General features: G+C 36.7%; 5 protein-coding genes and 1 long non-coding RNA gene across 6 annotated transcripts; 5 read left to right on the forward strand and 1 right to left on the reverse strand.

Annotated features, from left to right (window-relative positions):
- Positions 1-489: 489 nt before the first annotated feature.
- LOC126827534 (uncharacterized) lies at positions 490-35,374 on the forward strand. The gene is made up of 20 exons (XM_050556988.2): positions 490-665; positions 3,307-3,430; positions 4,092-4,158; positions 5,382-5,457; positions 6,855-6,950; positions 13,107-13,185; positions 13,705-13,888; positions 14,976-15,042; positions 15,593-15,659; positions 16,105-16,185; positions 17,766-17,864; positions 18,452-18,554; positions 19,663-19,716; positions 20,451-20,518; positions 21,410-21,594; positions 22,206-22,323; positions 22,708-22,836; positions 24,359-24,457; positions 25,081-25,158; positions 26,345-35,374. The coding sequence occupies exons 1-20, from the start codon at positions 606-608 to the stop codon at positions 26,431-26,433; spliced, it is 1,923 nt and encodes a 640-aa protein (XP_050412945.2). The 5' UTR covers positions 490-605; the 3' UTR covers positions 26,434-35,374.
- Positions 35,375-37,019: 1,645 nt separating this feature from the next.
- Positions 37,020-48,552, forward strand: LOC126827513 (uncharacterized). Its single transcript, XM_050556936.2, has 6 exons — positions 37,020-37,155; positions 39,239-39,365; positions 40,690-40,931; positions 41,589-41,721; positions 42,925-44,895; positions 45,562-48,552. The coding sequence occupies exons 2-6, from the start codon at positions 39,266-39,268 to the stop codon at positions 45,771-45,773; spliced, it is 2,658 nt and encodes an 885-aa protein (XP_050412893.2). The 5' UTR covers positions 37,020-37,155; positions 39,239-39,265; the 3' UTR covers positions 45,774-48,552.
- A 1,461-nt stretch (positions 48,553-50,013) lies between these two features.
- On the forward strand, positions 50,014-74,241 carry LOC126827510 (protein CIP2A homolog). Its single transcript, XM_056102562.1, has 23 exons — positions 50,014-50,135; positions 51,852-51,960; positions 52,451-52,610; positions 53,169-53,281; positions 54,584-54,678; positions 55,621-55,717; positions 56,329-56,448; positions 56,938-57,083; positions 57,591-57,666; positions 59,340-59,582; positions 60,502-60,664; positions 61,541-61,682; positions 62,999-63,098; positions 64,438-64,556; positions 65,288-65,498; positions 66,431-66,493; positions 67,046-67,156; positions 67,727-67,860; positions 69,050-69,112; positions 69,892-70,005; positions 71,032-71,114; positions 71,649-71,809; positions 72,636-74,241. Exons 2-23 carry the CDS (start codon positions 51,865-51,867, stop codon positions 72,792-72,794), a joined length of 2,769 nt encoding a protein of 922 aa, XP_055958537.1. The 5' UTR covers positions 50,014-50,135; positions 51,852-51,864; the 3' UTR covers positions 72,795-74,241.
- Positions 74,242-75,195: 954 nt separating this feature from the next.
- Positions 75,196-85,181, forward strand: LOC126827537 (uncharacterized). Its single transcript, XM_050556994.2, has 6 exons — positions 75,196-75,271; positions 76,409-76,526; positions 77,442-77,683; positions 78,502-78,643; positions 80,315-80,674; positions 82,199-85,181. The coding sequence occupies exons 2-6, from the start codon at positions 76,439-76,441 to the stop codon at positions 83,065-83,067; spliced, it is 1,701 nt and encodes a 566-aa protein (XP_050412951.2). The 5' UTR covers positions 75,196-75,271; positions 76,409-76,438; the 3' UTR covers positions 83,068-85,181.
- Positions 85,182-92,122: 6,941 nt separating this feature from the next.
- Positions 92,123-103,138, reverse strand: LOC126827614 (uncharacterized). Its single transcript, XR_007682782.2, has 4 exons — positions 103,013-103,138; positions 96,433-96,565; positions 94,490-94,716; positions 92,123-93,368 (listed from the first exon to the last, which is right to left on the reverse strand). It is a non-coding gene; the product is annotated as an uncharacterized LOC126827614 (long non-coding RNA).
- A 28,037-nt stretch (positions 103,139-131,175) lies between these two features.
- On the forward strand, positions 131,176-133,615 carry LOC126827899 (uncharacterized). Its single transcript, XM_056102324.1, has 3 exons — positions 131,176-131,214; positions 132,607-132,987; positions 133,112-133,615. The coding sequence occupies exons 1-3, from the start codon at positions 131,176-131,178 to the stop codon at positions 133,325-133,327; spliced, it is 636 nt and encodes a 211-aa protein (XP_055958299.1). The 3' UTR covers positions 133,328-133,615.
- The last annotated feature ends 10,564 nt before the right edge of the window (positions 133,616-144,179 follow it).

Genomic DNA, 144,179 nt, shown 5'->3' on the forward strand with positions numbered 1-144,179 from the left:
GGTTATTTTTGACGTTGCCCGAAGAAATTAAAGCAGGCCCTAATTTGACTGAGGTATTTTACACTGGTCACTGCTGTAGCCGAGATACAGAGAAAGGTGTGTCGCCTATTCATTCGGATAGGACAGAAAAAACGAGGTCCTCTGTACAGATTGAAAGGGCACGAAAAAAATTCGCTTGGTATTAGAAGTTGGAATTCGTAGGACTGGCGAAATTTAAACGCCGCTGGGTCCGCTACCCGGGCAAACTTTTCGTCTTCGCATAATTGCGCACGCGACCATATGCGAATTACCATTTTAGTCTGAAAATGACCCAGATAAAGCGTAGACGCGGCATAAGGCCACTTTGTATTAATTGATACTAAAAAAATGTATCCGCCCTCAGGGCTGCACGCAAAATAATCCCTTTGATCTTCGTCGATAAGACTGGCTATTCGAGTCTTTCTTCCTTGTTTAATCACGTGACCAGACTAGTGTTGATTTCCTGTACGCGTGTGAGGATGTGAAAAGTGAAGTGTATTGGCATTCTCTAAAGTTTAGTGCGGAATTAATTGCTTAATTGATTAAAACAATTAACGATTATGAACGTCGATTAACTACCAAACGCTATGGGAAAAGAATCGGAATTATTTAAAGCCGTGAAGGAGGGTGACATTGTCAAATTACAAGTGAGTGGTTGCTCGGTCTCATTTTCATTTTGCAGATTGTGTATTTGTAAATAAACTTTTTTTTTTAAAGGATAATAATAAAACCGTCTGTTCTTGATAAATTCTGAATTACCGTTACTCTCAGCAGAAATGAAACAATCCATAGCCATAGGCCACAATGTGAAATGGAAATACGGCGAATAACAGGAGCAAGTTGTACCATTTATGTGGAGACGTAAACAAACTTCAACGAATCAGCCAGACTTTCAGCACGAACCTGCTGTCGCCTGATAATGTTAGTCCCAAAATGACCTGTTTTGAGTGGACGTAAAACCCAATCTGTGTCTTGCTCATGTGTTTGGGTTGTGCTCTAAGAAAACAAACCAGACCATTTTTTATTTTATTTATCTATTTACATAAATTAGCCCGGGCTACTGGAGTAAATCATCACCAAGTATATACTGTTGACTGTAGCTCAACATCATTGTACTGTAGCTCAAGCAATTAGGCCTACTCTTCTCTCCTTTCACAGTATGTTAGGAAGTTTCCTCCTTGCTTTTAATATTGCTTGAGCAATCGAATAATCGTGATTCACTCATGCACAAATTGAAAGAAGACTATACTGACTCTTACTTTCTAAAAAATATTTATGTTCCTTAATAAGATATTTCCGACACACTGATGTAAAAATATATTATGGTGTTAATTTAAATTTCAAGCACAATCTTTTTCGATTGACGATTTGCCTCAAATTGAAGTTTTGATTGGTTGCAATTGAATTCGACAAACTTCGTCAATTTAAGTAATAAATTTGCATGGAAAAACAAATCAAAGTGAATTGTAGCTAAAGCCCATCAATATACGTTTTTGTATCCGACCCCATCTGTGTATCAAATTATTAGCCTATTTCTCTCCCAGTGGTGGGTTGGATGTCCGAATGGTTAGCATGTGCGCGCTGTATCATATAAAGGTCTGTCATTGAGTCAACTGGCGTGGTTTCGATTCCCCAGTTGTATGTGACATGGGTTTTGTCCAGGTCCTTCGGTTTCCTCCCACTGCTAAAGACCCCTACTCGCAAACGAATTATCAAAATAAAATTTAACCATGTGTTAGTCCCGAAATGACCTAGTTTGTGTCGAGTGGACGTTAAACCCCATTTCTCCCTCTCTAGCACTCCCAGCCCTATTTCACTCCCTGTGTTCACCAGCCCTATTTCACTCCCTGTGTTCACCAGACCTATTTCACTCCCTGTGTTCACCAGACCTATTTCCTGTACACTTACAATATCCAACATTAAATACGTGTAAATACAAGATTTGAAAGAACCATGTTTTATAAACCAGCCAAGTGAAACATATCAGTTGATTGGCCAAACTAGCCATTTTTATATCCATGGTTGAACCAAACAGGTCTGACAGGACTGATATCTTCAGGTGTCACCATGTAACGAAATAAACTCAACAAGTAAAAAACCTTGGTGATCGACGAGGGCCGTGGTAGGACATCACTTTGGTCGAATCCTAGTGTGGACTGAGATTAACCTTCAGGATTTACCAAGTTCAGTTCTATCTTGTTAGGTATGACATCTGCTGGACTGACATGGAAAGTGGGCCTAGTCATTTTGATGGTATGTTGTTATGAAAAACTGAAGTTCACCATATACAATGTGCCTGTACAACCTTGTGAGTTTTCTCTGGGTCCTCCGATTTCCTCCCACTGCTATAGACCCCTACGTGCAAGCCAGTTATTGAAATAAAATTTGACCTAGTCCCGAAATGACCTAGTTTGTGTTGAGTGGATGTTAAACCCCATTTCTCTCTCTTATATACAGTGTTGAAGCGCATTTGTATGTGTATGGTATGACATCTTCTGAGCTGATAAGGAAAGTGGGGCGGGGCCTACATTGTAGTCATTTGGATAGTTTGATAAACCCTCTCTCCACTCATACATGTATACAGTATCCGAGGAAGAGTAGTCAGAAACATCAACAATCGCCCCATGGCATATAAAATAAAAATACCATTTTGTTAGTCTAAAAAGACTAAAGTACTATGTAGATGAGATTTTAAACATCATTCCATTGGTTCAGAACCAAGTTTTTTCTTTAAATAAAAATTTCTAGGATAAAAATTGGTGTGATATAATTTCCTGATAATTTTTGATAAATATTTGATTAGTTACCACATCACAAACTGTCTTTCCTGTCATTAACAAAAATTATATTAAGTTTAATCATTTTATATTTGACGTTGTATCACATCTGACAGGTACTATCTCAACAAGCCTTCCGGTGTAGTTTCCCCTTGTCACTGGTGCAAGACGGAGGGCCTGACATGGACAGCTGTCTAGTAGTTTGGATGAGAAAAAAAAATCTCTTGGCAGTTGGAATTTGATATAAGAGTAGGCCATAGTGCTATGGCCTGCGCAAAATCTCCCTCATAGCACACTACATGTATATGGTGTATGCCAGTCTTCATTAGGCAGTCAGAGCAGAACAGTAGGAAGTTAAACCCCATTTCATTTAATTTAATTTCTTGGGTGTCTTGTCGAGTGGATATTAAACCCCATTTCTCTCTCTCTGTCTCTCTCTCTCTCTCTCTCTCTGTGGTGTCTGAGATTAAGTTGGTGTCATATTTATTAGTTTTTGACTTGTTATTTTCAGAAACTGATTCAAAGTGACAGAAGAACTTCATTAAAGAAAGGTGGTGATGGGGGTAAAGGACTGGATGTTAATTCTATTGATAAAGAAACCGGTTATACACCCCTCATTACGGCAACTCTAGCTGGTATGTAACATAGTTTTCTACCACAAATAACCAGACAAAAGTGGTTGCTGTCTGACAAGGGTCTTTTGATACAGCACCTAATGTAAATTAATCGACTTGCCCCAATTGATCTGTTCTTTCCCTCATTCTCGTGCTCAAGCGGGGTTGGGTGGCCAAATGGTTAGCATGAGCATGTTGTCATTGAGTCAGCTGGCGTTTTCCCCTCACACATCATAAAAGTTTTAAAAGCAATGTTCCTCAGTGAGTAAAACATTGGCTGGCTAACCTGGAGGTCCCGTGTTCGATCCCTGCGTTGGCCGAGAAAGTTCAGCAGGATTTTCCTGGGTGGTTCCCCCAGTCATCGGTGTAGCACAGAGGGCCTGGCAAGGGACAATTTATAGTCGTTTGATGGGACGAAAAACCAAGGTGCTGTGTATACATTGGTGTGCACGTAAAACATACCTTGGCAGTTGGAATTCGATATACATGTAGCATACTTCCCTTAAGCACACTGTATGGCACATGTCCATCTTCATTAGCCCAGTTAGAGCAGAACAGTAGGACATTAAACCCCATTTCATTTCATTTAAAAGGAATAGTAATAGGCTACATGTAAGTGTTTTGATGATTCATCCATTAGATATCAGTCATTCATTGTGATGTGTTTATTTTGTTATGATAGGAAACAGGAAGTTAGTAGAGTATTTGATCGTGAGTGGAGCCAATGTAAATATACCTGATATTAAAGGGTAAGCTATATCATTTTTTTTGTTAAATCTGTTTCCATAGTAATATATGATAGAGAGTAGTGTGGTATGGATAGTACCATGTTTATTTTGTTAAATCTGTTTCCATAGTAATATACGATAGGAGTTATGTGGTATTGACAGTACCATGATTTATTTTGTTACATTAGTTTCAATAGTAATATATGATTTCACGGAATAACACTGCACACGAGTTGTGTGGTATTGACAGTGTGGTATTTTGTTACATTAGTTTCCATAGTAATATATGATCTCATGAATAACAATGTGCTTGGGTCGTGTGATATCTACAGTAAATAAAAGTTTCCCTTATATAAAAAAAACGCTGCGAGCTCAAAATGGTACATGGACACTTGAGACAGAAAGTAAAACATGTCGAGAAACTTTATTTGAACCCATCGTTTATCCTGGTTTCGTTCTTGTATTCAGGGCTAGATTTTTCTCTGTATTATAGAAATAAGGACATGATTTAAACTGGAGGGGGGTTGGATGGCCGAATGGTTAGGCTAGCACGTTGTTTCATAAAGTCTGTCATTGAGTCAACTGGCATGGTTTTGATTCTCCAGTTGTACGTGACAAGGAGTAGGGTCGCCTGTCCAACCTCGTGGGATCTTTCCAGGTCCCCTGGTTCCCTCCCTCCCACTGCTAAAGACCCCTTCGCGCTAGCGAATTATTGAAATAAAATTGAACCATATGTTAGTCCCGAAATGACCTAGTTTGTGTCGAGTGAACGTTTAACCCCATTTCTCTCTCTCTCTCTCTCTCTCTCTCTCTTTCTCTCTTGATTTAAACTATATTTTATTGAGGGACTTATGACCTAACATGTATTATGGTATATTAGTAGAAATAAAATGCAGTAATAATAAAAATACTGAAAACGTAGAAATAAAGCTTATATTAATCTTTAAAATAAATAAGAGATTCAATAGATCTACATATTATGTATAGTTCAATGAGAAGAGAATTAATATCTCAGTAAATATATCTGGACAGATTCCAGACAGAGATTTATACCATTATATTATTGTATTGAATGTTGAACAGGGAAAGCCCCTTCATTGTACATTTTGTATGGTACATGTATATTCCTTTATAATAAAATACTGGTAATAGGTAAGCTAATGAAAAATATGATTCGAGGCTTCCTTTTTGCATTTTCCCATTCAACAATATGCTAAAAAAAAAATTTGTTTTTAAATTTCTAGAAATACACCGTTACATTTAGCTGTATTTGCTGGTAGAGTGGAATTGATTGATATTTTCTTACAAAGATCAAATAAAGTAAGTTATGATTTTTACTGACATGAAATGGTGTTTAACTTTCTACTAATCTAGTTCGAAGTATCCAGTGGATTAAGAAAGGGGGTTTAATGTCCTACTGTTCTGTATCGAAGACGGGCATATGCCATACATTGTGCTATAAGGGAAATTTAGCCCAGGCAGCGGCGGTACTGCCTACTGTTATTTTTTTAATTCAAACTGTCATGGATTCTCTTACGTGCATGACAATGTGTATAGGGTACTGTACCTTGGTTTTTTCGTCCCATCTGAACGACTAGGCCCTCTTCATCTTGCACCACTGACAAGGGGAAACCTGGCTGAGTAACTTTCTCGCCCAACACCTGGAGGGAACCTGGCTACCTGAGATGTCCTGGTTAGTGAGTCATCCTTTTACTCACTGAGCCACAAAGGCTCCCATTTTCCATTAGGCCAAAGCAATTTAATTCTTCCAGGTCTTGTTTTTAAAAACAGATTGCCACTGGAGTCTTGTTTACAATGTTATTTTTTAATATTTCAAAACTTAAAATTTGGTTCCAGCTGGATGCTTATGACAAGGGGAAGGGGGTGCCTGTCTAACTTTGTTGGATTTCTCCAGGTACCATATGTTAGTACCATAATTATCTAGTTCTTTGTGGTTTTGATTCCCCGGTTGTACGTGACAAGGAGTTGGGTCGCCTATCCAACCTCGTAGGTTTTCTCCGGGTCCTCCGGTTTCCTCCCACTGCTAAAGTCCCCTACGTGTAAGCAAATTATTGAAATAAAATTGAACTATATGTTAGTCCCAAAATGACCTAGTTTGTGTGGAGTGGAGTTAAACCCCATTTCTCTCCCACTCTCTCTCTCTTTTCATGTTGGAATCATAATGAGAGCATCTCCTTAGAATATTTTACGACAACAAGCTTTATCAGCTTAATGTCTTCATTAGCCCAGTCAGAGCAGAAAAGTAGGACGTTAAACCCCATTTTATTTCATTTTATCAGCTTATATAAAACCAGGGGATCACGTGACTAAGTGGGTAAGACGCAGGCTCGCTAGCCTGGAGGTCGGGTGTTCGATCCCTGCATTCGCCGAGAAAGTTCATCCAGATTTTCCGGCGTGGTTTCCCCCTTGTCAGTGATGCAGGACGAAGGGCCTGACAAGGACAGCTGTCTAGTTGTTCGAATGGGACAAAAAAACGAGGTCCTGTGTACATATTGGCGTGCACCTAAAAGATCTCTTGGCAGTTGGAATTCGATATAAGAGTAAGCCGTAGCGCCGCTGCCCGGGCAAAATTTCCCTCATAGCACACTGTATGGCATATGCCCGTCTTCATTAGCCCAGTTTAGGAGCTGAACAGTAGGACATTAAACCCCATTTCATTTCATTTTATATAAAACCAAGCCCTGTTTGTTTTTCAGAAGATCACCCAGAATAAAGATGGTAATACACCGTTGCACATCGCCTGTCAATCCGATCTAGAGAATAAATTATTTGTTATAAACAGACTTCTGCATGTAAGTAAACTTGTTTTTACACGTCCAATTTATTGTTGACATTTTAATAATAATAATCATAATCATAATTGATTTATATAGCGCCAACAATACAACTCAGCGAGCTGCTCTCGGGCGCTTTACATAAGTACAACTAATATAAAATTACAACAATCACAACACATTAATCAATTAAACAAAAAACAGAGAACATTATTTAGTACACATGGTAAATGTCTGACACAAACACAGCTGGAACCGTATTCAATCAGTTCTATATTATGCATTATTTAAGAGTTTAATAAAGAGTTTGTCGATCCTGCTATAATAATTCAAAAATAAATGATAAAAAAAGAAAATACTGTATTGAAAATTTCATTCAAATTACTTTATTCTGAGCCACGTTATCACTGTTTTTATACGTCCACATTTTCATGTGGACGTATATTGTCATACACCCTGTATGTCAGTCGCCCCTGTTCGTCCGTCCGTCCACAATTTGTTTGTGGACACTTTACAAGTCACAATTTTTATCCGATTTCAACGATACTTGAAATATAGGTCTATCTCCCTAAGATCTCGGTTCCTTTCGATATTGGCTTGTATCGGACCATAACTTGTGGGAACTCAAGAGGTCACAATTTTGATCTGATTTTGATGAAACTTGAAATGCATGTTTATAACCCAAAGATCTTGGTTATTATCGATATTTGCGCATATCGGATCGTAACTTCCTGAAATATGGCCCCAGATTGTACGAAAATCGCGTTTTTGGCTTGTGGTCTCTCCAGAGGTCACAATTTTTATCCGATTTAAAAAAACCCGTTTGATTATATCACTGTTACTCCGTAATGAAGGTTGAGTTCGAATTTCGTGAAAATTGGACCAAAATTGCCAGACAAAATGGCCACCGCTTGTACGCGAATAGTGTAAAAATATTGTATATCAAGGTTTTGGATCCTGTAGAGGTCACAATTTTAATTCGATTTTGATGAAACTTGAAATGCATGCTTATAACCTAAAGATCTTGGTTCCTTTCGATATTTGCGCATATCGAATTGTAACTTCATGAATTATGGCCCTTGGTTGTAGGAAAAATCACTTTCTTTTTAGCTTGTTCTCTATCCATCTCTCGAAAATGTGGGCGTATCCTGCCTGGCAGCCGCTGGTTAGTTTTGGCAATATGTGTGCATTGTGGTAACCAGAGCACTGGTATATTTAAGATTTACCCTTGCTTTCCCATTTTTGAAATAAATTTTTAAATGGCAAACCGTTCTAATCTAGGTAAAATCTTGAGTACCCGATGCCACCGAGAGTTGATTATGGTTTGGATAAGTTAATAAATGTCTGATTAATAATTTATATAACATTTCAGGCCTAAAGAAAGACCTACAATAGGCAGATTTACCTCTTGCATAATGTATGTTTAATGTAGACTGTAGAGTATAAACTAGTTGACTGTATGAAATAACTTTCTATGGAATACGTTTGTTAGGACACACCTATATGATTTTAGTTCCTCGGCTACACCTATTCAATTTTGCTTCCTTCTTCGTTGTTTTCAAGTAAAAATACAATGTTGCCTTTCCTAAAAGGTCTTTACATGTATATAATTAGCTCTCACCAGCATTAGGCCATACAAAAAAAATACAATGTTGCCTTTCCTAAATGGTCTTTATATAGTTAGCTCTCACCAATGTTAGGCCATACAAAAAAAAATACAATGTTGCCTTTCCTAAAAGGTCTTTATATAGTTAGCTCTCCCCAATGTTAGGCCATACAAAAAAAAAATACAATGTTGCCTTTCCTAAAAGGTCTTTATATAGTTAGCCCTCACCAACGTTAGGCCATACAATAAAATACAATGTTGCCTTTCCTAAAAGTTAGCTCTCTCCAGCATTAGGCCATACCAAAAAAATACAATGTTGCCTTTCCTAAATGGTCTTTATATAATTAGAAAAAAATATACAATGTTGCCTTTCCTAAATGGTCTTTATATAATTAGCTTTCACCAACAATAGGCCATACAAAAAAGATATTCTGGTTCTCAGACATCCTTTCAAAAAATGTGATGCGGGAGGCAGGTTTTTATTTTTGTGTTTTAATATTGTCATTACTGGGCTAAATGAATTCTCACAACACATTTCAAGGCAATACATTTATCTCATTATGTTGTTTATAGGGTGGCTAAGTGGGTAAGACGCTGGCTCGTTAGCCTGGAGGTCAGGTGTTCAATCCCTGCATTGGCCGAAAAAGTTCATCCAGATTTTCCGACATGGTTTCTCCTTGTCAGTGGTGCAGAATGGAGGGCCTGACAAGGACAGCTGTCTAGTACTTCGGATGAAACGAAAATCTGAGGTCCCGTGTATATATTGGAATGCACGTAAAAGATCCCTTGGCAGTTGGAATTAGATATAAGAGTAGGCGATAATGCCGCTGCCCGGGCAAGATTTCCCTCATTGCACACTGTATGGTGTATGCCCGTCTTCATTAGCCCAGTATAGGAGCAGAACAGTAGGACGTTAAACACCATTTCATTTCATTTGTTTATAGGAATGTATGATTATCCAGTATCATTCTTGATTGTCAGTCACATATACCGGGGTTGTGTACACTTTAACTTTTGCCTTCCTGTAACTGAGGGAAAATATTTACATGAGGCAATTAATGAGATTGTTTGTAGTTTGTATTAGCCTGGAGGTCGCGGGTTCACTCCTGTTGTTAACCCAGAAAGTTCATCAAGATTTTTAACGTGGTTTCAGCTGTCTAGTCGTTTGTATGGGACCAAAAATCGAGGTCCCCTTTTACACATTGGCATGTACCTAAAAATCCCCTGACAGTTGGAATTCGAGATAAGAGTAGGCCGTAGCGCCACTGTCCAGGCAAAATTTCCTTCATAGCACACTGTATGGCGTATGCCCATCTTCATTAGCCCAGTCGTCTTCATTAGCCCAGTTGGAGCAGAACTGTAGGATCTTAAACCCTATTTCATTTTTATTATTTATCTTAAGTAACACAACAGAATCAGGGAACCAAAATTTCTTTTTTGTATTGCCTTATAAATATTTCCCCCAGTGAGGCTGTTTGTAAGCAATACACAGACCTATAAATGTGTTTGGCCTTGGCTATTTCTCTTTGAGAGAGAGAGAGAGAAATGGGGTTTAACGTCCACTCGACACAAACTAGGTCATTTCGGGACTAACATATGGTTTAATTTTATTTACATAATTCGCTTGCGCGTAGGGGTCTTTAGCAGTGGGAGGAAACTGGATATTTCTCTTTGACCTTTATTAAATAAACACTATAATTACATTATAAATATTATAATTTATCAACTAATTTCTTTTCCTTGGGTCTATACTGTATGAAGGGATTAATCTAATTACCATATTTATATAAATAAAATTGTGAAGGTCAGGATGCCATTAAGTTGAGTTAAACTAGAAAGGAAGTTTATAATTTTTATAAATGAACACACATGTCTATTTATAGACTGATAGAATTTTATGAATGGTAGAAATGAAATGAAATGGAATTTAACGTCCTACTGTTCTGCTCCGAACTCGGTTAATGAAGACGGGCATACGCTATACAGTGTGCTATGAGGGGAATTTTGCCCGGACAGTGGAACTACAGCTTTCTCTTATATTGAATTCCAACTGTGTCAAAGGATATTTTACGTGCACGCCAATGTGTACACAGGACTTCAGTTTTTCGTCCCATCCGTATGACTAGGGTTTTTTTACGCGTCCTCCGGTTTCCTCCCACTGCTAAAGACTCCTATGCGCAAGCAAATTATTGAAATAAAATTAAACCATATGTTAGTCCCGAAATGACCTAGTCTGTGTTGAGTGGACGTTAAACCCCATTTCTCTCTCTGTCGTTGTCAGGCCCTCCGTCCTGCATCACTGACAAGGGGAAAGATGTATATTAAATGTGTGGGTGTATTAAATACTTTAAACCACTCACAATCATTGTCATTTTCTCTTCGTGGTTTCCCCTTGTCAGTGGTGTAGGAAGGAGGGCTTGACAAGAACAGCTGTCTAGTCCTTCAGATGGGTTAAAAAATCAAAGTCCCATAAAAGATTCCTTGGCAGTTGGAATTCAATATAAGTGTAGGCTGTTGTGCCACTGTCCGGGCAAAGTTTCCCCTCATAGCACACTGTATGGCGTATACCTGTCTTCATTAGCCCAGTTCGGAGCAAAACTGTAGGACATTAAACCCCATTTCATTTCATTTCATTTCTTATGGTAGCTACATGTATTGTTTCAAGGGTAAATCCACACTGAAATGTACTCTGATTGATTATTTATAATTTGATTAAACATACATTATGCAAGATCTAAATATGTCTATTGCAGGTCTTTCTTTATGTCTGAAATGTTATCTAAATTATTAATTAGACATTAATTAGATTATCCAGACAATAATCAACTCTCGATGCCATTGCTAGCCTGCGATTGGAATACATGTTTTGTAAAATAATCAAGACTTTCTTTTTTTATCGTACTGACTTTAGTAATTAGATGATCAAGGCTAGTCGAAAATTGAAAAGCTCTTGGTTCAGAGTGGAGCAATTTCAGCATATTCTATTTACGTTATCTATTTTCTAAATATTATAGCGAGATCTGTTAGCTCTTTATGTAATCCGTGGGGTTGGATGGCCGAATGGTTAGCACGCGCTCGCTGTATCATACGGTCTGTCATTGAGTCAACTGGCAGGGTTTCAATTCCCCGGTTGTACGTGACAAGGAGTAGGGTCGCCTGTCCAACCTCATGGGTTTTCTCCGGGTCCTCCGGTTTCCTCCCACTGCTAAAGACCCCTACGCGCAAGCGAATTATTGAAATAAAATTAAACCATATGTTAGTCCCGAAATGACCTAGTTTGTGTCGAATGGACGTTAAATCCCATTTCTCTCTCTCTCTTTATCTAATCTCCCATAATACACCTTGAACCGTCAGATGTTCTATATGGAACATTAATCAGGAGGCCATTTTGCAGGTCATGACCTATAAGTAAAAATGACAGAAATATTAAATATTTTATGCCACTGAATAGAGGAATTCAATATCTTTTCAAAAATATATACATTTGTATGATTTATTCTTAAATTTAAAGAATTACAGGATATATTCTTAACAATATGGGGGGTTGAATGGCTGAATGGTTAGCACGTGCGCGCTGTACCATAAAGTCTGTCATTGAGACAACTGGTGTGGTTTCGAATCCCCCGTTGTACGTGGCAAGGAGTAGGGTCGCCTGTCCAACCTCATGGGTTTTCTCCGGGTCCTCCGGTTTCCTCCCACTGCTAAAGACCCGTAAAATTAAACCATATGTTAGTCCCGAAATGACCTAGTTTGTGTCGAGTGGAAGTTAAACCCCATTTCTCTTAACAATATGATTTTCCTAGTCGAAATCCGAAAGCAATCCACACGGAGTAGGGTCTTCTGTCCAACCTCGTGGGTTTTCTCTGGGTCCTCCGGTTTACTCCCACTGCTAAAGACCCCCTACACGCAAGCAAACTATTGAAATAAAATTGAACCATGTGTTAGTCCCGAAATGACCTAGTTTGTGTCGAGTGGACGTTAAACCCCATTTCTCTCTCTCTGCCCCCAAAACAATCCGACGGTTAAAGGGTTAAGAGAGCAAAATCAAAATATCAGCGGTAGATTGTCTCTGTCCCACCAAAATATTTTCCCCGACATTTGTAAGTGGCACTGGCATGTTTATAAATCATCAACAGAGGATGACAAACGTTCTCAAAATTCACTTCAGGATATTACAATAAAAACTGAACAGATTTTAACCTTTTTTTGCGTTAGATTATAAATTTTAGAATAACCCACCTAACTATGCTTTTTTACAGCTGATATTTCCCCTCCAACTATAGGTTATAAAGTTGATATATGCCCTTTAATCATGAGTTATAAAGCTGATATTTTCCCTCTTACCATGGGTTATAAAGCAAATATTTCCCCTCTAACCATGGGTTATAAAGTTGATATTTCACCTTTAAACATGGGTTATGAAGCTGATATTTCCCCTCTAATCATGCTTTAGACCACGCTCTGTGAATTGCAGAATAGAATAACCTATTTATAAGTTTGTTGCATATATAGAACTGACTTTGATCAAAGGAAGTTGATAATAAGTTTATATTGTACTATTATTTCAGGCTGATGCAAGACAGTTAAATATTCGTAATAAAGATGAACTAACACCTTTAGATGTAGCTGCCATGTTTAATAAAAAAGGTAAAATTACCTGTATAACCTGTTTTCAATGGCACATACCAGTAAACATTAAAGAATCTCAAACTTTCACATTCTTAAAGTCACATCTAAAAACTCATTTGTTTAAAGTCTATTATCCAGATTAGAAACAGATTGTTTATGTGTGTTTTATTGACGAGAAACTCCTTTAATGTTGCGCTTTTGAGCATGTGTATATGGATGCTTTATTAAGCGCATTACAAATATACATTATTATTAGGGAGGTTGGATGGCTGAATGGTTATCACGTGCGCGTTGTATCATAAAGTCTGTCATTGAGTCAACTGGCACGGTTTCGATTCCCCGGTTGTACGCGACTTATAAAAGACCCCTACGCCCAAGCGAATTATGGAAATAAACTTGAACCATATGTTAGTCCCGAAATAAACCTAATTTGTGTCAAGTGGATGTTAAACCCTCTCTCTCTCTCTCTCTCTCTCTCTCTCTCTCTCTCTCATTATTATTAATTGATTCACCATCTGATTTATCGTTGTGTTCCAGACGCTGTTTCAATTCTCTTGGATTTCGATGAAAAGAGAACGAATAATACTCATGCGATAGTTGCTGCAGCGATAAGGGGTAATAATAATGTCGTAGAACTACTGTTGAATTATGGCATATCACCGAATTCTATAAGTGAAATATCTGGTTCGGGTCCAATGCACGAAGCGGTTAGATTTTACAGGTATGCAACTAGAGACATGTTTCTATATATATAGTAATTGCTCATGTGGGAAAGGGAACCACGTTGGTTCTGGGCCATGGGTTCCTTGTCGGCCATATATTCCGGTTGAGACTGAGGGCTATGGAAAATGACCGAAACTAGATCTGACCCATTAGTCATTTTGCACGCCAGAAAAATAGTGCATTTTTTAAAAAGCCAATTTTCAAACATGACTATGATCAACCTCCGCTATGTAACTAAGAAATTCTAAAGCCTGTACAGAATAATGCACACGTATTGAATCCACGTATTGAAGTCACATAATCTCATGATTGGTGTTATAGAGTTGTCAATAGATTATACTGAGTGTATAATCTGGGAACAAAGTTCGTTGAACAGACAGTCCTGGGTTCGGTTCCAGTGTTGACCGAAGAATGTTCCTTAGGATTATCCAGACTATTGTCATTACCACACGCAATCTGTACATTTGTTACCATTCTTCAGACCAGAGCCTTTTAACAATTCAACTTTTTCATTGGCTGAGGGAGCCATAGTGGCTAAGTGAGTAAGACGCTGGCTGGCATGTCCGCTCCCGGTGTTGGCCAAGAAAGTTCATCGAGGACAGCTGTCGAGATGGTCAGGTGGCCGAAAAACTGAGGTCCCGTGTACACATTGGCATGCACGTAAAAGATCCCTTGGCAGTTGGAATTTGATTTAAGAGTAGGCCTTAGCGCCACTGTCCGGGCAAAATTTCTCTCACAACACACTGTATGGCGAATGTCCGTCTTTGTTAGCCCAATCAGCGCAAAACAGTAGAACGTTAAACACCATTTCATTGGCTGAGAGTTAAAATGAGTGCTATGATTGTAGTCCTTATAGCCAATGAACAGGCTGTATTCAGATTTGTCATCGACTGTAGCTACGGTTGTAGTGCTCAGCCAATGAATAGGCTGTATTCTTAAGATATTTGAGTTTTCATGAATATAGGCCTCAGAGTTATTTTTTTATATCAAGTTTACTATTTGGGGTATGTTACATTGTCTGGTGGCAATATCTTAAAAATATAATACAGATACAATATATTATACTATTTCCCTTTATATTTTAGAATCAACGTGTTTGAAGTTTTATTAAAGTTTGGTGGATCTCCAAATTTAAAAAATTCCCTGGGAGAGGTAAACAATAGTCTATATTTTAACAATGCTACAATCAGGCCTTAGAGAGGTGAAAAAAATTATCTATATTTTAACAATGCCACAATTTGGCCTTAAAGAGGTGAAAAAATAGTCTATATTTAGTCTATATTTTAACAATGCTACACTCAGGCCTTACAGGTAAAAAATAGTCTATATTTTAACAATGTTACACTCAGGCCTTACAGGTAAAAAATAGTCTATATTTAGTCTATATTTTAACAATGTTTGAATAATTACTTGTGTCAAGGGTGTTTGGCTTTGTTTTTAGAATTCAGTAAGGTTCAAGGATGTTTGTATAACTGTGACCCACTTGATGTAATATTTTAGTTCATGTGGGCCCTGAATCGAAATAAGTTTAGACACCCCTGCTTTAGAAACATCTAGTAACTGGACAGAGCAATAAACTATAACACATAATTATGGAAGAACAATTACTGATTTAATTCAGCGACGTTTCAAAGAGTATTCTCTCAACGTAAGACGTAATACAGGAAAGGAAATATTTTTAAAACCATGTTGTTTTTTTTAGGTACCAGAGAATATGATCAAAGATTTACCTTTACCTACCGCTAGAAAATTTGCTCAACTAATCAAAGGTAAAACAACATTAATATTAAACATGCATTATGCAAGAGCTAAATCTGCCTATTGTAGATCTAGTTTGTGTCAGTTTATTTTAAACCCTATCTCTCTCTCTCTGGGGGGTTGGATGGCTGAATGGTTAGCGTGCGCGCGCTGTATCATAAAGTCTGTCATTGAGTCGACTGGCGTGGTTTCGAATCCCCGGTTGTACGTGACAAGGAGTAGGGTCGCCTGTCCAACCTCGTGGGTTTTCTCCGGGTCCTCCGGTTTCCTCCCACTGCTAAAGACCCCTACGCGCAAGGAAATTATTGAAATAAAATTAAACCATATGTTAGTCCCGAAATGACCTAGTTTGTGTCGAGTGGACGTTAAATCTCTCTCTCTCTCTCTCTCTCTCTCTCTCTCTCTCTCTCTATATCCAATAACATTTATTATCATTCATTAATTTATCTTTTCTAGATTTATCTTCTGCTCCACCACAAATACCCAAATTTACCAACCTTAGTCAGATGCAGAATATATCTAAAGATATCAGCATTAGTAAGTACTGTTTTTATCTCTTTCTTTGTTATCCTATTAGGGGCTTTAACGATAAGGTCTGTCATTGAGTCAACTGGTGTGGTTTCGATTCCGGCTTGTATGTGACAAGGAGTAGGGTCGCCTGTCCAACCTAGTGGGTTTTCCCATGGGTCCTTCAGTTTCCTCCCACTGGTAAAGACCCCTACGTGCAAGCGAATTATTAAAATAAAATTGAACCATATGTTAGTCAAGAAATGACCTAGTTTGTGTCGAGTGGATGTTAAACTCCATTTCTCGCTTTCTCTTTTTATTCTATGGATTGAAGATAGGAAGGGATATTGAAATCAGCTCCGTCTTTCCTCCCTTTCATTCTTCCATTCTTCATGTTTGTGAAGCATAACTCAGAAACCGTTCAAGATCTCAATTTGAAACTTTGTACACACACCAACCTGTTATGGTAGCTATGCCTTTTGCTGCTTACAAATATAATAATTTTAGGGTAGAAACAAACTTGACTTAGTTTTTGATGTACAATTTTTATTCTGAAGGATATCTCATATACCATTGTCAAGCTAGGGTTCTTCTACATACACAACAATGTGTACGATTACATGTCATTTCGGTCCCGCATCATTGCGGACTTACAACATTTCGGACTAAAAAAAATATGGACTCGGGTAGGTGACGTTTCGGACTCGGGAATAAGTTGAAAGGAAAGGTTGAACACAATTGTCAAATCAATCTATAATAAACCAAAAGCGATTTTATAAAAAATAAAATGCCGGTAAAATTTACCGCTCGCAATCAAGTACAGCACGTGGAATTGTGGATCATGCACCGTATAAATCTTTCAAGGAATTGCAAAATTTTCAATGTTGAATGTTTATGAAAAGAATGTTTCATTTCTTTATATCTGTAATATGTATATAAAAAGTAGCTGATGAATTTATTAGAAATAGGCCAATTAACAACAGAAAATATTAACATGAAAGATGAGGTTATTAAAAGACTACCAAACGATAAAGCATAGTCGCACTTACGGTTCTTTATCATCGTTTCCTGTAAAAGTAATTTATTTTTTTTAAAAAAGAATAATATGCTGTAGAATTTATTTCAAAATGACTTACACAAAAAAAAAATAAACAAAAGTAAATATTTACTTGACATGGACTGTTTTTACAAGCCTCTAGAATTATTTAACGATAATCCGTAAACTTCATGTTGACATGCATTCAAGACAAGCTTGCCATAGATAGCAGTACCAATCGATAAATTAGTGCGTACAAAGAAAACTCTTTTTGGAAAATATTAGAAATGGCAACGATCAAAGTGGAATAATTAAAGCTGATTAACCGATAATCCCTATGTTATTGTAGTTTGCTCAAAGAAACCTTACAGTTCTTTAGTTGGTTAGGAAAAACGTGTTGATTCGATTATTCCGACTCGCGTAAAAGACATTTAGGCTTTCACAATTTTAGCAGTATTACTAAATATACACAAATTTTCAACAATATTTTATTGTCAAGTTCAATACTCACCGATGAAAGACTTTCTTGGCTGGCCAAGACTGGGATTGAACCTTTGTATTTGTTTATTTATAGATTACCCTGTGTTGCCATGTAATAAACTATGGACAGATAACTCTGAGGTGTATTGTAGCAGTTGTACAGAGAAAAACCCAAATACACATGCAATAGATGGTAAATATATTGTACTAGTTGTCTTAAACATACATTATGCAAGATCTAAATCTGCCTATTGCAGGTCTTTCTTAAGGCCTGAAATGTTATATAAATTATCAATTAGACATTAAATAACTTATCCAGACTATAATCAACTCTTGATGTCATCGGTAGCCTACGATATTTACTGAATTAGAATCCAATCTGCTGCTCAGCGTTCATTCGTGATTAAATCAATAAATGAATAATCAGGACTATGTTTTTCATCGTACAGACTTTAGTAATGATGATCGAGGCTAGGCCTAAAATTCAATCGCTAAATTTTTGGTTCAAGGTTTATCAATTGGACGGAAATTTTCAGCAAATTCCCTTTACATTATCTTGTTTTTAACTATTTTAATCTTTCTTGACCACCTGATTTAAAAGTTATTGAATTTATTACTATGCAATGAAGATACAATTGTCTTTATCAATTAAATTTATCATTTGCTTAATAAGGACAAGAGTATCTTTGTCGAAACGTTGCACAGTAATGAATAAATTGTTACTGATTTTGTTGATGTACCTGATTCAGTAATTACAAATAATTCTTCCTTTTTCTTTAGATAATCATCAAACGTTTTGGGTAATACCAGAAGTTCACCACGCATGGACTGTTCTTGATTTACAGTATGACCACATGATAACCGGCATTACCATATATGGCTGGTAGGTTTATCTCTAATGGTTTTAATGTCATCTATACCTTGACGTGTAGATGGAAAAGCAGCTGTTGAGACAAAAGGCTCCTCCCTAACATTGCACATGTGACTTCAGTAATTATTATTGATACTTGTTTAGCGAGGTTTTGAAATGAAATAAAATGGAATGGGGTTTTACATCCTACTGTTCTGCTGCTATGCTAGGCTAATAAAGACGGGCATTTGCCATACAGTGTGCTATGAGGGAAATTTTGCCCGGGCAGCGGCATTATCGCCTACTTTTATATCGACTTCCAACTGCCAAGGGATCTTTTACGTGCATTCCAATGTATACACGGGACCTCAGTTTTTCGTCTCATATGAAGGACTAGACAGCTGGACCATAGTAATTATTATTGATACTTGTATATCAGTCTTGCAAGGTTTTGGCATGCTAACCTGGGGCCTGTTTCACGAAATTTTAACTAAGATAATATCCAAATTTTAGTAATTTGATTGGATAATATTAGGTTGATTTTAGTGCTTAGCCAATCAAAACTGAAGTATCTACTAAAATTTGGATTTTATCTTTTGTTAAGATTTCGAGAAACAGAGCCCTGATTAGTAGTATTATTATTATTAAATACATTTATATGTCGTGTCTTTCAATGTATTATTACTACTTGTATACCAATCTGTAGGCCTTGCTACTCTGTCTTTCAACAAAGTGTTCATATACGCTAAACAATATCTAAGTAAAAAGACAAAAGACTGTAAAATTAGCTAAGCTGGCAGTGTCTGGCTAACCAGGAGGTCTACTACGCAAAAAAGATACTAGAATTAATGGAGCCGGCTGTGTCTCAGTAAGTAAAACACTGGGGTGGAGACAATTTTCGATTCCCGGTTTTAAGTGACAAGGAGTAGGGTCGATTATCCAACCTCGTGGGTTTTCTCCGGGTCCTCAAGTTTCCTCCCAATGCTAAACACCCCTACGCGCAAGCAAATTATTGAAATAAAATTGAACCATATGTTGGTCCCAAAATGACCTAGTTTGTGTGGAGTGGATGTTAAACCCCATCTCTCTCTCTCTCTCCCTTTCCCCATGACTCTACTTTATTTGATGTGTTTGTTTACAGGAATAGTCCACAGATGGTGAAAACATTTCAGTTACAGACATCAGACAATATACAGTAAGTGGCTCAGTGAATAACGTCATAGTCCACTAACCAGAATATCCAAGGTTTGATCCTGGTGTGTGTCAAGAAAGATACTCTGTTTTTCATTGTGGTTCCCCTCCCCCTTGTCATTGGTGTAGGGCCTGGCAAGGAACAGCATCTGTTTGTTCAGATGGTACAAGAAGACATGATTCAGTATAAATGTTGGCGTGCATGTACAAGAACGCTTGATAGTTGGAATTCGATAAAGAGTAGGTGGATATGCCGCTGTCTGCCCTCATAGCACACTACATGATGTATGTACATTTTCATTAGCCCAGTCGGTGCAGAAAAGGAGGATTTAGCCCAGTCGGTGCAGAGAGGGAGGATTTATCCCAGTCGGTGCAGAGAGGGAGGATTTAGCCCAGTCGATGCAGAAAAGGAGGATGTTCAATCCCATTTCATTTCATTTCTGAAACATCTAATCTAAGTTTTGTTCTCACCTACTGTAGGCTGATAATGAAAGTTTCTCTTCATTAGCCCAGTTGGTGCAGAAAAGTAGGATGTTAAACCTCATTTCATTTCTCTTGTTGTTTTGACGGGACAAGACATATCAAAGTGAAGTATGCATTAAAGATCCCTTAGTTGTTGAAATTTACAATTAGTCGTTGAAAGATAGAATCTGTTGATCTGAAAAGGATCTGAAATACAAAAACGTTTTTACATCATCCAGTTGGGCAGCATTTAATATATTTTAATTTGTCTTTCAGGGGCCCGTGGATGACGTTCTTCAGTGGTCAGTGTGTTCAATCGGGGAGCGAAGATCCCAAAGTAGACGGTAACAAATTTTATAATCTCATCCAACATCTGTCACCTCTTTATATACATTCATTTACACAAACATTATGCAAGAGCTAAATCTACCTATTTCTTTGGGGATCACGTGGCTAAGTGGGTAAGACGCTGCCTCGCTAGCCTGGAGGTCGTGTGTTCGATCCCTGCATTGGCCGAGAAAGTTTATCCAGATTTTCCAGCGTGGTTTCCCCTTGTCAGTGATACAGGATGGAGGGCCTGACAAGGACAGCTCTAGTCGTTTGTAGGGACGGAAAACTGAGGCCCCATGTACAAATTGGCGTGCACGTAAATGATCCTTGGCAGTTGGAATTCGATATAAGAGTAGGCCGTAGCGCCGCTGCCCGGGCAAAATTTCCCTCATTGCACACTGTATGGCGTATGCTTGTCTTCATTAGCCCAGTTTAGGAGCAAAACAGTAGGATGGTAAACCCCATTTTATTTCATTTTATTTACCTATTTCTTTAGGTCTGAAATGTTATAGAAATTATTAATTAGACATGTATTAACAAAACAAGGCCATAATCAACTCTCGATGCCATCATATGATTAAATCCAAAAATGGATAATGAAGACTATGTTTTTTTTATCGTACCGACTTTATTAATGATGATCGAGGCTACACCTAAAATTCAGTCGCAAATATCTCTGGGCTAGCGAGTCAGCGTCTTACCCTCTTAGCCACCCTGGCTCCAAACTTAAAATATAACCAATTCACATGTCCCCTTGTAACATCCTAAACCAATTAGGATGTTGTCATGTACCACTCATGTCTCTCCAAACAATCACTGAGGTTTAAAATATAACCAAACCAGACATTTCAAAAATTATTTGATGAAATATATTATAATGAGTTTTGTTGTGTTTGCAATTCCAGGAACACCCCAGACATTTTCTGAGTTCTCTGTTAAGACTCGTTATTTAAGATTTTATATTCTGGACAATCATGGCGGCAAGTCGATATGTTTTCAAGGGCTACAACTCTATGGTGTTGATTGTCGTGTTATAGAAACATTTTATAAACTTGGTTTTGCTCAGTACTCTGATACTTTTATAAATAAGGTGAGTGTTGTTGTCATTCTGACAAAATTCTTGAATAACATGAACTGAATTGTGCTTCCTGTATCATTGATGTCATCGGCCCATTCTTATTGACTCTTGTACTTAGTAGCACTAACCTGGAAATCTAGGCTGTCCAATCTCATGGGTTTTCTCTGGGTTCTCAGGTTTCCTCCCACTGCTATAGACCCTGATGCGCAAGTGAATTATTGAAATAAAGTTGAATCAAGTGTTAGTCCCCAAAAGATCTAGTTTGTGTCAAGTGGATGTTAAACCCTCTCTCTCTCTCTCTCTCTCTCTCTCTCTCTCTGGAAATCTAGGTAAGTACTGCAGGCTCAGGGCCTGGTAATGAAAAGCATCTAATCCTACTGATGGTACTGAATTAACAACCTGTTAAAAGATCCCTGACAGTTGAAAACGAAATTAGGGTGTGTCTGGGTAGTGCTGTGTGGGCAAAATTATAAAATGTTATAATTACAGAGTTAAAATAATTATAGTAAAATATTTTAATTACAGGGTTATAAGTCTGTCTCCATTTGGTTTTTTATAATAATTAGAGTAAAATGTTATAATTACAGAGTTAAAATAATTATAGTAAAATATTTTAATTACAGGGTTATAATAATTATAGTAAAATGTTAGAATTAACAATGGAAGACATAAGAGAAGTTATACATGAAGAAATGGATAATTTATGTCTGTATGCAACTATACAAGAATTTAGGCAAAAAGGTATGTTTCATATTTTTTAAGTTTCCATTTTTATTTTGATGTAGCAGGGTTGCCGTTTCAACATTGTGTTCATCGGATATTTTTATTGACTTGCCCTCTGTTCACAAAGAATTCTCAGACTTAAGTTAAGAATTTACTCAACTTTCAATCGCTGTTTCTGAGAAATATCTTGGTTCCAGAAACACAAAACTTTGCACATAGTTTCTTATTGATGTATTTGATATATTAAAACAACAAAAGTTTTATAAAGGGCTATATTTTAGTTAAAATAAAACAAACAAATTTGAGTTGATTCTTAACTTAAGCCTGAGAATGCTTTGTGAACTCGGGCCTGGTTGGTACAGAAAAGTAGAACCCCATTCATTTTACTTCTTTTCATTTCAGAATATAAAGTAAATAAAATTAGTTGGTTACGAGAACCAGCGTTAAGTGGTGTTACCAATCAACCACTTCCAGCGTTCAGTGTAAAGTGTGATCCTATGGCATCTAGTCAAGTTTGTGTCAAGGTCATTGGTATGTTCTGTCAGTAATCCCTTCTTTCTTCAAATTTTATACAACCCAATGAAAATAGAGTTGTCACCCCTTGTCAGTTTCTAATGTCCACATTTCTCTCTTCTTATTTTATACATCCCCATTTTAGCACTTCCATCGTATAATCTCTCCCCACCCCACCCCCACCCCCACCCCTAATTATAGCACTTCTACCTTATAATTCCCATTTTAGCACTTCCATCGTATAATCTCTCCCCCCCACCCCCCCTAATTACAGCACTTCTACCTTATAATTCCCATTTTAGCACTTCCATCGTATGATCTCTCCCCCCCACCCCCCCTAATTACAGCACTTCTACCTTATAATTCCCATTTTAGCACTTCCATCGTATAATCTCTCCCCCCCACCCCCCCTAATTACAGCACTTCTACCTTATAATTCCCCCCCACCCCCCATGCCCCAATTACAGCACTTCTATCTTATAATGCCTCCCCCCCCCCCAATTATAGTAGTTCTATCTTATAATCTCTCCCCCCCCCCCCTTAATTACAGCACTTCTACCTTATAATTCCCATTTTAGCACTTCCATCGTATAATCTCTCCCCCCCACCCCCCCTAATTACAGCACTTCTACCTTATAATTCCCCCCCACCCCCCATGCCCCAATTACAGCACTTCTATCTTATAATGCCTCCCTCCCCCCCCAATTATAGTAGTTCTATCTTATAATCTCTCCCCCCCCCCCTTAATTACAGCACTTCTACCTTATAATTCCCATTTTAGCACTTCCATCGTATAATCTCTCCCCCACCCCCCCACCCCCCCTAATTACAGCACTTCTACCTTATAATTACCCCCCACCCCCCATGCCCCAATTACAGCACTTCTATCTTATAATGCCTCCCTCCCCCCCCAATTATAGTAGTTCTATCTTATAATCTCTCCACACTCCCCAATTAATGTACTTCTATCTTATAATCGCCCCCCCCCAAATTACAGCACTTCTATCTTATATTTACCCCCCCCCCCCTAAATTACAACACTTTTTCTTCTACTTTTATCCAATGAACCTCTTTACAACACTTCTTTCTTATAATTATATAATATTTCCTCACGTTATCAAGCTATGTTTTCTATAAGTATTGCTATTTACCCTGAAATTTTTTACATACCCATTACAGCATTTTTCTCTGGTGGGTATGGCACTGCCTAACGTACACATGTATGATAAACCAGTAATTGTTATCCATATAAATGTGTTTTGTTATTGCCCATCAATTACTAAAATACCACTTAAACATGCATTATGCAAGAACTAAATCTGCCTGTTTATTATCGTAGCAACAGTAGAAATGATAATTGAGTCTAGCCTATAATTGTATCGTTAATATCTAGAGTTAAGTAATTTGACTGAAATTTTCAGCATATTCTCTTTTCATTATCTATTTTTTAACTAGTATAACGAGAACTGTCATCTCTTTATCTAATCTTACCTAATGCCCCTTTGAAGAATTTGAATATGTTATGAATATTTACCTGTAGGTGATGAGGTAATTAAAGGTGTAACTAGTGTAAATCTGGTTCCCAGTACACTTCACGAAGCTTCTGTAGCCATCTTTGATAATATCACCATAACCAAAGGTATTTTAATCTTGTTTTCTAAACCTGAAAATTCTATCACAGGGTAATGTGATTAGCTAATTTAAGATGCTTGGATATTTTTAATCTTCTTTGAATTATTTTATTTTGAAATGTTGTAGAATATAGTGAAACTGCCAGTATTCAACCCTACTTACGCAATTCATCTGCTTAGATTTTGGGTCATAGATCACATCCCAGACAGTTGGTTTTTGTAATAAGAGTACCGGTAGACCCCAGCAACGATGTCTGGGCAAACTATCCCTCATAATACTCTGCATGGCACATCCCGTCTTCATTTTGCGTGCTGTATCATAAAGTCTGTCATTGAGTCAACTGGTGTGGTTTCGATTCCCCGATTGTATGTGGCAAGGAGTAGGGTCGCCTGTCCAACCGTGTGGGTTTTCTCCGGGTCCCCCGGTTTACTCCCACTGCTAAAGACCCCTATGCACAAGCGATTTATTGAAATAAGATTGAACCATGTGTTAGTCCCGAAATAACCTATTTTGTGTTGAGTGGAGGTTAAACTCTCTCTCTCTCTCTCTCTCTCTCTCTCTCCATATCTCTATCTTTCTCTATATCTTTTGTCTATTAACTAATAATGATGTGTATTTTGTATTCTACAGCTGGGTCATGGCAGATATTAGTTTATAGTATAGAGAATACAGATATTCATATATTGGCACCTCAAGTTATTACTATTAGTAAGTACCAATCTGATTAGAATACAGATCTATATTTTGTTTTGTTTTTTTTATATACTTTCGATGGCCTACACTACATGAAGATCTGACCGGTTGTAGCGATAGGTCGCGTCAGAGGTCACACGAGCGGCTTTTGACCTATGACGTAAGACATTTGATTAACCAATCAGCATTGATGTTACTAGTGGATTACCCACTAGTGGATTAACAAACCGTTTCATTGGCTAATCTCTCACACCATTCAGAACATGTCAATGATAACAACTCTTCCAGATCCTAGTGTAGTAAAGACAAGTAAAACGAAATTTTGAACTTTAAAAAACGAAAGTACATAATTCTTCTATATTTACTTCTTTTTGATGAAGGGGGGTTGGATGGCTGAATGGTTAGTGTGCGCGCGCTGTATCATAAAGTCTGTCATTGAGTCGACTGGGGTGGTTTCGAATCCCCGGTTGTACGTGACAAGGAGTAGGGTCGCCTGTCCAACCTCGTGGGTTTTCTCTGGGTCCTCCGGTTTCCTCCCACCGCAAGCGAATTATGTAAATAAAATTAAACCATATGTTAGTCCCGAAATGACCTAGTTTGTGTCGAGTGGACGTTAAACCCCATTTCTCTCTCTCTCTCTCTCTTTTTGATGGAGGGTGGCGCTGAATGGTTAAACAAGTGCACGTTTGATCATAAGGCCTGTTATTGAGTCAACTGGCATGGTTTCGATTCCCCGCTTCCACGGCTAGACTCCTACGCGCTAACAAATTATTGAAAGGAAATTGAACCATGTGTTAGTCCCAAAATGACCTAGTTTGTGTTGAGTGGAATTAAACCCCCTCTCTATCTCCCATTGATCTGAGTATTGGCCAAGAACGTTCCTCATGATTTTCCAGTGTGGTTTCTCCTTGTCAAGTTAATAGTGGTGCAGGACAGAAGGCCTTGCAAGTAACAGTATCTAGTCATACAATGGCAGGAAAAACCAAAGTCCCATGGATAGGTTTCCATGCACATAAATGAACGCTTGACAGTGGAATTCGAAATAAGAGCACACTGCCAGTTTTTCCTCTTTTGACAAGAATGCCACGCACAGCTTTCTGCAGATTTTGAAATAGGAATTTAAAATAGGAATTTAAATTGTGAATTTAAATAATATTTTGTTATAATGTAGATTTGAAATTTCGTGGTTTTCTTTTGTCAGAATCAGGAGGAAGACCTTCAAGTGAAATCGAGGCTCAATTTGATGAAATTCAACGAATGTTATTTGAGATGCAGGCATCCCTGAAATAGAAGAAAACAGAAGAAATTCCAGGGATATTATCATATTATTTATTATTAGAACCTTGTGCAATTGGTTGTAAGGCATGTAATTAATCAAGAATGGCAAATTGATAGCAAAATATTACATAGTGCTATTTAGTATTTATTGGGTTTTTCTGTATAAAAAGACAGGATTTTCATTATTCATTTTGTTCAGTTAGCATTGAAAATGCTTAGTTCAGTAATCTACCTATTGGTCAAACTGCATGCTGAAAAATTCTAATTTTTTAGTGAAATATTTTTTTGTTATAATTTGTTATAATTTCACTACATATGTTTATTATTAAAAACTATCATAAAATATAGTCATGTTATTCTAGAAATGCTTTTGATAACTGGGCCTTATTCACAACATTTTAAACTAAAATACCATGGGCCTTATTCACAACATTTTAAACTAAAATACCATGGGCCTTATTCACAACATCTTAAACTAAAATACCATGGGCCTTATTCACAACATCTTAAACTAAAATACCATGGGCCTTATTCACAACATCTTAAACTAAAATACCATGGGCCTTATTCACAACATTTTAAACTAAAATACATGGACCTTATTCACAACGTCTTAAACTAAAATGATTTAAAAATGACACCTTTTCATTGGATACAATTTTTACTAGGACTTTATTTCGCAGCCAATAAAAAATGCTGAATATAAAATGTTTTGGTTTGAATATTCGTTAATATGGCCCTTAGCAAATATACATTTTGCCATTAAACAAGCAGTATATATGCATGCATTAATATTAATAATTAATATAAGCTGTTGATGTACCCGACAAGCAAGTTGATTGAATTCTTAATGAACAAGTAATAATCAATTTAACTCATTGTAATTTAACTGAAAGTAGATTGATTTATGATAATAACATAGTGGCTGGTTCATTGTTTTACCAATCGGCTAGATTAAACATTTATCAGCAAACAGCGGATTAAGAACAGTGCTCTATGCATACTCTTATTGGATATTCTCAGTAAGGTGTACCAATACAGCTTTTAAATTTCCAATAGCATATATTATCATTATTCAGCACAAATTGGTTATTTATATCATAACTACTGACAGTTGTTAGCTTTTTCTTGAGACCTGGGAATAAAGCACCAGTCACAGACAATGTCAGGCATCAATTCAGACTTTGTCAGGCTCATTCCCTCTGGTACAGTCATTTTATCAGGTTCTTTCCCTGTTACAGTCATTTTATCAGGTTCTTTCCCTGTTACAGTCATTTTATCAGGTTCTTTCCCTGTTACAGTCATTTTATCAGGCTCTTTCCCTCTGGTACAGACATTTTATCAGGCTCTGATTTGTATTTTTTCTGGGTATTTGATATTTTATCAGGCTCTGATTTGTATTCCCTCTGGTACAGACATTTTATCAGGCACTGATTTGTATTTTTGTGGTGTATTTGATATTTTATCAGGTACTGATTTGTATTTTTGCGGTGTATTCGATAAATAAACACAAAAATATTATATGTAACAATATTACTATTTTAATTAAAGCAACGTTCCGTTGACGGTTCTGTCAACGTTATCAAGCAAATATTACGTGTGTCAGTTGCTAAATACTGCTCAAAGAAGGTATTTGATGTTATTAATACATGTAACGTACTAGTTCAGTAATTCCTGTTATTTTGTCAGGTATAGCTAAAACCGTTATTTCCATAATGCCCAATCTGATTTAAAAACAGATCCTATTTCGTTTCATTTTTTGTAGTTTAAAATTTTGTTTTACTAGTCTTTACTACACTAGGATCTAGAAGAGTTGTTATATAACCCGCGTTCTGGTTGAAGTAAGGGATTAGCCAATGAAATGGTCTGTTGCAGCGATGCATGGAACTGTGGGTATTCCACTAGAAACATCACCGCTGATTGGTTAATCAACGAAACGTAATATAGATCTGTATTTTAATCAGATTGCATAATGCCAGGCCCGTGTACTTTGTGAAAAATTTATTTTTAAAATATTGCAGCTTTTCCAATAAAACTTTGTTCCTCATGGCATTGCCAGTATTTTAAAATACCTCTTCCTGTTACTTGTAAATATGTCATGCCTTGTGTTTTGAACGGTTGTTGTTTTTTTTTTCTTTTTTAAGAAAGTGGCTTTATATAATTATCTATGCAAATTTTTATTTTTTTCTATTTATCTTTAGTGTTTATTGTATTTTCATTTGATTTTCCTACTTTTTGTCTTTTTTTTGATGACACTACAGATTTGCTTGTGGTATATTATGATAGCTTGTGGAACTTTCCATAAGTCAATTCTTTTACAGGAAGAAATGTTTTTTTTTTTAAATTAACATATTTCCAGCATTAATATCTAGCCAGCATTGTTAGAAATTCTGAAACAAAATGTTAAACCCATTCCTAACGAGGGTTGGGTGATCGATCATGCTTTAGATTGTAAGATCTCTCCATGAGTCATATGGTGTGGGTTCGATCCCAGGCCTGTTTAACGGTGTAGAGATTTCCGTTGGATCAACACCAGGATACTAATTATGCTTACTTTTTTTAGTTTAGATAATAAGGCCCCTAAGCTTGTACGTGACGAGGATTAGGATGGCCTGTTCAACCTCATGGGTTTTCTGTGGGTCATCAGGTTTCCAGTCACTAGAAAAGAACCTTATGCTCAAGCGAACTATTGAGATAATATTGTACCATATGTTAGTCCCAAATTGACCTGGTTTGTGTCAAGTGGACATTAAACCCCCTTTTTTCTCTCTTTCTTTCTCCATTCCATTCCACTTTCCATTCCAACCCAGATGCTTCATCAATGATGGTGAGAACATTCATTCATTATCATTTATTGTTTATTATCATTCCAGTTGTTAACCTTAGTACGATAGAGGGATGCAATCTCTGAATCGACTTTAATTATTTTTTCTTAAGTGCATTTTTAATTAAAACATTTTCTTTATCAATAATAATAATGTACATTTATGATTGCGCTCACTCCATCCATATTGCATGCTCTAAGTGCATGGAAGATAATAGCTAATCCTGATAAATAGTCTAAAGATTTTATTTATTCAAATAGATTTTCAACCTGAACATTTTCATTATTATAAAAGAGTGTGTTCAAAATACTTTCTTTATTTAAATACATATTTTCACTTAAACATTTTTATCTGGTCAGATTGTCTTCTTGTTTTAAACAGGAACTATGTAAGAGCTAAATCTGCCTATTGCGGGCCTTTATTTGGGTCTTAAATGTTATGTAAATTATTAATTAGACATTTATTAACATGACAAGAACCATATAATCAACTCTCGATGCCATCTGATGGCCCAGATTTTAAGTAGATTAGAACAGTTGGCCATTAAATGATTTAATTTAAGAATGGAGAAGCGAGGCTAAGATTTGAATGACCAGTACGGTTGTTACGATCAGTGCACTTGTCAAAACTACAACCATTGAGAACTTTGCTCAAAATAAAGTAATTTGAATGAAATTTTCAAAATATTCATTTTGCATTATCTATTTTTGAAATATTATAGCGAGAACGGCCAGCTCTTTATCTAAATCTTACATAATGTTAAGCCAAATGAACAGCCAAATGAAATGGGTTAATACATGGACGGCAGAAGCCAGGAACTTGATTTATGATAAGTTTTGCCCTCCCTAGAAACGGGATATCACTCTCTGTGGAAACGATCGGCAGAAACAATGAACTTGTTGATTTATGATAAATTTTGTTCTCCCTAGAAAAGGGATATCACCGTTGGTGGAAATGGACGCTAAGCCCTAAGTAGGAATTAATGAAATGGGTTAATAAATGGAGGGGAGCAAAAAGGGATCTTGTTGATTTATGTATAGTTTATATTAAAGATACATTATGGGAGATTCGGTAACGAGTTGGCAGTTCTCACTATAATAGTTTAAAACTAAATAATGTAAAGGCAATTTGCTGAAAATTTCACTCAAATTGATCCACAATGAACCGAGAACTAAGCGACTGAAATTTCCCCATAGCCTCGGTCATCATTACTAAAGTCAGTACAATAAACAACATAGTCTCGATTATCCATTTAATCGTTAAATCGAGAAGGAAAGTTATGCAGTAAATCGGCTCACAATCCACTAAAGATCGCAGGCTAGCGCTGCCATCTAGAGTTGATTATGTCCTGGATAAGTTAATTAATGTATAATTAATAATTTAGATAACATTTCAGGCCTAAAGAAAGATCTGCAATAGACAGATTTAGCTCTTGTATAATGCATGTTTAATTCTAGGAGATTATATCCCTGTATATTGACAATAGTTATTTTCAATCTGATTAAAATTCAGGGCCCTGTTTATTGAAATCTTAACTAAAGATAAAATCCAAATTTTAATAGATACTTCAATTTTGATTGGCTAAGCACTAAAATTAATCTAATATTATCCAATCAAATTACTAAAATTTGGATTTTATCTTAGTTAAAATTTCGTGAAACAGGCCCCAGATCTATTATTTTGTTTCATTTTTTTTTTATACTTTGGACAGCGTCCACTACATAATATCTCACCAGTTGTAGTGGCAAGTCACCTCAGAGTCATACAAGTGACTTTCAATTAACCAGTCAGATTCTCTGTTTCAATAGTCCCGAAATGACCTAGTTTGTGTCGAGTGGACTTTAAACCCCATTTCTCTCTCTCTCTCTCTGTTTCAATTGAATATTCAGAAACACAACTTTTGCTTTGTTTTTAACAGATCCTGGTGTAGTGAACACAAGTAAAACGAAACAAAATAGGATCTGTGTTTAATCTGATTGTAGTTGTTTTATATCGTCGGTGAAGTGTCAAAAGGGTGTATCTCTGGAAATTAGTCAAGTACCCTTTTTTGCATTTTTAAAATCTCCCAATTAATATGCACATTTCTGTCTAAGCTGTGTATCTCTAGGTATCATGTGTCTAAATGTTGTATCTTGATTTGTGGAAATTTTGAAATGCAAATGGTTCTATTTCTTAATCTTTAGAAATTCTTAGATACACCCTTTTTACACTTCACCGATGATATATTTTTCTTTCTAGAGTTGTGTGTTTTTTTGATTGTTTATATTTTTTCATTCCCTATATACCAATACATACCCCTGTTTATATTTTTTCATTCCCTATATACCAATATATACCCCCTGCTAAATTTGTAATTGTTTTTCCATGCCAGTTGTTATAGTTTATTGCTCTATCTAGTTATTGAATGCCGCTAAAATGTTATTAAAATATTACGTTACTATCAGAGGACTTGGTGATCTCGTCTATTCTAGTGTTTCAATGACATTTAGTATTTGAACTGAAAATACACAGGACACAATTCCATTGACAACAATTACTGGTTTGTTATTACTGGACGATGTTTCCACTAGGCTTCTCTTCTAATCACAAGGAGTAGGGTTGCCTGTCCAACCTCGCTTGATAGTGTCCATATTTTAAGTTGTTTAATGATAGATATAGCCCTCGTGCTGAAAACGCACTCGTGCAATATCAATATATTACTTAATGTCTGGCACTCAAGCATTAAACTATGTGTAATTGTACTATATAGACTTGTGTCCTGTTAGATTCTAGTGTATATATTGTTTTCTATATATACAATATACTGTCCTGTATTCCTGGGGCCGTATTCACTAAAATGTTTTAAATAAACAGTTTAAGAATGCAGCTTTTTAATTGGCCAAGAACTAAAATTTGTTCTATGCTTTTAATTTTTAGCCAATGAGCTATCAGTATTCTTAAAATATTTAAGTTTAAGTCTTTGTGAATAGGGACCCTGGGGACTTATTCCTGAAAACCTAAACTAAAATATTTTAAGAATGATGCCTGTTGATTGGCTGAAAGCGAAGATATGGCTAGATATGAAAAATCTATATTCTTGAAATATTTTTTTTTATTTTAATTTAAGCGTTCATGAATAAGGCCCCTTTGTTTTTGTGTTTCCTCGGTTGTCTTGTAAATTTTTATGGCAATTCAATTGACTAGATCTCTTTGGTTTGGGTAAATAACGAATTTGAAGTATAGTTTTATTTATATTTGATTGGTTGATTTGCATCTATAGGTATCCATTTCTAATTAAAATTTTAGGTCCAATTGACTAGATCTCTTTGGTTGGGGTTAACCACAGAAGTTTTGTTTTAATTGTCTTGCATCTATAAATATCTGTTAAAAATTTTGACCACAGACAGAGCTAATATTTTGTGCTTTTAGTATACTTTTATGAATTCTGCCTGTAGTTTGGTGTGGCTTGCAAACTAATAAATAAAATTAATGGCCAAAGGTGGGGGGGAGGGGGGAAAGGGGGCTAGCCCTGCCTTAATATGACACTGTTGACGGACTGCAATCTTTGACCAGCAGTCTTTTTTAATTCTACGGTATGGCATGTAAAATGTAAAAATGGCTTATTTTCCATGTGTTGATCCCGAAATGGATTAAGCTAATGCATTGTCTGTAGCATTTGTTATAAATGTGTCCTAAATTTAATATGGCCGAATAATATACAAATAATCAATTGCATTTTTACTTGATTATTTTATTTTCTTCAAATCAATTGAAAGTGTTTGTGGAGGGGAGGGTGGGGGTCAAAAAAGTCTATCTTGCTTGTCAGATAAGCTTTTTGTCATGATATTTATGTCTATATGAGCTTTCTTTTTATTATAATTTTTATATTCTGTCATTCTTTTTATGTATTTCGTTAATTCATACTCACAATTATATTTTTAACCATGTCGATCTTGCCTGCTATATTTTCATTTTATTTGTATTTCTGTCCACATTTATATGCTTTTTTTTGTATTTCATTTATTTATACTCATGAATTAATTAATTTATACTCATGAATTAATTAATTTATCCTCATGAACTAATTAATTTTTACTCATGAGCTTATTAATTTATACTCATAAGCTTATTAATTTTTACTCATGAACTAATTAATTTATACTCATGAGCTAATTAATTTATTCTCATGGGCTAATTAATTTATACTCATGAGCTAATTAATTTATAATAATGAGCTAATTAATTTATACTCATGGGCTAATTAATTTTTACTCATGAGCTTATTAATTTATACTCATGAGCTAATTAATTTTTTACTCATGAACTAATTAATTTATACTCATGAACTAATTAATTTATACTCGTGGGCTAATTAATTTATACTCATGAGCTAATTAATTTATATCCATGAGCTAATTAATCTATACTCATAGATGAATTAATTTATACTTGTGAACTTTTTTTTTTAAAAAATAATTTTATTCAGGACATCTGAATGGGATTGAGGAACAGACTTAGCCCATGTAAAACCTCTCTCCTGAAATAATTAATTTCTAATAACTTAAATTGCAATGGTGTTTGGACATTCATCTAATGTGGTAATTTGTCTTTCCAAATCTTTGTCTTTATGTAACTTATAATTTGTTTATTTTAAAATCGTTATGCGTATTGTCCGCTTACGCCAGTTAAATGTATGCTAGATTGTCCTTTAATCGAAAGATGGCATGGTCCTAGAAAAACCATTGGGGATTTTCAGGTTCGACAAGGAACAGTTTAAGCAAAACTAAGTTTGCCCGATCACTCACCATAGTTTAGCAGTATTTCAGATCATTGTTCTATAGGGTCATCTGTCCATCATTGTTCTATAGGGTCATCTGTCCATCATTGAGGGTTTTCTCCAGGGTTCTTCCTAATGCTAAAGACCCCTATGCTCAAGCAATTTATTGAAATAAAATTTAATCATGTGTTAGTCCCGAAATGACCTAGTTTGTATCAAGTGGACGTTAAACCTCATTTCTCTCTATATATTTATACAATTTCACCTCAAGTACAACTTCAGTAATTGAATATATTAAACCATGCTTCCAGAATCTCAATCATTCCAATCATTTAGCAGGTGTCGATATATATATAAATATGTTAGTCCTGATTAAAATCAGTCGAAATTATCTCCCCTTTGGCCACAACAAATAGCAGCAATTGTGATGCTTTAGATTTTACGGTCTGACATCGAGTCAAATAGGCTTGATCTAATTCTTAAGGCCAACTCAAGATTTCGTCATGGTTGCTGAGATGTAAATAAGGTTAGGGCCTATGATTGTTGGTGAGATTGTAGGTTAGGGTAAGTGCTAGCCATGTTTACATATTGTGACCTTTGACCAAGCTTGAAGTTGGCCTTATGAAATAAATCAAACCAGTCCAATAGTGTGGTTTCGATCCTACCTGTATCAAAATGTGCTCAATTTTGTTCAGTTCAGAACAAATTTTTTATACAGGTGGGCTCAACGCCACACTATTTTGTTCAGAACTTTGTCTGCGATATCACCCAAGGTGGAAGCAGATGTAAAACCCTACGAACAATCTGATTAAAACACAGATCCTATTTCGTTTCGTTTTTTATAGTTCAAAATTTCATTTTACTTGTCTTTACTACACCAGGAACGGAAGAGTTGTTATTTTACCGACTTTTTGGTTGAAGTGATAAGCCAATGAAAAGGTCTGTTACGACGACTTCTTGGCGTGCCATGCACGGAACTGTGGGTAAACCACTAGAAACGTCAACGCTGATTGATTAATCAAAGCCACTTGTACGACCCCTGACACAACCTTCCACTACAACCGGTCAGATCTTCATATAGTGTAGGCCATCGAAAATATAAAAAAACCGAAACGAAATATAGATCTGTATTTTGATAAGATTGCTGTACGAATTAACAAAATGTTCAGAACACTATTTCTTGTATTCAAAGTGAGGACAATGTAGACTGGACTCCTGGAGAGATATAGATGCTTAAAATGTCTAAAATGGGTTTTTCCACTTTGTTACTATTTATAATGTAAATAAGTTGTAATCTTGCTTCATATAGAAACTTGTTATTATTTCACTTGTTTATTGTATAATTTCTGACCAATAAAATACTTTTATCCTTTTCAATTTTTATTTGCTTTTGTACTAAGACAGTGGTTGTCAACCTTTTTTGCTAACACCACACCTTGGAACACATGAAAAAATAGCGGCACACCTGGCTAATATATATGAAAAATATTTGAATTTTTTGCTAAAACAAACATGGTAAGTCAGACGGATCATACAACTGTAGACAAAGACTAGTCATAGACACATAGAATGACTCAAACTAAAAAAAGAAAACACGGCTAGGAACTTATCAGTGATCCCAAGTGAATATAATAATAATAATAATAATGACTTTATTTTCTGAGGGAAAATATTTAGTACATGAGTTCTAATTTTCAGGGGGATCACGTGGCTAAGTGGGTAAGACGCTAGCTCGCTAGCCTGGAGGTCGGGTGTTCGATCCCTGCATTGGCCGAGAAAGTTCATCCAGATTTTCCGGCGTGGTTCTCCCTTGTCAGTGATGCAGGACGGAGGGGCTGACAAGGAAAAGCTGTCTAGTCGTTCGGATGGGACGAAAAACCGAGGTCCCGTGTACACATTGGCGTGCACGTAAAAGATCCCTTGGCAGTTGGAATTCGATATAAGAGTAGGCCGTAGTGCCGCTGTCCGGGCAAAATTTCCCTTATAGCACACTGTATGGCGTATGCCCGTCTTCATTAGCCCAGGTTAGGAGCAGAACAGTAGGACGTTAAACTCCATTTCATTTCATTTCATTTCTAATTTTCAACATGTCCCTCCTACTCTATAAAACTAGCAACTACACAGTAATAATATTTACAAAGTGTATATATATCATATTATATAAGCTTATAATAAAGAAATATCAAACAAACAAACAATAAAGAAAGAAAAAAAAGGGCAAATAAACATACATTCAGAGGACAACAGAAATTAACAAGAGTTCAAAGATTTAACGTGTTTTACTTACTCCTTTCTGAAGATAAAACTTGAAGACGCATGTTTCACAGTATTTGAGGTAGTGAATTCCAGAGTACAGAGGCGGTATATTGGAATGTTCTTGTCATTGCCTTTTTCTTACTTTTTGGAATTGCTAATTTAAGTTGACTCTCTGATCTCAATGTCATGGTAGTTTCGGTCAATTTAGAATTTTCACAGAATGTGTTATATAAATATGATGGTAATTTGTCCCTTAGAATGTTGAAAGTGAGCATTCCTTGGTTATATTGAATGCGTTGGTAGATTGTAAGCCAATTTAGAGACTCAAACAAAGGTGCCGGTGGTTTTTCTCATTTTCTTAGTATGCCGTTCAAATTTCGCGGCACACTTAGGAAGACCCAGGTGTGCCGCGGCACACTTGTTGAGAAACACTGTAATAAGACTAGCACAGGTGGACTGAGAATGTGCCTGGGAGTCATGGTTCAACTGTCAGCTCTTTATCTAATCTCCCATAATGTGGGAAAATGTACCTGATAAATGTTTTATCACTAAAAAAATGACTAAATTTTCGGACATTAGTGAGAGATTCTAGGGAAATCTGTTCGTATATTTTGGCATATGTCGACGGGTGCAACCTAGCTAGCTAACATTAGAAAGCCGAAATAGCAGGAAAAATGAAAGAAGTTCTGGTTTTACAATAAGATTTCAAATCTCCCCCGTACCTGTGCACTACTGTCACACCTGGGTTTATCGGTTGGTCTAGACTAATTTAACGACTGTCAATAATAAACTAGGTCAAAGGCAGGGAAAATGGCGACAGCCAATAATAACAAGATATAGATAGATGATACATTGTCAAACGTTTGGTTGTAATTACAGGTGATTGGATCCATTCAGGTGAGTTATAAAACTAGCCGTTTATATAAGGTAAATATCTGGGAAAGGTGTTGCTTATTTACATATTATTAATTACTTGAATATTTGATCGAAAATGACCAAATACTATAAATAAAGCCCTTTCAAAACTTCCAAATCATCCATAATATTGGAAAGGTAGATATGTTGGGAAGGTATTAAATCTCTTCACACCTACTTGATGTGGGACCGAAAATGCCAAAAAACGGTAAACTATTATATAAAATCCCAAAACAGATGTAATACTGGAAATTAATGTAGATATGCCCATATGGAGGGTCTGTATCTGTATCTGTGGGTATACAGCGCAGGGTCCTGCTGGACATATAGTGCGCCGGAAAGGAGTGTGAGGGTTTCTTTGAAGCTCTCAACAGTGGTGCAATGCGTTGATGTATCTTGTAGGTGGTTCCAGTCTAAAGTTGTTTTGATAAAGAACGAGTTTCTAAAGGGTGATGTTTTAGCTGTTTGGATTTTAAAGCATTTGGAATTGTTGAACGAGAACTTCTCTACATGGTTTTGATGGTCAAAGTCACTGAAATCTCGGGTCTTAATCCTGCGTTTATTTCCAATTGGTGTAAGAAATTCTTGGGGGGGGGGGGCAATGATGGTATTTTCCCCTCGACCACTTTATAGAATATCACAAGACGTAGCGTGCGTCGGCGTTATTTGAGCGGTGAGAGGTTTGCATCCCTAAGCATTTTGTTGACACAACCCTCTTCTCGTGAGCGGAAGTCGCTGGCTATAAATCTAAATCTGGTAGATATCTGGGGAAGGTCTTATATTTATCTATTCACACCTTTAATTACCTGAGTGTTTGATCAAAAATGTCTAAGAAAAGGGTTAACTAATACTATGATGAATAAAGCCTTTTTTTAATAAATCCAAATCAACTGTATAGATACCAGTAAGTACAAATGTTGATACCTGGGGAACGTAGGCCTATCTTACACCTACATGAGTGTTAGACCGAAAATGCCCAAGAAAAGGAAAAAACTATTATAAATAAAGCTTTTTTTATCCAAATAACCTATATTATTAGAAAGGTAGATATCTAGCTGAGGAAGGTGTTATAGTTACACCTACTTAAATTGAAGCTAGGGTAAACCATTATAGATAAAGTCATTTTTTTATATCGAAATCACCTGTAGGAAAGGTAGATATCTAGCTGAGTAAGTGAAATGAAATGAAATGAAATGGGGTTTAACGTCCTACTGTTCTGCTCCTAACCTGGGCTAATGAAGACGGGCATACGCCATACAGTGTGCTATGAGGGAAATTTTGCCCGGACAGCGGCATTACGGCCTACTCTTATATCGAATTCCAACTGCCAAGGGATCTTTTACGTGCACGCCAATGTGTACACGGGACCTCAGTTTTTGGTATCATCCGAACGACTAGACAGCTTTCCTTGTCAGGCCCTCCATCCTGCATCACTGACAAGGGAGAACCACGCCGGAAAATCTGGATGAACTTTCTCGGCCAATGCAGGGATCGAACACCCGACCTCCAGGCTAGCGAGCTAGCGTCTAACTCACTTAGCCACGTGATCCCCCCTAGCTGAGTAAGGTGTTATAATTACACCTATTTAAATTGAAGCTAGAGTAATAAACTATTATAAATAAAGTCATTTTTTTTTATCCAGATCACCTGTAGGCCTATTACATGTATAGGAAAGGTAGATATCTGGGTAGGTGTTATATAGGCCTACATGTAAAACAGGGGGCGCATTTCCAGCCCTTGCTATGGGCACTCTTTTCCGTAGATATAGGCTACTAAATTAGACTGATTGTTTATTTATGTTACAGTGGCCGAATGTTTTAATGTGTGTACGTTTATGAGGTCTATCATTGAGCCACTTGGTTTCGATTCCCCGCATCTATGTGACAAGGGTAGTGCCGTCTGTCCAACCTCGTTGGTTTTCTCCGGGTCCTCCAGTTTCCTCCCACAGCTAAAAACCCCTACGCACAAGCAAATTGAAATAAAATTGAACCATATGTTAGTCCTGAAATGACCTAGTTTGTGCCCAGTGGACCTTTAACCCTTTTTATCTCTCTTTCTGTTACAGTGATGTATGGAGGAATAATAAAACAGAATGATGATAGTGATGACTAGAAGATTGGTTATAATGGAGAGCGCTGTGTTCATTCTGTTGGGGATTTTAAGCTCACCAATATTAGCTTTGGACACATACTGTAAGTAATAACAATATACCTATTTGAGATCGGTTAGAGATCTGAACAAAATGGAAGATGTTTGCGATAAAAGCCTGTGGTTTTGTACGTGATGAGTCGAAAATGGAGGGTCACCTGCCTTTCTCTGGCTGCTGTTCGGATCCACTAGTGGCCAGGGCCGGAGTAAAGGGGTTTTGGGGGTCTGAATCCAGGGCTGCAGCCAAGGGCCCCCCAATATTAAAGGGGCCCCCAAGATAGTTATAAAAATCAATTTGTTACATGTCTGTGGCAAATAAATCTATCTATCTACCTACAATCTGATTAAAACACAGATCCTATTTCGTTTTTTATAGTTCAAAATTTCGTTCTACTTGTCTTTACTACACTAGCAGTTATTACATAACCCGCGTTCTGGTTCACGTGTGGGATTAGCCAATGAAACGGTCTGTTGCAGCGAGTTCTTGGCGTGCGATGCACTGAATTGTGGGTATCCTACTAGAAACATCAATGCTGATTGGTTAATCAAATGTCTGACGTCATAGGTTCAAAAGCCGCTCGTAGTATCCCTGACACGACCTTCCACTACAACTGGTCAGATCTTCATGTAGTAGAGGCCTTCAAAAGTATAAAAAAAAACAAAATGAAATATAGATCTGTATTTTAATCAGATTGTAGTACATTGTACCTACAATCTACCATACTGACATTCATATTGTGAGTGTGACGGACAATGACCAGAATATGCAGTCTTTCATGTTTATAAAATTGTGCGGGAGCCATAAAAAGCTCCTGATACCTTGAATATATGCAGTTTAAAAGAAAACAAAAACTGAAAGTAGTTTATTAATCTCAATATTTAGGAGAGTGATTTAGCTAATTTGCAGGAGTCTTTAATGACTCCTTCGAAGGAAAGCTGACGTGCGTCGAGAGGAGCAGGAGCGAAAGCTACCCTTAAACGTGAAGGACTGAATATGTCCTCTTTTTACTGTTGATGCAAGCAGTCCAGTGATATTTTTAGCCAGAGGCCCTGTGTAATCTTAATCTGGCCATGTCGGTGGCTCAGTGTGTTAGACGCTTGCTCACTAATAAGGAGGTCACAGGTTCGATCCCAGCCTTTAAATTCCCCAGTGATGCAAGATGGAGGGCCTCTAAGAAACATTGACTAGTTGTTTGGATGGGATGGAAAATTGAGGTCCTATGTATTATGTAAACATTGGCATACATGAAAAGAACCTTTGGCAATTAGAATTGGGAAAAAGAGTATGCCGTAGTGCCACTGCCCAGGCAAAATTTGCCCCATAGTACAGAACAGTAGAGCATTAATCAAGCTTTTATTTCATTTCAGATGATCTGGATCGTTTGTCTACGTGTAATCGGGAAGTGACAGTTTTTGATGAGCAAGTTGTTTTAAACGGTCGTTCAAACGCGGCACCAGCCAATCCACCAACAGAATGTACTATATATATAAAATCTGGCTATACGGATGGTAAGAATCGACTACAGGTCGACATAGAAACAATAGCTATCGAGGATTGTGCAGTATTTGTTGACTTGTTCAGCGGAAAAGGTGCATATGGTAATTCTCTTGTAAGTACCTTTCATATCATAATTCAAGTTGCATTGGCCACGAAAGATCATTAAGAAATTTCCAATGTGGTTTCCCCTTGTCTGTGGTGCAGGACAGAGGGCTGGACAAGGACAGTGGTCTAGTCGTTCGAATGAGATGAAAAACCAAGATCCCGTGTACACATTGGTGTGCACGTTGAAGGGCGCTTGGCCGTTTGAATTAGATATACATGTAAGAGTAGACCGTAGTGCCGTTGTCTGAGCAAAATTTCCCTCATAGCACACTGTATATGGCATATGCCCGTCTTCATTGACCCAGTCGGAGCAGAACAGTACGTTGTTAAACCACGTTTCATTTCATTTAGTAGCGTGGTTTTGATTCGTTACTTGTATGCCAGTCTTCATTAGCCAAGTTGGTGCAGAAAAGTAGGATGTTAAACCCCATTTCATTTCATTTCCTTACTTGTATGTGGCAAGGAGTAAGGTCGCACATGGTTTGGTCTATGCTATGTCATTCAGTGCCCCCCTATCCCACCCTATTGCTAAAGACCCTTTCATTGAAAATAAAATTGTATTGTGTTAGTTCAAAAATGATCTGGATTGTGTTGAGTGGACGTTAAAACCTAGATTTTATTATACTAAATAATAGGCTAATTATTTATTTATTTATTATTATAGAAAAGATTGGGATGCAGCAGTAAAAATAAAGATTCATTATACTCTGATAATGAATGGATTACGGTTCAGTTTCGACGTCCTACTATTTTATATCAGACAGCTTACGTCATCAAATTAACGGTGAAGACATACGGTAAGTTAACGATACTTAGAGATGTATGTGCACAAGCACATGTCCGGAAACAGTTGTGTATGCCCAATAAATGAATATCTAAGTGACCGAAAATTAGGACAAGACAGTCGTAGAAATTTGGACATTCATTGCACTTCTATCTATTTCACTGAACTAATATTCCAATTTATAGAACTAAGAATCTCACTAATATTCCAATCTATAGAACTAATAGTAAGTACAGGGGGACTGCACCACACAAAATTTACACAAAAACAAATACACGAACAGGACATCATACTCAGGAAAACACAAACATACAGACAATTTAAAAAAAGTAAATGGATCCGGGGGCTAGCCATAAGCGTCCACTGCGCTGTACAGTCCCGGGTCTGTAGTGACACAGATTTCACTCAAATTTGAAAAAAATTAGGAATACAACCCAAAAAACCCATTGTGTAATGCCAGCATGAGTCATGATCTGCTATATGCTACACGAAATATGAATGTAAGCATATGTAGTAAAAATTCAACTATACAAGTAACCACATCGGTGAAATGTATAAAAAAAGTAGTCTAAACTCTTAAATTCAATAAAGAAACGCTTCAGTATTCAATACATATAGGGTACATGTTCCATCGTCACAAAAAACAAAAACAAAACTGATTACAAAGAAGCAAGTAAGAATCTCACTAATGTTCCAATCTATAGAACTAAGATTCTCACTAATATTCCAGTCTATAGAACTAAGAATCTCACTAATGTTCCAATCTATAGAACTAAGATTCACCCTAATATTCCAATCTATAGAACTAATAATCTCACTAATATTCCAATCTAAAAGTCCACCCTCTATACACGTTAAAGATACATTATATAAGAGCTAAATCTGCCTGTTGAAATTATATTTTCTGGCTTGAAATGTTTATAAAATTATTTTTTAGATATTTATTTACATGACAAGCCAATAATCAACTCTCTAGTACATCAGATGGTCGAGATTTAATTGAATTTGAACACCCGCAAGATAAAATGGATAATCAAGACTTAGTCTTAAATATTGCATCGGGGCGGTAGGGTGTACATGGCAAGGAGTAGGGTCGCCTGACCAGCCTAGTGGGTTTTCTCTGAGTCCTCAAAGTATTATCAAAATTAATATTTTATATTTATCTTATATTTTGACGTTTTTATGTATTTTAATGTTTTGTTTTATGTACTTTCAGAGGACCCTGATGTTCCTGGTATCTTATTGGGTGGTTCTACATTACCACCTGGTGCTATTATAGGGATTATTGTTGGTTTGCTAGCCATTCTCCTTCTAGCTGGTGTCCTAATATGGTGCTGGCGTTCTGGTCGACTGTCAGATTATGTTGGCTTTATCCCTAATGATAAACAAGACGAGGAATTAAAGAAAGATGGCAAAAAATCTTTAAATGATGGGGAAGATAATCACGCCATTGAGAAATCGGATAAACTAGGAAACGGGGTCGGGGTTATTAAAAAAACTGGAATAGATCATCAGGATCCTAAAGTATGGAACACCATAACTAGCGGAAAGTATGATCCAAATGGTCCCCGTCGAACAGATGGGCCTCAATTCCTGGGCCGATCTTCCTATAGAGACGTTCGACCACGGAAATTTGACGATGATTTAGAAAATAGGGTGATAATTAATAATAATGAAAATAGTGACGCTTCAGCTTCTTGGCAGAAAGAACAGACTGATTTAAAAAAATTGTTGAACAATGAGATACGTCAAGGGCAGGGGTCAAGGGGCAGGGGTCAAAGTGCAAGAGGTGAAGGTGGCGATAGTAAAGAAACATTAATTGATGATGTTTTTGAAAGTGATGATAATAAAAATAAAGACAATAGACTTCTATCTAATGGAGGTGATGATGCTTATGAAAACGTAGCAACTCCACACTATTTAAAGAAAAAAGACAGTGGGAATGAGTTCTTTAAGAGGGGGGATCCTACTAGGGGTTCGTCAAGAAGGGGAGAGGATGGTTCCCCTACAAGGGGATCGTTACGAAGAGGTGACACAGGGAGAAGTAGTAATAAAAGTACAGGATCTCATCACGATGACATGAATAAAGCCAAGAATCTGGCTGATGAAGCTACTGCTGTAAAACTAAAATCTTCTAAATCTCAATCAGGTCCTGGGGGCCCACCTTCTGATTTTGATTCCAGTAGTTTTATGTCAGTACCAGAACCAGAAACTGTTACAGCATCAGTTCATGGACACTCAGGTCATGGTGGTCCTGGTGGGCCATCACAAAAACCTCCAGATGACACATCTGATGATTCAGAGTTGAACGAAATCAATTCTAGAGCGAAACCTGGTGAATCAGAAATGGTGCCCAATCCCAACCTTCAACAGAATCAAAATAAAGATGCCCACAAATCACCAAATTCGAAGAAAAGGAAGAAAAAGAAACCAAAACAAGAAGTTAAAGATACACTCCCTCCTGAAGCTTTTGAACCTTTGTTTGACCGTCCAGTTTCAGAAGAACCCTATCCTGCAGGGATGCAACCTTTAAATGCTGGGTACAATCCATATGGTATACCAGGAGGAATGTATCCCTTACAGGCATATGGAATGCCATATGGTATGATGCCTGCCCCAGGAACAGTTCCACCAGGAACACAAACCTATGCGTATGCATATCAAACGATGCCAGCACCTGGTGCACATCCCAACATGGCACCACAACAAATGGCGGGGAAGGCTGCCTGGATTGTTCAAGAAACACCAACTAAAAACGGTCCAGTCCAAAAAACATCTTTTATGATGGCTACGCAAGAATCACAACCACGAAGTCATCACAATCAGAGTTATCCTCATGGTAGTCCAGGTCAGCCATACTCTTCCACTCCATACGGAGATACACCACATGGTCGTGGCTCAGGTAGAAGAAAATCTAAACCTCGAAATCCTGGTGATAGTAACAATGCATCTGTCGTCCCTGCTGGAGCTATTCCCCCTGATAATGGTCAAGGTCACAGAACAGCCATGATGAAATCAGGAGTTGACCCAGTTACTGGCATCGAGACAAATCAGGTTTTATGGACAGATACAACACGAGATCCCAGTGATCCACCACCTGGGGCGAATCCACAGATTACTCGTAAAACTGTCATCAGAACGACAACAAGATCAGGTTACGGTGAATTACCAGAAACTGCAGATGAAAGTAAGTATATATTCAAACAATCAATAAGTAATTAAAACAAAAGCTAACAATTGAACATAATGTGATAGGTGTTGGACACGAGGCAGGGTACTCTTACATTCTAGTTTCCCCATGTCGGGGGGTTGGATGGCCTAATGGTTAGCACGCGCGTGCTGTATCATACGGTCTGTCATTGAGTCAACTGGCGGGGTTTCGATTCCCCGGTTGTACGTGACAAGGAGTAGGTCGCCTGTCCAACCTCGTGGGTTTTCTCTGGGTCCTCCGCTTTCCTCCCACTGCTAAAGACCCCTACGCGCAAGCGAATGATTGAAATAAAATTGAACCATGTGTTAGTCCCGAAATGACCTAGGATTGAGGATTCGTCAGGGAAGAGCATATAGTTATTTGGATGGGATGACAAACAGAGGTCATGTGTATACCATTGGCATTTGGCAGAACATTATGGATCAATTTACTGCCAGTTAAAAATGGAAAGATGTAGTTGTGCTGCCAGGGCTAAATTTCCTCATAGCATACTGTTTTGCTTCATTATCCTGATTGGTTCAGAAAACTAAAGATGTTAAACCTAGAACACTGCTATACCACTTCTTATTTGAGGAGTTCATGTAATTAAATTGCTTTTGTAATGACCTTTGACCCAAAATTTTTTTTTTTTTTATATTTCAGTCACAGATCATTTATATTTGGAAATCGAACCTCACGACCAGCCATTTTTATCACCATCACAGAGTGGTCCTCACTCTATCACGGCAAACTCTACACCAGATCGTGATAATTTATCGTATTATCTTGGTAGACATGCAGGTTCTTCGCAACAGGTCATACATCCAGCACCAAGTCGTAATAAAGCTATACGTGATAGTGTTTCTATAGCTTAAGTCTTTTATAGTTATAAACCAGTGTCTCTAAACCTTATTTATATATCAAATGGTTGTCTTCGGTATTGCCCATGTGCAGTGACTAGTTTGATCAAGTGAACCAATCATTGTGTAAGAAGATAGAGAATGCTGCTCGATTAAATAGAATCAGCAAATTGTAACAATCCTGTGTTTTATTCAATCTGATTAAAACACAGATCCTATTTCGTTTCATTTTTTTATGGTTCAAAGTTTCGTTTTACTTGTCTTTACTACACTAGGATCTGGAAGAGGAGTTTTATTATCGGCGTTCCGGTTGAAGTGAAGATTTGTTATCATTGACATGTTCTGGATGAAGTGAGAGATTAGCCAATGAAACAGTCTGTTACGGCAAGCTTTTGGCCTGCTTAAATAATGATAAGAGTTATGCCCCTTTATTTTCAGGGAAAAAATGTCCGACAAGAAAAATTTTGAAATCTCATCACTGCCGTTGACATTTCTAGTTGTTTGCCCACAGTTCGCTTTAACAGACCGTTTCATTGGCTAATTCTTCACTTCAACCAGAACACCATTGATAAAACTCCTCTTCCAGATCCTAGTGTAGTAAAGACAATTAAGTAAAATGAAATTTTGAACTATAAAAAATGAAACGAAATAGGATCTGTGTTTTAATGAGATCGATGATTGTGTAAATAAACATAATAATTATTGTAATTTTATTGTACATTGTTCATTAATAACTTTATGGTCATTATTTTACATATAATTTTTACGCATAGTGCTTTTTATAAAAATTCAAATTAAATTTTACAAATCATTTGTTTTAATATTTATATATAGATGGTATAGTCCTCGTATAACAGACGTAACCAACCGATTTTGAGAAAATATTACACAATGGTTCGAGTCTTGTGGATCTTGATCAAAGACCTGAAATGTTTTGTATTTTTTAATTTTTGTTTAATTCTGAAAACCATAACATGTTGTACTTCTGATGTACGAGGACTGCACTATCTTCATTATTAATCTTTCAGTGTCATTTAGTAACTGGATAGAGCAATAAACTATGACACATACAGTAGAACAATCTGGATGACATTTCGAAGAGTAGGCCTATCCTCTCAACATTATCAATCTATTATGTTAAGAGAATACTCTTCGAAACTTCGCCAAAATATATTAGTATCTGTTTTCCATGAGTATGTGTTTTTATTATCTTCATTTTTGTAACAAAATTTATATTCATTAAAAAAAAACCAGAGATAAATGATCTCAGTAACAAATTAACCCTCTGTGGTGTATGCCATGGGTTCCACGTCGGCCATATTTTCCGGTCAAGACCTAGGGCTATGGAAAATGACCATAACAAGATCTGACCCAACGGTCATTTTGCACGCCGGAAAGAGAGCCTTTTTTTCAAAACCCAATTTTCGAACATGGCTACGATCGACCTCCACTGTGTAACACTGTATATACTGTATACCAAATCAGAGTAAAACAGTAGGTCGTTAAATCCCATTTCATTTCGTTAATTAATTTAGACGGTCTCAAACTGCCTGAGATATATAATAATAATAATAATAATTGATTTATATAGTGCCAACAATTCAACTCAGTGAGCTGCTCTCAGGCGCTTTACATAAGTACAACTAATATAAAATTACAATAACCACAACACATTAGTCCATAAAAAAGACATAAACAAAAAACGGAGAATAGCTATACATGTTGTTAGACCATAATATTCTAGTTTTTGAGGGTTCCGCAGCTATTCACCTGCCTTAGGCATTCTAAATAACACTATAAAGGGTTAATTTCACCTCATGCATCTATTAAATTCAGGTATTAATTCATGAGTAGGATCATTTGTAAAAGTTTCCATCTCAACTGTTAAAGATGCATTATGTAAGAGCTAAATCTACCTATTTCAGGTCTTTATTTTGCCTTCAAATGTTATATAAACTATTATTTAGAGATTTATGAACATGACCAGCCCATAATCAACTCTCTAGACCATCGGATGGCAGAGATGTTAATGGATTAGAACATCTGCGAGATTTAAAAATTGAACGATGAAAGTACTAATGGGGTTGCTACGATAATAAACGATAATGAACGATCTACGCTATATCTTCAAACAGTCATAACTTTGCTCAGAATAAAGTATTTGAATGAAAATTTCAATATATTCTTTTTTCATTATCGATTTTTGAACTATTATAGCAACAATGTCCAGCTCCTTGTCTAAATCTTACATAATGCATCCTTATATCCCTTGTCTAGAGAATCCCCGGTTGTACGTGGCAAGGAGTAGGGTCGCCTGTCCAACCTCGTGGGTTTTCTCCGGGTCCTCCGGTTTCCTCCCACTGCTAAAGACCCCTACGCGCAAGCGAATGATTGAAATAAAATTGAACCATGTGTTAGTCCCGAAATGACCTAGTTTGTGTCGAGTGGACGTTAAACCCCATTTCTCTCTCTCTCTCTTTCCCCATGTCAGTTCAACAGGATTGAGGATTCGGCAGGGAAGAGCATATAGTTGTTTGGATGGGATGACAAACAGAGGTCATGTGTATACCATTGGCATTTGGCAGAACATTATGGATCATTATGTAAATAAAATTAAACCATATGTTAGTCCCGAAATGACCTAGTTTGTGTCGAGTGGACGTTAAACCCCATTTCTCTCTCTCTCTCTCCCTTGTCTAGAATAATTATATATTATATTTCATATCATCTTTTATGAAATATTAAATAAATAGAAAGAAAAAGTTAAATAAAGTTAATCATTGAATAATTCCAATCTGTAATTTTTTTCTTTTCGCCCCTGTCTATCCGTCCACATGTCAGTCCGTTATGTGGACGCTTGTGTGTAGGGGTCTTTTATAGCAGTGGGAGGAAACCAGAGGACCTGGAGAAAACCAATAAGGTTGGACAGACGACCCCTCTCCTTGTCACGTACAACCGGGGAATCGAAACCACGGCAGTTGACTCAATGACAGACCTTATGATACAATGCGCACGCACTAACCATTTGGCCATCCAATCCCCCTTTCCCCCCCCCCCCCACAAGGTCGGAAGGCAAGTCGAGCAAAACAGCTTTTTTTCGAAAGGCTACAAGTCCACAAAATAACCCAACAACACGAGAAAAGTTACCCGACAATTGTTGACTTCATTTTGTCGTCTTTTGGGGTCAATTATGTCAACTGATTATATTCCAAGGCAACAAGTCGAGAAAATCTGCTTTCACAGTCGACTTGATTGCCTTCACAACCCGACAAGTCCATATAATTAACCCAAAAAGACGACAAAATAAAGGCGACGAGTGTAATGTTCTTGTATTGTTGGATTGATTTTGTCGACATGGAGACTTGTTCCCTTTTGAAAAAAGCAGTTTTTCTTGACTTGTGGATCGTGCCGCCACTTAATTATTAATTGTCACCTTCCAACCCGACAAGTAGAGAAAAAGCATTTTTTGACGTGCCGCGACTTGCTTCCTTCACAAAGTCACCATAGTCATCAGAATGTTCACAAAAATAATTATTGTTATAGGACAAGAGAATGTTATGGATTCATGATGGACGAATGTAGTGCGAGTTATAAATAGACAATTTTTCCCTGAATTTTTTTCTCCCCTCTTCCTGCATTTTTGGGTTGACTTTTTGGTCTAGAATTGGAGAAAAGGGATCAAATTTGCAATTTCATAGCAGTTTTGGGTAATACTGATGATATTACAGCGGAGGGATAGGGGGTGTAAAGTGTCTTTCTGCAGAGCAATCATTGTGTCGGAAGTGAGATTTTCACCCCTGTCAACTTCAAATCCGTGTAGCAAAAAATCTAAACGGTCAACCCCCTACAAAATTATGATGAGGAGATTGCCAAATGTTGTCCCCATTGTGCCTATAAAGATTGGAACCAACGGAATGTTGAGCAAAAAGCTACAGCCTGTGATGTTACAGTCATTTAACATTGAAGTCAATGGGCAAATAATTGCTAGTCTGAGGCCTGATTGCTTAAAATAAAATAATAGAGTTCTCTCCCTTGGTTTAAGTTGTACTCGATTATTTAATTTGACGTAGATACTCGCACAATTTCACTGTTATTAAAAAGTTGTATCTTGCATTAGATGTAAGCCATACTTTGAACTATACTTGTGATATAAACTACATTAGCGCATTTCGCATTCAAATTCGAAATTGTTATTATTGAAGTGTGTATTCCCCCAAATTTTCATAAGAATGTTTCGTTGGATGGCACACTTTTAGAAGAATTGTACCTATCAAATCAAGTTAGCTTATGCCGCGCTTGAACTTGTTTTTTGAAAGTGTACCCTTTCTGATAAGTTACGTTGTTTACAATATTTCGGAAAGTCAAGAAGCTTTTCTTGTAAGTATATTTTGTGGAAAAGAACAAGGGAATCATTATTGGCATAGATTCTTGTCTATCAGACTGTTGGCTACAAAAACGTCGCTAAATACGTTGAGATAATTCTAATGTTTTTGTTTTTTAACATTTTAAGCTTCGATTGGACTCATTGGAATTGCCATTGGAGCCCCATCATAATTAAATTTCACCAAGCTCATCTCATGAGTCATTTTGTTTTATTAATTATAATGTCACAAAACCAAGATAATTTTATACTGTTATGTCAAGCTATTATGTGTACTGGCAAAACTATAGAAATGGTTCCACTACTGATGTCTTCCGTCTTGCTCCAGCCACAGTGACACAGTAGTGTAGTTGGTGAATTGTCTAAGGCCTTTCTTTGAGCAAGTTTTGTAGTCAATTGACTAAAAAAACACTTACTGGCCTATAACTCCATTAATTTCCAATAACACTGACCCAAAACTGTACTGTACATAGCTTAACAATAACATATAATAAACCAATTGCCATTGAAATAAAGGTGAAACCTTACCGTAAAATTATATGATTTGATTAAACCAAACTGCTATGCAAAATTTCTGTTCAGTTTAAAATGGCTGCCGAACCAGAATCACGGGGTGTCATGTCACTCGAAAAACGGTTTGATAAGATAAGATTATGATATCATTGTTCCACACTTCACTATTTAGTATTTGTAGCATAATTACTTATTTCCATGCAAACTGTGAAGATACATATGTGTTGAAAACTTTGCAATTAAACCTAATTTTACTTGCTCAAAGCCTCAAATAGTGTATGAATTGCAGCTGCAGATAAGAATTATCATGGCTAAAATTGCAGCTAGCAAAACTATTGCACAACTGTAGGGAGAGTTATCGTTAACTTTTGGATGGTGTTTTTAACTTGTCCAACGTAGGCTTACTTCACTTGTATACATGTATGTCACCATGCAATCAGCCATTACTTTAAACAATCTTCACAATGTCTAAATTGCATATTTTGATTGGCAGATGTTGTTTCAACATATGATTTATCCTTCGTGGTGTGGTGCTTTCCTATTTATTCTTCAGCATCTGACTTAAGGTAAATGTCTGTGTTCCCCTGCTTCAAAGTTCAATTCATATTAGAAAAATAAATCTGAATGATCAATCAGTAGATTCCAAGGAGTAGCACAAAACTGTCAGTGAAGCGGTAGATTCTTCTTCTTCTTTACCTGGAGTAAACCCATGAGGTTGAGACGGTGCCCCCATCTCCAACCCACGCCACATACGCTCACACCAGGGGTCGAAACCACGAAAACAAGCAGGAGGTGACCAGCTAGCTAGATGTCGAAGTGGGACACTTGAGATGATGGTTACAGTTAATGTTACATATTTATAACAATAAGCTTGCCGTACCCCAATTGTGATCATTATAGGGTACATTCAACACAGAAAATAGCAAACAGTTTCATTTGAAAAGAAAAGCCGTTGATAATAATGCTTTTTATCAATATGGAAATAAAAATTATGTTGATATCAAGGAACAAAAATTATTTTGATTGTTATGTTTTGGATGGTTTTACCATGTTTTCTTTTGCCTACGTCAGTGACAGTGTAAAATATTTTTAGATTTAGAGGCTCAAGGTAATTAAAAATGATTAGAGATACACAGAATTTTAAAGGTTAGGCTGTTTTTTAAAAAAGGGTCTTATCGTTAATTGTTTTTTTTTTTCAGAATAAAATAAACGATGGATGTTTGTGCAAGAGCTGTTGTCATGGCAGCTAATCAGTATTTTACAAGCAGTAGTAACAGTAATATGGTTTATCTACAGAGTCAACTTGAGGTAGGCGTAACAAAAGCTTTAGTTTAACAAGTTCCGACTAAATAAAACACATGTCAATGGTCCTATACATATAAATGACATGGACTGTGAATTTTTTTGTTGGAGTTTTGAGTTTCTAGAACATTTATCTTAAAAAAGAATTTTATTTTTTTATCTTCAACGCACATAAGGGAAACTGCGCAAGATGAACTATGACATCTTGCTTTGTTTGTTTCAGTGAGTTTTGATAGCTTTTTTTCTGCAAATTAATTTAGTCAGAACTATAGCCACAAATAAAAAAACACTTAAAATCAATAGCATGTACATTAAGGAACCTTTGGCAATTGGAGTTCGATAAAGGAGTAGGCCATAGCGTTGCAGTCTGGGAAAAATTTCCCTCATAGCATTGGCATATGTGTGGCTACTGGCATTGGCATATGACCATTTTCATAGACCAGTAGGAGTTAAATCATTTTTCATTTCTTTTACATATTTATTATTGTTGTTTCAGAGTTTACAAAGCCATACAGATAATCTACCATCATTAAAGTTTTTTAACACAAGAAATATGTTAGCTGTTGATTGTTTGACTCGAGTTGTTCAAATATTGAATGATCCACAGGTTAAAATGGTGCTAGCTAATAAATGTATTATGGTTTTTCAAAATTTGGGTAAGCTTTACCTTTTTTTTTATAACTGTGATTTAGAGTGTATTGTTTTTATCAGGTATTTGGGCCAAGTTTGGAACATGGTTCATAAATAAAATTGGTATTTTTGGGGTGATTAATATGTAGTTTATCAGTCCAAATAGCAAAAAATGTTGTATCTTATGACAAAGGGGGTTATGATGGCTAAGTGGGTAAGAAGCTGGCTCGGTAGCCTGGAGGTGTTTGATCCCTGCATTGGCCGAGAAAGTTCATCCAGATTTCCCGGCGTGGTTCCCCCTCGTCCGTGATGCAGGACGGAGGGCCTGTCAAGGACAGCTGTCTAGTCATTCGGATGGGACAAAAAAACAATGTCCCGTGTACACATTGGCGTGCACGTAAAAGATCCCTTGGCAGTTGGAATTCGATATAAGAGTAGGCCGTAGTGCCGCTGTCCGGGCAAAATTTCCCTCATAGCACACTGTATGGCGTATGCCCGTCTTCATTAGCCCAGGTTAGGAGCAGAACAGTAGGACGTTAAACCCCATTTCATTTCATTTCATTTCTCTCTTTTCTGTATTTCAGTTCAAGACCATGACCTTTGTACATTGCTTCAAAGTCAATTTCATTTAAGTGAATCTTTGGCATCAGTCTTAAAGAATTCTGTAGAAAAACAATCAGAAGGTTTTACATTAGAGGTAATGTTAATCAGGTTTATTAACTATGTTTATTGTATTGATTCGTACATGTACCTACATCATATTAAACCCCTAGGGCGCCATGTTGAATTACACAGTATTTAACGTTTTAAAATCTAACTACTTCATGGAATCAACGAAAAATCTAAACTTGGGCACCCCAACCATTTTTATTTTTGTTTTACTATGTTTATTGTAGTATTAGGAGCCACAGTGACTCAGTGGGTAAGACGTCGGCTCGCTAAGCTAGATGTCCTGTGTTCGATTCCTGCGTCGGGTAAGAAAGTTCATCAGGATTTTCCTGCGTGGTCCTGTGTTCGATCACTGTGTTGGGTGAGAAAGTTCATCAGGATTTTCCCACGTGGTTACCCGTTGTCAGTGGTGCAGGACATTTGAATTATATTATTGGTTAGATTTATCTGATCATATTTTATAGGAGTTTATCCTTATATTATTATCAGCATTATTCTATTATACTGTACGAATATTTATCTGATCCTATTTTATAGGAGTTGATTGTTATATTATTATCGGCGTTATTATATTATACTGTACGAAGATCCACCTGTAAATAAAACCTGAATCTACAACCTGGAACCCTGCTACATCTGCCTTAAGTTGTGGGTTTCTCCCTGGGTCTACCAATTTCCTTCCCATTTGAATGAAATAACAATATAAGCTTAGCCAATCTGATTGAAATACAGATCTATATTTCGTTTCGTTTTTTATACTATCGATGGCCTACACCATACGAAGATCTGAAAAGTTGTACAGCAAGGTCGTGTCAGGGGTCGTACGAGTGGCTTTTGACCCTATGACGTCAGACATTGATCAATCAATCAGCATTGATGTTTCTAGTGGGTTACCCACAGTTCTGTACGCCAAAAACGCGCAGTAACAGACAGTTTCATTGACTAATCCCTCACATCATCCAAGATGTGGGTTATATAACAACCCTTCCAGATCCTAGTATAGTAAAGACAAGTACTGTAAAACGAAATTTGAACTATAAAAAGCGAAACGAAATAGGATCTGTGTTTTGATCAGATTGTAAGCTTTGCATGTGTATTGAACTTGAAAAATACCAGGGGAAATACAAAACTGAGAAGTATTGCTACTGATGAGACATTACACACACATGTGATCATTTTTTTCCATTTACTTTTAATCACAATAATATTTTGTTCTTTCAGATGTATTTTGATCTTGATTAATGGATATCTTTTTGTCTCTAATGTTGTTTGTTTTTCAGTGTATACAATTATTAATGGATATCTTTTTGTTTCTAATATTGTTTTTCAGTGTATACAATTATTAATGATGTTGACTTATGGACAACAGATCAATTTCCATGATAACCATATTAAATATTTATTGAAATTCCTAGTCAAACAGATGTAAGTACAATTTTAAATTGTCATATTTCACAGGCTGGAAAAAAATATGAAAATTTGATTTCTATTATTTTAAAAATGCAAAGTTCATATTACAGTAGGCTGATATCTGTTATGTAAGAGCTAAATCTGCCTATTGCAGGTATTTATTCTGGCTTCAAATGTTATATAAATTAACTATTATTTAAACATTTATTCACATGACACATCTATAGACAACTCTCTAGACATTCGGATGGTGTAGATGTAAACGGATTAAAATACTATTGCTATTTAATGATTTAGTTTAAAAATGGAGAAGCGAGGCTGAGTCTCGATTAACCAGTAATGTTGCTACAATAATAAACAATCCATGTCAAACTTCATACAGTGATAACGTCGCTCAGAATAAAGTAATTTGACTGAAATTTTCAATATATTAATTTTGAATTTTCTATTTTGGAACTATTATAGCATGAACGGCCAGCTCTTTATCTAAATCTTACATAATGTATCTTTTGTTTTTCATTTTAAATATTTGTGTACATGAAGTTGTGATTTTTATTTTTAATTATTTAACATGATGTTGTATTTGTTTTTATTTGTGTACATGAATACTTTATGTGATAGCATATAATTTGTCTCATAATTTTCACCATATGTTTGGCGCAATATAGCCCGGTTTGAGCTGACATGCCATAAAACTCTATTTCATTCATTCATTCATTCATAATGTATCTTTAAGTATGACAACTACAGCAATAGAAACCAAGACACCATGTCTACCAAGTACCGTAACATCAATGGGGATGTTAATTGTTACAAAGTACCATAACATCAATGATGATGTTATCAAAATGTCTTATGGCTTTTACGTTCAGTTTTTAGTCAGTAATACTTTTTTTTAGTTTATCCATGTTTTGAAAGAATTTCTGACAATGATCTACTGTACCATTCTGTTTGTAGTTGTTCAAGTACAAGTGAATTAACGCAACCCTGTCTGGGATTAATGGCTAATATATGTAGAAAAAATATAACAGTTCAAACATACATTAGAAGCTTGGTACGTATCAATACTTATTATAATATGTTCTTCATACTGTCTCTTTGAAAAGTGAACATTCTTTATATGTTGTGGGTAGCCGAATGGTTAACACATGCGTATTGGATCATAAGGTCAGTCATTGAGTCAAGTGGTATGTTTTCGATTCCCCGATTGTACATGTCAAGAAGTAGGGCCATCTGTTGAACCCTGTGGGTTTTCTCTGGGTTCTCCAGTTTCCTCCCACTATTAAAGACCCCTACTTGCAAGCGAATTATTAAAATAAAATTGAACCCTATGTTAGTCTCGAAATGACCTAGTTTGTGTCCAGTGGACATTAAACTCTCTCTCTCTCTCTTGTAATAGTTGTAATAACTATCAGAATTTTGACAACTATTATCAAGAATTAAAAAAATGATCCATAATGATAATATCAAGAATTAAAAAAATGATCCATAATGATAATATCAAGATTCTTGTGCGACATCATTGCATCTTTTACATTTATAAGTTCCCATCTTCATAAGCCCAGCCAGAGCCGAACAGCAGAATGTTAAACTCCATTTCATTTCATTTTTAAGTTTCAACAGCAATTAAGTGCATATTTCGCATTTCTCTACTTTCACTTTCAGGAATGTTCAAAGTTGTGTCGAGCCTTATTAAACTTTTTATTGGATCAGAATAAAACTAACGTTATATTTTCCCTGTCTGTTATAACCAGTGTATTTCAACATGAAGTTTTAGGAGAGAAGGTAATTATACATGAATTCTACATAACTTTTTGAACTGAAAGTATTTCTTGCAATAATAGATAATGCCAAGAATTTGCCAATCGTTCAGATGGGATGAAAAAAACGAGGTTCCGTTTATACATTGGTGTGCACATAAAAGATCCCTTGGCAGTTGAAATTCGATATAAGAGTAGGCCATAGTGCCACTGCCAGGGCAAAATTTCCCTCATATGTATGGTGTATGCCCGACTTCATTAGCCCAGTATAGGAGCAGAATAGTAGGACATTAAACCCCATAATGGCATTCATTTCATTTCATTTCTAGTAATCAGCTATTGGATTGTTTATAGATTGAATAATTGGATATCATGTTTTAATACAGGTATTTTAAAGTGGTGCTAATTGGATATTATGTTTTAATACAGGTATTAAGTTGTGCTAATTTAAGATATTATGTTTTATTACAGGTATTTTAAAGTGGTGCTAATTGGATATTATGTTTTATTACAGGTATTAAGTGGTGCTAATTTAAGAAACACTCTACAGTTGTTATTTAATTTACTGATAAATGGTGATACTGGTATAACTAGACGATATGCTGTTGATGTATTTACTGATATATCTAAAAGTTCTAAAATACTTCATTCACTACTCAAGTATGTAAAAATGTTTAAAATACTGAGTTTACCCTTAAAGTCCTGAACAACTAAATTTACTAGTCATGTATCAAAGTCTAAAATACTTCTTTGGACACTCTACAGGTTACAATTTTTATCCAGTGATTGTATTCCATATAAATTGTGTTGTGGTTTTTTTAATGTGCTCAATCACTAAATGCCACTCAAGGATTAGATTTTTATCCGATTTTGATGAAACTTGAAATATATGTTAGGTTTATCTGCCACAGATCTTTGTTCCTTTCGATATTGGCATGTATCAGACCGTAACATTCTGGATTATGGCCCCTAATGGTACAAAAATTGATATTTTAGCTTGTTCTCTGTCCATCTCTTGCAAAATGTGGGTGTATCTTTCATGGCAACCGCTTGACAGGCATCGATATTTCCGCGCACATGCGCACCTCGACCTACGTCCTCGATGTTTAAACCTGTTAACTCATGAAAGCCGTGCTATAAATATAAAATGTTCTACTGTTATTATAGGTATGAACATCTACCAATCTGTCTAGAAAATACTTTAAATTTATTAACAAGTAGTGTACCAGATTCTGTCGCAAAGGTAAGTTTAGCTGAACAGTCCCAAATATTTAGTAATAGATAAATAAATTTCCTTTGAAATCATTATCAGATCATGGTATGCTTAATGACCAGTGCATATTCCTTTGAAGTCATGTGGAGCTTGTACACAGATCATACGTAGTTTGTAAATGACACATGGGATTAATTACATGTTTAATTAGATCATAGCCAGTCTGTGCCTTAACAGAAGTTTATACACAGTTGAAAAGTCAATATCATATATTATCAAAAAACAGCTGAGGTCATAAAGTTCTAAGCACCTAAATGATTGTTTAATTTGATGAAAGTTATAGAGTACTTTGTTACACTTTGTCCAGTCTGATTAAAATACTGATCTATATTTCATTTCGTCTTTTTATACTTCTGACAGATTGTAGTAGGAGTCTCTCGTCAGGGGTATCCTTCACATCACTCCGATCCCGATGAAGTTAAGACAAACAGGATTTTGAACTAGAAAAAATGAAACGAAATAGGATCTATGGTTAAAACAGATTGATCCTCATCCATTTTAGAGCATGTCATCTTTCCTGATATGTTGGGGTGATGATTTTCCGTGATCGCGGAAAAAACGCGGAAATCGCGGAATTGTCCACTCAAAACGGAATTTGAAATCTCACACGGAAAAAGACGGAAAAGCCGATATTTGCTGATACTAAACACAAACTCAAAATAATTTTGCAGTTATCAAAGTATTTCATCTTTTTATTCATAAAAATCGGAAATATTGAATGATATCGCGTGGTTTTGTTACTGTCTATTTTAGTATTTCGCTACTTTCATTTCATCATTTCATTTAGGAATCATAATTTTAATCGAAACGAAAACCCGTCTTTCATGTATCCCATTGTAAAATTACTCTGTAGTTTAACTTGAATTAAACATTGTAATGTATATATATGTCTTAAAAAAAACTTCTGTCACTTCATAAAAGTAAAAATCGTTTCATTTACTTCTTATTTTACTGCCGGGCTCGTGACTCGTGTTTATCCGCATTAACCACGTGACATCAGAAATATACCGTAGCCTTGTGAATCCAGCCCTTATTCTCGAAGAAACGGTAGTAACTACGAAGATGTCTGGATAAATCGCGACTACAACTAGCAGCTGAGAAAAATGGCTTTGTCTGCTAAAAAGATGAAACGAGCTCACAAGATGTAATTTTCTGTTATTTAATTCGGGAAACAGGTTTTAAGAATAACTAGTCATTGAACATTACAAGTCATTCACAATTCAACATTTGTTATCATTGGTTTAAAATGATCCGTTTTGTAATAAAAGGCATTTTAAGATGTTTTATTCATTTATTCATAAAATAACATTTTATCTCGAAAAAACGGAATATGGTCAGCTCTGAAACGGAAAATAACGGAATTAAAAATACTTAAAACGGAATTTGCTATTTTCTGAAACGGAAAATCATCACCCCTAGATATGGGAGCCACAGTTTCTCGGCGAGTAAGAAGCTGGCTTGCTAACATGGAGGTTCCGTATTCAATCCCTGTATTGGCTGAGAAAGTTCATCAAGATTTTCTGGCATGGTCCCCTCATGTCAATGGGATAGTCATTCAGATGGGACAAAATAACAAGGTCCCATGTACACGTTGGCTTGCACGTAAAAGATCCCATTTAGTTTTATTTGTTTTGTTATTTTAGATTTTTGAACTATTAATAGAATTTAGTTCAACAGCACAGATGAGGACATCTATTTGTTCCATTATGCTCAGATGTCAACCTTTACGTGATCTGTCTCAATTAGAAAATTTATTACGCAAACCTGTCAACCAATCATCATCTCCGTTATTTGCTACAATACATTGGGCATCTCAACCAATAGAGGCCACTGATACACATACAGCTTCATTACTGGCTATAGATTTGTTAAAAGAAGTATTTGAGGTTGGTATGTTTTTGACATTTGATATTTAATTAAAGATGCATTATTCAAGCGCTGAATCTGCCTAATGCAGATCTTTCTTCAAGCCTTAAATGTTATATAAATTATTGTTTAGACATTTATTAACATGACAAGACCATAATCAACTCTCTAGATCATCAGATGCTCTTGATTTTCAACGGATTTAAAAATAATTGGCAGTTAATGATTTAATTAAAAAATGGATAATTGAGCCTTTGTATACAATTGTAACAATGGTAGCAATGGTAATCAAGACTCAGAATGAAGTAATTTGACTAAAATTTTCAACATATTCCATTTTTATTATCTATTTTTTAACTATAGCGAGAACTAAATCTTACATAATGCATCTTTAAGGTATTCAAAGATCAATTCAAAATGGTAAACAGTGAACACAATAATTTTTGGTATTTTCCTAATCAAATTTTGATGTCTATGCAGAAAAAATATTCAATATTAAGAAAGAGCACATAAATAGGTGAAACATTTAATCTGAATCAGAGTTTGATAAATAAAAACATAGGTTAGATAATAAAGCCGTCCTTGAACTCCTAGGAATTATATCCCTCATTCCTGGTCTGGTGGTTTTGACGCGTGCACAGGAAATGATAAGGTCTGTCATTCCCCGCTTGAACATGGGAAATGATAAGGTCTGTCATTCCCCGCTTGAACATAACAAGGAGCTTGTCCAACCTCGGGGGGTTTTCTTCAAGGCCTCTGGTTTCCTCCCACTGCTAAATACCCATACGCGCAAGCAAGTTATTGAAATAAAATGAAACCATATGTTAGTCCCGAAATGACCTAGTTTGTGTCAAGTAGACATTAAACCCCATTTCTCTCTCTCTCCCTAGCAAACCACAAGGAATATGATGTACTATTTAATTGTTCTCTGTGTTTCAGGAAGTCTTATTTTCAGATGATAAAAATAATATGAGTCGTAACCATGTTGAAGTGATGGTTTGTTTATTAATTAAAATATTACGTGAAAACTGTCAACAAACTGTAGATACAAGTGATACTAAAACACAGGAAAAAACAACCAAAGTTTTACAATTTTTAACAGGTAATTTGATCTTTCTTTGTGCTTGAAATAATTTTATTTTGGATGAATTTTTATAAAACACTTAGAATATTTTCTTTTCCCTTTTGTTATGTGTCTAATAGAAAATGCAGAAGCCTGTTCTGGAAAGATTCTAGGGTTTTCTTTTGCGCTTGCGTCTATGGTGACTTAATTTTGAGAAACTTTTCAGAAACATTTTAAAAACAAATATATTCCCCGTAAGTAACGACTGCCAGCCTTAGGTGGCTGACCAGCTAGAGCTTAAAGCGCAACTTTTTAGGTCAGTAGGCCATCCCACACCCCCCAGTAGGACATAGATTGTATTGCCTATATAGTTGTTCGCCGATCGTTATCTTGCTGGAAAGCAGTTTTATTCAAGCTGACATACTTTGATTGTTATTGATTTTGTTATTATTTTTTTTAACCTTAAACATACATTATTCAAGAGCTAAATCTGTCGATTGAAGATCTTTCTTGAGGCCTGAAATGTTATCTAAATTATTAATTAGACATTAATTAACTTATCCAGACCATAATTATTCCCAATGTCATCGCTAGCTTGCGACATTTAAGGGATTAGGATTCAATTTGCTGCTCAACTTTCATTCATGATTAAATCATGAAATGTTTTTTTTCTCTACCGACTTTAGTTATAATGATCAAGGCTAGGCCGAAAATTCAATCGACAAATTCTTGATTCATAGTGGATCAATTTGACTGAAGTTTTCAGCAAATTGCCTTTACATTATCTCGTTTTGAACTATTATATTGAGAATTGCCAGCTCTTTATCTAATGTCCCGTAATGTTTATTTTATCTAATCTCCCGTAATGTATGTTTAATTGATAGTATATAAAAGTGATATGATTGTTTATTTTAGTATTATGTTCTGACGATGATGTGAAGAAGTTAATAGCCAGTCAAGTTAATGTTGACATGTTTCGTACCATATTACAACATCAATTTAATCAAAATAAACACCTGTATCAGGTGAATAATTCATCTAAACATCATACTGCCAGGTAAATATATTGTGGCACAATCTGATTCAAACATAGTTCTTATTTCGTTTCGTTTTTTTATAGTTCAAATTTCATTTTACTTGTCTTTTACTAAACTAGGATCTGGAAGAGTTGTTATATAAACCACGTTCTGGATGATGTGAAAGATTAGCCACTGAAACGGTCTGTTACAGTGAGTTTTTGGCATATGGAACTGTGGGTAACCCACTAGAAACATCAATGCTGATTGGTTAATCAAATGTCTGATATCATAGGGTCAAAAGCCACTCGTATGACCTGTGACGCAATCTTCTACTACAACCGGTCAGATCTTCATGTAGTGTAGGCCATCGAAAGTATAAAAACCGAAACGAAATATAGATCCGTATATTAATCAGATTGATTGTGACCACATATTGGTGATTGGCGGGATGTATTTTTCTTGTTGTTCTGAAACTTTCCAAAAGATACAATTTGGGCTGGAAAATTCAAAATTGCCCCCCCCCACCCAAAAACAAATATGGCAAGAAAATTCTAAAGCTTTGTAGTGATTTGAAATTAAGTGAAATGGGGTTTAATGTTCAACTGTTCTGCTCCAACTGGGCTAATGTCGACGAAATTTTTAGTGATCATATTGGGCCCTAAGGTTGAATTACCGGTACTAGAAAAAGTTGAAAAGTGAAACTCCCTGGTGAACATGAACATTCCCGATTGGAATCCTGTGTCATTTTTGAAGGGTGGTTATCACTTCTCATTGTGGGGGGGAGGTGGGGGGGGGGGGTGCCTGTGGGGCAGGCAATGAATGTGTGTCTAGTTGTTTGGATTGGACAAAAAACAAGGTGTTACACACAAATTGGCTTAGCTTGTAAAAGATACATTGGAAGTGGGAATTCGTAAAAGAGTCTCAGGAAGTTCACAAAAGGACAACAAGTGTTGAGAATAATATAGAGGGTCACGGTGGCTAAATGGGTAAGAAGCTGGCTGGCTAGCCTTGTGGTCGGGTGTTCGATCCCTGCATTGGCCGAGAAAGTTCATCCAGATTTTCTGGTGTGATTCCCTTTTGTCAGTGATGCAGGATGGAGGGCAGCTGTCTAGTCGTTCGGATAGTACGGAAACTGAGGTCCGACGACACATTGGCGTGCACGTAAAAGATCCCTTGACAGTTGGAATTTGATATAAGAGTAGGCCGTAGTGCCGTGTCCGGGCAAAATTTCCCTCATAGCACACTGTATTGAGTATGCCTGTCTTTATTAGCCAAGTTCCGAGCAGAACAGTAGGACGTTAAACCCCATTTCATTTCATTTTGAAAATAATATTATGTATATTTCATGTTTCAGTGATGTAGGTGTGGAAGTTATTTTATTAAGTTTAAACTTGATGTCTAAATTAAGAAGACATGTGTTAAATCTGGATGATTATTTTAAGTTACAGCTACAGGTAATCTATATTTTAATTAAATAAATAAACCATTTGGTACTAATTCGTACCTACATAATATTAAACCCCTCGGTCGCCGTGTTGAATTACACAGTATTTAACATTTTACAACCTAACTACTTTATGGAATCAATGAGAAATCTAAACTTGGGCACCCCAACCATATTTATTTTTATTTATATATGGGTTAATATTAACGTGGGAGCCATAGTGGTTCAGTGAGTAAGGCATTGGCTCGCAAACCTGGAGGTCCCGTGTTCAATTCCTGCATTGGCCGAGGAAGTTCTTCAGGATTTTCCAACATGGTTCCCCCTTGTCAGCGGTGCAGAACAGTCTGGCAATAGACAATGTATATTCGTTCGGATTGGCCGAATGGTTAGCATATGCGCGCTGTATCATAAGGACTGTCATTCAGCTGGCATGGTTTTGATTCCCCAGTTGTACGTGACGAGGAGTAGGGTTGTCTGTCCAACCTTGTGGGTTTTCTCCAGGTCCTCCGGTTTCCTCCCACTGCTAAAGACCCCTACGCGCAAGCAGATTATTAAAATAAAATTTGAACCATATGTTAGTCCTGAAATAACCTATTTTGTGTCGAGTGGACGTTAAACCCCATTTCTCTCTCTTTATAGAATTGTAGTAATATACTGATATCCATTACATAAAAAATACACGTGGGATACTATTTATAGGACTTGTAAAACTGTGTTATTTATTCGTGCTTTGGCCAGAACAATTTGAGCTTTTCTTAATTTAAAAACACAATTTGTTCATGGAGCCCAAATGGCTATTTATCAAGAACATAAAGAACTAAAAATTAATTTGGTTTGGTCTTTGTGTATGTTGTGATTCAAGCTGTTGTATATGAAATTAATTAAACATACAATATACCAGAGTTAAATCTGCCTATTGCAGGTCTTTCTTTTGGCCTTAGATGTTATATAAACTATTAATTACACATTTATTAACATGACAAGACCATAATCAACTCTCGATGCCATCTGATGGGTCCGATTTTAAACAGACTTGAATCCGATCTGTGGTTAAACGGCAGGTAATGATTAACCGTAAAGATGGATATTCGAGACCTTGTTATTGTTGTAACAATGCTAACAATGACAATCAAAGCTACAATGTTCTTGAAATTTGATTTTCTCGGCTCAGAGTGAAGTAATTTGATTGAAATTTTCAGCATATTCTCTTTACATTATCTATTTTTTAACTATTATAGTGAGAACTGTCAACTCTTTATCTAATCTAATCTTCCATAATGCACCTTTAATATAATGTAAACAAAATTTAATGAAATTTTATTTTATTTTATTTATTTTTATAATTATAGGATTGTAGATTAGTACCGTTTTTAGCCACGTATATAACATCTGATAATCGTGATCATGTTCAAACAGCATTACAGTTAGTTAGTACAGCTGCTAGTTTAGATATCTTTCTAGATGTAGTGTAAGTTTCTATATTTCTTATTTAGTTTATCGTGGAGCCACGGTAACTCATTGAGTAAGATGTTGGCTCGCTAACTCTGAGGTTCTTTGATCGATACCTGCGTTGGTCGAGAAAGCTCCTCTGGATTTTCACAGGGTCTAGCAAGTGGCAATGTATCCAGGGTCTAGCAAGTGGCAATGTATCCAGGGTCTAGCAAGTGGCAATGTATCCAGGGTCTAGCAAGTGGCAATGTATAGTCATTCTGATGGGATGAACAATGAGGACCTGTGTACACATTGGTGTGCACGTAAAAGCACCATTGACAGTTGCAATTCGTTAAAAACGTAGGGCCATAGCACTGCTATCTGGGCAAAATTTTCCTCATACCACACTGTATGGCATATGCCTGTCTTCATTAGCCCAGTCAGAGCAGAATAGTAGGACCTTAAACCCCATTTCATTTCATTTATTTAATTTATCATATTTTTATAATATTTATCTTTTTTATAATAAAAAATTTAGTACTAGCACATTTTTCATTCTTAAACATGCAGGATTTATTATCTGTTATATTTTGTTCAATTTTATTAAAGTTATTAAAAAAAAAATATGAAACTCCTCTTTAAATTAATTTTAAGTTCAGACTGAACTGTTATGCACAAACATTACATGGTCACAAAATGGCGAAAATCCACATGGACGCAGCCATTTCTGTACCATTTTACAAATTTAAACATTAATGTATTTTGTAGGTTATGTGATAGTGTTGCAACAATGAATGTAAGAAATAATGAAGAGACTGCCGTAGTTGTACCTGAGAGAACGACTGTATTATCTGATATAAGTTATAATAAAGAGAACACCAATCATACTATACTACCACTTACTAGTAAACACACCATGTCGGATGAGGACAATAAAACCATGCAAAATCTTATATTAAAGATGGAAACAAATTTAGAGGTAAATATAAAGCATTAGCAAATCTCGATTCGTAGGACACTCTGACAGTCATTGTTTTTTAAGGCAAGTGATCGCTCTTGAGCACCTGCCGGTAACACTGAATGTCGACTGAGGGGAGGATTTTTCCCCTCCCGTTAAAATTCAAAATCGCTCTCTGTTACAGAGTCATTGGGTGTTTATTGTCATTCATGAAACCAGGAATGACCCCATTTCATGAAGTTATTGATCTTCATACACACAACTAATCACTCTCCTTAATATTAAATCACTCTCCTTAATTTCTAAATCACTCTTCTTATCGAAACTGGGAGAGATTTTTAGGGGAGCTTTTTTTGGCTCTCCTCTAAAATGCAAACAACAAGGACTGCACACTTTGAAATATATTAATTTTAGTGTTTACCAAATCTAGTCATTTTGCTAGAGGATTTTCTTGCTACATAAGTTTATAGTGCACTCTGTTGTTGTTCTTGGTGTTTAGCGTCCGCTTCCACAAATGGTGATATTTTCAGAGGTCTTTCATGTGGGAGGAAACTGGAGTACCCAGAGTAAACCCACAAAGTTGAGAAGTCGCCCCTATCTCCAAGCCACATACGTTCACACCAGGGATCGAAACCCCAACCGCAAGCCAGAGGTGAACGGCCAACTAGAGCTCTAAGCGCGACACTCTATATAGACCGCTAAGCAATTCCACCCCCTGTCTTGCTCTCTCCTACTAGTACACCTTTACAGCTTGGTTGAGTGGAATGCAGGGGTTATGATTTTACATGTAACCGTATAGTGACAGCCCCAGCTCTCCCTAACCCTAACCATTTCAACTTGATGACATTTACATTTAAATGAAAGAAATATGTAAAAGTTATGTATTTTGCTTGCATCAATGTTATCAAATTTCAAATTTTTGTTTGTTTTTTTATTTTTTATTTTACATTCAGATGAAAGATTCTAAAGTATCCGATATTATACAGTTATATGAACATCAACTACAGTCGTTAAAAGTGAGTATACAGCCAGGAAAGTTTTGTGGAGGGGGGGGGTATTATTGAATTAAAATTGAACAATGTGTTGAAATGACCTAGTTTGTGCCAGTGGACTACTCTGTAACCCGGATATCATTTAATTTTGCGTATTCAGTCCTAATTTCTTTAACATTCATTCAATATCAAATCTTTGTTTGAAAATTCTTAAACATTATCAAAGATCACCTAAAATCATCTAATTTGTAATTGTCACTAGTTTAAAAGTAAAAATAAAAAACCAAATTGATTATTGATGTATAATGATTAATTTGAGGTAAATGAATGTTAATTTATTGCATTTTTTAAAAATTTACTAATCTGAGCAGGTTTTTAGTTATTTGTTATTATGATTTAATTTACTTTGATATTATGATTTTATTTAATTTGATATTATTTTATTTACTTTGATGTTATTTTATTTACTTTGATGTTATTTTATTTACTTTGATGTTATTTTATTTAATTTGATATTATTTTATTTACTTTGATATTATGATTTTATTTACTTTGATTATGATTTTATTTTTTTAGACAAATGAAGAACACCTGGAGAATTTATTGAAGACAAAAACCCTAGAATTAGTTCAATCTGACCGTCTTATATCACAATATAGATTAAATGGGGCACGGGTAGAATCAGAGGTACGTTCTATATTATAGTATCTTATTTATTTGATCAATTCATTTTCTTACACTTGAGTGGGGGGATAGGATGGTCTAGAGGTTTAACGAGTGCAAGCTAGATCACATGGTCTGTCATTGAGTCGAGAGGTGTGGTTTTGATTCCCCGCTTGAAGGTGACATGGTGTACTGTCGCCTGTCAAGCCTCGTGGGTTTTCTCCAAGTCATCCGGTTTCCTCTCACTGCTAAAGACCCCTACGTGCAAGCAATTTATTGAAATAAATTGAACCATATGTTAGTTCCGAAGTCGAGTGGATCTTAAACCTCTCTCTCTCTCTCCCTCTCTCTCTCTCTCTTCTCTCTCTCTCTCTCTCTCTCTCACTCTCTCAGACTTGTTGGTATTTTTCTTGGAAGGATTTTTGGAAGCTGAATGTGCATGTTTCCTGGTTGCATGAGAAAGAACCTGGGCAATTTTACGCGGTTATTGTTCCATTTATTTTGATGTCAGTAAATTTTCACATTTTGTCATTTGTGATGCTTTAAAAATAATTTCTCTCTGTAATAAGCTGTTATTTTTTTCTATTTTATCAGTCACATAATTTACGAAAAATGTTACAAGAATCGGAGAGAAAGAGTGAAGAATATTTAGAACAGATGAATGATATGAGATTAAAGTTAAATAATTTAGAAACTACTGTTGATCAGTTAGACCAGGAAAACGAAAGGTAAATTAGGGACTTTTATTGAGAAAACCGGTTAGTCAATCTGATTAAACACAGATCCTTTTTCGTTTCTTTTTTTATAGTTCAAAATTTTGTTTTACTACACTAGGATCTGGAAGAGTTGTTATATAAGCTGCGTTCTATATGGCGCAAGGGATTAGCCAATGAAACGGTCTGTTACGGCTACTTCTTGGCGTTTGATTAATCAATGTCTGACGTCATAGGGTCAAAAGCCGCTCGTACAATCCCTGAAGGGACCTTCCAGTACAACTGGTCAGATCTTCATGTAGTAGAGACCATCGAAAGTATAAAAAAACGAAATGAAATATAGATGTGTATTTTAATCAGATTGATGGTAGATTGTCAGTAAATTGTCAGATTATGAAGTTGTTAAATTAGCTGTGAAACTGTAATAAATAAATAAATCTCTTGGATAAAGTGCCATATTGTGAAACCCAGCATAAGAGAAATGGTTAACGTCCACTCATTGTATCATAAGAGTTGGCGTGGTTTCGATTCTCCGCTTGTATGTGACAAGGAGTATGGTGGCCTGTCCAACCTCATGGGTTTTCTCCGGGTCCTCCGGTTTCCTCCCACTGCTAAAGCGAATTATTGTAATAAAATTGAATGATATGTTAGTCCCGAAAAGACCTAGTTTGTGTCAAGTGGACGTTAAACCCTCTCTCTCTCTCTCTCTCTCTCTAGATCACAAGGTCTGTCAACTGGCGTGGTTTCGATTCCCCGGTTGTACAGGACAAAGAGTAGGATCGCCGGTCCAACCTCGTGGGTTTTAACCCCAGTCCTCTAGTTTTCTCCCACAGCTAACGACCCCTATGTCCAATCAAATTAATAAAACAAAATAGAACCATGTGTTAGTTCCAAAATGACCTAGTTCGTGTCAAGTGGACATTAAACTTCATTTCTCTGTCTCTCTTATCAAATGTTTACTTTTTAGTCCGCCAGAGAGTAATAAAATAAAAATGATAAAATGTAACCATATATTGTTCGCTGAAAATAAAAATAATTAAGATAAAGCCATGTGTTATTCACTTACAATAAAATAACCTAAGGATATTGATCCCAATTCTATAATTTAACTAAAATCTAATGTCTCATTTTTTTATTACAAACCTGTTTAATAACTCACTATTGATACAATTTTTGGTGTTTACATATATTTTAAATTAATTAGATTAACTATAAGAGCAGAGGAATACGAGGAACTGAAAGCTGTTCATAGTGAGATTGCTGACAGGTAATTTATAGTTTCTTTAATTAGTGTAAAATTAAATTAAATTTTTGCTCACATTAATTCACCTGTTTGAATGAAAGGGATGTAACTCTGTAGTTTGACCATATTATCTCCCCTTAGACAACAGACTTGGGTGGGGGGGGGGTGCTTGATTGTCAAATTGATAGAAATGCAATTGAGTGACACAGAATTAATTTATGAGTAGAATCGTGACATAATTAACAAAATCAATATGTTTCAGCTATCTTATTTGGTTGAGTTGAGATATTTTTTTTTATGCAATCGGCACATGCTTTGTAGATTGTCACTATGTTTGGGATTCAATTCTGGAATGTTGAATTGAGGATCCCCATGGTGTGTTTGTTAGTGATTGTTATTAAAATATATGTCACTAGACTTATGTAGGTCATCTGCATGTGCTGTGAACATGTAGTAGAAAACTGAGATATAAGTGACCATTAAACTGCTGGAGATTGATGAAAAATCAAAATCTGTTTCTAATAATAAAAATCTACCATATGGAACAAGAACATGCCGTTTGTTTATAACCAAACCCACGGCTTATAGTGATAATTGAGACTGGTTGAGAGAGACTAAGTGTTTATATTGTAGATCAATGGTTGAGTAGCGAACACAGACAACTGACGACATATCAATACTTTGAGCATTCATGAGTAGTATATTTTCATTGACCAATATAGAACTAATTTCCGAAACGTTATGCTTTACCACAGATTTCTGTACTGAGATTTTCAGGGCTAACCTATAATGTCTAATTTCAGAGAAGAAAGATTGAGTCGATCTTTAACTGTAGCCCAACAGGAATTGAAAGCTCAAACAGAATTACACGATATGTTACAGAAACATCATACTACACTTAAAAAACAGAATGATGTGTAAGTATATACTCATGTTGGTCCCCCCCTTGTCAGTGATGCAGGACGGAGGACATGACAAGGACAGCTGTCTAGTCATTCGGATGATATGAAAAACCGAGGTCCCGTGTACACATTGGCGTGCACGTAAAAGATCCCTTGACAGTTGGAATTCGATATAAGAGTGGGCGATAGTGCCGTTGTCCGAGCAAAATTTCCCTCATAGCACACTGTATGGTGTATGTCCGTCTTCATTAGCCCAGTTTGGAGCAAAACAGTAAGACGTTAAACCACATTTCATTTCATATACCCATGTAAAATAAATGAAATGAAAGAAATGTGGTTTAACGTCCTACTGTTCTGCTTCGAGTGGGCTAATGAAGAGCATACGCCATACAGTGTGCTATGAGGGAAATTTTGCCTGGGCAGCGGCTCTATGGCCTACTCTTACATGGAATGCCATCTGTGAAGGGATCTTTTACATGCACGCCTATGTGTACATGTGACCTTGATTTTTGTACAATCTGAACAACTATGCATTGTTCCTTGCCAGGTCCTCTGTCCTCCACAACTGACAAGGTGGAACCACATGGGAAAAATTAAATATATATGGTATATAAACTCATGTAAAATAACAGTGACTTTGGTTATCGTAATTCTGGTGAGGGGAGGGGGGGGGGATGGCCGAATGGTTAGCACGTGCATGCTGTAACATAAGGTCTGTCATTGAGTCAACTTGCGTGGCTTTGATTCCCCGGTTGTACGTGACAAGGAGTTGGGTCACCTGTCTAACCTCGTGGGTTTTCTCTGGGTCGCCTGATTTCCTCCTACTGCTAAAGACCCCTACGCGCAAGCCAATTATTGAAATAAAAATTGAACCATGTGTTAGTCCCGAAATGACCTCTCTCTCTCTCTCTCTCTCTCTCTCTCTCTCTCTCTCATTACATGACCATTACTTAAAAAATGTAATGATTACATTTTATTACCAATTACAATTACCCTGGGTCAGTGTTGAACTTATATAAACTTTTAATAATGTTTTTACAGTGCCTCAGATCAATTATTTACATTAGAGAAAGAATGTAAACAACAACAAAAATTAATTAAAGAAAAAGATACAAATCTTACAGGTAAGGACACAGTAAAAATACAGTTTACAAGTACCCTTAAACATACATTATGCAAGAGCTAAATCTGTCTATTGTAGGTCTTTCTTTAGGACTGAAATGTTATATAAACTATTAATTAACTTATCCAAACCATAATCAACTCTCGATGGCATTGCTAGCCTGCGATGTTTACTGGATTAGGATTCGATTTGTTGTTCGATTTCCATTCATAATTAAATCAAAAAATGGATAATTGAGATTATGTTTTTTATCCTACCGACTTTAGTAATGATGAACGAGGCTAGCCCCAATATTCAATCGCTGAAATCTTGGTTCATAGTGGATCAATTTGACTGAAATTTTCAGCAAATTGCCTTTCCATGATCTAGTTTTTAACTATTATAGTGAGAACTATCAGTTCTTTATCTAATCTCCCATAATGTATCTTTAACTATAAATTATATATTCTTTAAATTAACTATCAGTTAGAATGTTCTCCTCTTGACTGTCTCTACTTTGTATCATGTATCTGTTAAATGGTGTTATATATTTCAGAAACTACAAAATCATTAAGTAAATTAGAAAAGAAATATTCCTCACTACAGAAAGAAAAGGAAGATTTAGAAAAAGACCGTGAAGAATTAGAGAAAGCTACGGAAGGTTTACGAAGTGAAGTTAGCAAGTTAGCAGACGTGAAGAAAAACTTACAAATGAAGGTGAAAAGAAAACCCTATTTTGGGGTTCAATATCTTTTAGTATATGTTAGTAAGCAGGAAATGAAGATGTCTGAAAAAATGCTTATGTCAGTGAGCAAAATGTCTTGTTGAATATTAGATATTGATGGCATCAAGTGAAAATATAACTCGAAAAATGGTAAATAACATGTAAATATTTGCTGGAAAATGAGGTGGGGGGGGGCGCAGTGGTCGTGCATTTCGCACTTGTCTTTCGACTTTGAATCTTGGTATGTGCCAAGAAGAACTATATGACGATTTTGGAAGTCCGATTCCCTGGAAGGTTGGAAAGGTCTGACCATATACAAATTTGCTTGCCAGAAGCCATGGTTGCTCAGTGAGTAAGATGTTGGCTCGCTAACCCGAAGGTTCTGTGTTCGATACCTGTGTTGACCCTGAAAGTTCATGATTTTCCGGCGTGGTTCCTCCTCGTCAGTAGTGCATGACAGAGGACCTGGCAAGGGAGAATGTATAGTCGTTCAGATGGGACAAAAATCTGAGGTCCCGTGTACACATTGGTGTCCACGTAAAAGAGCCCTTGGCAGTTGGAATTCGATATAAAAGTAGGCTGTAGCACTATTGTCTAGGCAAAATTTCCCTCATAGCACACTGTATGGCGTATGCCCGTCTTCATTAGCCTAGTCGGAGCAGAACAGTAGGACGTTAAACCTCATTTCATTGCTTGTCTGTGTAAGAACCGTGAAGGAGTAGGAGAAAAATTTTAAATGTCCAGAAAACATTCTTTCCCAAAGATTGTAACCAAAATATTATAAATATAACCATTCCCCCATGTCTTATTTACGTACAGGTCTCATCATTAGAACGTGTATGTCAGGAACATGAAGCAGCCATCGCTAAAAAAGATGAACTTATATCTGAACAAGAGGAACAAATATCTAAACATTCACAAATAGCAGCTTTAATACAAAGTCTTAGTGGTGGAAATAAAAAATCAGCAGACTCATAGACAGGAGAAAAAAATATTCTTTTTATTATAGTGTTTGTGTCTAATCATTTTACACGCAGAATTTGATTGTATTTATTGACATTTTCATCACAATTTTGTGACAACTAGAAATATCGTTTGTGTTTATATTTTTTGAAATATTGCATTTATTGTTTTAAAGACCAACTACTACAAATATTTTTATACGCCCACATTTTCATGTGGATGTATATTGTCGTCGACCCTTTTCGTTCGTTCACATTTTGTTTGTGGAAACTCTACAGGTAACAATTCTTATCGGAATTCAACGAAACTTGAAATAAAGGTTTATCTCCGAAAGATCTTGGTTCCTTGTGCATATTGGACAGTAACTTTCTGGATTAAGACCCATTATTGTACGAAATATCATGTTTTTATCTTGTGGACAATCTAGAGGTTACAATTTTTATTTGATTTTAAAAACTGTTCAAATATATTTCCGTTATACTGTAATGACAGTTGAGTTAGAATTTTGCTCCCAGTACACAAATAGTGTAAAAGTATGTAAAACCAAGGTTGTGGACCCTCTAGAGATCACAATTTTTATCTGATTTTAATGAAACTTAAAATATATGTTTATATCTCAAAGATCTTGGTTCCTTTCCATATTGATGAATGGCGGATTGAAACAACCTGGATTATGGCCCCTGATTGTATGCTTGTTCTGGGGATACTCAATTGACCTTCCGGAATTAAACTCTCTCAATTCCCAAAATAGTTTCAGTCGAGTAAAAATGAGAATTTTGGAGTACAACGCATGTGCCGACTGCATAAAAAATATCTCAACCAGTCATGACTGCTGAAACGTATTTGTTACTTAAAATACGTCACGATTCTACTCACACCACCTCAGCTCTGGCTGCTGGCAGAACTGTGACATGGCTGAATTGACTGCTGAAACGTATTTGTTACTTAAAATACGTCACATTCTACTCACACCACCTCAGCTCTGGCTGCTGGCAGAACTGTGACATGGCTGAATTGACTGCTGAAACGTATTTGTTACTTAAAATACGTCACATTCTACTCACACCACCTCAGCTGTCAGGACTAGCAGAACTGTGACAGGGCTGAATTGACTGCTGAAACGTATTTGTTACTTAAAATACGTCACATTCTACTCACACCACCTCAGCTCTGGCTGCTGGCAGAACTGTGACATGGCTGAATTGACTGCTGAAACGTATTTGTTACTTAAAATACGTCACATTCTACTCACACCACCTCAGCTCTGGCTACTGGCAGAACTGTGACATGGCTGAATTCCGTATTACTTGATTGCAATTCGGGACGTTGCGTACTGACAATCGCGCACCCCTCTCTGTCCACCTCTTGTAAAATGTGGGTGTATCTTGCATGTAATATATTTTATGTAATATATTGTATATATATTTAGTGCTAAGTGTAAATAAATCCATATATACACGTATTTGTTATTTTCATTGTGAGTAGAGCTGAGGGGAATCAAGTTATCTTACGTGAGCATTTGTTGATCACGTGGCTAAGTGGGTAAGGCGCTGGCTTGCTAGCTTGGAGGTCAGGTGTTCGATCCCTGCATTGGCCGAGAAAGTTCATCCAGATTTTCCGGCGTGGTTCCCCCTTGTCAGTGATGCAGGACGGAGGGCCTGACAAGGACAGCTGCCTAGTCGTTCGGATGGGACGAAAAACCGAGGTCCCGTGTACACATTGGCGTGCACGTAAAAGATCCCTTGGCAGTTGGAATTCGATATAAGAGTAGGCCGTAGCGCCGCTGCCCGGGCAAAATTTCCCTCATAGCACACTGTATGGCGTATGCCCGTGTTCAATTAGCCCAGGTTAGGTGCAGAAGAGTAGGACGTTAAACCCCATTTCATTTCATTTCAAACGCCTTTGATGAATTGGAGGGGGTGGGGGGCGAATGCGTGTTGGATCACAAGATCACAAGAAGTAGGGTTGCCTGTCCAACCTCGTGGGTTTTCTCCCAGTCCACCGGTTTCCTCCCACTGTTAAAAGACCCCCTACAAGCAAGCGAATGATTGTATTAAAATTGACCCAAGTGTTAGTCCCAAAATGACCTAGTACGTGTAGAGTGGACGTCAAAGCCTATTTCTCTCTGTGTCTCTCCTTCGATGATTCAAGGATCCGCCCCTGTCTATGGGCCATTATTTATTGCAATAGTTTTTGTTAAGTTGCCACCATTTGTATCATTGTTAATGCGACTCTGAAAACAATATGCGGGTGTGCCTAATTATAATCCCCTGTCCCCTTAAAACATCTTGCTTGACGTGTTTCGTGTCATCGGGGAACAGAGGTAATGACTGTTAAAGGGAGATAAATCTATTTAACAGGTACAACGGCCAGGTGACAATTTATCGACTGGTTTTGACTGTACAGGTAAAATTGTCCCACGGCTATCATCTATAAATAGATACAAGATGGCGGATTAAAGACAACAACATTTTTTGAAATAATGATTTAAGGTGAGCGAGAACTGTAAATATTTGTATTTCAAACGTTTTTAAGACGCCGTTATAAAACTTTTACTTTTTAGACGTAGCTTTCGTTTAGCCACGTGTCTCCAAATAACACACCTTGTTTTGTGTTGACAAAACAAATTATAGACTAAAGGCCGTCACTGCCAAATTATCAAATAATTTAATTTTGTATCCCCCAATCCATTTTTTAAGCATGACTCACTCCTGAATTGCGCTGTGCAGTCAACTCTACCGAAACGAAGTTGAGTTCTTCTGAAATGCTATTCGTGGTTTATGAACTGTTTATAAGTCAAATTATACGTAGATTCCTAATGAAAAAGAAAATTTCAAATTTATATCCCCATTGTTGTCAGTTATTTTCTATTTATAATGCACAGTCATGTATGTCATATATGTCTTAAATATTTATAGTGTTATTGATTGTTACCTGTCAATCTTTAATGCAATAGATGGTTACCTGTCGATTACCTGTATTTATAAAAAAATTGAAGCATATGTAACAATGTATTTTTTTGTAAAATATTGATAACTGAATGGAAAGGCCTGTATCGTATCTATTTTGGAGGCTTATTGTAATCATTGTTAGGTCTATATTGGTCAGGGGGAGGGGGCCTAGTGGTTTAAAACATGCACGTGAAATCACAAGGTCTGCATTGAGTCAAGTGGCATGGTTTCGATTTGCCGCTTGAACGTGACAAGGAGTGGGGTCCTGTCCAACCTCATGGGTTTTCTCCGGGTCCTTTAGTTTTCTTCCACTGCTAAATGCAAGCAGATTATTGAAATAAAACTTAAACATGTGTTAGCCCGAAATAACCTAGTTTGTATCGAGTGGATGTTAAACTCTCTCATTGGTTTTGAATCCGATCTGCTGTTGATTATTAACCACAAAAATGGATAATTGAGACTTTGTTGATTATCGTATCAGCAGTAACAATGACAATTGAGGCTACAGTGTTTTTAAAAGGAGGTTTTCTCGACCCAGAGCGTAGTACATGTAATTCGACTGAAATTTTCACCATATTCCCTTTATATTATCTAGTTTTTAGCTACTATAGTGGGAACTGTCAGCTCTTTATCTAATCTTCCATAATGTATCTTTAATAACTATTGATTTAATTTCAGAATGTGAAATCTGGAAGACATTTTTACAGAATGGCGTCAAGGAAACAGGTTTTGCTCCTGTTGTTATGGTTACCATTATACAGCTCACCATTAGAACAAAATGTTAATAATTTACAATGTAAGATATATATATGTTTTATTGATCTTGAACGTCGATTAAGGGATGAAATAACTTGATCTTATACTCGGCGGGGGGGTGGGGGGGTGATGGCCGAATGGTTAGTGTGTGTGCGTTGTATCATAAGGTCTGTCATTGAGTCAACTGGAGTGGTTTCGATTCCCAGGTTATATGTGACGAGGAGTAGCGTTGCCCGTCCAACCTCGTGGGTTTTCTCCGGGTCTGCCGGTTTGCTCCCCCTGCTAAAGACCCCTACGCGCAAGCAAATTATTGAAAAAAATTGGACCATATGTTAGTCCTAAAAGGACCTAGTTTGTGTCGAGTTGACGTTAAATCTCCCCCTCTCTCTCTCTCTCTCTCTCTTTCTCTCTCTCTCTCTCTCTGAAGCCCCTATGGGACCAACAGTGTATTAGTGAGTAAGTCGCTGGCTCACTAACCAGGACGTCGTGGGTGTGATATCGATGTTAGCGGAGAAAGCTCTGTAGGAAATTTCAGCATGGACATGGTGCCTGGGTAGAATGGGACAAATAGCCAAGGTCCTCAGTGTGTATGGTAGAATGGGACAAAAAGACAAGGTCCTCAGTATGCATGGTAGAATGGGACAAAAAGACAAGGTCCTCAGTGTGCACGGTAGAATGGGACAAAAAGACAAGGTCCTCAGTGTGCACGGTAGAATGGGACAAAAAGACAAGGTCCTCAGTGTGCACGGTAGAATGGGACAAAAAGACAAGGTCCTCAGTGTGCACGGTAGAATGGGACAAAAAGACAAGGTCCTCAGTGTGCACGGTAGAATGGGACAAAAAGACAAGGTCCTCAGTGTACATGTTGGTATGCATGTTAAAAAAAAAAACCTTGACAGCTTGTTTGCTTTAGTGAAATAAAGTAATAACAATTCTGCTTTATTCTATTTTTCAGTCTATTTAGATAGTTCTGCCGATTGTAATGGACCAATCAGGAACGTTTATAGTTCACGGACGACCATCAAAGGTCAAGGATCAACACAGAGCGGACCGGGACCAACGACGTGCACTATAGCGTTACAAACAGAAAGACCTTATGAAGTGTCTAGGTTTAAAATCGAGATAGGCGCTCTTAAGATACAAGACTGTGGTGTATATTTCTCTATATATGATGGAGAGAAGACACAAAGTACACTGGTAAGTTGGAAGTTCGCTCCAGTTATACATCATTTCGAACATTAAACATACATTATGCAAGAGCTAAATCTGCCTATTGCAGGTCTTTTTTTAGGCCTGAAATGTTATCTAAATTATTAATTAGACATTAATTAACATATCCAGATCATAATCAACTCTCGATGTCATCACTAGCCTGCGATATTTACTGGATTAGGATCCGATTTGCTGCTTTCATTCATGATTAAATCATGAACTGGATAATCAAGATTATGTTTTTATCGTACTGACTTTAGTAATGATGATCAAGGTTAGACCAAAAATTCAATCGCTAAATTCTCGGTCCAGAGTGGATCAATTTGACTGAAATTTTCATCAAATCCTCTTTACATTATCTAATTTTTAAACTATTATAGTGAGAACTGCCAGTTCTTTATCTAATCTCCTATAATGTATCTTTAATTTTTTGGAGGGAATTTATATGAATACTTTTAACACATTAAAAGCCCCCAAGAAACCACATGTCACTAAATTCAGTACTCCTCAGACCGCTGCCAGGGTGGAGAGGCATTTAGTCTATCACCCTCCCAACCTAGTGGGATTTCTCCGGGTCCTCTTCTTTCTGCCCGATGCTACGAGTAAATCACCTTCACACAAGGGAATTATTGAAATATTATAATTAGGATTTCGGCTGTTGGGAGGCTGAATGGTCCAAACTCGTGGCTTTCTCTGGTCCCACTGCTAAAGACTTCTACGCGCAAGTGAGTTATTGAAATAAAATTTACAATATGTTACTCGATTGGACTTTAAACCTAATTTCACTCCGTCTCTTTTACCAGGATTCATTTGATTGTAACAAAGGAGCTGAACTTAGTATGAACTATCTAGTGACGACCGGGGATAAAGTTACATTTCTGTTACAACGCCAAGATATACGTAATACGGCTTATGACATTGACATAGTAGTAACTCCAATAACAGGTAAATAATATTTATATTGAGTAGTTACACCTATGACACCTATATAGTATTTATACTACATCTATGACAGGTAAATATCCCCCCAAACTTTCTCCTTTGGATGAGATTTTTACCTTGGACATTCCCTGCAAAGACACTATGTCTCAAATTAAACTGGACCAAGCCTAATCCCTATGGCTTCCTCCAGTAAGTTTCTTAGGAAACATTTTGTCTACGATATCACCTTAGGTGGAAGTGGACGTAAAACTCTAGAAACGAACGAACGAACTGGTAGATAGTATTTATATTGATATAGTAGTTACACCTTTGACATCTATATAGTATTTATACTACATTTGTGACAGGTAAATAGTATTAATTTTATATTACACCTTTTACAAGTACAGTGGACTCTGTCACATCCAACATCGTATGGGATGGTTACAATATTTCAGATCACACAGCGTGTCGGAATACCGAGCTTTCTCCAAAACCGGAAATACTGTAACTTCGAAAACCGGAAGTATTTTTATATTGTAGCTTCGAATCATCAGAATGCTATTCCCTTTAAAAATGAATACTTAACGGCTAATTCCTTCTGCGCAGGTCGTGGAACTTTCTCGAAATCTGCTATAAGTTGCCGCTTTACATCTAATGTCAAATCTGTTCGGGGACGCTTTGCAGGCCGTTCAGACATTTTGAATACAATAATGTATAATGATTCTTCAATCGCGGCAATTTTTAAATAATGTCGCGGTATTTGACATGAGTAACTAAAATCAAATACCAAGCGCACTCTTACAAGAGATTATAAATTGTAAAATAAGGTATGGGGGGGGGGGGTGGATGGCTGAATGGTTAGCACGTGCGTGCTGTATAAAGTCTGTCATTGAGGCAAGTGGCATGGTTTAGATTCCCCGGTTGTATGTGACAAGGAGTAGGGTCGGCTGTCCAACCTCTTGGGTTTTCTCCGGGTCCTCCAGTTTCCTCCCACTGCTAAAGACCCCTACGTGCAAGCGAATTATTGAAATAAAAATTGAACCATATGTTAGTCCCGAAATGACGTAGTTTGTGTTGAGTGATAGTTAAAACCCATTTCTCTCTCTCTCTCCCTCTCTTTTTCCATAAGGTAAGCTGACAATGAAAGTATATTAACTCATAGCTGACCCAAGTCGTTTTGTGGACACCTATAATGTTACCATAAGTACCCACAGGGACTTTTATTGACATAATCTGTTAGTTGAATGCAATGTTCCTAGCATAATGAGAGTTACTTCCCTTATAAATAGACGACTTTCACTCCTTTGTTTACTTCAGATTTGACATTTTGACACGTTAAAAACAGAAATGTTCTCCTAATCATGGGTTACTGTTATGACATGGTTTTTATGACGTCAAACCTCTGGGTCACTTAAGAGTTAATCAAGGATTCTGTGATAATTCAGAAGAAAAGCAGACGGGAAAAGACAGTGTGGAAGCTAAATTTCCCAGTTAGCACACTGCTTTGTGTATGTCTGTTGTCATTAGCAAGGGTCGCCTGTCCAATCTCATAGGTTTTATCCGGGTCACACGTAAATCAGTTGGCCATTTTAATATTTCAGCACAGTGGATGTTAAACCCCATTTCTCTCTCTCATTAGCAAGGTTGATGCAGAAAAGCAGTGATACTAAACCACATTTCATTTCATTTCAGCTGGACAAGATCCTGGGTATGAAAATAATAATGGCGCTGATTTTGGTTACAACTATCATAGAAAATTCCCAACAGAAGCTATCGTTGGTATAGTTGGTGGTTTGTTCCTCATCATTGCAATCGCCATCATTATCATCAGCATCTTTTGTTACCGTAAGCAGAAGGGGCTGAGCAGACGGTGGGAACAACAACCTCTTTCTCATCTTAAGACCAACTCTGCCTACGAACCTTCTACCAGAATGTCTAAGAGCGACTTGTCAGACACCAGTAGTGTTTGGGCGTCGGAAGTCTCCAAGAATCCTGGTTATCGGTATCCCTCTAGATCTCGTTACCGTGCCAACAGTGAATACAGTGATGATGGTAAGATATGATGTTTTCAAATCTCTGATTGTCATTTTAGACAGTTCCATCTATACAAATTAAACCAAGCTCAGAGATTATCTAACAATATTTTTTTGTTCTTAAACATACATTATACAAGAGCTAAATCTGCATATTACAGCTAGGTCTTTCTTTAGGCCTGAAATGTTATATAAACTATTAATTAGACATTTATTAACAAAACAAGACCATAATCACGCTTGATGGCATCGGATACTCGAGATTTTAATTAGATTAGAACGGTTCACCATTTAAAAATTTAATTTAAAAATGTGAAAGCGAGGCTAAGTCTCGAATATACCAGTGCCCTGGTTACCACAATGCTCACATCTTGTCAAAACAGTGATAACTTGGTTCAGATTGAAGTAATTTGAATGAAATTTTCAATATTTACATTATCTATTTTTGAGCTATTATAACTAGAATGGTCTGCTCTTTATCTAAAGGGGGATCACATGGCTAAGTGGGTAAGACGCTAGCTCTCTAGCCTGGAGGTCGGGTGTTCGATCCCTGCATTGGCCGAGAAAGTTCACCCAGATTTTCCGGCGTGGTTCTCCCTTGTCAGTGATGCAGGACGGAGGGGCTGACAAGGAAAGCTGTCTAGTCGTTCGGATGGGACGAAAAACCGAGGTCCCGTGTACACATTGGCGTGCACGTAAAAGATCCCTTGGCAGTTGGAATTCGATATAAGAGTAGGCCGTAGTGCCGCTGTCCAGACAAAATTTCCCTCATAGCACACTGTATGGCGTATGCCCGTCTTCATTAGCCCAGGTTAGGAGCAGAACAGTAGGACGTTAAACTCCATTTCATTTCATTTCATTTCATTTCATTTCATTTCATTTCATTTCATTTCATTTCTTTATCTAAATCTTACATAATGTATTTTTAAATACCTGTTAAATGATGACCAATCTCACTATATTTTAGCCTGGATCAAACCTTGAAAATTCTGGGGGGTTGGATGGCTGAATGGTTAGCGTGCGCGCGCTGTATCATAAAGACTGTCATTGAGTCGACTGGCATGATTTCGAATCGCCGGTTGTACGTGACAAGGAGTAGGATCGCCTGTCCAGCCTCGTAGATTTTCTCTGGGTCCTCCGGTTTCCTTCCACTGCTAAAGACCCCTACACGCAAGCGAATTATTGAAATAAAATTAAACCATATGTTAGTCCCAAAATGACCTAGTTTGTGTCGAGTGGACGTTAAACCTCATTTCTCTCTCTCTCTCCCACTGCAAAAGACACCTACGCGCAAGCGAATAATTGAAATAAAATTGAACCATATGTTAGTCCCGAAATTACCTAGTTTGTATCCTCCCTCTCTCTCTCTCTCTCTCTCTCTCTCTCTCTCTGGAGACTATTTTCTCTGCACCAGAATTGACCAAAGTGCAATACTTTGCTTTTGAAGTAACTCAGTATTGTAGGACTTAAACCCCATTTTATTTCATTTGTTTAAATTGTCATAGAATTATTGACCAAATTTTTTTTTTATTTATTCTTTCAGAGCACAGCCTTCCACCAAAAAGATCTCATTCCAAAGCATTGTCCAGTAGATCTGGACGAACTGATCGTAGTCGTGAAACGCAACCACCAGGTTATTATACAGCCACCAGAAATTCATATGTTGGTGCTGATGATGACCATCCACAAGATACTTATGTAGAGAGGGAAGTACCCGTGAGGAGTCACCATCGTCCAAAAAAGGTCCCGGTTAAAACATCGTCAGTAGGTCTGGATCCTGTTGATTTGGAAGTCGAAGATGGTGAAGAAATAGATGAATCAGAAGTGGAAGATGAGGTCCAAGAGGAGGTTGAAGAAGAAGAAGAAGAAGAAGCAGCAGAAGAAGAAGAACCAGAAGCAGATAATGTGGAAAGTAATCATGCACAACAATCTGCTCACCCTCAACCAGCACCTAGAGGTCATGGTTCTCAATCAGTACCACTACCAGATTCAGGTCACATCCAGACCCTTCCTCCTCACATGACACCCATTGATCCACGACTTTATCCTCAGATGATGCAAGATCCACGAATGATGCCCCAGCAGTATCAACCTTACCACCCCCAGCAACAGTTCATGCCCGTCCAAGGTGTTCCCTATCAGGTTCCACCGGGCTATCCTCCGCCACATTATCCAGGACAAGGTCACATACCCGGTCAACATCAACCCGAACCTGTTCATGTTCCATCTGTTAAACCAACTGATCCACCAATCTATTCCTATCTTGTACAGCGAGGGTACACACCCTTAGATGGGCGTCATTCCCCGGCTAGTATGTCTTCTGCTGCTAGCCACAATTCAGGAAAAAGACTTCTTAAGGAGGATTCAGATTCAGGGAACCTTGAAAGTGGAGTAGAGTTTATGAGACGATAAAACTTAAATGTAGTTATTTGCCTTTTTATATTCTATAGTTTAAAATGATTACCATGCAATTAGGAAACTGTCCAGGACCAAGCTGTACAAAGCAGATGAAGTTACTGGTTGAGTTCATTGGAGCTGTATAATCAAAAGTCTGTGAGCTTTGGATCTCAGGGGTTTTATTGACACAAGCTTTATGAACCGGAACCACAAGGGCTTTTTGACATGAGCTTTATGACCCGGAACCACATGGGGCTATTATTTAACATGAGCTTTATGAACCAGAACCACAAGGTCTTTTTGACATGAGCTATATAAACCAGAACCATTAGGGCTTTTATTAACATGAACTTTATGAACCACTTTGGCGTTTTTAACATCCTTTTTATGCATCGGAACCACAAGGTTTTATTAACCTGAGCTTTAGTTGAAGGTTTTGCATCAGGAACCACAGGGACTTTTGTTGGGAAAGCAGGGTTTTTATCATGTGGACTTTGTGGACTGGAACCATATGGGATTTTATCACATGGATTTTGTACAGCAGGAACGGAGAGATTTTATTGCATGGACTTTGTGCCTTAGTACCACAGGGGGACTGGATGATTAATCCATCTAATAATAAATCCATATATTAATATAATCCTTGAATTTAAAACTTGTTAAAATATTAATCTTCAGTAATGATCCATTGCCATTTACAGAGCTAACAAAATTATTGTAAATTGTATCCCCAAACAGAAGCTTCTTGGATTAAGATTGATGGAAAATGAATCTAAATTCGGTAAATTTGATAGGCTAGCTGCTGCAAATGAATATTTGCTTTGTACATAAAATGTCGAGGAAGTGGCAGACAGTCTACATTTCAAAATTTATTTCAATTAATGGCTGTAAAAAAGTGATTGGGAATTATGCTCAGTTGTATTGACCGTTTGACTTAAAATATGCATTATGTTAGAGCTAAATCTGCCTAGTGTAGGTATTTTTCTTGCTTCAAATTTTCTATAAGTTATTTATTTACATAACAAGCCCTTAATCAACTCTCAAAGCAATCGGATTGTTGGATATTAATTGGATTAGGTCACATGCACTATTAGCAATGACAATGGAGACTTTCAAAACCTCAAACATTTATAACTTTGCTCAGAATAAAGTAATTTAACTGAAATTTTAATATATTCATTTTTCATTACCTATTTTTGAACTATTACAGCAAGAACAGCCAGCTCTTTATCTAAATCATACATAATGCATCTTTAAGCCATTTATGCATATTGACTTTGATGTTCACAAAATTTGAAAAAAAATATATTCAGTATCTGGCAATCAGACGCCAATTTCACTTGCTAAGAAAGTGTATAATTTTGCTAAAGTATTCAACATTCCATGTTCGTCATCTAATTTCATCTCATTCATAATTAATTTTGTATATGTTGAAAATTACTTTGTATATGTTGATAATTACTTTGTATAATTATTTTGTATTTGTTGATAATTACTTTGTATATAAAGATAATTATATATCCAAAAATATTAGCACAACCGTTAAGCTGCACTACTTTGTTGCACGGTACGATGAAAAGATAAAAGGTATGCCGACACCAGCTGATCTCAACACTGATTTAATAACATTTAAACATGCATTATGCAAGAGCAAAATCTGCTTATTACAAGTCTTTCTTTAGGCCTGAAATGTTATCTAAATTATCAATTAGACATTAATTAACTTATCCAGACCATAATAAACTCTCGATGTCAAGGCTAGCCCTCGATGTTGGCTGGATTAGATTCCTATATGCCGCTAACGACCGTTGATTTTAAATCAAAAAAGTGGATAATCGAGACTATGCTGTTTATATTAACGAGTTTAGTAATGATGACCTTATCACCAACAACCGGGGAATCGAAACCATGCCAGTTGACTCAATGGCAGACCTGATCATACAGCGCGCACGTCCTATCCATTCGCCCCCCCCCCCCCAAATCTATAATAGGCAATAAATAGTCAATGAGTATATTTTTAAAAAGAAAACAAAATTTAAAACCGTTTCAATTTTACAGGTGTGCTATTAATTTTTAATTTAATTCTTACTATATTGTGTTTTGTGTTTATCTTCATCTTTTAATTTTTTTTAATTTTTTTATAAATAATTTTACCATCGAGATATTTTGTTAACATTTAACAAAGCCCGTTGAAGTTCTATATAAAATAAATATTTGTATCTTTTGTCTAAAGTATTGTTTAGTAGATTCAGCGATTGATTTGTTAAAATAAAAAATGAAAGTAGTAATATGTATTAAGGTTTCTAGAAAGGGCAAAATGGGGTTTAACGTCCACACGACGCAAAACAGGTAGTTTCGGGACTAAGTTCCAAGTTTCGGGGTTATATATTGTTTGCCTTTCTAGCTCATGGCTCAACTAGCAGACTATCGCCATGGAAGAGACGACCACTGTCAAGATCGGTCGCATTATTTCTGTCACGTCTTTTTTGTAAATCATCATTATTTTTTTTTTTCATTTTAATTAAAGCCTGAACCATTACGGGCCAATGACTATACAGCGCAGTGGACGCTCACGGCTAGCCCCTGATCCATTCACTTGATTTGATATTTGTTTATATTTGGCAATGTCTATATATTATGTCTTGTTCGGAGATTTGTCTTTTAGATTTTTTGTTTGTTTTGTGTGTGGTGTGGTCATCCTGTACTTACTGTTAGAGATTTTGATCTGGTTATTTGCATGTATAGCTAAGATGGATCGAAATCAGTATCCATACTAACAATCTGATTAAAACACAGTTCCTATTTCGTTTCGTTTTTTATAGTTCAAAATTTCGTTTTACTTGTCTTCACAACACTATGATCTGGAAGATTTGTTTTGTAACCTGCGTTCTGGATGGCGTGAGCGATTAGCCAATGAAACGGTATGTCACGGCGAGTTATTAGCGTGCGATGCACGGTACTGTGGGTAAACCACTAGAAACGTCAACGCAGATTGGTTAATCAATGTCTGACGTCATAGGGCCAAAAGCCGCTCTCACCTCTGTCGCGACCTTCCACAACAACCGGTCAGATCTTCATGTAGTGTAGGCCATCGAAAGTATAAAAAAAAACGAAACGAAATATAGATCTGGGGCCTGTTTCAGAAAATTTCAAAACAAGGGCACGTAACCTATCTTTTACTCAAAAGTGTTTGGATGTTATGGACGACTCTTGGAACCAGTTTTCAGTCTATTATTTATACATGATTAATGGTCATAGCTTATTAAGTACAACATGATCGTTTGTTTAGTGACTATAATTGTGTGAAACTGATTTGAGGCTTGGCATATATATAAATATTGTGGCGTAATTGTCTACCACTGGATAGATAGAATCATTTTCCTCGGAATTACAATTTATTTAGATAGATCTAGTTAATTCTCGACCTGGATAGATAGAATTAAAATAAAACCAAGTACGAACAATCCAAACCATAAGACAGAATTCGAAGTCCTAAAAAACGTTATAGGCAAAATAGTGTATTCGAGCTAAATAGTGTAATCAGCAAATGGACTGCTCCTCGTGTACAAAATACACGACAAACAGTGGTAACAGGTGTCCGGAAGAGTAAGCTTACCCTGCCTGGCGCCACACCCGCCATAGCTGCATCCAAACTATTAGGCGAAATCTCGGTAAAATAGCGTGATTGGCCAATGAATCATTTTCCTCGGAATTAAAATTTATTTAGATAGATCTAGTTAATTCTCGACCTGGATAGATAGAATCATTTTCCTCGGAATTATAATTTATTTAGATAGATCTAGTTAATTCTCGACCTGGATAGATAGAATCATTTTCCTCGGAATTATAATTTATTTAGATAGATTTATTTAATTCTCGACCTGGATATGTTTTAATTGTGCCATTTAGAAATATCTGTATTGTAATTATATATATATGTGTTTTATACCTTTAATTGTGTCATTTAGAAATATCTGTATTGTAATTATATATATATGTGTTTTATACCTTTAATTGTGTCATTTAGAAATATCTGTATTGTAATTATATATATATATGTGTGTGTTTTATACCTTTAATTGATTAATAAACTCTAATTAATTCTTTAGAATAATTATATTTGTAGAAGGACATTTAGAATTAGAATTTAATGTCTCTGGCGTGATTTTAGCGCAATAGGAAATGAAATGGGGTTTAATGTCCCACGGCTCTACGCCGACTGGGCTAATGAAGACGGGCATACGCCCCACAGTGGGCTGTGACTGAGGGAAATGTGGACCGGACAGCGGCGCTATGGTCTACTTTTAGCTATGGTCTACTTTATATCGAATACCAATGATCTTTTGACTTTTATGTGCACGCCTATGTGTATATGGGACCTTGTCTAGTAAACCAGTGGATCTCATTTTTGCGTCCCATCCAAACGCTTAGCACCGTTTTCGCATACCCCTTATGTACCATCCAAACGACTAGACACATACTCCTTGCCAGGGCTACTGCCATCCCCACTGCCATGTACCACTGACTAGAAACCTTCTCGACCAAACACTAGGATCACACCCGAGCCACTAAATGCATATAATCATACAGCGAAAACTAAACGTTAAAATTTTATTTGTGTTATATGCTTGATAACGACTTGTGAAATCTTGTTGAAACGTCGCAGTGAAAAAAACACAGTAATTTGCCATACTTTTATTGGAAATAACCACCTGATAAATACTTTCGGGACAATATATCTTTAATGCATCTCAAGTTTCAATTATTAAACATACAGGCCTAATTGCTGCATTGATTGCTCAAAAACAAAAACTCTTAGTAAAATGAATTTCATAATTTATGAACTGTTCTTTTTTTATCGTCTGTATTATTTATCCTATGCTAAAACAATAATGTCACAATTACAGACGTATCATGGCGGATGAATTTTAAACTTATACAAAGGGGATGTAATTAGACCGACACGAGCTTTTTTGGTTGGTTAATTTCATTGTTTAGCAATTTAATTCACGAAATACAGTGATATGACGGCTTGTTTTGAATATATTAAACTAGTGCCTACAAAGTACACATGGGTATTATAATTTTTAAACTAGTGAGTTGATTATTGTTATGCTACCAGTCACTGAATACAGATTAATCTATCAACTAGTGAGTTGACGACTGTTATGCTACAAGTCACTGTATACAGAGAGAGAGAGAAATGGGGTTTAACGTCCACTCGACACAAACTAGGTCATTTCGGGACTAACATATGGTTTAATTTTATTTCAATAATTCGCTTGCGCGTAGGGGTCTTTAGCAGTGGGAGGAAACCGGAGGACCCGGAGAAAACCCACGAGGTTGGACAGGCGACCCTACTCCTTGTCACGTACAACCGGGGATTCGAAACCACGCCAGTCGACTCAATGACAGACTTTATGATACAGCGGGCGCACGCTAACCATTCAGCCATCCAACCCCCCCCCCCACTGAATACAGATTAATCTATTAACTAGTGAGTTGATTTTAAACTGCTATACTAGTACTCACTGAATACAGATTGATCTACTAACTAGTGAGTTGATTTTTAACTGTTATACTAGTACTCACTGAATACAGATTGATCTACTAACTAGTGAGTTGATTTTTAACTGTTTTACTAGTACTCACTGAATACAGATTGATCTACTAACTAGTGAGTTGATTTTTAACTGTTATACCAGTCCTCACTTTATACAGATTGATCTACTAACTAGTGAGTTGATTTTAAACTGTTATACTAGTACTCACTGAATACAGATTGATCTACTAACTAGTGAGTTGATTTTTAACTGTTATACCAGTACTTACTTAGTACAGACCAATCTATTAAACATGCATTATGCAAGAGCAAAATCTGCTTATTACAAGTCTTTCTTTAGGCCTGAAATGTTATCTAAATTATCAACGAGACATTAATTAACTTATCCAGACCATAATAAACTCTCGATGTCAAGACTAGCCTTCGATGTTGGCTGGATTAGATTCCTATATGCCGCTAACGGCTATTGATAATTAAATCAATAAAAGTGGATAATCGAGACTATATTAAGATACATTATATTAATGATTATAGGAATGATGACCGAGACTATGCAAAAATTTCAACCGCTTCTTTCTCGGCTCTTAGTGGATCAATTTGACTGGAATTTTCAGCAAATTACCTTTACATTATCTAGTGTTTAACTATTATAGCGAGAACTGTCATCTCTTTATCTTATCTCCCATAATGTATCTTTAATTATATTGAACTCATTGATTTTAAACTGTTATGCTACTACTCACTGGGGACATCTCACTTTCCCCACATGTATTATTTAGAGTCAAGGTCCACTAGGCCATGACTGATTAACCAACAAATGGGGTTTAAGGGGATTTAAAGTATAGTCTGTAATATAGTAAATAAATACCTTTTTATAGTATAAATATTTTTAAAGTTTGATATATAATAAGTACAGATATATAATAAACAAATACATATATTAACTAAATAAATAAATAAACCAAAGACATATATTAACTAAATAAATAAATACATTTTTATAGTGTATATATTTTTAACAGTTTATAAACATGACAATTCACAGCCCAACAAAATTCATAACTGCATTGAGGTATTCAATTGGGGTCTTGGAACCTGTTATTAATAAATTCTTCCCTTCTGCGATTCTCTCATCAAGACGGCGGTACTTTCTTCTTTTGGGAGCAAGTCTGCCCCCAGATTCTAATTGTCTGATGGTTAGTTCTACATCGTCTTGTTCAGTCTTAATTAAGTCCAGGAACTGCTATCTTGTCCTCCTCTGAAGGGTGATAATGTTGAGGAAGAGGAGATGCTAGAATACCATTGCGAATGGTAGCCCTAGCTGTACAGTACTTTTTGCAACATTCCCAGTATATGATAGTATTACGTCTAGACTTAACTCTGAATTTAAAACCATCTAGCACTAAATCTGACCACCTTTAGTATTAGCAATGTATTTAAAGTTAACCAGAGCGTTCGCCATTTTGGAATAACCATTTGTGATTCAGATGAGCTATATATATCAACTGATAAGCTGTGATTAAATATCAGTAGTTGAATTGGTTTTATTTCAAATTAATTATTACATCAAAACAGCTCACAATGTAAATTTATTAGTAAACTGATTTCACTAATTTGCCCAATCTACTGATAGTGGGAAGTGTTCACCAGTAACAATAACTAGAGTGAGAAGTTTACACCAGTCATACTAATTAATTTAAACCGACTATAGTCCTACACCCATGGTCTACTAACCTCCTAATCCTTTATCAAAACATTTAAATGTGGGGAAAGCGAGGTTAAACCTACTCACTGAATACAAATTGATCTATTAAAGATACATTATGGGATATTAGATAACGAGTTGGCAGTTCTCACTATAAATTATAATAGTTAAAAACTAGATAATGTAAAGGCGATTTGCTGAAAATGTCATTCAAATTGATCCACTATGAACCGAGAACTAAGGTGATTGCAATTTCCGCATAGCCTCGATCATCTTTACTAAAGTCAGTACAATAAACAGCATAGTCTCGATTATCCAATTAATCGTTAAATCGTGAAGGAAAGTTATGCAGTAAATCGGCTCATAATCCACTAAAGATCGTAGGCTAGCGATGCCATCTAGAGTTGATTATGGTCTGGATAGGTTAATTAATGTCTGATTAATAATTTAGATAACATTTCAGGCCTAACGAAAGACCTGCAATAGACAGATTTAACTATACTGAGTTGATTTTAAACTGTTATACTAGTACTCACTGAGTACAAATTGTGGCCTTCTTGCTAGTGGGTTGATTTTAATGTTAATCCCAAAAAGGGGCTAGTTTATCTTCTCGCTATCTCTTAGGATAAACATAGATAACCCATGAAATCCAACAACAATTACACTTTATTCAATGGATTATTTTCAATAATGTCCTTTGTTTATAGTATGAATATAAATGATCTTCATTAACCTGTTGTACTGTCATCATATTTTACTATCAACGATAATCACTGTTCTATTTGAATGTATAATTAAATATCGATGTTACGATAATCATTTATAGAAACAGGTAAATAGGTTTAATAGAATTTAAGAGAATAGGTATTGGCGGCCATATAAATTGTACAACTGATTCAAACTGATTCACTGAGGAAATACGCGAAAGCCTTCTTTTAAAAATGAAATGAAATGACATGGCGCTTAACGTCCTACCGTTCTGCCCCGAATGGGCTAATGAAGACGAGCATACGCCATATAGAGTGCTATGCGCGAAATTTTGCCAGGACAGCGGCGCTAAAGCCTACTCTTATATCAAATTCAAATTGCCAGTGGATCTTTTACGTGCACGCCAATGTGTACACGAGACCCCAGTTTTACGTCCCATTCGAACGACTAGACAGCTGTCCTTGTCAGGCCTTCCGTCCTGCAACACTCACAAGGGGAAACCACGTCGTAAAATCCCGTTGAACCCATAGACTACAGGCTAGCGAGTTAGTGTCTTACTCACTTAGCGACCGCGACCGCCTTCTTTTAACTCTGACCTTTGTGTTCACGTGGACCACGTGGAGTATAGGTCTACGTGTGACGTCACCTCATACGGTCGCGATAGCACGTGCTTTACATCGGACATAGTAACACAAACTGGGCCTATTAGAATTGATGCCTTTCGATTCCCCGGCTGTACGTGACAAGAAGCAGGGTCGCCTGTCCAGCCTCATAAGTTTTCTCCGGGTCCTCCGGTTTCCTCCCACTGCTAAAGACTCCTACGCGCAAGCGAATTATTGGAATAAAATTGAACCAAGTGTTAGTCCCGAAATCACTCGCTCTATTTACAATCTCTCTCTCTCTCTCTCTCTTTCTCACTCTCTCTCCCTGCCCCCCCCCCCCTCTCTCTCTCTCTTCCTATCTAGATATACTCCCAACACATTTTTTTTGGTAATAAATTGCTTTAGAATTTAATTTGCAAAAGTTAATATTAAGTACTAATTAACTTTCCCCAATGTCATCCCCTTCAGTAATAGTAGCTGCGAAGCAAATATTTCCTGCTGATCAATTAGGAACTCATTGCCCTAACGTCACCCCTTTCAGAGATAGTAGCTGCTAAGCGAATATTTCCTGATGATCAATAAGGAACTCGTTGCCCTAATGTCACCCCTTTCAGTGATAGTAGCTGCGAAGCGAATATTTCCTGCTGATCTGTTTGGAACTCATTGAGATTTTAACACTTTAATATTTAAAACTATATTTACAATGTGCAATATATTTTTTTAAAAATTTTTTTTTATTTTCATAATCTTATATGCAAATATTATAAATATAGTACCATTACACCCGAAGAAATGTATATTTGTTTGTAAATCACTGTCTATAGATATGTGCACCATTGTTTATTGTAAACAAAAATTTTAACTAATTTATATGTTTGGAGAGAACTAATATAGGCCTCTGTCTGTTGTTCAATCCAATTCAGTTTATACATGGCATGTATATATTACTGTTTGTAATTTTGGAGTGAACTTATATATGTCTCTGCCTGTTGTTCAATCCATTTCAGTTTATTGAATAAAATATTTTTTAAACTAACTCATTATGCATTAACTTTCTATACTGTCATCATCACTGTTTTATTCAATCTGTTTCACAGAGAATTACGAAAGTCTTCTAATACATCTGTAAAATATGACTGCCTTCAACACGTGACGTTACATCACGCGGCGTCAATCATTGGTTCAATGGCGTGAGCATTGTTTACATAAGACGTTACTGGTTCGGGCAGAATGGCGCCTTTTACTCATTATAATAACCAGGAAATACTTCAAACGTCTTTATTTTTTTTTCTGATACCATAAGAAAAATGTTTTAGAATTTAATTTGTCGGAGGAAAAAAGTTAATATTTGGGGCTCATTAAGTCGCATTGATGTCATCCTTATCAGTGATTGTAGCGGCCTAGCGAATATTCACTGCTGATTAGTGTGTGTTTTATTAGAATATATAATTTATTATATATGTTGCGATCAACCAGTCTCAAATTAAGAAGAAAAGGTTTATCTTAATACAGAAGAATGAAATTTATTTTGGTCTTCCAGACGTTTTGTTCGAATGCCCAGCCCCATCCTTCGACTTTAAAGACAATTGCCAGGTCTGTTGGGATACAGTAGAATCGGGGGGCATAGGACATCCGGGTATTTGCGGCGTGTGGTAACCAAGGTGATGTTTGTGAACCGCCCTCGTCGACTTTTTCTTTGGTTTTCGTACTGGAGATTTGTTGGTATCTTCATTGGCGGCTGAAACATAAAGAAAAATGAAATGAAATGAAATGAAATGAAATGAAATGAAATGAAATGGGAGTTAACGTCCTACTGTTATGCCCCTACTGGGTTAATGAAGACAGGCATACGCCATACAGTGTGCTATGAGAGAAATTTTGCCGGGATAGCGGCACTACGGCCTAGTCTTATATCGAATTTCAACTGTCAAGGGATCTTTTACGTGCACGCCAATGTGTACATGGGACCTCGGTTTTTCGTCCCATCCGAACGACTAGACAGCTGTCCTTGTCAGGCCTTCCGTACTGTATCACTGACAAGGGGAAACCACGCCGGAAAATCTGGATGAACACCCGACCTCCAGGCTAGCGAGCCAGCGTCTTACCCACTTAGCCACCGTGACCCCAAACACATAAAGAAACACATGAATTATTGATGAATAGGAACTGTGGCGTGCAGGCAGGTAGCATTGGGGTGAGGGCCCGGACATTCATTTCAGTTGGGCATTGGCACACCGAACTTAATTAATAAGGCTGATTTATATGGAATCTAAATAAAAAGTTTATTTAAAGCGGCTTTAAGGAAGATTTTTTGATAAAGAGTTGACAATTCTCGCTATAATAGTTAAAAAATCGATAATGTAAAGGGGCTATGCTGAAAATTTCAGTCAAATTACTTCACTGTAAGTCGAGAAATTTTCATTTTAATATCACTGTAGTCTCGATTGTCATTGTTACAAGGTCTTGATAATCCATTTTTCCACATCAACGGCCAACACCTGGATCGAACTTGCGACCCCCAGGATAGCGAGCCCGCGTCTTACTCACTTAGCCACCGTGACTCCCAACTTGGCGTAAGCCCATGTTCACTAACCCAGTTTGTACAGACAGGTAAGACCATTTTATTCAGTAACTCATTGGAAAATTACACCGTTAGTAATATCGTAATATCTGGCATAACCTCTTTAAGATCTGACTGAAATGAGATGGGTCTTACATCCAACTTTTCTGCACCAACCGGGCTAATGAAGCCATGACTCGCTTTAGTGCACGCCAACGGGTATACCAAACCTAGTTTTTTCGCCTCAGCGCCTTACCCACTGACAATTTATTTTTGTTGCATTAACAATATAGTTCTACCTGTGACAACTGCTAAAGAATTGTTGTTGGAGATATCAGTTGTTTTAGTGGTTGTTTTAGTGGCTGTTTTACCGGTTGTTTTAGTGGTTGTTTTATTGGTTGTTTCACCGGTTGTTTTATTGGGAGTTGCTTTACACAACTGTCGACAGTTGCAACCGAAACAACTCGCCACTAATCCCAGAAACAGGACAATAGACCCAGCCACGATAGACATCATAATACCACCCCTGTATAATAAAAGGACGATGTTACGAAACCATGATGTTCAAAAATAAAGATTACCCGGCAACCACAATGTTTAAGAATAAAGATTACCAGGTAACCACAATGTTTAAGAATAAAGATTACCCGGCAACCACAATGTTTAAGAATAAAGATTACCAGGTAACCACAATGCTTAAGAATAAAGATTACCCAGTAACCACAATGTTTACGAATAAAGATTACCCAGTAACCACAATGTTTACAAATAAAGATTACCTGGTAACCACAATGTTTACGAATAAAGATTACCTGGTAACCACAATGTTTACGAATAAAGATTACCTGGTAACCACAATGTTTACAAATCAAGATTACCTGGTAACCACAATGTTTACGAATAAAGATTACCCAGTAACCACAATGTTTACGAATAAAGATTACCCAGTAACCACAATGTTTACGAATAAAGATTACCTGGTAACCACAGTGTTTACGAATAAAGATTACCGAGTAACCACAGTGTTTACGAATAAAGATTTCTCGGTAACCAAAATCTTTGAAACTGGGTAGAAATGTCAGGCATAGACTAAAGTTTATTTGTACCAAATATGAATAAAATGCAAAAAGGACTTTGCATGTAATTGACATTTTCATGAGTGACATTTTTTTTGGGTCCCCATGTACAATGTTTACGAATAAAGATTACCCAGTTACCGCAATGTTTACAAATAAAGATTGCCCGGTAACCACAATATTTTACGAATAAAGATTACCTGGTAACCACAATGTTTACGAATAAAGATTACCCAGTAACCACAATGTTTACGAATAAAGATTACCCAGTAACCACAATGTTTACGAATAAAGATTACCCAGTAACCACAATGTTTACGAATAAAGATTACCAGGTAACCAGAACGTTTACGAATAAAGATTACCTGGTAACCACAATGTTTACGATTAAAGATTACCTGGTAACCACAATGTTTACGAATAAAGATTGCCCGGTAACCACAGTGTTTACGAAAAAGGATTACTCGCTAACCACAGTGTTTACGAGTAAAGATTACTCTGTAAACATTTTATTTATGACCTCAAACCTTAACCCAAGTACTTTACGTCGTATTTACAGTATTTATGATATAGGATTACCCTAGCTCCAACCACGAGTTGATCCTTATTACGATTACCCTATCTGTAATCCAAAAACCTCTTTCGTATGTAAAATACATTTTCCTCCCTGGCATTGTACACCTAACCATGTTAATTATCCAACCGCATGTTAGTCTCAACATGACCGAAATATTGTGTTGTCCAGACTTAAAACGTCATTGCTGTCAACCCCTCTCCCATCTTCATGGTTAGGGAAGATCAAAAATGTTACAGAGAGAAAGAGAGAGAAATGGGGTTTAACGTCCACTCCACACAAACCAGGTCATTTTGGGACTAATATACGGTTCAATTTTATTTCAAAAATTCGCTTGCGCGTAGGTGTCTTTAGCAGTGGGAGGAAACCGGGGGACCCGGAGAAAACCCATGAGGTTGGACAGGCGACCCTACTCCTTGTCACGTACAACCGGAGAATCGAAACCACGCCAGTTGACTCAATGACAGACCTTATGATACAACGCGCACGTGCTAACCATTCGGCCATCCACCCCACCCCAGACAAGACGTTACATTTCATTTCTTTCCCTCTTCCCACATGTTTAGCCCAAACGTATTTTAATTTTACTTACGTCGGACTACAACAAACGTCTTCATTTTCAAACCCAGTGTTAGTATCAAATCCTTGATGACAACATCCAAACAAACACGATTTATATTCCGTCACACGGGGGATTGAAAGTAAACACTCTTCCCCAAATATACCTAAATATATCACAAAAATATAAATAAATACAATTATTTTTAAACCAGGTGCACATTGATTCAATTCAACAATAATAATAATTGCCACCTGGACTAGCTTCAAAACAAAAAGGGGTTTGCTAAAATCGATTTAAAGATGGCGGCTGAATATCGATTTGAAACTTCCCCAAATATACCTAAATATATCACAAATGGATAAATAAATACAATTGTTTTTAAATCGGGCGCACATTGATTCAATTCAACAATAAAAATAATTGTTGCCACCTGGACTAGCTTCAAAACAAAAAGGGGTTTGCTAAAAATCGATTTAAAGATGAAAGTCCAAAGAGATATAAGCAATCTGAAATCATTTTTTTGTGCTATCCGAAAAACAATTCCGGTTTGCAAAAAATTACCCAATTTATATTTAATAAATAATTCCTTGGAGGCCAACAATATCTGCGATGGTAAAATGTTTGCACTGTGCACAGTTTTGGCTGCAACTTCTGACCCCCCCACCCCACCCATCCACAAGAAAAAAAAACTCCTTCCAAAACAAAACGTGTTAATATTGCTTATAAGTACTAACAGCACCAACCGGAATAATGCTCGTCATGTCATGTGTTACGGGGAAGATTATGCCCGGACAGCGACGCTATACGGTCATCGTCAATAGAAATGTAATGAAATGGGGTTTAACGTCCTACTGTGCTGCTCCGAACTGGGCTAATGAAGACGGGCATACGCCATACAATGTGCTATGAGGGAAACTTTGCCCGGACAGCGGCACTACGGCCTACTCTTATATCGAATTCCAACTGTCAAGGGGTCTTATACGTGCACGCCAAAGTGTACACGGGACCTCGGTTCTTCGTCCCATCCGAACGACTAGACAGCTGTCCTTGTCAGGCCCTCCGTCCTGCATCACTGACAATGCAGGGATCGAACATCCGACCTCCAGGCTAGCAAGCCAGCGTCTTACCCGCTTAGCCACCGTGGCCCCATCATCGTCAATAGAAGATTTGATCTCGCTTTAACTCTTATCAAGGTCTTCACGTATTACCCTGCATATTTCGGGACTAATTTCGATTGGGTACTCACCCTGGTTGGAAGTCTATCAGGTTCCCCGATCATCGCGAATACCAAGTGATAATCGAATTGCAAAGTTCAAGTTCATTCAATGTCAAGGTTTTCCGTGGAGGTCGCGATGTCACAACTTCTGATTGGGCGCTACTGTTCACTTGTCTGCAGATAACGTAGCTATAAGTTCGGGAATTGTAAAGTAATTTAGCGACGTCCAGATGTTGTAAAAATTGCAGTCGTTGCCTCAGAAACATGCGCTACGGTCTACTCTTACATCTATTTCAACTCTGGATGCCATTGCTAGCCTGTGATATTTAGTTGATTTGAATACGTTTTCTGATGGATGATTTTACCAAATGCCCCTTTATGGGAATGAAGGTCTTAAGCGAAATCTTCAACAGTCTTAAACAGTCGACCCCGGTATTGGCTGACAAGTTCATCGGTATTTTCCGGCGTAGTTGTCAATGGTGCAGGACAGAGGGCCTGGCACGGGACAGCGGTGGTCGAGGTCCCATGTACACATTGGCGTGAGCGTTAAAGATACCTTGGCAGATGGAATTAGATAGAACAGTTGGCTGTAGCACCGTTGTCCGGGCAAAACATCCCCCATAACACACCGTTTAAATTCTCCCGTCTTCATTACCCCAGTCAGATCAGAACAGTAGGACGTCAAACACCATTTCGTAAACGGACGACGACATATTGGTAATTGTTTTGGTTTTTTGCCAATAAAATTAGCAACACTAATTAAATACTTCTTAAACAAACTGAGTTGACTCTACTTTTAATGGTCACCACTTGAATTACCGTTTATTATTAGAAGCAATTATACATACATAAGATCAATACAATTTATAATTAAGAGCTCAAATAGTGAAATCCAATTTTTGAAGACAGAATAATTAGTGTGGAAGTTAGGGTTCGGGGGAGGAGAGCAGGTTGCGTTGGCTCTAACACAGGCGTTGAAATGAAATGGGGTTTAACGTCGTGCTGTTCTGCTCCTACTGGGCTAATGAATACGGGCATACGCCATGCAGTGTGTTATGGGGACAATTTTGCTGGGACAACGGACCTATGGCCTACTCCAATTTCGAATTCCAACATGTCAATGGGTTCTTTTATGTGCACGCTAATGTATGCAAGGAACTTCGGTTTTTCGTCTCATCCGAACGGCTATACGTTGTCGCCTCCCCGGCCCTCTGTTCTATACCAGAGACGAAGTGGAACCACGCCAGAATATCCCAGTGAACATTCTCGACCAACGCAGGGATCGAACACGGGACGTCCAATTTAACGAGCCAATTTCCTACCCATAGAGCCATCGTGGCACCCAGTTTCAATAGAAACACAGGAATATTCAAACTGGGACAAAAACGAGAGGTCCCGTATACACATTGATGTGTAGGTAAAAGAACCCTTGACATTTAGAATTCGATATAAGAGTAGTCCGTAGCGCCGCTGTCTGGGCAAAATTTCCCTCATAGCCGACTGCATGGAGTAAGCCAGTCTTCATTAACCAAGTAGGAGCAGAACAGTAGGACGTTAAACCCCATTTCATTTCAATTGATACCGCGTTTAAAATGAAAAAATTGCCCGGGGTGGGCACAAGAGCCACCTCATCCCGTGGCTCTACCATCTGAATAGCTGGCTGATACCGCATCCTATTCAATTATATTTAAAATAAATACTTAACTTTCTCGAAGAAATAACATTATTTAATCCTAATCGATATCGTTGCTTTTATTTGAAAAGATTTTCATTAAACCCTTCAACGGTTTTCATTAAACTATTCAAATAAAAGGTTAGCAAGACAATAACTGTATTGACAAGAACCGGTTAAAAGCACTTGACTTGGTTAGAACGAAATATTTACAAAGAAGATCAAGAGTTTTGAGCTAGACAGAGTGTCGTGGCAATGTTAATAAATAATACAGACTGACCGCCAAACAAAACATGACCACATACAATACAACCCGATCGCCCTACAAAACATTATCACAGCACATACAATACAGTTCGACTACTCAACAAAATACGATCACATCTCATACAATACAGCCCGACCGCCCAACAAAAGATAGGTTGCCAGGCAACGAAACATACGCCCACAGCAGCTAAATCGTCCGGGCAGTCAACAAGAGTTGTCACATATTTTTAATTTTCGGTAATGAAACATTTATAATACACTAAAATCTGATCATAAATTTAAAGTCAATCGGATATTAACTTTGGCCTCTTGAGCGTCCACAAGATTTTTCAAAGTGATCAAGGCCCATAACTCTAGCAGTAATTATTGGAAATCGCTGAAAATCAAAAGGCTTCTTCGTCTCATGACCTTAAACACTGTGTATAAATTTAAAGTCAATCGCATATTAACTTTGACCTCTACAGCGTCCACAAGATTTTTCAAAGTGATTAAGGGCCATAACTCTGGCAGTAATTATCGGAAATTGCTAAAAATCAATAGACTTTTTAGCAATTGAGCTTAAACACGGTGTATAAATTTAAAGTCAATCGGATATTAACTTTGGCCTCTAGAGCGTCAAAAAGATTTTTCAAAGTGATCAAGTACCATAACTCTGGCAGTAATTATTGGAAACTGCTAAATATCAATAGGCTTCTTCGTCGCATGACCTTAAATACTGTGTATGAATTTAAAGATAATCGGATATTAACTTTGGCCTCTAGAGCGTTCACAAGATTTTTTGAAGTGATCAAGGGCCATAACTCTGGCAGTGATTATCTGAAATCGCTGAAAATCAATAGGCTTCTTCGTCTCAAGACCTTAAACACTGTGTATAAATTTAAAGTCAATCGGATATTAACTTTAGCCTCTAGAGCGTCCACAAGCAATTGCGGACGTCGGACCGACGGACCGACAGACCGACAGACCGACGACGGACGGACGGGGGCGACGACAATATACGACCACATTTAAATGTGGGCGTATAAAAACGACCACATGTCTTACATTACACCACATCACAGCACATACAATTCAGCCCGACCGCCTAACAAAACACGATCACACCACATACAATACAGCCCGATCGCCCAACAAAACACGATCACATCATAGAGACTCTGACAATCCAACAAATCACGACCACAGTACATACAATAAAGCCCGACCGACCGCCCAACAAAACACGATCACATCACAGAGAATCGACTACTACTACTACTGCTTTGGGAATTTTGACAGACAAATGTTTTGTAGGAAACTCGCCATTATGTTTGAGAAACAGGTCCAGCATTCAGAAGGATGGGGAATAGTTTTAAATCATGTTTGAAATGGACATAACAGAATTAGTCACGAAGTTCATGTGGTATAAATACCGGCTTCAAGAAAAGGTTAAACATACAGACATTAATTAACTTATACAGACCATAATCAACTCTCGATGTCATCGCTAGCCTGTGATATTTACTGGATTATAATCCGATCTGCTGCTCAACGCTCATTTATGATTAAATCAAAAAATGGATAATCGAGACTATGTTTGTTTTTTTTATCGTACAGACTTTAGTAATGATGATCGAGGCTAGGCCAAAAATTGAATCAATTTGACTGAAATGTTCAGCAAATTCCCTTTACATTATCTAGTTTTTAACTATTATAGCGAGAACTACCAGCTCTTTATATCTAATCTCTTATAATGTATCTTTAAGTATGCTCTGCCCCATGCACACAGTCGTCGCTGTTCCGAGTTTTTCTAATAAACCGTTGACAGTCCACTGTATCCCCAAAGTACCATAACCACCCAGTAGCTACGTGGGCGTCCCAATTAGAAGAGTAGGATAATGATACCCGGGGTCAAACAGCAAAGTTACCACAGCATCACAACCAAGTCAGTAACGGGTAAATCCTCCTCTGTTTGCCAAACAAGCATTGATCCGACGTGGCATACTCCTAATGAGACGTCTAAGGTCATTTTGGTCCAGATTGTCCCATTCCTGTTGCAACGCAGCAGCAAGTTCTTGGACATTGGCAGGACGTTGTTGACGTTGACGTAACCTCTGTCCAAGCATGTCCCAGACATGCTCGATGGGGGAGAGGTCGGGACTCAGTGCTGGCCAAGGTAATGTGGTGATGTTCTGTTGTTGGAGGTAACCTGTAACGATCCTGGCCCTGTGACATCTTGCGTTGTCATCCTGGAAGATGAAACGGCGGCCATGACGTCGTGCGAACGGCACAACATGGACTGCCAAGATGTTGTCCCGGTAGTACTGGCCTGTAACACGCCCTGCAACAACATGTAAAGCCGTTCTTCCAGCAACAGTGATGCCTCCCACACCATAACAGAACCACCCCCAAATCGATCATGTCTGATGACGTTAACGTCTTGGAAGCGCTCGTTTCGACGACGCCACACCCTCCTACGTCTGTCCAAAAAATCAACAGTGAACCTTGACTCATCTGAAAACATCACATTGCTCCAGCGTCGATTATCCCAGTGTTGACGATCCCTATGTGATGATCTCTCAAACAAGGGATCACGCGAGGACGTCGGGCGCGAAGGTGACCCCTATGCAGTCGATTCCGAATCGTCTGGCCACTCACTCTCACACCAGTGTCTGTTTGAAGACGAGCGCTGATCTGATTTGCTGTGATGACACGATTTCTCAAGGCCAAGGTACGGATAAATCGATCCTGGGCTTGAGTTGTCGCCCTTGGTCGACCTGAGCGTGGTCTGTCCTGTACAGATTGTGTATCACGGTATCTGGACCATAGCCTGCTTATGACAGACTGAGAAACATTCATCGTCCGCGCCACAACCGCCTGTGTTGTGCCGATCTGTAGCATGCCAAGGGCACGTAACCTTTCATTTTGGGTAAGCCGACGCATATCAAAATTTGTTTTCTGGTCACTAAAACAATTAAACTGATGTTTCCACCCTGGAATTCAATGCCACAATGACTGTAACATTCAAAGTCAGAGTCGTGCAAATCTTGGGTTGGACCCCCATGATGATCCCAAGCATCACCTGCATTCCATGCGGTAGCTATTGGTGCGTTTGGGCGTCACATGTAACTGGAAATGTTTCTTCTGTTAGGTTCTATAGTGACTTTTTTCGTAGTCATTTGCATATTTTAGTATTATGCCCCCAAAATCAAATATCCCCTACTTTTTTTGAATAGTATATATACCGTGACTACAAAGTTCTGGTATGCGCTACCGACATCATAAAGTACACTATCTAGTGGCTACGCGTACGTCCCAATTACAACTGGGCGGATCTACCGACATAATAAAATACATAATAACCATGCAGTGGCTACTTCAACTTTCTAGTTAAATCTGGCAGGACCATCCCATAGTCCAAAAGGAAATTTTACATTAGTTGTTCGGAAAAGGTTTTGTTAAATAAAATAAATTACCTGTAATATTTAGGAATAAAATGACCACAGACCATATTAGACATAGCACCATTGTCATCAGTTATCGCCTTTTGTTCGTTACTTCGAGGTAGTTATTTCTTCTACATCCGTCGCTGTTATTCAAATGTATATAAATCATCACTGATCCTTTCATCGATTAACATAAGTCACGTGGTCGTAAGTGCACAATTACGCCACAGTTGATTGTTTTGCTTACAATCTAACGAAAAAACGTCAAATCAATACGTTTTATTTGTTGTTGCAACTCAAATATTCCGATAAAAAATCTTCTTTTCAACCATTTTTTTTTATCACACTAGGCGATATCGCCCAATAGTGTACGATTTCAACTTTTGTGTGTCTGGTGAGGAATGGTGCAGAAAATGGTGGGCGTTTTGAAATTGTGGTGGTTGGTATTGAGAGAAAGAGAAATTGGGTTTAACGTAGGGTTTAATTTTATTTCAATAATTCGCTTGCGCAAAGGGGTTTTTAGCAGTGGAAGGAAACCGGGGGACCCGGAGAAAACCCACGAGGTTGGACAAGGAGAAGGGTCGCCTGTCCAACCTCGTTGGTTTTCTCCGGGTCCTCCGGTTTCCTCACACTGCTAAAGACCCCTACGCGTAAGCGAATTATTCAAATAAAATTAAACCATATGTTAGTCACGAAATGACCTAGTTTGTGTCGAGTGGACGTTAAACCCCATCTCTCTCTCCCCCCTGGTTAGTGTAGACAAAATTCTGTAATTTACAGTAAAGATACATGGATTTATTGATTTACTAAGCAGAGCTATGATATCGTACACTATTTTCCCGTGTACACGATTGACAGAACGCTAAAAATCTCCCAACAGTTGGAAAACGAAGTACATGTAGGCCGCGGCTTCGCTGTTTGGGCAAACTGTCCCCCAATATAGGACAAAAGCTCGCTGACGTATCTAAAGGCCGCACCGATGATGATGATGATGAAATGGCTTCTTTGCATGATATTCATTTTGTGCAGCAGTTGTATAAACGCACCAAAGGTTTATAAAAGAGGAATTATCCGGTGAACTAGCGAAGCGAACGAGCCTGTTCTTCTGGAAATAGCTGCTTAAATGTTGATACGTTAGAACAGGGCGCACAACTACAAATGTTATTCCTAAGTCAAGCGACGTTGTTCACTTGTGCATTGAGATTCGACTGCACGTATTTTGATTTTCGACTTGAAATGAAAATGTCTTCAATTAATTGGTAAGCTTTGACACTGGTGAGAGTTAGAATTTGAAATTAATTGTATATATTTAATTGTTTAGGCAATTGACAAAATGACATTATATGGGGTTTAACGTCCACTCGACACATACTAGGTCATTTCGGGACTAACGTATGGCTTAATTTTATTTCAATAATTCGCTTGCGCGTAGGGGTCTTTAGCAGTGGGAGGAAACCGGAGGACCCGGAGAAATCCCACGAGGTTGGACAGGCGACCCTACTCCTTGTCACGTGCAACCGGGGATTCGAAACCACGTCAGTTGACTCAATGACAGGCCTTATGATACAGCGCGCACGTGCTAACCATTCGGCCATCCAACCCCCGGTTGTTTTAAAGAAATGAGTCTAAAAGAAATGAAACTGGGTTTTAAGTCCCACTTTTCTGATCAGACTGGGCTAAGACGGGCATACTTGTTCATACAGTGTGCGATAAGGGACGGGCTACTGTCAAGAAACTTTACGTGCACGTCAACCTATACAGTGTACACGGGACCCCGGTTTTAAGTCTCATCCGAACGACTAGACACTGTCCTTGCCAGGACCCCCGCCTTGCATCCCCGACAAGGGTAAACCGCGCTGGGACCTCCTAATTAGCGTGCCAGCGTCTTACGCACTGAGCCACTGCGGCTACCGTTTTTGAGGGAAGATATTACTGATGTCGTAGGATAGTGACCTCTTTTCTACGTTTCCATGAACACTGCTTTTTTTGTATTCTACCAAGATTAAATGCACTTTATTGATTTGTATTTTGTTTATCATTCATTATTTTTATGTATAGAAACTGGAGAACAAAACATTATTCATGCAGTTAGGAATCAATTATTGTTGGTGGATTATTAATTTCTATTAAATATAGATTATGTAAGAATTAGATAAAGCGCTATAATATTTCAAAAATAAATAATGCAAAATGAATATATTAAAAATTTCATTCAAATTACTTTATTCTGAGGGCAGTTATCATTGTTTGTAGTTTTGACAAGATGTATGCATTGATTTTTTTATTATCGTGGCCACGGTGCTGGCGCGGGGGGGGGGGGGGGGCTTTATTTACCAGTGGGAGGAAACCGGAGAAAACCCACGAGGTTGGACAGGCGACCTTACTCCTTGTTTCGTACTACCGGGGAATCGAAACCACGCCAGTTGACTCAATAACAGGCTTATGATACAGCGCGCACGTGCTAACCATTAGGCCAACCAACCCCCATCAACATTAGAAATGAAATGAAATGGGGTTTAACGTCCTACTGTTCTGCTCCTAACCTGGGCTAATGAAGACGGGCATACGCCATACAGTGTGCTATGAGGGAAATTTTGCCCGGACAGCGGCACTACGGCCTACTCTTATATCGAATTCCAACTGCCAAGGGATCTTTTACGTGCACGCCAATGAGTACACGGGACCTCGGTTTTTCGTCCCATTCGAACGACTAGACAGCTTTCCTTGTCAGGCCCTCCGTCCTGCATCACTGACAAGGGAGAACCACGCCGGAAAATCTGGATGAACTTTCTCGGCCAATGCAGGGATCGAACACCCGACCTCCAGGCTAGCGAGCTAGCGTCTTACCCACTTAGCCACGTGATCCCCTCAACATTAGATAAAATTTTCGACATTGATAACAAATCCGAAGGAAAATATAATGTTTATTAAAATCTATACCAGAACATGAAAATAAAACAGAAACGAAATACATTATTATTAATATAGACTTGAAAGTGTAGTATAATAAAATATTAAAAGATAGGTTGTAAGGCAACGAAACATACGCTCACAGCAGCTAAGTCGTCCGGGGAGTCAACAATGGTTTTTTTAATATTTTTCTATTGTCAGTAATGAAAAAATTTACAAGACACTAAAATCAGATTACAAGTAACAGCTCATTAAGTAATTATCAGAAATTATTAGAATTTGTTTCGATTGTTCGTCTCATGACTATAAACATTGTGTATAAATTTATATTAACTTTAGCCTCTACAACTAAGTGATCAAGGGCCATAACACTGGCATTAATTATTGGAAATTGTTGAAAACTAATAGGCGTATTCGTCACATTACCACAAGAAATGTGTATAAATGTATAGCCGATTGAATATTAACTGTAGCCTCTAGAGTGCCCAAGAATTTTCAAAGGGATCAAGAGCCATAACTCTGGCATTAATTATCGGAAATCAATGGGCTTCTTCGTGGAAAAATTTAAAATCAACCGGATATTAATTTTAGCCTCAAGAGCTTCCACAAGATTTTTCAAAGTGATCAAGTGCCATTACTGGGAACCGTTGAAAATCAATAGGCTTCTTTGTCTCATGACCTTAAACACTGCGTATAAATTTAATGTCAATCGGATATTAACTTTAGCCTTTAGAGCGCCCACAAGCAATTGTGGACGCCGGCCAGATGGACGGAGGGGGGTAACGGCAATATACGATCACATTTCAATGTGGGCGTATAAAAAAGGAGCCAATCTTTACAAAGATGCGTGTTCAGAAAACACAAAATAATAATGCATAATAGGAAAAAAAGATCACTACAAAACACAAACTTAGAACTAAAATACATTAAAAAAATAGCTATAAAAACTTATCACAAATATAGTATAATGAATATCGAGATATGTTAGTTTATAAAATAGTAATAATATTTTGGTTACTTGGGGAATATCAGCAAACTCTCATAATGACGTAATCTCCTAATGACGTAATCTCTATTATTTATTACCATCTGTTATCACAGTGTGTTCTAAGGCCATAGTCATACCAACGTTTTATTTTTTTTCCGAAATACCCATTTAAATTATGCATTCTATTTTTTTTAAGGGGAGTGGCAATATAATTAAAAAACAAAAAAAAATTAGTTATCGTTTATGATATACAAGTGGTATAGTAATAATATTTTGATTGTTTGCTTGTTCTTTTCAAAATATCTAAGTTGTAATATTATTTTAAACCAAAGATAGTCCGCGAGACACAAGTGACTATTTATTTTTCATGACCTCAAAGAGCAAAAAATTAAATGATGACGTATAAACACACGCACACTTAGGAATGTACAGATATAATCTTAGTAAAGTCTTTCTAGTCATTAATATTCAAAATCTATTCAAAAATTTCAAGTCATTAATATTCAAAATTTTTCAAGTCATTAATATTATTTCAAGTCATTAATATTATTTCAAGTCATTAATATTATTTCAAGTCATTAATATTATTTCATTTCAAGTGATTAATATTATTTCATTTCAAGTCTTTAATATTATTTCAAGTGATTAATATTCAAAATCTTTCAAGTGATTAATATTCAAAATCTTTCAAGTCAGTTTAATATTCAACACACGATAACTCTACTGTTGTTCTGTACAAAAATACCAAAATGGCAAAGTTTATATAAACAATATCAAAATCAATGATGATGCAAATCTGCTTATTAATTTCATTAGGTTTTGTTTTTAGTTTCTGCGACCAGACTGCCAATGTCGGGTTTGATCTATCGATTAACTGTTATTGAATTATGACGCTTGTTTTGTTGTACGAATTTGTCATCTCTACGTTATCATTCTATTATATAAACAACCTGCTCTAATACGTCAGACTCGCTCCTACGTCACTATTATTGAAGTCAGAATAACGCTATGATTTCAGGCCTGTGTTCCTACATCAGAGCGCTATCCAGACATTGAGTGACCTAGGAGCTGGCCTGACGTACAGTCTGACACCCTATTAGAAAAAGAGTGACCAAGGAGCAAGTCTACTATCAGATTAGTTCCTTTTGGAACTGTCTTTGAGCGGACGATGTCCACTTACAGTTTCTATCCGGCCTTATATAGCTGCAATATGAAAATAACGCTCATCCCCACCTCTATTCTAAGGCTATTTTGTAATCCTTACCTACTATTTTTCACCTTGATTCTACTTTATTCATCAAAGGAATCATTTCTTGCCACGGCTAACACACATTTATAATGGTTCAACACTATTTTCAAGTAGAATTCTGCGATTAAAAACATACACAAAATACGTTGAACTGACAGCCATTGCGAGACTCGAACATGCGCAAACCACATGTTTATTTCATCGCTAAATTCTACTTGAAAATGGTGTTGAATTATTATGACTTTGTGTCAAATATAGCGAGAGATGATTCCTTTGGCGGAAAATAAAGAATCGTGGTGAGAAATAGAAGGTTAGGGTTCTAAAACAGCCTGAGAAATGAGGTGGGGAAGAGCGGTATTTTAACTTATTTTCATATTGCAGCTATATAAGGCCAGATAGGAACTGTCAGTGGACATCTTCCGCTCAAAGACAGTTCCAAAAGGAATTACTATCAGATCAGGTTATCGCCAGTATACTAGATTTTATGTGTTGATTGCTGCGTGTGTTTCCATCTGCCATTATGATCTTCCATGCATTTATGTCTGTTTTTGCAAGTCAGGTTGCTGCGTCTGTGGATAACCGGGTTGCTGCATTGGATATCCCTGGGGTTGCATTGGATATCCCTGGGGTTGCATAGGATATCCCTGTTGAGGAGGGTAACCCCCTTGTGCTGTAATACAAAAAATGGTTTTCAGTTACGTCATAAATATCAGTCACATACAGCAATGATTCTGGAATGTGATACTCTTACTTCACCAATACATGGATAAATAGTCCGGATTAAAATGAAATAAACCGGGGTATAACGTCCTACTTTTCTGCACCAACCGGGATAAGGAAGATAAGTCCAAAAACCTTCAACGCGTGTGCGTTAGCTCATAAGATCTGTCATTGTAGTTTCGATTACCCGCTTGTACGTGACAAGGAATAGGCTTGCATGTCCATCCTCGTGGTTTTTCTCTGAGTTCACCGATAATTACTCACCTGATACAACTGCCATTGTTGGAGCAGCATTTGGGACGACCACAACTCCCGATCGTCCAGGTTGTCGGCAACAGCAACAATAACCGCATGCAATAATAGAAACCAGAAGAACTAAACCACCAATAGATATTCCAATTATAGCACCAGTCCTACAAACAGAAAGGTATAAGACAAGCATGAAGCAACAAAGTTTTACAACTGACCCTGACAGGTCAACCAATCAATCTGATTAAAACACAGATCTATATTTCGTTTCGTATTTTTTGTACTTTCGATGGCCTACACTACATAAAGATCTTACAAGTTATAGTAGGAGTTCACGTCAGGGGTCAAACGAGCGACTTTTGACCCTGTGACGTCAGACATTGTTAATCAATCAGCATTGACGTTTCTAGTGGTTTACCCACAGTTCTGTGCACCAAAAGGCCAAGAACTCGCCGTTACAGACCGTTTCATTGGCTAATACCTCACATCTTCCAGAACACGTCAATGATAACAACTCTTCCAGATCCTAGTGTAGTAAAGACAAGTAAAACGAAATTTTGAACTATAAAAACGAAACGAAATAGGATCTGTGTGTTAATCAGATTGGCCAGCGAATATGCATGCATCTAAAATTGGAAATATGTCTCCGTATACTGACAATGCCAGGCTCATGTCTTGGTTTTGCAACAAAGTTAAACATGTCAGGAAAAACGTTAAATTACAGCTATGTCTTTATTGGCTGTTTCTAGTGCATCACTAGAACACGGCGGGTTGATACACAATCTCAGCCTCAGAGATAATCAGCGCCAAATCGGTTCCTAAGCTCCGCCCCCCAAAACCCCAGTGGCTCCTGATTGGCAGGATTTGTTAGAATGAAATACTGCCGATTTCCCGACAATTGGGCATCGGTTCGTTGCATGAGTTACATATTAATGATCCTTAGAACACCAAAAGTTCATTCGAAAACAGCCGATTGATGATTTACCGGGAACTATTTTTAGTGCACAATGTGAAATTTCTGGTGAAACGCGAGTTTAAGCCGCCATCCTGGATCTTTGTGAAGCGACCGACGGAAGGGTACACCACGTGACATTCAAGATGGTCGACGTATGGCCGGCGAGTTTTCCCAGAGATAAGTAAAGGGTAAACTCATCTCTGGGAGCCCAGATGGGTTGATACGGTGTATCATAATTTACTTAAAAGTCGGATCTTTTAGGTCGACATTTTCACAGAATTATTCAAATTGTGACAAAAACATGAACAATTTGGGTAATTTTTGATGTTCTTGTTTGATTAAGAGTCTGACACACTTTATTTGACCTGATGTTAGACCGACAACTTGGATTCAAAATGACCGCCTCTCAAATATGGGATTTTAGATATTTTAGATATTTCAGCTGCACGGTTTGATGGAAGATCGATCTAAGTGTCGAAATCTTTTTTTAGCACTGAATTCCCCAGAATTAGGCCTACTTTCATTACCACATCTGTAAGTGTAGTTACCGAAAACACACCATTCAATGTTTGGGACACGGCTATAGAATTTTTTTGTTATAGATAACTGTATGTTAGCTTCAACTATATGCATTCGTACTTTGACATACCGTTCGGTACGAATGTCTGTCGCAGTAGCCCCAAATCTTCTGTCATACTGTAAAATCTGAAATAGCCGAAATCCCATTTGTCAGAGGGCCAGGCATGTTCCTGAAGCAACGACTGCGAGTTTGATAAGGTGTACGTAGTTAAAGCGAGATCAAGCCTTCTATTGAATATGACATTTGGATCAACAATGGCGACTAAAAATTAGGTCAGACCACCTACAGCCCCGCTCTTTTATTCGAAAGAGGATATCACAAACTACCTGTACCTGTGTGCCAGTTTTCAGTCTTGTATCAAGTAAATTATAAAATATGGAATTTGAAAAGAGAGAAGACGAAAAACGAACTGACAAACATTTGATTTTTATCCAACTTGTTGACTAGCGAAGTTTCACTAACGAATCTAATCCCAGCCTACTACAGATGATTAGACCTAATTACTCGAATCACAACTTCATTATAATATAACATGGCAGAAAAGACACATCATAAACATACACCTATAAAAATTGAAAGTAGGCTATGTGTGCAAAACCTTGATTATTGATTATTTAAACATACATTATGCAAGAGCTAAATCTGCCTTTTGCAGGTCTTTCTTTAGGCCTGAAATGTTATCTAAATTATTAATTAGACATTAAGTAACCTACTCAGACCATAATCAACTCTAGATGGCATCGCTAGCGTGCAATCTTTAGTGGATTATGAGCCGATTTACTGCATAACTTTACTTCACGATTTAACGATTAAGTGGATAATCGAGACTATGCTGTTTATCATACTGCCTTTACATGATCTAGTTTTTTTTAACTATTATAGTGAGAACGGCCCAGTCGTTATCTAATCTCCCATAAAATATCTTTAGATGATAATAGATGATAATTTAATTACATTACCATAAAAATTCAGCTAGTTGGGAAAACATTATTGAAATTGAAGGCTATTCAATTAATCATTAGCCTACAAGATCGAAGATGGCGTCGTTGTCTTGTAGACACTAAGTATGGGCCTCTCTCTAGACCTAATAAAAGGCTAAAGAAATGAATGATGAATTTTCCACTTATAGATTTCAGTAGTTACTCGCACGTTAAGTTATATTCCACAAATGTCAATCTCTTTTATGCAGAAATTAACCATTGCTTATTTAACAACAGGATTAAAGTTCATGTTGAGTAGAAACTGTTCAGACCACTATGCACTGTAACCATGGAGATGACGTAAAATGTTTTGGACGTCACAATGTAATGGCGGTCGAAATCGCGGACGAGATTGTGGTCTTCGACTTTTTCTGTAATCTAATATTCAGAGCAGTCGAGAGCGATGGCTTGCCTCGTGACAAAAAGCCACAACCCACGAAATAATCAAAATGTGACAGGCCTGCAGTGCAACATCACCGGTAATCCGATGATAAATGTAGCTGTTTGCGTTATCGAAAACCGCAATCCGATTAAAATACAGATCCTAATTCGTTTCGTTTTTTTATAGTTCAAAATTTCGTTTTATTGGTCTGTACTACACTAGGATTTGGAAGAATTGTTATATAACTTGCGTTCTGGATGGCGTGAGGGATTAGCCAATGAAACCATCTGTTACGGCGATTTCTTGGCGTACGATGCACGGAACTCTGGGTAAACCACTAGAAACGTCAACGCTGATTGATTAATCAATGTCTGACGTCATAGGATCAAAAGCCGCTCGTAGACCCCTGACGTGATCTTCCAGCACAATTGGCCAGATCTTCATGTGGTGTTGGCAATAAAAAGTATAAACCATCGGCTGACCTCTATGGGGCCCACAATCTAAAAACTCGATTTTTCGTACAATCAGGCCATAATTCAGGAAGTTATGGTCCGATATGCGCGAATCTCGAAAGGAACCGAGACCAGTGGGCTATAAACATACATTGCAAGTTTAAACCAAATCGGATAAAAATTGTGACCTCTACAGTGTTCACAAGCTAAAACCGTGATTTTTCGTACAATCAGGGGTAATAATCCATGAAGTTACAGTCCGATATATGCCAATATCGAAAGGCACCGAGATCTTAAGGTGATAAACCTATATTTCAAGTTTCATTAAAATCGGATAAAAATTGTGACCTGTCGTAGAGTGTTCACAAACAATTGTGGACGGACGGACGGACGGACAGGTGCGACGACAATATACGTCCACATGAAAATGTGGGCGTATAATAAAATTGTGACTTGTAGGGTGTCCATAAACAAATTGTGGACGGACGGCCAGGGGCGACGACGATATACTTCCACATGGAAATGTGGGCGTATAAAATACGAAACGAAATATAGATCTGTACTTTAATCAGATTGGGCAATAGGTTTGACAGCTACTGTCAGATATCCTTGAGAATCAATCAGTAACTGCAGATCATGAACTAAACACTGTTTGTAAATTCCGAGTAAAACGGAAGAAAAAGTCAGCCACGAGAGCATAACCAATTGCGGAACGACGGGAGACAGAGGGAGAGAAATGGGGTTTAACGTCAACTCGGGACTAACATATGGTTCAATTTTATTTTAATAATTCGCTGGCGCGTAGGGGTCTTTAGCAGTGGGAGGAAATCGGAGGACCCGGAGAAAACCCACGAGGTTGGACAGGCTACCCTACTCCTTGTTACATACAACAGGGGAATCGAAACTACGCCAGTTGTCTAAATGGCAGACCTTATGATACAGCGCGCAAACGCTAACCATTCGGCCATCCACTCCACCCACCCACCCCTGCGGACCGACGGATAGCCAATCGATATAGGCCTATATATAAGTACATTGAAATATAGTGGTCCGTGGTGTATCTTCTAGGTCCATCGAAATATTAAACAACAACAGCGCAACAAAATAGACAAATATAGATCGATAGATAGCATAGCAGGTGCGTAGTGAAGGCCCGCGAGTACGGGCTTTCCCGAGTGGCACAAAAATGTAGAGGTGGGGGGGAGGTCTACCCCCCCGCCCTTGGGAAATCTTGGAGGTCCATTTGCTAGTATATCTGCGAATATTTCTAAATGGTAATTCGATGCAGAACATATGAAAATTCCAATAGACTTTTATGTTAATAAATCACGTACCCCACCCCAGATCCCCCTTGACATTCTGAAAACCCCATCAGATTTGGCCCACTGTAGCACCATAGGTCTTTTGTCTGACATGGAAAGCGGGGACTTCAAAAACCGGTCGCCACATCCTACGTACGACCCATGCATCTTTTCTTACTACATATTTCTGTAGCCTTGTGATCGTCTAGAACATAGGTTCCCAACCTTTTTTGGGTGGCGACCCCATTCCAGACCCAGGATCAGATCGCGACCCCTCGAAGAACAAAAACACATTTTATTATGAAACATCACTTTTATTATTGTTTACTTATTAAAAGTCTGATAACAAATTATTGATTTTTTTAATCAGTGTTATGGTTGCGCCTGTTTTTCAGCGACCAGGTTTTCAATGCGTGGCTCAACGCCACTCAGCGCGACAATCATGTCCCTTTCTATTTCAAGCCGGTTCCTAAATTTTGTTTTTATCACAACCATTGTAGAAAACGACTGTTCGCATAGGTATGACGACGGGTATTGCATGAGGAGCCGTGTTGCATTCTTGGATAGACGTGGATAGGATTCAAGCATTTTGCACCAGTAACTGGACAAATGAAATGAAATGGGGTTTAATGTCCTACTGTTCTGCTCCGAACTGGGCTAATGAAGACGGGCATACGCCATACAGTGTGCTATGAGGGAAATTTTGCCCGGACAGCGGCACTACGGCCTACTCTTATATCTGGATGAACTTTCTCGGCCAATGCAGGGATCGAACACCCGACCTCTAGGCTAGCGAGCCAGCGTCTTACCCACTTAGCCACGTGATCCCACGTAAATGGACAAAGACAAGGACTTGTACAGTGATTTAGCTCCGGAATCCTGCTGCAGTCTCACGAGCTCCTCTTGAGCGATATCATCGTCGGTGATGGCGTCTAATGTGCACTGTATGGGTCTCGGACCACGGTGAATGACTGGACGTCGAGCTCGGGGAAGTAGTGTTCGAACTGATCGATCAGTGACTGAAGATGTTCAATGAATAGATAAGTTTACAGCTGTTAAGGGTTTTTTTTTCAGTTCAAAAACTCACGGAAAAACAATCGAAACTGTTTTAGAGTTAAAGCGAGATCAAGCCTTCTATTGAAGATGTATAGATAAATTACATGAAAAGATAGCATTTTTTAAAAAGTTCTCAGACTAGTCCGCGACCCCACGAAAAGTGCTCGTTTAGAATTTGTCTCTACCTGTCTTTACTTCTGCTTCACGTTGTGTATTTACTTCTTACTGGGTTTCTTAAGACGTTTGTCTTACCAGGAATAACAATGCAACAGTTCGCTTCTACATTTTATATAGCATAGCCGAATACATATGGATACAAACATAATATATAACAATACTAGCTAAAATCATTTCTCCACCTCCCGGCTGTCTAGGAACTCAGATGGAACCTCTCTGGAATCTAATGGAAGTCTAACAAATTCTCACAAGTATGATAGTTTTGTAGCTGTGGGTTCTAGACGTTCAATTATCTAATTGGTCAAATATCATGTAAATAAGTGTAGAGATTGGTCAAACAAGCCAAATGATGCAATCGTAATTTTCCGTCACATGTTTTTCGACACAATCTATCCTTGAACTCAGACCCTCTTTCCTGTTATTCTCACGCTATTACATAAACAATTAATTTGCGTTTTAAATAAACTCATACCATAGCTATTATACTGACAATAGAGAATAATTTGTAAAGATAAAAAATGTTGTTTAACCCATCTTATTTCTCTATTCCTTGTCTATAAATTTAAAAACAATGTCGCAACGACGATAGTGCTACACCACTATATTTTCCTTTCTAAATTCCTACAACATTCTTTTTTTCTTTGGCAAAATTGTATGCAAAATAAATTTTAGTAAAAGTGGTACAATAATCAAGTAAATCAAGTGTCGCATGGGTGAGTATCTGTACTCGCAAACTCATTATCACTACGCCCCAGTTACATATAATAATTATACGAGTATTGTCCTGAGTAGGCCTACACAAGATATTTAAAATGGCTACTTACGAGGGAGCACAGCATATATCTTTGTTATCAAAACCGGTTGTAAGATCTAACAAACCATTACAGCAGCCAAATAAACAGAATTTAGTTTCTGTTACCAATATATTTGTACGGGCACACTGTTTACACTCTATACCTAAAAATACAAGAAATAAAAGAAAGACGAAATAAAATGAAATGGGGTTTAAGGTCCTACTGTTCTGCTCCGACTGGTCAAATGAAGAAGGGCATGCGCCATACAGTGTGCTATGAGAGAAATTGTGCCCGGCCAGCGGCGTTACGGCCTACTCTTATATCGAATTTCAACTGCCAAGTGGTCTTTAAGCATGCACGCCAATGTATACACGGGACCTCGTTTGTTCGTCCCATTCGAAAGACTAGACAACTGTCTTTGTCAGGCCCTCCGTTGAACTTTCTCGCCCAACACCGGGAGCGAACCCGTGATGGTTTGTGTTCTTTCCGCCACGGGAAATATAAACCTAGTCAAAATATTATAAGGAATCTGTTGTGTTCCGTTCAAAAAATAATTTCATAAATCATTTATCCATATTCATCCTGGAGAATTTAGTCAAAAAAAAAAAAAAAAAAAAAAAAAAAAAATTTGCATTCCATATGAAGAAAATCATTATGAGATAGCAATATTAATACGCCTATAACAAAAGAGGATGAATTGTAACACTATTATAGTAACAGAGATCAGTGTCTTGAATATATGATTTATTTGCATTGGGAAAAGAATACAAAACAGCTACATAAATACAGCAGGAATATAAATTAAACAGGAACTAAACTACACTAGGAATATAAACAATAACATTAACATGGTACATTAAGACAACCATTCCGCCCCTCTGCCACGGCTGAGTTCATTCGCCAGTCTCTACTCCTCTCTTCCTCACGTCTAGCACTATCGTCGTTGCGACATTGTTTTTGAAATTTATAGACAAGGAATAGAGAAATAAGATGGGTTAAACAACATTTTTTATATTTACAAATTATTCTCTATTGTCAGTATATTAGCTATGGTATGAGTTTATTTAAAACGCAAATTAACTGTTTATGAAACAGCGTGAGAATAACAGGAAAGAGGGTCTGAATTCAAGGATAGATTGTGTCGAAAAACATGTGACGGAAAAATTACGATTGCATCATTTGGCTTGTTTGACCAATCTCTATACTTATTTACATGATATTTGACCAATTAGATAATTGAATGTCCAAAACCCACAGCTACAAAACTATCATACTTGTGAGAATTCGTTAGACTTCCATTAGATTCCAGAGAGGTTCCATCTGAGTTCCTAGACAGCCGCGAGGCTGGCTAGGGTGAAGAAACTATTTTAGCTAGTATTGTAATCTGTGCTTGTATACATGTATTCGGCTATGCTATATAAAATGTAGAAGCGAACTGTTGCATTGTTATTCCTGGTAAGACAAACGTCTTAAGAAACCGTAAGAAGTAAATACACAACGTGAAGCAGAAGTAAAGACAGCTAGAGACAAATTCTAGACGATCACAAGGCTACAGAAATATGTAGCAAGAAAAGATGCATGGGTCGTACGTAGGATGTGGCGACCGGTTCCCCTTACCCGCTCTCCACGTCAGACAAAAGACCTATGGTGTTACATATTCGGTTTGGTGCCGTGGTGAAGTTTCGACCTTTGGGGTAAGAGGTTACTTTAGAAGACGAATACATATTTGAAGACGTTAAGAAGAAAACCTGTACAATCCAGGAACAGAGGAAAAATTTTTGGTGGAAATAGTCGCAAAAGTCGGTAAATACATTTTGTTTGGTAAATTAAATGTGCTAAATTTGTTTAAAGACCAAATAATACTAATTTAAGGTTAAAATCTGATTAGAATCTAAATATTTGAAATTTAACTATATAGAGAATAAAATATAATCATTCATAAATTGAGATTGATAGGTTTATTAAATAATATAATATCACTGGTTAGGTGTGTATATTACCAAGTTAACATGACCTGTAGTAAATTTGAGTAAAATTTAGGTTAAAGTGAGGGTCTCTAGGGCGTAGGTTTTTTTTAAAAAAAAAATTTCTTTGATATAACTAAGGAAAAATAATATTGATAAGAAAACGGAATAGGGAATAAAGTAAGGAACTAATGTTGTCTCCGGGTCGCAGTAGAAAGACGACAGATCTAAGGATGATGTTTGTGAGTGATTAACTCTAGTTTCCAAGATGGCCGTGCTTTCTACTGTGATTCGTTAATTTGTTGTGTCGTTCGTATGTGTGGTTAATTAGCTATATAATGCTAATATAATTTTGAGGCTCTAGTCCAAAGTCTCAAGATTTTAGTTTTAGTCATAGTTTAACTTTTGACTAAAAGGTTCAATTGCTATTATTCGTGTTTTTGTGTCGTCCCCGTGGTTAAATAAGTAGAGCAGTGTAATTTTGAAGCTCTAGTCCAAGGTTTCAAAATTAAGTAATTTAACTTTTGAAAAAAAAGTTAGGTTATGTTAAAAATCCCATATGGTTAATCTAGGGATGTTGGTTATAGTTTTCCTGAGGAAAAACTAAAATTAAAGTCTCGTTAAATTGTGAGATTATCGTAAAGTCATTAATAAGAGTTTTATAGGAGGTTAAAAGTATACTAGAGTAGCTCATGGTAGTTTTGTATGCACTGATATGTCCAGAGCTAAACTCTTCAAAAATCATCTATTTGAAGGTCATTGAACATTTTTTGGTTGGTGACACATTTGTCACCGGGGCCGAAATACGTGAAAATGCCACGCCCCTTTTTAAGCTCAACACTACCCCCTGCCATTACTGTATCTCTAGAACCGGTGGACCCGGAAGGTTGTGTGACCACTCAAAATCATCGGAATGGTCACATTATAGGGGGTCTGTAATACATTTATATGTTTAAAAGTCAATAGCTTTCAAGATATTTGCCAAAAACTGATTTATTATTATATAATTTACTAATTATTATATTACTTGTTGCAATTTTTTTCAATTGTCTATTTTAGAGTTCAATTATGTGAATTTTTTACACTGATTGCTTTTACTACAGTCACAACATATTACATATTTTATTTTCATTCTTCTGCATAAGCATTAAAAAAACATACACAGTCGGAAATCTAACAAAAAAGAAGGGGAGTTATCCCCTTAATACTGATTTCAAGAGGGTATGAACCTCCCAGTTGATGTTACTATATAATGGCAGGATTTCATTATAGTTGAATTGTGCATATTACAATCATCTTAACAAGGTGTTTTTGTAATAACTGCATTATAGAGGTTTCGCAACTTTACATTTACACTTACATTTACATTTAGACGGTAAAACGTCATCGGTTTTTGTGACGTATGACGTAAAGCGCACGTCATAAAAGTGTAGCAGACGGATAGCAGCCTCCATAAATGTAAGTTCACAACACTTAGCTAAACCTTGTTTAATTTCTATGATCAAGTCCATAATTGTTCTCAGAATCGTGGTTTTCACGAAATACATCCACAGAGAAGACCTTCTCCTAGACAAAAAGGAAGTGGCCGACTTGAAGAAGTCTTTCACAGAATGGAAAGAAACATCGGGCAATGAAAATGTGAGGTTCTGGAGCTTGTTTCTAGATGAGCTGTATCCTATCCTGAGGGATCTTACACACTCTATCCGACAGGGTGATTGGCATCTTTTCATTTCAGTTGTGCGTAGATGCATGCCTTTGTTCTTTGGGTTTGGTCGTACAAACTATAGCAGATGGGGTACGCTGTTCTTTGAAGATTGTCTTGACATACAAAGGAAGTTTCCGGGTATCTACAGATGCTTTATAGATGGTGGGTGGGTAATGTACCACACTCGTCGACACGGCAGTGCAGTAGGCTTTGACATGGCACTCAAAAAGTGTTACAATAAACCTGCTAAGGTCGCAGGAGGTATCATTGGGATGACAAGACAGAAAGAGGCAGTAGCCTTATGGAATCTCTTAAAACACGAGAAAGATCTTCATGTAGCACAGTTGCTTGAATGGTGTAACTTGAGCGACAAAGACGAGAGTGAACTGAACCTTTACCATGAGTTCAATCCGAGTTCTACAAAGATTGGCCATGAACGTGCAACAGCACTTTTGAATTACATAAAATCCATCAACAATCCTTTCAGCACTGGGATCAGACTTCTCAATATCTCTACTGGAGTTGATATTAGGGGTGTCACAATCGGAACAAAATTTGGGGTCGGGTTGTTTCTGAGGCAAAATTTGTCACTGAAGACGATTATGAGATTATTTTACTTCTGTGACGTCAAAATTTGGGGTCGGGTTGTTTCTGAGGCAAAATTTGTCACTGAAGACGATTATGAGATTATTTTACTTCTGTGACGTCATTTTCGGTTGGGGTTTTTCTGATTTCCAAAATGGCCGCCAGAATTTGACGAAAAATTAATTTCCAGATAGTATGGGTGATTATCACGCAAGGTATGGCTTGTAATATATCATATATAAGGTTTTTTAGTAATTGAACTGAAAACATAATCTCTAAAACTAGTTTCCCCAAATCCAAGATGGCGGAAATTCAAAATGGCGGCCAAAATTTACCTAAAATGGCTGATTTGTCAGATAAAAGTCATTTCACTCTTTGATATGATTTATAATATGTAATTTAAAGGATTTTCAGTGTCACTAAACTTAAAATTAATCTAAATATAACGGGGTTCCAAAATCCAAGATGGCGGAAATTCAAAATGGCGGCCAGAATTTTCCTAAAATGGTCGATTTTTCGGATAATCGTCATTTTTAAGTTTGATATAGCTACCATCTTATGGAGACATAATGTGTGGTGCATTTACGGTCTTATAAAGCTCTATTCTTACATAAAGAATTCTTGATTCGCACGGAAGTGTTTTAGCCGTGATCATTTTAAGTCATGCTTATGCCAAGATCTGGTAGATGATTGCTTAAAAATACAACAGGACAATCGTGAATTTTCCTATGGGATTGGCTTGTAATAGCAAAGAGTAGTAGTTATTTTGATGGTAACTGGAACTGTTATACTGGATCTCACATAAACAAGATTTAATATTATTCCAGCAAAACAGTGAGGTATATATATCCAGTTGTTAAGAATTTATCTATTGTTTATTCAGAAATGGTTCGAAATAGTGGTTCAGTGAGTAAGACTCGCTAAGAACGAGATCTGGGGTTCGATCCCTATGTTTGCTGAAAAAGTACCTTAGGATTTTCCAGTGTGGTTTCTCCTTGTCAGGATGCAGCACCAGGGGCTTCTCGAGAAACCAGGTTTATATGTACACGTTGACGTGCGCATACAAGAACCCTAGACAGTTGGAATTCGAAATAAGAGTACACCATAGTACCACTGTCTGGGCCAATTTTCCTCATAGCACACTGCTTGACGAATATCAATATTTATTAACCTTTGTTCAGAAGACTTATGTCCGGAAACCGTTTGTGGTATCATCTAGACAGATGAATTCATATTTGTCAGTCATGTATTTCATAAAGTGAAAAGTGTAAAATGAATCATCGAAGTCTCTGTGTCCGCAACTTGTGTGGTATGGTATCCACAGATCATATTCGTCTGTAATGTAATGCACACCAAGTTCTAAGTTAAAAATAATCATCACGAAAATAATTGGAAATGCATTTACGACTAGGTATCCCAAAAGTCATCCCCCACGATTTCCTCTTTTCTTATGTGTTGTTCTTACATGTAGAACTTGTTGTGAAATACGTAACTGACGAAAATGACCTGTGGATACAACATCTAGACTATACCACAAAAGTTACTGGACACGGAGTCTTCGATGCAAAAACGGACCACATTACCATTTCTGAACGAATAGGAGAACTTAAATTCTTAACGACTGGATATACCACAAATGATTCTCACTCCGGTAAAATGGTGCAAAGACAAAGGAGATGAAATTAAAAATGCGTCAGTTGGCCCCGTTGTATTGTTATGGGGGTTTTATGCATAAAAACAATTAAGCTACATTTATTGTGTCTTAAGGTTAAATTCTTTGAAATTCAAATTAGCTGACTGGTAAGTTCTGCACATGGTTTATTCATTGACAGATAGATTCCTGGGTCAGGTCAAATTAAGTTGCCCTTAAAAAAGTATTACAATTTGCTATTATAAACCAATCCAAGAGAAAGATTGATGATTGTCCCTTTTTTTTCTGAAACAATCATCTTCAATTATCAAATTCAGAGAGAAAGAGAGAGAAATGGGGTTTAACGTCCACTCGGCACAAACTAGGTCATTTCGGGACTAACATATGGTTTAATTTTATTTACATAATTGGCTTGTGCGTAGGGGTCTTTAGCAGTGGGAGGAAACCAGAGGACCCGGAGAAAACCCACGAGGTTGGACAGGCGACCCTACTCCTTGCCACGTACAACCGGGGATTCAAAATCACGCCAGTCGACTCAATGACAGACTTTATGATACAGCACGCGCATGCTAACCATTCAGCCATCCAACCCCCCTATCAAATTTAGTGACTCTGAAAACTTAATAGAGGACATATTACAAGCCATATCAAAACAGAAAATTGACGATTATCTTAAAAATTGATCAATTTAGAGAAAATCTGGCCGCCATTTTTGTAATTTCCGCCATCTTGGATTTTGGAAACTCTATTTTAGATTGATTTTAAGTTCAATGACATTGAAAACCCTTTAAATTACGTGTTACAAACCATATCAAAGAGTGAAATGACTTTTATCTGCAAATCGGCCATTTTAGATAAATTTTGGTTGACATTTTGAATTTCCGCCATCTTGGATTTTGAAAACTCTTTTTTTCTTTAGATTAAGGTAGATTCCTGGGTCAGATCAAATTCAGTTGCCCTAAAAAAACTATTACAATTTGCTATTATAAACCAATCCAATAGAAAGATTGGTGATTGTCCCTTTTTTTTCTGAAACAATCATCTACAATTATCAAATTCAGTGACTCTGAAAACTTAATAGAGGACATATTACAAGCCATATCAAACAGAAAATTGACGATTATCTTAAAAATTGACCAATTAAGAGAAAATCTGGCCGCCATTTTTTAATTTCCGCCATCTTGGATTTTGGAAACTCTATTTTAGATTGGTTTTAAGTTCAATGACATTCAAAACCCTTTAAATTACGTATTACAAACCATATCAAAGAGTGAAATGACTTTTATCTGACAAATCGGCCATTTTAGATAAATTTTGGTCGACAATTTGAATTTCCGCCATCTTGGATTTTGAAAACTCTTTTTTTCTTTAGATTAATTTTAAGTTCAGTGACAGTGAAAACCCTTTAGATTACATATTACAAACCAAATCAAACTGTGAAATGACTTTAATCTGACAAATCGGCCATTTTAGGTAAATTTTAGCCGCCATTTTGAATTTCCGCCATCTTGGATTTGGGGAAACTAGTTTTAGAGATTATTTTTCAGTTCAATTACAACAAAAAACATATATATGATATATTACAAGCCATACCTTGCATGAAAATCACCCATCCTATCTGGAAATTCATTTTACGTCAACTTTTGGCGGCCATTTTGGAAATCAGACAAACCCCAACCGAAAATGACGTCATAGATAAAAAAAATTCTAAAAATCGTGTTCAGCTAGCAATTTCGCCTCTGGAAATTGCTGGCCTGAAATGATTTGTAAAAAAAATGTCTTATTGTGACACCCCTATTGATATACCCCAGGAGGTTGTTAATGGATTACTTGAATGCCTGGAAACTGGTGAGAAGAGTTATCAAGAGTTTGTTGAGGCCAGATTTCAGAACAAGGAAAAACATCTACATGACACAATACCTACTAACCGCAAGGCTGTTTTCGGGAAGCATTTTTCTACACTGTCCGTTGCTAAAAAGTCAATAGCAAAGAAAAATGTTGCATAAACTATTAGGTACATTGATTATGCTAGAGAAAGAGGGTACAGCATGCTAGACCTCCTGAAGTATGAATTGACCAGCACTTCTCAATTCCTCACCACTGAATGTAAAGATGGTATCAGATTAAAAAAGCCAGATAAAGCATCCTTATCGAGAGAACTAGTCAATCAACTTCCAGAGGAGAAAAGAAGTGTCAAATGTGATGCTCAGATGACAATAGTTGACTTCATGACACTTGTGCGAAAACTACCAATAAAAAAGATGGGTCTTAACACATTTGGGCAATTGGCTGAGAGTCTTTCTAACAGCATTCTTGCTGAAGGTTCTGACTCCACAAGAATAGACATTATTTTTGATGTTTATCAAAAATCATCAATTAAGCAAATGGAACGTACACAGAGAAGTTCTCGTGAAGAAATCACTATCACCATTAGATCTGACAATCAAAAACTCCCTGTCAATCTTGATATGTTCTGGAGCTCCATGTTAAACAAAGTAAGGTTACAGGAGTTCGTATTCAAGTGGATGCTAAAGAATGTTGTGTCGTAAAAGGAAATAATCTTTGGAGGAGTATATGGGGGTGAATGTAGGATACTGTTAGCTGGTACTGAAAAACAGATCCCAGAGCTTTCAAGCAACCAAGAAGAAGCCGATGACAGAATCATGTTCCATATTAATGATGGTGTTCTGAAACACAGGGTTCAATCAGTTTTGGTTGACTCACCTGACACCGACGTGTTTGTCAACCTTATTTTTCACTTCCATAAAACCTGGCAACTACAAAAGCTGTATGTAAAGCTTGGTAGCCGGAAAAACAAGAAAACGGTACCAGTCCATCTATTAGTTGATCAACTGGATAACAGTTTGCTGTCGTGTCTTCCAGCTATTCATGCACTCAGCGGGTGTGATAGTACCAGCAAGGTGGGCCCAAAACTTTCTGGCATGAAAGCATCTATGGACCTCTCCCTACTGGAAGGGTTTGGCGTAGATAACTTGTCACCAGAGATGATAACTAAAGCTGAAGAATACCTTGTGTCTGGATTAACGAAAACCGACTGTTCCACATTCAATGAGTATCGGTGGGAGCAGTACCACAACTCCAAGAAAGAGCTTGACTTCAACCATCTTGTGTGCTGTTCTTCAACAATACAAGAACACATCAAGCGGGCATAGCTGCAGTGTAAGATGTGGTTACAAGCTCCAACTCCTGCAGTCACCAAACCAGATCCACGCCAGTATGGTTATAGAGAATCAGATGCCGGAATTACACCTGTTATACTGCCAGTGCCATGCAGACCTGATGACCTACCGCCTCCATGCAAATGCCCAACATCATGTATGAGTACCAAGACGTGCACTTGCAGAGGAGCAAACATAAACTGTGTTATGTTTTGTGGATGTAATAAAAAGGATAAGTGTAGAAATCCACATAATTAATATGGACAATATAACAAAGGGTCAATAGTATAATAATAAATCAGTTTTTTGTTTTTTGCAAATATTTTAACAACCATTGACTTTTTAACATATAAATGTATTACAGACCCCCTATAATGTGACCATTCCAAAGATTTTGAGTGGTCACACAACCTTCTAGGCCAATCGGTTCTAGAGATACAGTTATGGCGGGGGGTAGTGCTGCGCTTAAAAAGGGGCGTGGTATTTTCACGTATTTCGGCCCCGGTGACAAATGTGTCACCAACCAAAAAAAGTTAAATGACCATCAATTAGATGATTTTTAAAGAGTTTAGCTCTTGACATATTAGTGCATACAAAACTACCATGAGCTACTAGAGTAGTAAGAATACGACACTTTTTTTTTTAGAAAAGTAGAGGTATACGGTAAATTGTATCCGTATATAATTTTATGTAATTATTTTTTTTTTGCTTTAGAAACGTAATATAAACGTTAAATATATATTTGCTACATGTTATTTTGTCATTAATTAATTTTTTTTAAAATTGTTAATTCGAGGTGATTAGAATGTGTAATTTGACATTAGGTCGGATTATTATAAACAATAGGTTCTAACACTGTGTTAAATTTGAGGTGTGTAAAAGTCACGTGATTTCAGTGATGAGTTGAATGATATTAAATTATATAGTAATTGGAAGCTAGGAATGTAATGTTTATATAAATATAGACTGGTGTTTGGGGGAAGTGGGTGCGCAACCATTTCCTTCAACATAGTTGTATTCTAAATAAAATGGGGTTTAACGTCATACTGTAGGATAAAATGGAATGTCATTCATATACTGGCCATATTTGATTGACATTCTCGATAATGTTATGTCACACTAGTGTTGGAATAGGCAAAGGCCCTGCTTGTTTTAGACATTCAGTGGTGTACGATAACAAAATAGTTGTTTTGGTTGACATGTAAAAAAGGAAATAGTAGTCAAAACGAAATACAAAATTGTAAATGATTAGGTCAAAAAGGTCACATTACTGACGGTGAAATATAAAATAACAATATAGGAATTCTAAAACAGAAAACGCAATTATAAAATTGTAGATACTAACATAAGGTCAAGAGGTCAAAGTTAGTTTGAAGATTTATAATTAAAGGGACACATCAAAGTTTATTAATACTAAAATAAAGTTTAATTTTAGATTAAGAGTGAGTTTCTTGTAAGTTTTCGAAATAATAATGTTAGACTAATATCAAAATAAAGATTTAGGAATAGTTAGTTCTTGGTCTGATGGCAATGACATGTTTGATTGACGGATAAAATTGTACAAACCAATCATACTTAGAAGAAAAAAAGAAAGTTTCAACTTGACACTATGGTAGCTGAAACAGACCAATAGAAATCCAAGAAGAGCAAATGGTTTACCAGTTTACCAAATTGAGATATCCTGAGACAGAATTTAAAGTGAAACCTGAACTTTATAAATATTACGTGATGTGTTATAGTGTTTTGAAATTAGGTCGCTTGAAGATTTAAACTAGACAATTTGTGTTTTCTGTGTTTAGGATTAGTGAATTTTCGTAGGACTTTGAAGTACATATGAACATTTTGAAGAGCTTTTGCATGCGACTTTTGACTTTTGATTTTTGATTATTTGTGTTTTTCTTTCACAGCTTTATTTTAAAGTATAGTAATCATTTTTATTTGCCTGTTGCGTGAATAATTAGTTAGAATATCTATATTTTATTATATTCTTAAAGGGGGAAGAATTGTAGCACTATCGTCGTTGCGACATTGTTTTTAAATTTATAGACAAGGAATAGAGAAATAAGATGGGTTAAACAACCTTATTTTATCTTTACAAATTATTCTCTATTGTCAGTATATTAGCTATGGTATGAGTTTATTTAAAACGCAAATTAATTGTTTATGTAATAGCGTGAGAATAACAGGAAAGAGGGTCTGAGTTCAAGGATAGATTGTGTCGAAAAACATGTGACGGAAAAATTACGATTGCATCATTTGGCTTGTTTGACCAATCTCTATACTTATTTACATGATATTTGACCAATTAGATAATTGAACGTCCAAAACCCACAGCTACAAAACTATCATACTTGTGAGAATTCGTTAGACTTCCATTAGATTCCAGAGAGGTTCCACCTGAGTTCCTAGACAGCCGCGAGGCTGGCTAGGGTGAAGAAACTATTTTAGCTAGTATTGTAATCTGTGCTTGTATATAAAATGTAGAAGCGAACTGTTGCATTGTTATTCCTGGTAAGACAAACGTCTTAAGAAACTGTAAGAAGTAAATACACAACGTGAAGCAGAAGTAAAGACAGCTAGAGACAAATTCTAGACGATCACAAGGCTACAGAAATATCTAGCAAGAAAAGATGCATGGGTCGTACGTAGGATGTGGCGACCGGTTCCTCTTACCCGCTCTCCACGTCAGACAAAAGACCTATGGTGCTACACACGTCGTCTCCCTAACTGTCAGTATAATCAAGGTTGTATACCTTTGAAATGGTTCTACACACACGAGATCATAACGGAGTTTACAAGTTATCTTATAAATTATGGTATAAATTATATCGGTCATATCTACATTATCCATCATGTGGAATTACTAGTCTTTAATCACTATACAGTGCCTATACGTGTTTAGAACAAAGTGTATAGTCGAAAAGCCAATATCATATATTATCAAAACCAGCTGGGGTCAATAAGTTCTATGCATCTAACTAATAGTTCGTATTTTATGAAAAAGAAAATTGAGCACTTTGTCACATAATATTGTGTGGGCTAAATCATATTACATTTATACCCTTGGGCCTTACTCAGACAATTTGTAACATATTCATACAAATAGGCGAGGCCTTATTCAAACAACTTGTGACACTTTCGTCTAGGCGTTTCTTCGACTTCACGTTGTGGGATCAATTATTACAATCATCAATTAACTGACTCTGGAACATTGTTTATGTTGTTACTAAATTTATATAATTAAACAAATACAGCAAACTACAAAGTTATGATAGTTACTTTTCGAGTTATTAAAATATCCACGGTCTGAGTTTAATATCCTTTCTAACTCATACCTTAACGGCTTAAACGTGGCAAGAGTCACATACCTCTTGATAGTTCTACATAAGGTTCGCGCTAGGATGATGTGTTCACCCTAGCCTCTAAGCCGAGGAGGCTACGATGGTCCCCTCTCGGGCCGCTCTATGATATCTGAAGGTAAATCAAACCAGCTCTCTCCTATATATACTAAGCCTTTAATTTCATAAAATTGTAAAGTCACGTGGATCACGTGACTTTTGAGCCTATAAAGATGAAAAACCTGAAAAACACAAACTTCTAAGGCTAATCGATGCAAGTTTGCTTAAACTGAACACGCACACGTAACTTGAACTGGAAAAACACATTAAAATTGTTATTTTCATCTTTGTTAGAAAATGCCGCGCCTTTCAAATGTAGAACGTCTACGTGCTATAGAAAGGCTCTATGCTGGTCAGTCTGTGGTCACTGTTGCAAGAGCCTTTAATTGTTCACGCCAGACAATAATTAATCTTAGAATGAGAGTGCTTCAAACTGGAACTATTGCCGACCGCCCAAGGGCGGGAGCGCCACGTGTGACGTCACTCCAGGAAGATCATCTTAGAAACAGATTTGTCACTGCAACCTCCACAAGTAGAGAGATGTTTGGTGGAAGGGTAACTACACAAACTGTTCGAAATCGGTTGCAGGCTGCTGGTCTTCGAGCTCGGAGGCCCTATAATGGACCAATATTGACACCTCTTCATCGCCGTAACCGACTTGTGTGGGCCACAAGACACATAAGATTTACTCAAAGACAGTGGAATTCGGTTGTCTTTAGTGACGAATCTCGATTCACTTCGAGATTTGCCGATGGCAGGGTCCGAGTGTACCGCAGACGAGGTGAACGTTACGCTCAAGTATGCGTCAGAGAAGTTGACCGATTTGGTGACGTCGCAGGACCTTTAACATGCTCTTGCTGAGCATTGGCGACGTCTTCCTCGGGTAGTGTTTACTAATGTTCTGAGATCCATGAGAAGACGTTGTGTGGCAGTACGAGACGCTAGAGGAGGCCACAACCGTTACTAAACACTTTATTCCGATTGTTCTCCAAGTCTGTGAATTTCATTTTGGGGGGTACTATGACATCACGAACGTTATCAATGTCAAGGACTTTCGGCAAAAAGGTATTCTTGCTTTCTGTTGATGTCAAGGTCGTCTGTGCACAACATAACACTAAAATAGTTGCCTTAAACCAAATATTAAAAATCTAGTCCCAAAAATCCCGAGTGTTAAGTTTTTAATTTGGCTGAGTGTATAAAATACAATGAGAGTCATCTCTTAGGGCGGGACAATTACCATTTTTGGGTAATTGTTTCGTATCTATAGGCACCATTTTACGTCAACACTATTCTAGTTAATTGTACTAATCCATTTACGAGATGACTGGACTATAGTGCCCTACTTCCAGCAATGGATACTGACATAAAAGTCGGTGAGTTAGTCTGAGATAGTAGCAGAATATTGCAAGTTACTTCATTACCCTAGTTTCGTTACACATCATGTAGGTAAAGATTTCGTTATTAAACAGAACACTTTTCTTAGACCTAAAATAACCCTATAGTGTTATACATATCTATACAAGTACATGTATAATAATAATTATAACTAGATTTGACTGAAAGACATGAAACCTTTCATATTCACGGCCACTTCCTGTAACAGTCATGGGTTCTGGACAAGAAAAAAATAATCATTAAAATGCGATTTTTCACTTGTAAACAACTTTGTCGGCACGAAAAACGTCAAAGGTAAAATTCGAAATTGTGACATTTTCAAATACCAAAACTCTGACCCTGAACAGTGTCTTGTGTTCTATTGTGTTCATTTTCACGCCCTTAACGTGTATTTTTAACTTTTTTCACATTCAGTTCAAAATAGTGACCATCAGTTGACCGAAGTCAAAATTCTGCTATCATAGATTTTTTGGCATTCCTTCAAGGATTCAGAAAATGGAATTCACATGTCTGTAAGTAAAATATCGCAAAAGCCTTAGGGATTTTTCACATTTCAAGATGGTGGCACTTCCGAGTCGATCGAAAAAAAATTCAAGGCAATCTGACCTATATTTTGTCAATTTTTTTGAAAAATTTGATCCTTAATTTCTTCAAAGGGAGATAAGTTAGAAAATTGCTAATGGAGGCAGACCACCATTAATTTCCCCATTGACTTCAATGTTAATCCTGGCCTCTTTGCCCACCTCCAACTTTTCCCCAAAATTTCGTTGGGCTGAATGCTTTTCACTATAGACAGAGGAACCAATGACCATGTCTTTGCACTAAAATTTGTATGAGGTTGACCACAAAATCATGAATATTTACCAAAACCTGGCAGAAAATATTAATTCAAACCCTCTTCGTCCATTCTAGACCAAAAAAGCAACAAAAATGGGCATGCAAAAGGGGAGAAAAGAGACAGAGAGAGAATTGCTATAAATAGACGAACTACAATTTGTGGGTACCGAGATGGTGAAATTTAATGGTGGTCTGCCTCCTATATGGTTTTAAAAGTTCATATATCATCAAAATTCTTTTCTTTATAGCTTCACATTTATTTTTGCAAAATTATTATAATACAGAATTTAAAAAAAAAATACAGAAGAAATGGTGACCCTTTAAAGTTTTGTACTGTTTTGTATACCGGGTTGCAGCTCAGGTCCATGGGCCTTTTGTTCTAGAATTGAAGATTCTTTCTTAATTTTGTCAAAATGTAAGTTCTGCAAAAAGATTTAAAGAGTTTCAAACAAGTCTCATCAAAAATATTCAAAATATTGGAATATTGTTAAAAAATTTACCTTTTTTTTTTTACCTTTTTCTACAAAATGGCCCATTTTTCACACTTTGTATGTCTCAAAATGCCAATATTTCCCTATTTCGTGGAAAGTCTGAGGGCAAAGGCATTTATTTCTAGAAACCTTGGCCAGTATACAAGAAGACAAGCTGCAAATTGGTTGCATTGAAGGTAACTGTAAGGAACTATAATGAAACTTGTAAGCCCACCCCCTAAAAATGTTGCTGTGGTAATAAATCCAACTTGTGTCCACGTAAGTAATACTGTTGATGGAATATGGCTAATAGCCATGCTCTTCTATCCCTGGCTTATATACATACATACAAACACATGTACTTGTAAGAAGTATGAATCATTTATTAAAATATGGATTCATAAATGTAAAAAGTGCTTTATTCAGGTGATAACCAGCCACTCTAATAAAAGGGTCACAAAACACTTTTTGTTTTAAAAAAAAGGGAATATTTCAGTATTTAAAATACTTTAACAATCAGAGGTATCCTTGAAATTACATAGTGTAAATATTTCGGGAAAGCAAGTTGTTTTAATTTTTAAATCAATTTCCTGACAAAATGAGGTGGAAAAAGGGAGTTTTGACATAATTCATAGCATAAAAGGAGTATGAAAAGGCTATTAATTAATATTTTATTGTTTTGTGAGTGCCACATTTTGAAAGATCACCACAAATAATAGATTTACACCCAAAATGTAAAACATTAAGCTGCAAAAGACACATCTACAACATATCCAATTTGGGGTGTGGACTCATTTGTAAAAAAATGTCATAGGATTACATGTTTGGCCATAAACAAAAAGTCTTAGGAATCCTTGTAACTATTTGTTTGTGCAAAATAAAATGCCCGGTTACAATTCAAGCACAAAATCCACTTACTGTTAATTTGGAGTCAATATTTGTTCAATTGAATATCCAAATATCATGTTCAAGAAAAGGGGTGGGGTGGGGAGGGTGAGCCAGTTTAAATGAAATGAAGACAGAGAAATTTCCCTGCAAACACATAGATTTTACTTTCTCGAGAAGGGAAATGCAACAATTTCGGGGTTTAAAAGATTAAAGTTGTGTTAAGTCAGAGGAACACAGCAGCAAAATGCCGTTCACTCATGTTTTGGAAATTCTAACATACCTCAGCAGTACATAATTAGACTAAATTTCTTAATCTTTAAATTTCTGACAATAACATGGATACTTTTTCAATATCTGACATACACATGGATCCTTTCCAAGTTATCTAACAATAAAAATAAAAACATCCAACACATTTTGTTGCATTTTACAACAGATGAACAATTAAAATTTTGACAGCAATATTGGGGGTAATCTGGAGAATTTCAGACAACTTATTTCAGACAACTGAGTGAAAATGATATTTTCCTCGGTTGACGAATGAATGAGAGGAAAATTATTTTCTCATTGTTGCGGAAAAGTGTTTCCGTACTTTCTTTAAAGTAGGTTATTGGTTACGCGTTGTCAAGACGCGATACTGCGAGACAGACAACACGGGTTTTTGTTTTGATTGAATTTCTACGACGTACTAATTATGATGTCTTCCGATGATCATATGGAGTCAGATACAAGAGTTTCTGCAGCTAATTAAAATCTCAGAAACGTGAATTGAAGCATTACCTAGACAGAAAATTTGAAACAGAAATTGCTTCTTTGAAAACGGAAATTAATGGGGCCTCCCGTTCTGTAAAAAGATTAAAAGATGATAAAGAGCATGTATGGCGAGGTAATGGTAATAAGGATCAATTTCTGTATAATTCTGATTTGGCTGATAATCTCACCCAAGCATTGTGGGGCATAAATGTTGGTAAATTGGATCATACAAAATATATTATTCATGATTGTCTGGGGGGTTGGATGGCTGAATGGTTAGCGTGCGCGCGCTGTCTCATACAGTCTGTCATTGAGTCGACTGGCGTGGTTTCGAATCCCCGGTTGTACGTGGCAAGGAGTAGGGTCGCCTGTCCAACCTCGTGGGTTTTCTCCGGGTCCTCCGTTTTCCTCCCACTGCTAAAGACCCCTACGCGCAAGCGAATTATGTAAATAAAATTAAAAACCATATGTTAGTCCCGAAATGACCTAGTTTGTGTCGAGTGGACGTTTAACCCCATTTCTCCCTCTCTCTCATGATTGTCTAGCTAAAAGATCAAAACTTATCAAAATAGCTGATTCATTTGACGCAGGATGGGAGACTGTAAAGTTGTATGAAACCCACCCCCTTGCTGATGATTCTGAAGATAAGAAAATAAACAGAGCTGAGGCATCAGCGTTGAGAAAAAAGAAGGAGAGGGTAACAAAATTGAAGTCTAAACGTAAATGACCACATTCTAATAATGTTTCTTTTGGAGTTTCTACAGCACAGACCAGGAATATGTATGCTAACCAGAATTATTCCTTTCGCCCCTTCCGAAGAAATCAGGGATCCTGTTATGCCTGTGGAGAATTCGGCCACTTCAGGAGAGATTGTCCAAATATTGGATCAGAAGCAGTATCAGCCATCAACCAGCAAAACTCATGAAGATAATGATTTTTTGAAAGATAAGTACTCAGATTTATTGCATTCCATTGGAGGGGGTTTAACTAATGATTATTATGAATATGAATCAGGATCTGCAGATATTATTGTTAAAGGTAGATTAAGAAGAAACATTTCTTTTTGGGAGAATATTGGTTCACCAGATTTTATTTTAGATACTATAAGAAATGGGTATAAAATTCCATTCTATTCACAGCCTGTCCCTGGTTCGATTTTTGAGAAAAATAACAGATCGGCATTAAAAAATCATGAATTTGTAGTACAGGCTATAATAGATTTAGAAAGTAGAATGTTAATTGAAAGGTGTACAGTTCCTCCTCTAGCAGTTAACCCTTTGTCAGTATCAGTACAGAGTAACGGTAAAAATAGATTAATTTTAGATTTAAGATTGGTTAATAAACATGTATGGAAGCAAAGTGTGAAATTCGAAGATTTAAGAACTGCGTTGATTTACATAAAAACTCATTCTTGGATGTTTAGTTTTGATGTTCATTCGGCTTACCATCATGTGGACATTTTCCCTGCTCATACAGGTTACTTGGGGTTTTCATGAGAATTTAATAACGATATAAGATTTTATAAATTTACAGTTCTACCATTTGGTTTGACTTCGGCTCCATTTATATTTACGAAAATAACAAGACCTTTGATATCTAAATGGAGGGGGGAGGGGAAGAGGATTTTAATGTATTTAGATGATGGATTGGGAACACATTCCTCGCGTAATAATTTAATTATTCAAGCGCAAGATGTTAAAAATGATATCATTTTATCCGGTTTTGTACCGAAATCCAGTAAATCTTGCTGGGATCCGGTCCAGAATTTAACATATTTGGGTGTTATTTTCGACACAGAAAATGGGATTATAAAAATACCAGATAGGCGAATTATTAAACTAAAGAAGTCCCTTACAAAAGCTATAGAATTTTCTTCTAGATCAAAATTGATACATGTTAAACATTTAGCAAGTATTGTTGGTCAGATTATTTCTATGTCCGTTGTTTTTGGCAATTGAACTCAAATTATGTCTCGATTTATGAGTCAGGTAATAGCATCGACATTATCGTGGAATGATAGAGTGGAGTTTAGTTCTGAAATAGTAAATGAAATTGTTTTTTGGAATGATAATTTATGCAAGACTTTCAGTAGAACACTTGAATATAAAACTGTTTGTGATAAAATTGTTTATAGTGATGCAAGTAATTCGGGATATGCTGGCTATTGTTTAGAATCTCCAGCAGGAATAGCGCATGGTATGTGGACTGTAGATGAAAGTGTTAAAAGTTCTACATGGCGGGAATTGACAGCAGTATTAAGAGTGTTAAAATCAATAATTCATATTATTAAAGGTTGTAGAATTAAGTGGTTTACTGATAATCAAAGTGTTGTTAAAATTGTTGAAAAGGGAAGCATGAAAGTGGAAGTACAAAACATTTCACTAGAAATTTTCAGATTTATGCTTGCTAATTCAGTCTCTCTAGAAATTGATTGGGTTCCAAGATTGGAAAATGAAAAGGCTGATTTTTATTCTCGGATAATTGATTATGACGATTGGGGGATTTCCCATTATGTTTTGGGGGAATTGGATATGCAATGGGGACCACATGAAGTGGATTGGTTCGCTTCTTCCCATAACAAAAAACTTCCTGTGTTTTATTCAAAATTTTGGAATCCGGGTGCCCATGGAATTGATGCATTCACCTTTAATTGGGCTGGTTCAAGGGGTTGGTTTGTACCTCCTATCTATTTGATAGAGCGTGTTCTTCTACATATGAAGATGTCCAAGGCGTATGGAACATTAATAGTACCATTTTGGTATTCTGGGAGATATTGGCCACTTTTGTGTCCTTCAGACAACATTTTTATTAATGCCGTAAAACGTTACGTGTTTCTGGGTCGTGATAAACACTATTTTACTATTTGTAAATCTGGAAAAGGATTGTTCGGCAACAAAGATTTGACTTTCGATATGATTGCATTAGACATTGACTTCAGAATTTGATTTTAAATATAAAAATTACTATATAAACCTATTGGTTTAAAAGATGGATCTATTTGATCTCATAAGTGCCTATTGGGTTTAAAAGATGGATCTATTTGATCTCATAAGTGCCTATTGGGTTTAAAAGATGGGTCTATTTGATCTCATAAGTGACTATTGGGTTTAAAAGATGGGTCTATTTGATCTCATAAGTGCCTGGGTTGCTGATAGCCGGGTTGGTTTAGAAGTTTTAAGTTATTGGTCTATTTAACCATGTGACCATGTTGATGGTGTTTTCAATGAAAGCGTGTATGTAATAATTAAGACACGTGTATTATATGAATTGTTTTCCTATATAAATCTATTTTTTCAGGCTTTTGGTAATAAGTGTAAAGATCTACCAGACAGTTTGAAAGATCATTTTGTAAAAATACCTAAATTGTTACAACGTTCAAGAACTGAAAGTACAAATAGAAAATATCAATATGGTTATATAAAATGGAAAACATGGGCTGAAGAAAATGATGTATCTGTGAGATTACCTGTAGATCCTCTTATGTTTTCATTGTATTTATCTTATATTATAAATAATAAGGGTTCTGTTAGTAGGTTAAATGATGCCTTTTTCAGTATTCGGTGGATACACAATTTAGTGGGTTACAAATCCCCAACTGAACATTTGATGGTTAAACATGTATACAAGGGTGGGAAAAGAATACTTTGTAAACCAATTAAGAAGAAAGAGATTATTACTGTTGATCATTTATCTCAATTATGACTAATATGTTGATAAGAATAATTTGTACTATTTAAGAATTATAACTATATGTTTATTGTGTTTTGGGGGATTTTTCAGAATATCGGAAGTTTTGAATTTATGTCGTTCAGATATAATATTTTATCCTACATACATGTCTATATTTGTAGAAAAGTCTAAGACTGACATTTATAGGGACGGTTCATGGGTGGTTATTTCGAAAGGGAATTCTAAACTATGTCCTGTTATTAATCTTCTTTTGTATCTTAAAGTTGCTAATATTTCTGATGGCAGTTCCGAGTATATATTTAGAGCATTAACTAAATGTAAATCTGGTTACGTTTTAAGAAAAACCAATAAATCTGTTTCATATACTCGAGTACGTGAACAATTCATAGAGGTATTTAAACCTATTGTAAATAATATTGGAGATTTTGGTTTACATGGATTACGTGCAGGTGGTGCCACTGCGGCGGCTAATTTTGGAATCCCTGATCGGTTATTTAAACGTCATGGTCGTTGGAAATCAGAAAGTGCCAAAGATGGTTATATTAAAGATAATGTACATAAACGTTTAAATGTTTCTATGAATTTGGGTCTATAATTTTGATTTGTTCATTTCGTCCCGTTCTTTAGTTTTCATCTGTTCGGTAGTGTCGCCGATATCTCACAATTATGTGTTTGGTTATCTGTGGTGACTGAAATGGGTGTAATTTGAAAGAAGGAAGCGGGGTTAGAATGAGAATTATTGTACTTTCTTCCCGTCTAACCTTTATGATGCAGAAAAAGTAAAAATAATACATTTAAATATTTTCCACTAATTTTGAAAAGTAAATAAACACTGAAAATCACAAAATTTGGACTAAAATCAAAAATTCTCCTCACAAATTTGTCAAATATTTTTGAAATTTTACCATTTCACTTTTTTTATTATCAAAATGTCATATATCACATTTTCTTGCAATTTGGAGATCATATCATCAAATTTAGGCCTCTCATTCATTGTCCGGTTGTTTTCATACAGGAGGCAGACCACCATTAATTTCCCCATTGACTTCAATGTTAATTCTGGCCTATTTGCCCACCTCCAACTTTTCCCCAAATTTTCGTTGGGCTGAATTCTTTTCACTATAGACAGAGGAACGAATGACCATGTCTTTGCACTAAAATTTGTATGAGGTTGACCACCAAAATTTTGAGATACACAAACTTGAAGAAGCATACCCAAAACATGTAACTAGTTGCCGTACATATCACTGTAGCCAACCTGATAACTCAGTTATCCTTCCGCCTCAAAATCATGAATATTTACCAAAACTTGGCAGAAAATATTAATTCAAACCCTCTTCGTCCATTCTAGACCAAAAAAGCAACAACAATGGGCATGCAAAAGGGGAGAAAAAAGTCAGAGAGAATTGCTATAAATAGACGAACTACAATTTGTGGGTACCTAGATGGTGAAATTCAATGGTGGTCTGCCTCCTAATGGCATCCTTCAAGTCACATCGGTACGATCTTCTTACATTAAAAATTTCATGACAATCGTGCAAATATTAAAGAAGTTGTCAAGTTTGTCTCAACTTCCGACACGAAATTACAGCGACGAATTTTCGAAATTCGAAAATCGGAAATTGCAGGTGAAAATGATTTTTTTCAAGGTACTCAAAGAAAAAAGAATTATTAAAATAGCTCAAAAAACACAAAGTTATGACCATGCATTTTAAAGCGACATCTTTGTACAGTTTCGGAGCCAATGTAGGTCTCGAAAAACGGGGGTGATATGTTTACGGAGACGTGTCGGAAACACGAGCCGCGCTGCAGAATTTTGAATTCTTTGTAGTTTCCTCAGTGCGGTGCGAAGGAGTCCATGTAATAGACCAATACAGAAATCTAATCTAGAGGTGACGAAAGCATGAACCAATTTCAGACAAGATATTCCTCAATCACAATCACCGATTTTATACCATTCCGTAAATCAAAATCTCATTTTTAATTAATCTCGGGTTAGTAAAATATATATGTAAATATTATAGTTGAATTCATTTATTAGGACAGAAAATATATTTTAAATTTATTTCGTGATCGGATTCAGATACTTGAATTCAAAAAAAAAATCCAGAAAGTCGAAATAAATTTTAATCAGATACTTGAATTCAAAAAAAAAATCCAGAAAGTCGAAATAAATTTTATCCTTAAAGAAAGTCATAAACATGTTATTTAGAAAAGAATTGGGGTATCAAATGTAAATTGCATGTTAAATCCCCCCCCCCCACCAAAAACAAAAAAATAAAAAATAAAATAAAAAACACACATTAATATTAAAATCTATTTTAACATATTAAAATCTATTTTAACATATTAAAATTTAGTTTTACACATTAAACAGAAGGTCTGTCATTGAATCTAGTGGCGTTGTTTCCATGTTCATATCGTCTTACGTATTTGTCAACATCAAGGTTAGTGCGACCCATTCGTTTAAAAAATGTATGTTTTATGTCCTATATACACTTATTCGCTGAAATCTATGACATCCAACAATATAATAGGTCATATAAATAGATAATAAGTTTGCATGACGTCATATGAAATTCCTGGCTTCACAGTTGTCACAACTTTATCTATACACGGTGTTGCGTCGACCAACCATGCAATGTGAAGTAGATGTCAATATGGTTATGTGCATAGGCGTACGAGCTGGGGGGGGGGGGCTGGGGGCGGCGCCCCCCCCCCCCCATTTTGGGAACCAAATGCTGGGAAAATTTGGGCACACAATTGTACTTTGTAAAAGTTGTATAAAAAAATATTGTGTTCTTGAATGTGTCCAATTCAACAGCGAATTTATTATTATTATGTAACATACTAAGAACCTAACTACATTTTTGGGGCACCAACCACCACCGCCCCCCAGTCAAAAATTTCCCCGTACGCCTATGGTTATGTGTAAGAATATTCTGTTCAATATATTCACGGTGTATGATTTTATTCATACTTCAATTTTAGTGAGTTACTTCTGCAACGTTTTTAGAAAAAATTGCTATTAATTTGGCCAGTACTGTAATAGCAAGTGTATAAATATTTTCTGTTCAGTCTGTACACAGTAACATATCTGAGAACCATATTATCATTTCTGCCCAAGGCTCCCTGTGATTTATAGTTAGCAGTGATACAAGGCAATTACCAATTTTCCATGCTCTTGGCCTGAAGAAATAAAATAATAAAAGTCAAGTTTTTATTATTATGCAAGTGGAAAAATACAATTCTTCATGGTATGATTTGAATAAATACAACTGATTTGAAGTTGGAATTATTATTTGTCTAAGATGACTGGGCATTTACAAATTGAAATAGCTACTCTTCATCAAGAAAATACATGAATATTTTTCCCAATTCACCTGGATTTTATTGTAGGTCTTTGTACGTGAAATAGCTTTATTTAACGTCCGCTTCCACCGAAGTGATATTGCAGGAAATTAACAAATTCGGATTCCCTTTTAAAGGAATTAGACTACACTATCGCTGGATTGTATTATATTCAAAAAGGCGCCCAGAACACAAAACAAACATTGCAATTCAGGGCGGACTGGTGTCGAGGTTGTATCCTAAGAATGATTTTTTGAATATTTAATCAAACAGAACACAATTATGCACATGCAGTTATGATATAATATTAAATTAGCTTACCTCAAATACCTCGAAATATACTGTTTGGTCAGTTTGTCCGCCCGCCATATTTCTATTAGTCACACATCCTTCGGCCAATTAAAATGGACGTATATTTTGTTTTAACCGAAACGAAAAATTTGCGTTATAAATACATTGTATTAAAAAATACCAAAATCACAAACCTGATATTCTTATTTTCTGAACAAACTTTTTTCACAACAATATCACTTTTTTCGATACTAATGCTTAATAATACAGTTAACATTTGCAGTACCACAGGGTTTAATACCGCAAAATTACTTCAATAAATATTTCTTTCTTTGTTTTAAGAGTAATTCATTTTAATTGGTCATTTACAGGTAAGAATAAATTTCCAATTTCGATTAATGAACCAATTAAATTAAATAAAAAGATTAACTCGACTATTTCCACGCCCATTCAAACATTTTTTTAAACGTAGATATAACACAATTGTTATTGTCTTTGATGTGTCAAGTTTATTGGGGCGATATCAATCAGACACTTCCAAATGCAGACATTGTAATAACAACTCTGTATATTGTCTGAGACAAGATGTGAAAATAAACAAAGAGTAGAATCAGAATAATCTTTTATTATATCTAATTAAATAAATAGTTTATATTTAGATAATAATTGACTAAAACTTTGATCTCTTATATCAGTATACTGTTATAAAATACGTTGTTTTAAAAGAGATATTAAATGCATCGCACGATACATACATTGCGATTTCTACTTAATGTTTGTAATAATTAATATAATATCCTTTTAGATAATTAGAAATATTAAAAAATAAATCAAGTGAATTACTCGACATTCAAATTCAGGAAGAGTGGTTTTACATATAGGCTAGGCCAGATCCCTAATCCAGTTCCCCAATCCCATTCAGATTTTCTCAATAAATAAAAAACATAATGTGATAAAGGAACATAATAAATGTTAACTTTAATGTCGACGTAATTAATTATATGGAAAAAAACCACATAAGATTTTATAAATGTACACAAGTTTGTGTTAAGACATTGAAAAGAACACAAACTTGTGTCATTGCAATGCAATACAACACAAACATGTGTTAAATATTTTTAACACAAGTTCTTGTGTTGAGATCCAACACAAGTTCTTGTGTTGAGATCCAACACAAGGGTTTTTTCAGTGTATTAACTGTAGTCTGTAACGTAAATCACTACTAGATATTACGCGTTGTTTTTTAATCTGTGTCAGAGAGGAATCTTACTTTTTTTTAAAGAAAGAGCTTAAAAATTTTTGTTTTTTATTCATTTTATTAATATATAGGGAATAACTTTAATGTATGGGTTAGAAAAATGGGTCAACAACATGCGAAGTCGGACATTTTGTATACATTGCCGTAAGTTAGAAGTTAGAACGATTTTCGGCGCATGGTAAGAAAATATATGAATGTCGTAAATATTGTCGTTAAATTGGAGTTATTTCCCCTAGTAAGTTCCGGTTTTACGAAGCGCTGAATAAATAAATTCAATTTTGTAAAAAAAAACTTTGTAATTATTTTAAAACGAGAAAAAAAATTTACAGTCGCCAGCTGGCGACTCAAGTGAAAATTTTAACTAGCCAGAAAATATATTTGGTCGCCATGGCGAGTGTTTTAGTCGCCATGTAGAGCCTTGCTTATAGCACACTGTATGGCGTATGCCCGTCTTCATTAACCTACTTCTCAAATATTAAAAACCAAATATTCAGTAAAACAATAGAACGTAGACAAAATTTACTCAAAATAAAAAAAAAAAACAACCCAACATTTGGACTTTGGAGATTTTCGGATGTATGAATCACCGACAACACTCAATTCTATTTATATCTTTCCAAGAAATTACACTCAAAATTCTAAAAAAAAAATATCTACAGAAGAAAATCATACTAAAATTTAAAAAAAAAAAATCAATCAAAACGTATGAAAAGGAATATAATTATTTAGAACACACAAATATTTTATCCAAGAAATTACACTATTCTAAAAAAAAATATCTACAGAAGAAAATCATACTAAAATTTAAAAAAAAAATGTCTGTAACTAAAATATCGCAAAAGCCTTAGGGATTTTTCACATTTCAAGATGGTGGCACTTCCGAGTCGATCGATAGACTTCATATATTGTGTGCGCATCAGTGCTTTCTTAGTGTACAGAAAAAAAGGCAATCTGACCTATATTTTGTCATTTTGTTTTTAAAAATTTGATCCTTAATTTCTCCGAGGGGAGATAAGTTAGAAAATTGCTAATGGAATCTTTCAAGTCACATCGGTAGGATCTACTTACATTACAACTTTCATGACAATCGTGCAAATATTAAAGAAGTTGTCATGTTGGTCTCAACTTCCGACACGAAATTACAGCGACGAATTTTCGAAATTCGAAAATCGGAAATTGCAGGTGAAAATGATTTTTTTCAAGGTACTCAAAGAAAAAAGAATTATTAAAATAGCTCAAAAAACACAAAGTTATGACCATGCATTTTAAAGCGACATCTTTGTACAGTTTCGGAGCCAATGTAGGTCTCGAAAAACGGGATATGTGTACGGAGACGTGTCGGAAACACGAGCCGCGCTGCAGAATTTTGAATTCTTTGTAGTTTCCTCAGTGCGGGGCGAAGGAGTCCATGTAATAGACCATTACAGAAATCTATTCTAGAGGTGACGAAAGCATGAACCAATTTCAGACAACATATTCCTCAATCACAATCACCGATTTTATACCATTCCGTAAATCAAAATCTCATTTTTAATTAATCTCGGGTTAGTAAAATATGTATGTATATATTATAGTTGAATTCATTTATTAGGACAGAAAATATATTTTAAATTTATTTCGTGATCGGATTCAATTTTAATCAGATACTTGAATTCAAAAAAACAAAAAAAAACACAAAAAAATCCAGAAAGTCGAAATAAATTTTATCTTTAATGAAAGTCATAAACATGATATTTAGAAAAGAATTGGGGTATCAAATGTAAGTGGCATGTTAACCCCCCCCACCAAAAAAAAAAATAAAATAAAACAAAAACCACACATTAATATCAAAATCTAATTTAACATATTAAAATTTAGTTTTACACATTAAACAGAAGGTCTGTCATTGAATCAAGTGGCGTTGTTTCCATCCCCCGCTTGTATATGTAAATGAATAGGGTTGCCTGTCCAACCTGGTGGGGTTTCCCCGGGTCCTCCGGTTTCCCTCCACTGATAAAGACCCCTACGTGTAAGCGAATTACTGATTTAAATTGAATCATATGTTAGTCCCGAAATGACTTAGTTTGTGTCAAGTGGACGTTAAATCCCATTTCTTTCTCTATCATTTTGCTGAACGACCATTGCCGCCATTTGGCTTCCATACTAAATCGTCAAAAGCGGTTTGTTGTTAATAGCGACCATAATATTCTATTGATGTTTTTCTAAGAAATCACTCAAATAAAGTTCTAGAAAATACGTATATAAAATGGAGGCCCTCATAGGGTATCAAATTTTAATGTAAATTGCATGTATAATATCCTATAGGAAAACAAGTTTGTTTTAAGGATATTAACTTGCTCTTCGAAATAGGCCAGGTTTGTGCATCAATACATTCAGACCCAGAACGATAATTATCTACACCGATATCCCTAACTAACTCGAAAAATAAAAAATAAATAAAAAAAACCAGAAAGAAAAAAACAGATAATAGAGAATTATTAAAATTTAGTTTGACATATTAAAATGTATTTCAAAACATTAATAATTAGTTCGACATATTAAAATTTATTTCAACACATTAAAATTTAGTTTGACACATAAAAATGTATTTTAACACATTACAATTAACTTTGACACATTAAAATATAGTTCAACACATTCTATCGTCACATGGGTGGGGGGGGGGTGTCACGGTGGCTAAGTGGGTAAGACGCTGGCTCGCTAGCCTGGAGATCGTGTGTTCGATCCCTGCATTGGCCGAGAAAGTGCATCCAGATTTTCCGGCGTGGTTCCATATTGTCAGTGATGCAGGACGGAGGGCCTGACATGGACAGCTTTCTAGTCGTTCGGATGGGACGGAAAACCAAGGTCCCGTGAACACATTGGCGTGAACGTAAAAGATCCCTTGACAGTTGTAATTCGATATAAGAGTAGGCCATAGTGCCGCTGTCTGGAAAAATTTCCCATATAGCACACTGTATGGCGTATGCCCGTCTTCAATAACCCAGTT

Source organism: Patella vulgata, chromosome 7 (assembly GCF_932274485.2).
Source record: "Patella vulgata chromosome 7, xgPatVulg1.2, whole genome shotgun sequence".
Classification (NCBI taxonomy): Eukaryota; Metazoa; Mollusca; class Gastropoda; family Patellidae; genus Patella; species Patella vulgata.

Coding starts and splice junctions, on each gene's coding strand:
- LOC126827534 (XM_050556988.2), top strand. CDS start 606: ATGGGAAAAGAATCGGAATTATTTAAAGCCGTGAAGGAGGGTGACATT. Junction 4,159..5,381: donor AATATACCTGATATTAAAGG/GTAAGCTATATC, acceptor TTAAATTTCTAG/AAATACACCGTTACATTTAG. Junction 21,595..22,205: donor CTGATACTTTTATAAATAAG/GTGAGTGTTGTT, acceptor TTTTAATTACAG/GGTTATAATAATTATAGTAA.
- LOC126827513 (XM_050556936.2), top strand. CDS start 39,266: ATGATGATAGTGATGACTAGAAGATTGGTTATAATGGAGAGCGCTGTG. Junction 41,722..42,924: donor ATTAACGGTGAAGACATACG/GTAAGTTAACGA, acceptor ATGTACTTTCAG/AGGACCCTGATGTTCCTGGT. Junction 44,896..45,561: donor ACCAGAAACTGCAGATGAAA/GTAAGTATATAT, acceptor TTTATATTTCAG/TCACAGATCATTTATATTTG.
- LOC126827510 (XM_056102562.1), top strand. CDS start 51,865: ATGGATGTTTGTGCAAGAGCTGTTGTCATGGCAGCTAATCAGTATTTT. Junction 55,718..56,328: donor AAACATACATTAGAAGCTTG/GTACGTATCAAT, acceptor TTTCACTTTCAG/GAATGTTCAAAGTTGTGTCG. Junction 71,810..72,635: donor AGAAAAACTTACAAATGAAG/GTGAAAAGAAAA, acceptor ATTTACGTACAG/GTCTCATCATTAGAACGTGT.
- LOC126827537 (XM_050556994.2), top strand. CDS start 76,439: ATGGCGTCAAGGAAACAGGTTTTGCTCCTGTTGTTATGGTTACCATTA. Junction 77,684..78,501: donor AGAAGACACAAAGTACACTG/GTAAGTTGGAAG, acceptor CTCTTTTACCAG/GATTCATTTGATTGTAACAA. Junction 78,644..80,314: donor AGTAGTAACTCCAATAACAG/GTAAATAATATT, acceptor ATTTCATTTCAG/CTGGACAAGATCCTGGGTAT.
- LOC126827899 (XM_056102324.1), top strand. CDS start 131,176: ATGAAACTTGTAAGCCCACCCCCTAAAAATGTTGCTGTG. Junction 131,215..132,606: donor CCCCTAAAAATGTTGCTGTG/GTAATAAATCCA, acceptor TTAAAATCTCAG/AAACGTGAATTGAAGCATTA. Junction 132,988..133,111: donor CCTGTCCAACCTCGTGGGTT/TTCTCCGGGTCC, acceptor AGTGGACGTTTA/ACCCCATTTCTCCCTCTCTC.